The sequence below is a fragment of the Dermacentor silvarum genome, chromosome 1 (genome assembly GCF_013339745.2).
Source record: "Dermacentor silvarum isolate Dsil-2018 chromosome 1, BIME_Dsil_1.4, whole genome shotgun sequence".
In the NCBI taxonomy this organism is placed as follows: domain Eukaryota; kingdom Metazoa; phylum Arthropoda; class Arachnida; order Ixodida; family Ixodidae; genus Dermacentor; species Dermacentor silvarum.
In genome coordinates this window covers 115,557,099-115,701,277 of record NC_051154.1, presented here as the reverse complement: position 1 = coordinate 115,701,277, position 144,179 = coordinate 115,557,099, and the positions used below count along the sequence as shown (strand labels likewise).

Here is a 144,179-nt window from a genome sequence, read left to right as displayed (position 1 = left end):
TTGCCTATGGTAGATATAAGTGCATGAACTTCTTTTACAGGCGATAGCTTGGTGTGAAGGAGTTCGACGCCAAAAGCTGCCACGACGACTAATCCACAAATCGAGACAGGACATTAGCCTCTCTGGAGCACGCAAAACTTAGCGTGGGAATATATTAGATAAACAATGAATACAGTTATGCAATTGCGACACTGGGCAACACGCTTGACGAAGTGGATTATTGGGAAACAACAATAGTGACCCCAGAATAAAAAAAAATCGCTGGTGCATTATGCATAGCAGGGTTTCTCACAAGACAAGCAGTGGATTGTGTGTGTGTGTGTGTAGACATGGTACAAGTGTAAAGACACTTAAAAAATACTTGGTCGAGATGAAACGCAGATAAGTCTACATGGCAGCTGCTACAGGGCACCGCCAAGCAGTACGCGCTTTGGCCTGTTAGGCACGCTCACTTTTAAAGTTCATTTCAAAGGCTCCTCACCATGTTTGAGCATTGTACACGCGCAAGCCCGGTGTGGACACAGAATGGAGGAAGAGCTGAAGAAAGTTGGCAACCAAGTACGGGGTAATTCAAAGTGTAAATAGACAACCAAGAGTCATCAGAAAAGAAAGTGGAAGAAACAGAGACAGTGAATTGGATGGAAGAATGAAAACAGGAAAGATCATGGAGATTTACCAAAAATGAGAAGAAAGAAATTAGAAGGGGAAAATCTGTACGATAACACGAAGGGAAGTGCCTTGCTATTTGTGGCTCGAGCATGTTGCCTAAGGACGAAAACATACCGGAGCAAATATTCTCAACAAGATGAGGCATGTGTATGTTGCTGCGAAAATCCGGAGACCACTCTGCACATCCTAAGGGAATGCCAAGGGATTCACCCAGTGAGACCCGTAGGTAACGTAGAACTCCCAGAAGCGCTTGGATTTAAGGTGGACGGAAGCATAAACCGGTCAACAGTCGATATAAGCAAGAGACGTTTATAGTATTGGCGGAAAAAAGAAGGCAAGCGACTGATACGACCGTACCTGTTACAGGCCTAGGTAGCGGTGCTATGCCTGTATTTTGTAGCGATGCCTTTGTGGTAATAATGCCTTTTCGGGCTTATCGCGCTTTGTCAGTGGTCGGAGCAACGGTCCGCTCGCGTTATTAACGGGATCAGCCGGCCGTGAGCGGTGGATGATAAGACTAGTATAGAATAAGGCATAAGGCATTGCTACAAAATACCGGCCCTAGGTAGGTAGAGGCGTTTCGAGGAAGATAAAAAAAAACATTAAAATATGTATACCAAAGAATGAAAAAGCGTGTATAGCGTACCTGAGTAACTCAAGCTGGCTAGGTGACTATTTGTGGCCACCCCGTTTCAAAGGGGATGCCAATAATTCATCATCATCATCATCATCATCATCATTCTCATAGGTGTTGCCCTCAATAAAACGGTCTATTACGGTCACAGGCGCGCGAGTGACGAAGAGCGGGAAGCATTAAAACTCATCAACAAAAAACATCGGCACCACTTTCGCGCCAGGCACTGCCTCAAACTTACGTAACTACTGTCACTTGCAACACCTTGTTCCCATTTATTGCGAGAACAAATATATTTGTAAGCATTCATCTTCTTCTTACTGTGAGTTCCTATAGCGGAGTGGGGGAGGGGGTAGTTCACAAGCAAAGAAACAATGAAGCGAGCACAATTATGCAACGAAGTAAAAGGGGTTGTGTGTTTTTGCCAACGGCAGCGCCAGTTCTTAAGCGGCGCTTCTCCCAACGCCCCGCAATCTCTCCAATAAGTCTTGGGAGAACGGCATTAGTCAACTCCTAAGCGTGCCGCTTGACAGCGTCCACTGTCCCGAATGCTACATGCACACCGGACGTTGGCATCTTGCTCTTCAGTGTAAGCTTTGCGTGTGAGGCACGGAGAGAAAAGAGGGCTCGTTTTAAGCCGAGTATGGCATTATGCATCACGCCACTGCTTACGCCATTCATGATAATGATGATGATGATTTCTGTTGGCATTCGCTTCGAAATGGTGCGCCCACAAATAGTCACTTAGCTTGCTGGCTTCTGTCTCCGATGTACCCTCAACTTCGGATGTGTGCAGCGCTGGAAAGGTAGTCCTATACCCAGGGAATGTAGACTACGTCATAGCAGCCGTATAGTCTGCCTGGAAGACCGTCGGAGCAGATGTCGGTGACGCCAGAGAGGTTCAGTTGCTTGTCTGTTGGCCCAATTTTCCCTTACTATTTCTTTGCGGATAGCGGAAGCCTTCTTAATTTGAGCACAGTCTCTCAAAGTGCCGTCATGTGAACCCTGGCAGTTCGAGCACTTGAAGATGGCTACACGACAAGTGTCTTTTGTGTGGATCTCCGCACTACGGGCACACACCACTGAGCCTGCACGCACGGCCTTCACGTGTCTAAGCTTCAGGCACTTGTAGCACTGAAGTGTCATCATCATCATCATCAGCCTATATTTATGTCCACTGCAGGACGAAAGCCTCTCCCTGCGATCTCCAATTACCCATGTTTTGCGTTAGCGTATTCCAACTTGCGCCTGCAAATTTCCTAACTTTATCATGCCACCTGATTTTCTGCCGCCCTCGACTGTGCTTCCCTTCTTTTGGTATCCATTCTGTAACCCTAATGGTCCACCGGTTATCCCTCCTACGCATTACATGGCCTGCCCAGCTCCATTTCTTCCGCTTAATGCCAACTAGAATATCGGCTATCCCCGTTTGTTCTCTGATCCACACCACTCTCTTCCTGTCTCTTAAGTTACCTTAAGTTACTCCTAAGATTTTTCGTTCCATCGCTCTTTTTGCGGTCCTTAACTTGTTCTCGAGCTTCTTTGTTAACCTCCAAGTTTCGGCCCCATATGTTAGCACCGGTAGAATGCAATGATTGTACACCTTTCTTTTCAAAGACAGTGGTAAGTTCCCAGTGAGAGTTTGGCAATGCCTGCCGTATGCACTCCAACCCAATTTTATTCTGAAGTGTATTTTGGAATAAATGGGAGAAATGCGTGCCGGTAGTGACCGACCTTGACGTATGCGGGGATGCAGTAGCCCTTAAATGTAACCTTGACACAGCGCGTGTTCCCGACGCACCCAATGTGCACGAATTGAACACGTTCGGTAGCGCTGTGTAAGTGGTATTAGGATGTCCGCGGTTTGTATATCCATGTAATATTGTCACCCAGCTAGTACAGCTAGAATAGTTGACCAGCAACAGATAGGCAAAAAAAAAACACGTCAGGCTTTAATAATGGCTGGACCTCGGAGAGCGCGCGCGCAACCACGAACTTCGTCGTTCTCGCCTCAAGGGGCCAGTGTCACCACGTGCCAACTTATTTCGCGTCAATATATCACAGATATATGACGTTCTCCTACGACACGGCTGTGGTGACCCTGTCCTCAGGTATATGACACAGGACTTTGGTGTTGCCCTGTTGACAGTGTTAATTGTCAAAATTATTACCTCTTCAGTCACATTTCCTAGCAGCTGGGCTCTGTGTACAGATTGCAAATGAACATTTCAGAGCTAGGAAAAATATTTATTCTGCGATCTCCTTTGAGCACATCACACTGAGAAAGGTTAAAGTGTTGTACTTATTTAAAAAAAGCGAGAAATCAAGGAAATAAAATGTTCAAAACTTTTTTCAAGGCACTGAATACAAGTACATTTTGAATTAACTGCTACTAAAGCATTTTTTAAATACCTATTTTTAAATACTATAAATAAGTGACGATACAATTGCTATCGCATTAAAAAAAGCTTAAGTGCATTCCGTCCCTAAACAACAGCGAAAAAAGAAGATAAAGCAGGCATGCATCGATTGATTGATTGAACAACTTTATTGAGAGTCCTGCGAAGTTAATTCAGGGAGGGCCTTAGCACCGGTCTAGGCTTCGGCCACGAGGCCTTACGCTCGGGCGGCTTCGTCGGCTCGCTGGACGGTCAAGAGTTGGTCTTCTAATGCGGATGCTTCATTCAAGTCTTCATTTATTTCCGACATGTTCGACACAAGCAGTCAATAACAGCTCGAAGATCTTTCAGCCCAATTCACAACAGCTTTTGGTTAGAAAGTACTGTTTGATATTGGCCGGCCACATATATTGAAAATCTAGAAGGCACAGTGCCTTAGCAACCGCAGTTGAACACGATTGGCTGAAACACCGCTGGCGACGCTCGAAGCCCTTTGCAACCACTGTGAGAGCACGCCGCTCCACATAACGCCTTGTACGCTAACCTAATCTAGTCTAAGCTAACCTTAGCCTTACCTATCGTGGAGGACTCGCAAAGGCAATAATCCTTACGGCGTGACATCAGAGCGTCGCCGGCAGCGTTTCAGCCAATCGTGTTCAACCGCGGTTGCCAAGGCGCTGTGACTTCTACATTTTCAATATACGCTGACCGGCCGCCTTCACTAACCATATGTCCGACATTATGATTGGCTAGCATCTGCTCTTACAACAATTCTAGCGTAAGTGATTTCTGTGAATATAAACCTGTTATCTTTTTTTTTTCAACAGGGTTGCCTGATCTACTGCATAACTATTTGGGAGCAAATTACCATGCACCATTGAATATTTACTGGGCTGGTGGGAGTGATGGAGGACTTTCTGATAATTTCTGCTAAAAACTCCCAGTTCCTGCTCTATGTAAAAAAAAACACACACACCTCTACTTGCAAAACTTTTTTACGCATTGCATTTCATTGTTTTATTCATACGTGGAGTTAACTGACGATGTTTGCTACTTGACCAAAATGTAGCCACTTCCTATACGCAAGTAATACTCGAGCACATATTTCTTCATTATATATGGAAGAGATGGCAGCATTGGAAGAGTGCATTCATTACATGCATACTTGTAAAAACTTCGTAATTCATTTTCGAGGTACGAGCTTCCACGTGGGGCATGGGACAATCTTTCAAAAGCGAGTCGCAGCGCTTGATGCGTGGCTATTCGTTTTCGAGCAAAATGTGATCACCTATGTCCTAGAGGGAAGTAGCATGTTTCCTCCACTGAAAGCATTAGGTTGCATTGAGAGAGCGATGAGCGTGAGCAGGACGCTTCCACGAAAAAGGCGTGCGGCCTCGGTAACTTTCTTGAAGGTTGCAGGACAAGGCGAGAGAAAAAAAAAAGACAAATCAAAAGGTGCAAAGTTTCTGCTACGCAAAGAGGGAGCTACTTCGTTTGTGAAACCTTCACTTCGAACAGTAAACATACCGATGCATGATGTGACGTGCGGTACATCCAAGGAGAACACAGTTTAAAGAGACAAGGTTTACAGCGGTGGGGCAACTACTTTGCAAAGGAAGGCAGAACAAGAAGAGCCGTAAAATTTCTGGGGCATACGACCGCGTCTGGATGTCTGAACGTCGCACACAAAACAAGCTTGGCGTCAACCGGTCCTTGTCCATCGTCAATGTTTGTGAACATCACTTTGTGTTGGGAAATCTCTGTTATCCCGCATATTTGACTCGTCGGCTCGTCACTGACATCTGCTGCCACTTGCATGCGCCGAACACCGTACCTTTTTGTTTTCCCCATGCCCTTGCTAAGGAGGCTCATTCTTTGCGTCAACTTACGAAATATTGGGGCTGGACAGTTCTCCCCGGCTCACTCCATAAACCAATTTGGCGCCGACCTTGGAAGCACGCGTCCTGGCATTGGATGCTTTATGTCTGTGGTCTGTTTTCTCTATTGCGCTCTGTCTCCGGGAATTCCACAATCGAGGCACTTATCACTACTCCGAGATAAGCATAAAAAAAAAAAAACTTTGATGTAGGCACAGGCCTGACGCAATCCAATGCACAATCGATGACTGCAGCAGTCGTCTACATGCCTGCCTTTCGATAATTGTGCAAGAATGCAATAAAACTTATCTGTCGACAGCCTCTCGAGTACACGGGCTTTCTTGTCCTCCACAGAACGGAGCAAAATGTACATACGCATACCTTATGATATTAAATACTGTTCGAAAATAATTTCATGGAGGGGTTGAGATGCCTCCTCCCTCCTTCACGAGGGTGTATCTTTTCCGAATCTTTCTACACAACGAAGCTTTTCGCGCTCGTCCAAATGTTTTCTGCGACATGGTCATTTGAATGAAGCTGACAGTGTCACATAGACGGCGCGTGCCATGTACCCATCAGCCACATGCCGAAATTTATTTATTTAGTTATTTCTTTAACCATTAAGGCCAAGTAGCATTACAGAGGGGAGTGGTTATAGACAGTATGAAAAACAACATACAAACAAAAACTGTCAGCCCTTCCACTGAGGTGGAGATGGAAGACCAGCGAAGCTGTACTATTGTGGGAATTATGTATTTCCAATTATGACTATTCAGATGGGATGGTGTAATTGCTTATTTAAACTATTAAAGAATCAGAAATATATATGATGCGGTGGTTTTCATTTATTTAGTGACCCCAGGAACCATGGCCTTATGGTCGCTACGATGTACGGCAAAGGTTGGTACGTTTTTCATAAGCACGTCACCAACGCCGCGTGCGTAGGTGACGAACGCGGGCAAAACGCCGCCGCCGTCGACAACAGTTGTGCGCGTTGTTTGTGTGACCGCATACAACCGCTGTCAAAACGCTGGCTACGTGACGGAATGGCTAGACGCCGTTGTCGACCCTGTTAGGGGGAGGCGGGCGAGAGCCCAGAGAGAGTCGGCGGCACAGGCAGCAGAAGCCGGCAGGGCCGCGCCCATGCGCCGCAGTGGGAGAGCGGGCACGCACACGCACAGTCTAGGGTGCCTCGAGGCCCTCCTCGCCCACCGCTCCCCTTCCACAAGGAAGTCGCGCTTGCTCTCCGCCGTGCGTTCGCTCCCCGTGAAAGCTCGCGTCCCTCGCCCTCGCGCGCTTTCACTCGCACTACAGCATACGGCCAATGAGAGTTTTTTTCTATTGCCGGACGCAACCAACGAAGAGTGAGCCCTTAACAGCTTCGCTGTAAAAAGAGAAAGAAAAAAAGTTTACAATAAAACAGCTTTGTTATACAATGTTAGCTAAGCAATTGTTGAAGTTTTCCTTGTCAACTATGTTGGCAATGTGCACAGGAAGGTGACTCCACTCATCGGATCTTGATAAAAATGACTGAAAGAAAGCGTTAGTTTTGCAATAATGGCATTCAAACCTTGTGACGATGGTCTGGCCGAGATCAGACATAATGGGGAGGCAAAATCAGTTGATCGTGCGGAGATTGATGATTAAAGATGTGTTGAAAAAGACATAGACATAGACATAGACATAGACAAAGACATAGACTTTACGGCGGTGTGTTAATAATGGTAGGCCGATGCTAGAATTCTTGCTGTTTATACTGGCACTTCTGTTATAATGAGATAGGATGAAAGAGAGAGAGAGAGAATAAACTTTAATAAAAAGAGCACGCCAGCGTAGGTAGCTCCCCCGCTCTGCAGTGGGTGGTCCCCTCAGTCCAGGAGTCCAGCGGCCTTAGCTGCCCTTCTCGCTCGGTTGACCACGTTGAGCTGGTCCGTCGAGTCGGAGCTGGACAGCGCTGCCTCCCATTGCCGTGTGGTGGGGTGTGTTATGGGTGTTAGCTGTGGTGTGTTTGCGCAAGCCCATACCATTTGAGAAAGTGTTGCACATTGATCACAGTGTGGACATTTATAGGAATACAGCGCAGGGTGTATGGCGTGGTAAAGACTCAAATGTGGATATGTGTTTGTTTGGAGTTTTCGCCATATTACGGCCTCCTCTCGCGTCAGAGAATTATGAGGTGGGGGTAGTGTTCTTCGTGAAAGGCGATAGGGTTGTAGGATGTGAGTGTAGGTTAATGGTATGGGCTCTGGTTGGAACTGCTCGGCACGGTCATCTCGCGGCTCCCGGTGTGCATGCGCTCGGGCGTAGGCGTGTGCCTGCTGATTGCCGCGTAAGGACTCATGCCCCGGAGTCCACACGATTTGTATGTATGGTGGCAGCTGGTGCGCTCCATTCAGAATGCGATGTGCAGCCCTGGAAATTTTGGCCCTGGAGTAATTTCTGCATGCCGTCTTAGAGTCCGTCAGAACTATGACGCAATCCCACTGCGGTCTCGTCGTGATGGCTAACGCAATCACTAGTTCCTCTGCCTCCGCAGCGCTCACTCTGGAAACGGACGATGCATTTATTTCGGTCCCGTGATTGTCGACTACGCTGGTGACGAATGCGGTGCTTCTTGCGGTGCTGGCCGCGTCTACGTACAAGACAATGGGGTGGTTTCCATACTTTCTCGCGAGCGCCTGCGCTCGGGCTTGTCTCCGTCCGATGTGGAAGTTTGGGTGCATGTTCCTGGGAATCGGTGAGACGTACATAGTTTCTTGTATTCGTGTTGGGATTTTGGTCAGTGCGCTGGTCTTCCGTACGGAATATCCAAGACGTTCCAAGATGCAGCGTCCCGATATTGTGCGTAGTAGTCTTTCCTTCTGGCTTACCAGGTGGGCCTCTATGATCTCCCATGCGTTGTTGTACACCCCTGTCTCCTCGAGGCGAAAAGTAGCCGTTCCGGGTGGGAGTCCGAGCGCTTGCTTATACGCCTTGCGTATCAGCCGGTCGAGTACCTCCACTTCCGCGTTCCTTAAATTTAAATATGGTGCCGAGTACGCAATGCGGCTCACAATCAGAGCCTGCACTAATCGAATAAGGTCCTGTTACGTGAGTCCCCTCTTCCTGCTAGTAATTCGTTGAATCATGCGCAAGATCTGCGTGGTCGTGTGTTGTAGCTTCTGTAGGGCGTATCCTCCGCCCCCGTCCTTTTGTAAGTGTAAGCCGAGGATCCGAAGTCTGTCTACCTTGGTAATCTCTCTAGGACCTATTCGCAGGTGGATGGTTGGTGCCGGGGCTGTTGATCGTCCTCGTGAGCGCTTCTCGATTATGAGGAGCTCCGACTTCTCCGGCGCGCATTGCAGTCTGCATGTCTCCGCATAACTTGCTACGACGTCTACTGCCTCCTGTAATGCCTCTTGTTGTTCTCCTATGGACCCTCCAACCGTCCATATCGTGATGTCGTCTGCATACAAGGCATGTCTGATCCCCGGGATTTTCTCGAGTTGTGCTGGGAGTTTCATCATGGCCACATTGAAAAGTGTCGGTGACAGCACTGCTCCTTGTGGCGTTCCTCTGTTAGGTGTGTTTATTCACTGTGACCTCACATTTCCCAGCCCTATTGTGGCTGTGCGATCAGTGAGAAAAGCCCTCACGTAGCTGTACGTTCGTCGGCCGCAATTCGTGTCACTGAGATTGGATAATATGGCTTCGTGCCCCACGTTGTCAAAGGCTCCCTTTAGGTCTAGTGCGAGAATTGCTTTTGGGCAACACGGCATTGCTGCAGTCAGTACTTCCTCTTTGAGCTGCAGAAGCACGTCTTGCGTTGACAAGTTGGGCCGAAAACCAAACATACGGCGGAGCTGTTATGAATTATTTCTAATGAATGTAAGTTTTATGGCTCAGGTCCCAAACTAATGCGGCCTAGTTTTGTTTGGTCGGAAGAGTGCATGTCCGGTCACGTATGACAACTCTATGCGTTTGCGTGCGTGCGTGCGTGCGTGTGTGTGTGTGTGTGTGTGTGTGTGTGTGTGTGTGTGTGTGTGTGTGTGTGTGTGTGTGTGTGTGTGTGTGTGTGTGTGTGTGTGTGTGTGTGTGTGTGTGTGTGTGTGTGTGTGTGTGTGTGTGTGTGTGTGTGTGGTGTGTGTGTGTGTGTGTGTGTGTGTGTGTGTGTGTGTGTGTGTGTGTGTGTGTGCGTGTGTGCGTGCGTGCGTGCGTGCGTGCGTGCGTGCGTGCGTGCGTGCGTGCGTGCGTAAACGCGGCTTTCTTTATATCTTCATAAATTTACAAATGCCTCCTCTTCCAGCAACACGCCGGCTTTACCACGTGGGTAACAAAAATTGCTCTCTCTCGCTGTGTGATTTTCCACTTTATCTTTCTGTCTCCCCTTAACCCCTTCCCCAGTCCTAGGTAGCAGACTCGATATTTATATTTTGCTTAACCACCCCGCCTTTCGCATCTCATTTATCTCTCTCTCTCTTTCTGTAAGTTTAGCTGTTTCGCAGGCCTCTGTTTTCTGCTGACGGTTGCAGGCTTCTGTTGAGAGCAAGTAATTCAGTGCTTGTCGAGCTCTTCTAGTATTTATTGGCATGTTCCTCCCTTTTCTTTTTGATTTTCTTATTCTTTGTGTTATCTGTCTTACTTTCCTGTACCCTGCCTATCCACTTCCCTTTGAAGCGAGTAGGCCCCTTTGGGTGGCCGTTGCCAGCCTGTCTCTGACCGTTCTATTTATGTTTTCCCTTCAAATCTTAGCAATAACTAGGAAATCAATAAACCGTGTGTCTTGCATGTGATCTGGAAAAGCACAAGTGTAACAACAAGCACACTGAAGACTTTTGCCCTGTTTGAATATCACATAGCATTTACTCGCGCTAAGACAAACAAAAAAGATAAGGAGAATAAGAATCGAATAGAGTACAGTTCAGTTCATCAAGTCGGGCAGGCTTTAGCGTATTCACACCGGCAGAGCTACAGAGAATGACTGTTTAATCAACTGTACAATATTAGAGGGAGGTGGGGGAATGCGGAAGCGGCTAACACAATTAGTTTTCTGAACTCCACTTCGCGAAACCTAGGCGCGAGCAAAATGACTTGTCTTCGCGCTAATTACTTTGCTCTGGAAAAAGTAATTTGCCTCGCTCTTGTCTCTCACCGTGGGTCAAAAGAGGCCTCGCTACTATACTGATGAAAGCTAGGCATTCGCGGCTTCGTAAAGACCCGCACGGTGCCAGCCGGAGTGCCTGGCGTCGCCGCCACGGGTTAGACAGATCCCGACGACAGATGAGCCGGCCGAGTTTACGAAGATAACCTTCGCCGCGATCCCGGAGCACTGCATTGAAAATGCATTAGCGCTAACGAGTTTCACCAATTCGTTATTATTAATCGATCTATGGAACAGGCACGCGTCATCCTTCATTGGCGGTCTTGCTAGACGCACGCGGGCGTCGTTCGCCTTATGTCACGAGAAGCCGCAGTCGGCACCGGCATGATGCTTCTGCTACCGACCTTTCCGCCGGCTTATTGATGTTCCTTATAGAGCTCCTGCGCGTCGTAGGGGCGCCGCACCCCGCTTCTCATTAACGAGTTTTAGCTTGGCGTTCACATGTTACGGTATTAACCTTTCACTGAGCCGTATTCGCGACCAGCATTACTGGCGGCAACCCATTGGGACTCTACGTCCTGGCTCAGTGAACTTAGCACTTTTTGCAATGCGCCACTGTGTTTTACAGGTTCATGTGCATGTGCATGGTGTAATGGTATCATAAAAGAAAATACTGAAGCGTCAAGTTCGCAACGCTGTTTAACCTTATTCGCTAACAGCAAGACCTTGTAAGACAAGTTTTCTACCACGTGTAGCTTGAGCACAGCGTCCATTACAAACGATGCGCAAAATATGGTGGATACACGCAAATAACGGTTAAAGCGAAGGTTAAAAAAATTAAATTATGGTGTTTTATCTGCCGAAACCACGATGTGATTATGAGGCATGCCGTAGTGTGGGACTCCGGAATAATTTGGACCACCTAGGGTTCCTTAACGTGCACCTAAACATAAGTACATGGTTGTTTTTCGCATTTCGCCCCCATCGAAATGTGGCTGCCGTGGCCGGGATTTGATCTCGCGACCACGTTGTTAGTAGCCAACTACGAAGTTGGATCCTTGTCGTTGTTTCCTTGTGTTCTTTTTCGCATCGTTTATAATGAACCCGTTCCGACCGACTTGCCCAACTTGCAGTTGTTCTATTGCGGGTTGCAGGTTTCCGGCAACCTGTAGATATTACGTGATATACATGCAAGTTGCGATGATTCTTGCCCGTTCGCCTAAAAAGTCCGTTGGCGACGAACATCGCGCAGAATGACAGTTCTGCGAAGACTAACGTACCAATGTGACATCAGTGGCCATAATCGCAAAGCTTTTCGTACGTAAGAACTTTGAGGGATTGGCTGGCCGCCTTCTCCAATAATATGTTCAAAATCAGGACTGGATGGAATTTGCCATTACCAACGATTCAGGAATGAGAGCGTTTTGTGAATACGGGCCCGGAGATTTAAACAACAACGCGCTTGAGTGCCTTTTGCCGTAGTTGCGAGGTATCCATGCGCTACATTCTTAACTCAACCACCTCCCATATTCATAAGAAAAGTGCTTACGCTCGAAATGTTCGTAAGAGCAGATGCCAGCCTAACATGATGACGGACACATCATTATCGAAGGCTGCCGACCAACGTGGTGCAGCACTTACGAAATAAAAGCTTTGTGAATTCGGCTTCTAAATACAGACGGCAGCTGCTGCAAAGCCTCCAAATTCGTTCCTAACGACTTAGTCAAATGCTATTTGTAGTGGTTATGAGTAGAGACCGGATTTTAGGCAAATGCCTTCTTTGTTCCTTGCGCTCCTATCGCCCCACTTTGATATATGAGCATGAATGGTCACGTGGTAGAGCCGGCGGGGCGGGACCGGCGAGCAAGCGCTCCGATCGTCCCGGTGCTTTTTTTTTTTTTTTCCTTGGCAAGACGCTGGCCTCTTTGCCGCTCACGGAGTAACAAAATCGCGTACACTTTGTTTCTGACACGAAATAACCTATAGAATTAAGTGAACTTAAAATTGTGGACGTTATAATACGTTCCGCGAAGTAGTAAATCGTTGACGTGGTAGCGATTTGGAAGCGGTCAGCGCAGACGCCGCAGCAGTCGTCTATGCGAAGCGGCTCGCCTGACTGGCGTGGTTTCTCATCGCTACCAACGACGTCGGGAAAACTAATTGTATTGCCACTTATGAGCGACATAAATGTTCAGATGTTGATTGTGCTGACGAATATGGGCGCTTTATAACGAGCTGCGGACGGTTCACAAGGGCTGTCGACCTCGGATCCGACGGCCAGCGAGCTAGTCCTATGTACCGTGTCCTGCGATCGCAAGCTCGCTTGGCTTGATCGTTCGCTTCCGTCCGCGCCGATAAAATCAAATGTATTGCAAGTTAAGCACGAGATAACTGTGTACACGTTGTGCTGACCAATGTAGGAGGTTTATTACGAGCTACAAGCGGTCGTGTCGCAAGCGACACCGGTGTCGGATTCGACGGCCCAGCGAGCTAGGCCTGGCAGCTCCTAGCCATCGGCGGCTGTCGACGGAGCCCACACTACGGTGGCTAGATTGCTGCGGACGTGGCCTTGTGGAAACACGTCTATGCTACTCGCACAGACGCGTTTTTATTGTGATCGCTTGTGCGAAACTAGAGAACTGTGCAAAGACGTTTGTTTTCACTTTGCGAAGTTCCGCAGTATTCCGAGCGCCCATGCAGGGCCACCGGTTGTGGGCGGAGCTACGCACCGCGCGTCGTTCGTACCATATCTGCCCCGAATCGTCGTATGCGGCAAGTCGGACTCCGACGCGTCGTACGACGGATCGCACGCAAAATCGCACCGTGCGTCTCGCGCTTTACTGCGGCCGTCCGGTCCCGCCGGAATGGAAGGCTCTGGGGGGAGTGGGCGTTCTGCGCCGCGAACGCCCACCCGCGCCCCTGTGCCTTGAAAGGCATCTGCGGCGGGGGGAGATTCCGCCCTCCCTGTGTTTTTGGCGGCTAAGATCGCGTTGATGCGATCGCCGGCACGAAGCTTAATTCACTCGCTACTACTGCTGCTCTGACTCACGCCAGCGTTTTGACAGCGAGTTTCCGCAGTCATCGTGTGAGATGCGTTCATGTTTGCTTGTGCGCGCGGGACACCATGCTTGTTAATTTAGTTAGCGTGCCTATGTTTACACGTGTATACGGCCGATAATACTACTATCCTGACTTTGTATAGCTGTCCCCTAATTAGCTATCGCCATCGATGCTTCGCCTTTCGGGCGAAACTGCGACTTTCTTTTTATCATTCGCGAACTGTGCGTTTTAGAAGGCCTTATAATCGTCACAGTTTGCGTAGCGATTACCATTGCTCTGGAAGGGCACGTTCGCCGTGGTCATTGCTGCGATAATCGCAAGATATTGCAGATTCTAGGCGGTATATAAGTTCGAGACTTGTATCTGAACCGGTTCAGATACAAGTGCCTCGAACGACCAGTCGCGCGGCAATTCTGCGTGTGTTCGCGGGCTCCTTTCACATTCGGAAAACACATTTATGAGGCACGTATTGAGCCGCAGTAAGCTGTATCGGGAGTTTTTCATGTTGCTCTTCAATTTTCTCATTCACACTTTGATAATTAGGGCAGTACTTCTCGAGTTAGAAAATTATTTACAATTAGCTTATTAAATATCAGCAACGAAAAAATTACTGGCGGCTACTCCACTGTACTGTAAACAATATGCACTAGGTTTGCTTCACGTAACGGCGGTTGCTCTTTTTTTTAAATCGTGCTGCGTGATAGCTGGGCCACCCTGTATATATATATATATATATATATATATATATATTGGTTGCCAGGAGCCCCATAAATACTTCTACTTTTGCCTGACGAAAACGGCAGCACACACTGCTGATGGAACGATTCCACGTCTTCGCATTACGCGTGCGCTGCTCTTACCATTGAGCTACCGCGGAGCCGTTTTCCCATCCCCTTTCTGGGGTATTCATGTTTTATTTTACAACTATAACTAACAATGGGAGTGTTAGCTAGCGCCACCACTCACAAATCTCGGAGACGGATGTGGAACATCCTTTCTGCCGCAGGCGTCACGAGCACGTGATCTTTTTGGGTGATGGCAACTGGTCAATAAACCCACATATGCTACCTGAAGGCATCAATGTTGCCGGATTCGAGCCCTCGTTATGTAATGGACGAGAAGAAAGGGAACCGAGGGGCCTGATTTTCATTAATCATATCATAAGAAGCCAACAAACAATGACACCAAGGACGTGGGATCGTTCCCCACTTGCGGACAGTTGTTTTTTCATCCATTTTCATTTCCATTAATTTATAATTTTTTAATTCAATTAGTAAGTGCAAGTAATTTCCCCTATGTTGGCCTTGGTGTCCTTGTTTATTGGCTTCTTATGATATGATTAATAAAAATCGGGCCCCTCGGTTCCCATTCTTCTCGTTCATTACATAACGAGGGTTCGAATCCGGCAACATTAATGCCTTCGGGTATCATATCTGGGTTTATTGACCAGTTGCCATCACCCAAAAAAGATCACGTGCTCGTGACGCCTGCGGTAGAAAGCATGTTCCACATCCGCCGCCTAGGTTTGTGAGTGATGGCGCTGGCTAACACTCCCATGGTTAGTTCTAGTTGCAAAAAAAAAAAAAAAAGTAAATACCCCAGAAAGTGGATGGGAAAACGGCTCCGCGGTAGCTCAATGGTAAGAGCATCGCACGCGTAATGCGAAGACGTGGGATCGTTCCCCAGCCGCGGACAGATGTTTTTTCATCCATTTTCATGTCCATTAATTTATCCTTTCTTTAATTCAATTAGTAAGTACAAGTAATTTCCCCTATGTTGTCCTTGGTGTCATTGTGTGTTGGCTTCTTATGATATATATATATATATATCCACAATGCAACATACAATATATTCAAGCGGCGGTCAAGAGTTAAAGCGAGCATATTAGTCTAGAAAATGGTTGGCCCATGCAAACAGTCCTTACAAATGAAACCATTGTGGGATCCGGGCCCTGAACCCCTTTTCTTAGTCCCTCTTTATGGCTTCCTGCCTTTGCTATTTTTCTCTTCTGTCTCTCTCTATGTATGGCTTCACCGGAGGTGTTCCATAACGTTACTCGTTCAATAAAACAACTCTCCTGGTGCAATATCCCCTTTCTTATACGCATTCTACTACACCGAGAGCATGACGCATTACTGCAAACTGTTTTTTTTTTTCATTTCACTCCAACCTGACCCCTTTTACGCGGGCAGCAACCGGCCCCGCTTTCGCCGTCTGGGATAGAAGAAGGCAGGCGTAACGGCCGCCCGCGCAGCAGACTGCATCCCATCAAATTCGTTGCCACCAATTCGTCACCGGCGGCTGACGCCGAACCGAGGCGGCCCCCATTCACCGAGAAGCGAGATCTCCGCCAGACAACAGAGGGGATTCATCGTCGCGGGAACACTTAATGTTCCGAAGCGATCGAGCGCGCAGCCGCCGCGACGCGCGAGGACGATTTGCTGCGCCCATGAGGCAACGGTTCCGACGCGCTGAGAACGATTCCACTCCGGGCCTCCTTTCGGCGCCCCAGGGTCCAGCGGTGGCACTCCGGTCGGTCGCCTGCATCTCATGAGGCGCAAACGAAATTGCGACGCCCGCGATGGACTGCAGGGTGCCCGCCGCGTTGCGCGCTCGCAAAGCGCGACGGGCCCGGAGTGGGGTTTGGGAAGGCGGAGAGGCGGTAATGAGGACAGTGTGGACCATTTTCGTCCGCCTCGGAACAGCCTTGATTGGAAGGCGAATTGGGCAGCAAGAAGGCGGCACCGATGGCGAGAGACGCTCGCTAAGAGGCTTTTTTCCCCCTCTTCTGAGAAATTTCTTTTTTCCTTTTTGCTTTCTCCAAAGCTAATTAGTTTTGCGGTTGCGGCTGGTGAGGGAGAATTTCTACGCCCTCACCCATTGGCACGACTCACAAAAGCTCGGAGAAAGTTTGGCCTTAAAGCGCGCGGGGCTTTGGTAACACACACAAGTAAAACGAATAAAAAGTGTCGGGGACTCTGGCAGAGAGAAAAGAAGAAAAAGTCATTATGGCAGAGTGAAAACGGTTTTGCTGTTTTGGACTCGCTTTGTGAAACTTCACCTTCTTCCACGTAGTGGAACATTCGATGGCACAAGCCGTGTAGGGGCATTCACGTGCACTGCATGGTCTAACGCCGGATGAGCTGAAAATACATTCGCCAAAAAGACTTGTGTTATTGTACCATATGTGGTTTTTGTCGGCCTCTAAACAAAGCTTAGCCAAATAAGTAGCTGCGTAGCGGTGACAAAATTGAATGACAGGATGATTTCAAGTGTTCCCGCGCACGAAAGTGGGCGATTGTTGGGAAAAATGCCTGCACTTTGATGCCATTTTAGGGGCGAAGCTCCTTAGGGTGTCGGCCTGTCCCTCCTCTGTACTATGTAGTAGTAGTAGGTAGCCACGTCTACTTTTATGAAAAAAAAAAAAAAAATTGCGAAAGTTGTGTCCGTAGCGCGGAATCGAACCAGGGACCCCTCGCTTCCGAGCGCGCGGCGTTAACCACTACGCCACGAAGCGCACATGGACACACGCACCACGATGACAATAAATACCCAACATTAACGAAAGACCGCGTTTCTAACGCGTTTGTGCTAGCGCGTTACGGCCCGTGTAAGAAGCTGGTGTAAGACGCTGTGGCCTCTCCGCCTTACCCCCGTATTCATAAACGCTCCTCGACTTGAACTTGACTTGCCACCGCCTTGCGCAGCGCGTTCGAAACGCGTTGAAGGCGGTGGCAAGTCAAGTTCAAGTCGAGGAGCGTTTATGAATACGGGGGTTATACTCTCTCAGCAGTCATGTGATGGCGTCGGCAAACACGGTGCACGTTCCGGCATGTGTAAACGGCTGCGTAAGACGCTGTGGCCTCTCCCCCTTACTAGAGAGTACTGCACGTTTCTAACGCGTTTGTGCTAGCGTCCCCTTAAGCGGGAGATGGTGCAATTATAATGAAGGGCGCTGTTATAAAATAGGAATGACGTCACATATGGCGCGTGTCATTGGTGGAAGTCAATCGTTCGATTTAGTGCGGTGAGACTGGGCGAATTACACGGAAGATTCACGGTTTACCGATGATTCCCTCCGGAGCTTCGCCCACTCATCATCATTCACCCCGTGGATATGCGGTGTTTCTTTTGTGTTTTTTTTTTACTTCAAATAGAACTCGCGGCGCACTGAGTTCGCCCTAAACCTCACGCTCGTTTAAATTGCATAGAGAGGGTGCAACTTGCGTGAACGAAGATCACAGCAAGCAGCACTTCACTCCACTTGTGCTCCTCACAGTCTCCGAAAACACATATTAGGCCCGCAGAACTAGAATGGCAGAACTCTGTTGGGCGCCTGAATGATGTATTGATATATTTATTGCTTACTGTGTCTGACAAAATCGAGATTCAAGAACGAGAATTTCACCCATGAACAACTCAGAACTTGCGCTATCACCAATGTGAGCATTTTCTGCACCATGTCCCAAACCACAACACACTCGCCGATAACATTATCTCTTCAGGGGTATATTTTATACATCATAGTAGAAAGCACACACTTGCTTTCAATGGTTCTGCGGTGAAGAGCCTGCTCCTCCCCCATGTGACGAATGCTTTTCGAACTCTGAATCACAATAATGATCAACAGCAAATTATTAACAGTATACAGATGTCCTGCAGAGAAAGCGGTACGTCTCGTTTACAAGCACAGTAACTCAATGTAGTGCCTTTTAGCTCCTGTACGTATAGTGGTCGCCAGGGAAAAAATTTGACCAATCGGGGTCCATATGCACACACACACACACACACAAAAGTTCGTAAGCTAGAACTGTTCTGAAGAGCAGTTGTGAGCCCGCGGGGCTGTTGACAAATATATATATATATATATATATATATATATATATATATATATATATATGAGCGATGACGTCTGGCTAATGGCTAATGGCAAGCGCCTGTTACGAATGAAGAGCATCGATCGTTATTCTGTACTTGGTGAATTCAACCCCTATGCGGAATCCCAAAAGATTTTTGTTAAAAGAAACAGTCTATGATCGGCTGAACTTCGTCGATAATTAGGAAATATCTTCATTCAAAACGTTTGAACTTAAATCTGCGGTAGATGAGCACAGAAACTCGACAAGCCAAAAAAAAAAAAAAAACTGGACTGGCTTCAACTGGCCTTCAACTCACCACTTCACAATGAAGAAGGCAGTGAATCGCAACAGTTTTATTTTTTTTTTTTTACGATGAACGTAAGTTATACCACGCAGTGAAAATAAAAATTAAAAAACGGAAGAAAACACTAGCTTGGTGAACAAGGACATGCACTCTGATCGATGCACTATTGATAGGTCAAAAGAGCTATAACCGTACATAGCAAACACAGGCAAAAAAAAAAAAAAAACTGAACGCGGCATTAGATCTCATGATACTGTGAATGTATCAGTCAAGAGGGTTTAGGAGTGTGATATTTTCCTATCTTATGTTCGTGGCCATTACTTTATTGAGCAGCAGGGAAGCGGGTTGCGGGGACTGTTCAACTGATTAACGACGAATATTGTTGTGGTGTTGGGTAGCTAGTCCGCTGTTTTTTTTAATATACAAGAAAGCTCCTCAGAAAGAGCCTTCCAAGTATATTTAGAATACGCGCACAAGAAAAGATTAACTCGGTGGCTATTGGAAGGCGCACATCACAGATAACGTGTATTTGTATTTTTTGATACCTGCATATTAGATCACTCGCTTTACAAACGATGGAACCGTGAACCGAATTAATACACTGCCTAAATTGGTTCAGAATCATGAAATATAAGCCTGCTATAGTCAAGCAGCTCGTTCACAAGATAAAAAAAAGAAAAAAAGAAACGCCGCCTTGGTTTTATAGACGTCAACTTTCAATATATTTTTCTCCGACCACTTATTAAGCTCCATTAAGGCTAGATTCCCCCGACGGACCTAATTCCGAGCATGAGCATAATGGGTCTCAGTGCTGCCCAATCACGCTGCACATAAGGACGAAACAGATAAGTAGCTGGCTGCGCAATTCGCTGCATGCAGCAACGTCATGCTGGTCCGCAGAATTTGGTTCGTCGTGAGAATCCAGCTTACAGTTTTGTTGGTGGCAATTACAAGGTGGCTTTGATCCGCACCCGAAGAAAGTAATTTGTCAATTGAAAAAATAATAAATTTAGTGTTGGTTGTGCACGACATTATATTAGGTAAATTTTTAAAAATTACCAGTACACCTAAGCACTTCTTATACGAGTTGTGAATGCGAAAGCTTTAATGTCCAAGTGAAGGCCCCTGTGCGGTCCTTCGAGTTTTGCGCCGCGAGTAATGTTTTCGAATTTTGCTGCGGGGCATGTTTTCAAATTTTGCGATTAAATTGTTGGAGGTTATTATTTTTTGTACAGTTTCTACGTGAGCATGTTGGCTGTTGACCGGAATCATTTGAACGATATTGCTGAGAAATCAAGGACGCCGCATGTCACCGACGTCCTGCGCGACGAAAGACCGAGGAAGCAACAGCGGCCACTAAGGCCGGCAGGCGCGCGCAGTAGCTAAGCGCAGTGGGGGGTGAGCGAAAGACATCGAGCCGGGGTTCCGATTCAGCCGGTCCGCTTCGTCGAGGCGCGCTAGTGACGTGGCGTCGCAGCCAATGGGAATTTAGGTGCCATTTCGCTGCTACAGACGCCGGCTTTTTCGCCCAATGGGCCATTTGACGTTTTCAGATCAAAAGAAATGGTCTTGGAATTCTCCGTTGAGGGACTCCTGTTATGATAAATTTAGCTGACGAAGCGCCACTGTTTATTTCGACGTACTGTTGACGTCGGCTTAAGTAAGGTAGCAGTTATTTTTTTTTACATGCTGCAGCTCTGTTAGGCTATGGCAGGAGTGGGGAATTATACAGTTGTAGAGCGTACGCAAATTGCAAATTTAAGCAGCATGAGAGCAAAAAAACATAAACAGCACAAAAGATAGATCAATTACATTCAAGTTTAAGCAAGAAATCGTCCAACGGAAGGGAACGAATGGCACCAGGCAGAGAGTTCCAACATTCAATGAGTAAAGGAAAAAAACTATATTGAGACGCATCAGTTCGTGACCGATATGATACAATATTAAGATGGTGATACCTCCCAGATGAGGAAGGTTACGCAAATTTTATATATGCACTAAGGCAAGAAGTGTTCGATGAGTTAATTAGTGAGCGCAATAGCTTTAGGGATTCTATGTTGCAACGGATGCTGAAAGTTGTTAGATTTAATTCTTTAAAAGTTGCTGTCATATCGACGGTAGATAAACCGGATAGCTTTTTTCTAGACCATTTCCAACTTCATGGTGTCGGATTTCTTATGTGGATTCCATACCACACAGGCGTACACCAGAAGTCGCCGGATAACTGATTTGTAAGTGACTACTTTAGTATTTAAAGGAGTGGTGCGCAAAGTACGCCGTAAGTAGCCCAGATGTTTAAGTGCGTTGTTGCAAATATAATTTAGGATGAGACCATGACATGTTATTAGTAAAATAAAGACCCAGGTATTTATATTCGAACACACTTTCCAGTGCGCAACCGGTATATACATAAGGGTAGGTGGATGAAAACAAACGCCTACAAAATGACGTGTACACGGTTTTCTTGACATTTATAGCAATTTTCCAGGTTTTCCACCATTGGCAGAAATTGTCAAAAGAATCATTGAGAAGGATATGTTCTTTAGGTGAACCTATAGTTTGATAAAGCATGCAGTCGTCCGCGTATAAACGTATGTTTGCAGGTATGTTAGAAGGTAAATCATTATTATACAGCAAAAAGAGTAATGGTCCTAGGACAGAACCGTGCAGCACACCGGAAGCTACGTCCGGTGTGATAGCGTCCAATGTAATGATACGTCCGGTGTAATGATGACGTCTGCCCTCGGAAGCCCGTAATGCTCTAGTTTAAAAAATAAAATTTCATGTGAAAGAGGATTTACGACCTTAAAAAAATCAATGAACAAGCTAAAAACAATGTGTTGGGTATCAGCTAACTGTAAAACATTTTTTTCTTTTTTTCTGTGGAACGTACAGCAATTACTGATCCTTTCTGAAAAGGCGGTGTTTGAATGTAAATGATGCGGAAGTCCGGATAAAAGTATTATTTCTTGTAATGCTTTCTGGTGTTTGTTCACACGCTACAGTGGCGAGACCCAAGGGATGTGCGCAGTACTTGATAGACTCGACGATCGTTCACTATCAGAACACGAAGTTATAAGTAAGTGCACCAAAAGGAACTGCGCGCCAAAGGCTATACCTGCGCTGCCGAAGTTCCTGAGCTCTGCGGGACTGCATAAGATACTTTGAGAATGCTGTCAGCGCCGCTGGATTGGGTTTGTGTTTTACTTCGCTTGTGCTCCTCTTATCTTTTTCTTTTTTAATTTCCTTCGCCCCCGTACACCCACCCTTCGTGCATGGTAACCAACAAGAACTACTTCTGGTTAGCCCCCCTGCATGTGTATGTACGTTCTATCTCTCTTTACAGTGTGGAAAGAAAAGTGCTTGCGACCGCGCTCAAAAAACTGGACGATCGCCCCTTCAGAGGCGAAAATATTCTAGGTCCGGACGCGTTTCGGCACACAAGGCTTTAAGGGCTCTGCTCAAGTTCTTAAGCGCTTGTAAACTGTGCGACCGACTTTGCAAGCCGTAGCGCGTAGCATCGCGTTATTGTGTGAATTTTTCTCGCTTTATATTTTAATTTTATTCTTATATCGCCTTTTATTCCTTTTACACCTTTTCCCAGCACAGGATAGCCAGTCGGTACTTACACAGGCAAACCTCCCTTTCTTTCCTTTCCTTTGGTCTCTCTCTCTGTTCTCTCTCTCCCTCCGCTCCATTCGCTTGGAGCGAAATTGAGGAGGCATGATAATATGTTTCATCTGAGTGCTCGTTTTCTTTTTTTCGTTTCGAGTGTTGACACAGAGATGGTTCAGATCGACAGATGGGACGGAACGGCACTCAATACTTCTCGTGTGCACAATTCGCAGACGTCTTGTCTTTTTTTCTTGCTTGCTCGTGGCTTTTTTGGAGGCGTTAAATTGGTTTAACGGAGACGTAAAATTGGTTAAAAGCACAATACCTCTTCACAAACTATCTGCATCAGCGTGGCCCAGACAGCACACGAATGCCTGGAGGTGTTTTTGAACAAAAGTCGCTGACAGTGATAGATCTGTATTGATCGCTGTATCTTGCGTTTATTTTTTCTTAGTAGAACAGTCTCCTGTTAGCCTTTCTTACTTTTGGTTGCCTATACCGTCGCTAATGGATTTTTATACCGTCTCCTGGCGTCGCCTCGGTTCGCTAGCACAATTACGTGTAGCTAAGTACACTCGTTAGTGCACCCTCATTTTCCATAAATCGGTTGTGTGGGTACTTTTAGTGATACGAACCAATGAAAACAAAACTCTGATTATGTCAATCTTAATCCCCTTCTCTTCAGCTACTTCTCTCTATAGAGAACAGTACTAGGGATGCAACATTTCCAGAAATCTTGAGCGGGATAAAAAAGAATCACTTTTGCCGCAAATTTTGCAAATTTTTAGAAAAATGAACGCTAGTAAATGTAGCCTATAGTTATTATTCTAGCAGTAAAAAATATTGATCCTCAAATACCTGCAATAATTATGCAGTAAACGCGACAACAATGAAATGAACACCTTGTTCTCTTCTACGAAAAATTCTAATCTGATAACTGAGAAAAAGGTCACTCAGTGTCTGAGTCACTCTCACTGGACACACTTGCATTAGGTCTATCACAACTGCTTATACATTTATATTTGATCGTGTGTAAATGAATTTTCGCTCACGTTTACTTGTGAGTCTGTTTTCAAGCCTTGTTAGGAACATTTGCAAACAAAAACCAGTTCGGTTCACAAGTGGCAGGTGGCGAAGGTATCAGCAGCAGCCTAGAAGTCATAGGTATTAGGGTATAAGCTTGGCTGAGTTGGTCGTGGTTCATAACTGCGGTATTGCGTAGCTCGTCAAGAGTAGCGCTATTTACTCTGTTCTGTCTTTCCGTACTTTTCGCACGCAACGCAATACCGCCGTTATGAAGCTATAGGTGTCAGGGGCTGATTAGTGCTAAAGGACTTGCCACTACATTGGCGGTTCCACATGCTTCGCGGAGTCCCAGGCGCCAGTCCTGGACCAAAGTGCAGAGGGCGTCCTGTATTCCGATACGTTTGAAAGCTATGCTGCGTCTTCAAAGTGATACTGAAAGCATGCAGTGAAGACACTTCATAACGGTGCTGCCGTTTTCTTGTCGTCGTCGTCGCTTTCAGAATGGTATGCTGCTGAGAATGGCAAGTATAAGTGTATGTGAAAATTTAAATGTTTGTTTTTCTTTTTTTCACCTCCTCTGCACCGAAAAAAAGAAAACGAGCAAAACCGTTTTTTCCCCTCAATCATTCCGAGTTTTCTGTACAGCACAACCATATGAAGCGAATGGATAATGAAGATAAGGAGCATAGGCCGGGTGGCCTCGGTTAGCACCCGTATACTCTGCATCTGCACGAACATTTCTATCTTTGAGGAACGGGGACAAAAAACAAAGTAAGGACGAATATTATATGTTTATTAGCAGCTTCATATATTTGTATATACTCGGACACTGCGCATCACAGCGACGGCCAGCGCGCGTAGACAATAAATAGATTGGAAACCAAGCTTTTCTTTTGCAACACACACGGGAAAGCAACCAACCAACGCTCGTGAAACCAAGTGCCCTTCAGCCACTACAAAGTAGAACAGCCTGAAGAGCCCCTCACCAGGCCACATTGAAAATTTTGGTTATGCACCATCCCGGGAGCGTTATAATGCAAGACTATATTAAAAAAGTGGCACTTTCGCCCGAAAGCCAAAGCATTGATTGCGGTAGCAAATTAGTAGACAGTGAGTATAGTAGCTTTATCGGCCATGTAAACTTGTAAGCATTCGCTTACTAACTAAATTACCAAGCATGGTGTCACGCGCGCACAAGCAAACATGAACACATCTCACTCGATGCCTGCGCACCCTCGCTGTCAAAACGCTTGAGTGACAAAGGGTGGCAGCATCTGCGAGTGTATTGATCTATGTGCTGCCTCTCGCTTCAACGTAAACTAAGCGGCCAGAACACAGCGCACACGAAGATATCAGCACTCAGCGCACTCTGTACCCAACGCAGATCGCTTTCAAATCGCTACGAAGTAGAACCCCCCTCCTCCCTTCCCTCCTCCCTTCCCTCCCCCCGGAGATGGAGCCCTGGGGCGTAGCCAGGGGGGGGGGGGGGGCTGATGGGGTTACAGCCCCTCCCCAAAATTTTTTCGTGCTGTCGTGCACCGCCGACCAAAACAACCACCGGCACCGGGAATCATTCTCCATTTCCTCTACAATGTCTTTTTCATGCTCGCAAAGATATTTCGGCGCGAACATTCCGAAGTCGGGCTGGATTTTGTGGCAACGTCTATGCACCTGGAGTCACATAACGCAAGGAGCTCCACCTGCGCACGAAGTTTCAAGGGCTTTTCGATGGCGATCGGGCGCGTCGTGGCATCTCATGGCGGCCGCAGAATCTACGGAGCGCATGGATTTCAATTCCGAAACTTTCTGGGTCTCATGTTCTTATAAACATGTGCACAATGGAGCCCTCGTGTCCAAGCCATTTCAGAAATGGAAGCACATGCTCGAAATCTTCCACACACACGAAAATACTAAATATCACCGCGACTGTCAGCTGGCAGCTGATAATTTTCTCCAAACATTTTCAGGAAGCGCGCCCAATGTGACCGATCAGCTGGACCAGGGCAGGCAAAGTAAGAGAAAACAGAAGAAAGTTCACGGCCTATTATTGAAGCAGATCTTTTTCTCGGGCGTCAAGATCTGGCTCTCCGTGGCCATAGGGATAGTGGTCTTATGGACTTAAGCAAAGCCCCCGCTGAAAATACTGTTATTTTCAGAGCGCTTCTTCGCATGCGAGCTGATTGTGGAGATACAGATCTGAAGAACCATTTGAAAAGTTGTCCCAGTAATACCTCGTATTTAAGCCCAGATGGACGAAATCAAATTATAGAAATTTGTGGTGAAATTATCAAAGAATGCCTAGTTGGAAAAGTAAACGCTGCAGGGTGGTTCTCCGTACTTGCTGACGAAGCGACAGATATTGCTGGAATTGAACAGCTTACTGTTTGTGCAAGGTAGCTAAACAAGGATGCCAACGACATCGAAGAAGTTTTTTTAGATTGTGTGCCAATTCAGGACCAAAGTGGCAGGGCCCTCGCCGACTGCCATAATAAAATTTCTGCTAGACCATGGAATTAACATGCATGATCTCGGTGGCCAAAGTTATGATGGTGCCAACTCGATGGCTGGTAAAACGAATGGTTGGCAAGCTGCCGTTCGGGAGAAATATCCAGCCGCATTACAAACACATTACGCCACCCACTCTCTCATCCTACTTCTCTGTGCGGCGTGCTCCATCACAGATATCCGAAACTGTTTTGGAACACTGAAGACAACACCGCACATTTTCCGCAAATCTCCTAACCACTGACACGTTTTACGAGAAATGATAAGTTTGATGTGTCCTGAGTTCGCAAGGCAGCGACTTTTGGGATTATGTGAAACGCGCTGGGTGGAAAAACAAGATGCAGGTCTTTCATTTGTCAATCTGTTCGAACCGGTGATCGCGGCTCTAGAGGAGATAAAATTAAATGGCAGTGGTGAAAGTCCAGTTCAGACGAATAGTCTAGCGTTGGCACTTTTGTCACCGCCATTCCTTGTGAGCCTACATGTGGCGGAGCATGTGTTAGCGGTGACTCCGCCTCTGCCAAAGAACCTACAGACCAGGAACATCGACATGATCGCCGCCATTGACAACATAACTGTGGTACAGCAGGCGATCGAAAATGACCGCAAGAATGCGACTGCTTCATTCTCAAAAATCTTTACACAAGTACATGAACTGGCAAGAAAGCTGGATGTGGAAATCACCAGCTGACGAACCGGTGTCTGACAGCAGGATCGTGGGAGCGTTGCATCAAAAAATGCTCAGGAATATTTCCGTAAAAACTGGGTTCATTCCATTTATGGACCACGTATTAGCACAGTTACACCAACGGTTCGAAAACCAAAGACAATCTCAAAGGACTTTTCTGTAATTGTACGATCCGCTATACCACCAAGCTGTATCTTCGCATTTGTATATTCCATTGCATTTTCGCATTTTTAATGTATATTTTGCAGAACTCCTACCTTTTATATGTACTCACTGTTGCGACTATGATTTCGGTGCAATTACTCACAATACACGACAGGTAACAACTGCTCCTGCGCAATACATCGGAACGAAGGACAGCATCATTCAGGTTTTTCTCTGGCCGTTGCATGTGTACAAAAATGTAAACAAGGTTCTTGAATGACAAAGATTCATCAAAATATTTGTCCTCAACTTGTTCATTTCATGGCCTTTACGTTTGTCATATCAGCCGCATGCACTGCTTTGCTGGTTTCGAACTGATATAGTTCTTAAGTGCGCGTGATATTTTCTTTACTTATTAAGGAAACAAAAAAAAAAACATGGAAGCATTGATATCAGTTATTTCTGCCACAATTTTTGGGACATACGAATATATTCTTGTATGAAAAAATACACATTATACTTGTCTCGATAGTGCGTATCGTGCAAGACTTCCTTTGCAGCATTTAATATACAATGTCGTTGACAATGGCAATGCAGGTATTATTAATGTTTTGAATCCCTCGACAATTCTGTACGGAGGAGGCCGCGCTGCAATGTGATCTCCCCCCCCCCCCCCCCCCCCCGAACAAAATTTCTGGCTACGCCACTGGTAAAAGAACCTGGTTAGGGCAACTGCCAAACAGCTTTTATGAACGAAAAGCTTTATGAAATTCAATTTGCGGGTTCAGTTTGCGCGCTCCGCCACTACGCCGCGCAGGACCACAATCCCACGGCATTTATAGATTACTTGATTAGCTGAAGCAGGCTAGGTGACTATTTATTACTGCCCCGCTCGAAGGTTAGGTTAATAAATATTCATCATCATGCACGACATTCACCATGACATTCAATGCAAGGAATTTACACAGATTTGCGAATACGTGTAGCGACATATCTAGGCTTAATTTTAGCTGAGAAATTGAGAATATATGTTCTTTATTAAGGAGATCAGTAACGATGTGGTATCAGTTTACCAGGAAGTCATCCCAACAGTCAAGCAATATAAATTTCTGGGTGCATACATAAACGAAGGAAAGAAAGACCCATACATCTACCAACATACTCTGAGAATGAAGGGGAGCAGAATGCCGCAATAATGAAACATAGAGCACTTTGGGGGCTGCAATAACTATGAGGTGGTGTGAGTAATTTGGAAAAAGAGTAATGGTGCCAGCGCTAGCGTTCACGAATGCAATTCTGGGGTTAAAATTAGATATCTTGTCGGGGTTAGAAGTTAACCAAACATCAGTGGACCGATTGGCGTTTGGGGCCCACGGTAAAACCATAAATGAGACAGTGCAGGAGAAGATGGTTTTTTTTTTCTTTTTTTTACGTGCCAAAACCAGTTCTGATTATGAGGCACACTGTAGTCGAGGGCTCCGGATTAATTTGGACGACCTGGACTTCTTTATCGTGCACTACAATGCAAGCACACGGGCGTTTTTGCATTGCGCCTCCATAAAAATGCGGCCCCCGCAGCCGGGATTCAATCCCGCGACCTCGGCAGGTGGGAAGATGGGTTCGGCTTCTTTTGAAGTCAGAGAAGCTCAGAGCAAAATTCATTTTGCAGAAACACTCAGGAACATGGATGAAGAGAAATATGACGATAAAATGCACAAATGTCTTTAAATCAATAGCGTGGACATGGAATTGTAAAGAAAGTTAGCGAGAGGTAGAAAGAGGTAAAGAAAGTTAGCAACCATGCAAGCACAGTGTAATTTAAAGTGTACATAGACAACCAGGAACTATCAAAAAGAAAGTGAGAGAAACAGAGGTGCTAAATTAAATGCAAATGATGGAAACAATAATGTCCCCGAAGATTACAAATATATCACGAAAGAAATCAAGAACGAAAACCTGTAGGGTGACACAAAGGGCATTGCCTTACTATTTGAGGCCCAAGCTGGTTGCCTGAGGAAAAACCCGTATCGGAGCAAATATTCGAAACAAAAGGAGGCATCTGTCTGCTGAAGCAAAAGTTCGGAAACGACTCAGGTCATGGTAATGGCATGCCAAGATATTCTCCCAGCAAGACCCGTAGGCAATGTCCCCTTTCCAGAAGCACTGATTTTCAAAGCAGATGGAGCCATTTAGTGGTCAGCAGTCGAGAACAGCAAGAGATGCTTAGAGCAACGGTGAGAAAAAAAAGCAGGGAAGCGATTGATAGAATCGGAACCGTTACAGGCATGGGTATTTGTAATACGTATTGATAGAGGTTTTAATGAAGAAAGAAAAGAAAAAGGAAAGATAGGCAAAATGCTAGACTGTGATATAGAGTAGTGAAACCTAATTATATAGATCAAGCATGCTAGGTGTCTATTTGTCGCCGGCCCATTTCAAGAGAGTATGCCAATAAAAAGCATCATCATCGTGCATCATCATGTTGTACCTCAAAAGCGTGGACACACAATAAAGGAAACGGTCAAGAAAGTTGGCAACGTAAGGGTAATTGGAAGAACACATATGCAACCCGAGGTCATCAAAACGAAGGTGAAAGTAAGAGGTACGGCTAATTGGGTGCATAGGATGGAAACAGAAGAGTCCGTTGAGATTTACAAAGACAGGAAGAATTCAGGAGAGAAAATATGAACAATAACACAAAGCTTTGCTCTTGGGGCCTGAGCTGGCTGCCTGAGGACAAAAGCATACAGGAGCAAATATCCGCAACAGGATGAGGCATGCGTCCATTGCAGCAGAAGTGCGGAAATTATTTAGCACATCGCAATGGAATGCCAAGATATTCCCCAGCAAGACCCGTAGCAGACATCCACTTTCCAAACGCGCTCACATTCAAAGCACATGGTAGCGATAGCTAGTCAGTGGTCGAGATAAGCAGGAGACATTTAGAGTATTGGAGCCGGAGTCGTTACAGGCATAGGTAACTTTACAATCTACAGATATTGGTTTTGACGACGAATAAAAATATCAAGAACACGTAGGTAAAATCCTGGACTGCGATGTAAATGTAGCGGAACTTGATTGTTCGACCAGTCTAGTTGAATATTTGTCGCCGCCACATTTCGAAAGGAATTGCCATTAGAAATTATCATCTTCATAATCATCATCATGCTACTACTCAGATTTAAAATTCGGAATTCCAGTAGTGATACAAGCAGTGACATAAATGGTTTTGTGCCTCCTATAACGGAATTCATTACCAGGAGATAAAAGAACGCACCTGTTTTTGTATCAAAGGAGAAAATTTATGTTTGCATTATCACAAAACTTTCGAGTACAGCATCTACGAGCGCAAAAACACTTGTCACTGTGTTTCTCGGCATTCTATTGCGCGGACACGTTTGCGTATACTTCTGGCGCGATTTTTGTGACTATTTCAGAGATAGAAGTTTTATACATAGATAGCAGTTTTGTACATAGTACCAGTCGCCTTCGCCTTTCGTTCTCGAGCAGATTTTGGAGCTAACCGCACTTTACGTAACGATATAAATAAATGTCTTGTTTTTGGCCAACGTCGCCTGTCACTTCCAACCCCTCTCCACCGACCTACTTAGTCAAGCTCCAAGCCGCTGGGTAAACGCTAACCCTGAGACTGAGGAGCTCCATGAAACACCTGGCTAATGCTGTGCAACCTCAACAACAAAAACAAAGTGCACTTTCTCGACGAAGTAAGTCTGCTGGGGTTAAAATGTGATAGTTCAACGAACTGGACGCGCGCTGTAGTCACCCAATAGAAACATCAGGAAAGATGCCCACAGAGCAAGCCAACCATAGACAGATATTCATAGCGTCAACGACATGCGACTGCTTGAGCGAATGACCCTCACAAGATTGAATTATCAAATTCAAGAACAAGTGCACCACTTTCAGGCAGCTCAGGCGAGGTTTGTACAAGGGCAAGGGATGTATGGACAACATGAAAAGACGGAAACGCAAGAAAACCGATTGTTCCAGTGGTGGAACAATCACCGCTATTGACACTGCGAGGAACCTTACGTCTGTGGTGACAATAGCGGATGGCAGCCCGCCAAGCACGAATGAGATAGAACTTCAAGCCATCCTCTGCGCGGAAAAGTGGCAAAAAAGTAGTGGAAGGAAAACCAGTGGTGGGGCTTACCGAGAACAAGAAGTCAAATGTGCCATCTTAACAATGTACGCTGATGATGTGACAAAGTAGACTAAGCCAAATGATCAGAAAACAACTGGGGAAGGCACCGGAGGCGTTTAGAAAGGTCACAAAGACACTGCTGCTATTTTTGAAAGCTCCCGGATTGAGAAACCGTGTGTGACATAGAGAAGAGAACTCTCACAGCGTCGGCGACATCAAGAGTGGACTTTCTCTACTCTTAATCTGTTCCTCCCCTTTCCCCTTCCCCCAGTGCAGAGTGGCCAACTTGGCTTAGTCCTCGTTAACCTCCCTGCCTTTCATTTATCTTTCTCTGTTTCCTTAACGAGCTGGCGGAATACCTGAAGGTGACAGGGACGCATCCGTCAGTATAAAGAAGACTAAATTCATCCTCAACCGGTGGTAGGAAAGCGAACGCGCCATGGTGTTACTTTATCTCGGTGGCACAAAAATGCAGATACCGATCGAAAGAAGCTTCCGAATTCTCGGTTTACTTATTCAGGAAGACGGAGGGGCGAGCCCATAGCTGCTTGCTTGTGCCCACTTGCAAGTGGTTCATCCAAATAATAAAGTACATATCCCAGGTTAGAATAGGTGGGCTGCGCCTTTGGGCAGCCCCGAACTCCACGACCAAACCCTGGCCGTCCAGTGCCCACGATCGGGCCGTCAAGCTCGGCTTGGCGGTCCCTACGGGGGACTAGCCGGGTGACACGGGATCTACCCTGCGTCTTCTCTGGACCTAAATAAAGTTATTTCACTCACTCACTCGCATATCCCAGCGCTGCTGGAGCGAGCACAAATAGGTTGGTAGAACCTTGGTGACAGCAATACCCGTTTCGCGGGCATGCTGCGGGACGTTTTGTTTTGGCCTAACTATGAGACAGGATGTCAAACTTGAGACCATGCCCAGGAAAAAACCGCGACTGATAACGGGCATCCAGATACACACCAAGCTAGATGAACTGCATCGCTACTCTGGCCTATACGCGCTCGAATCAACCATGACCATACGGAAGAAAAGGAATGAAAAGCTCAGAAAATCTCCAGTATGGCACACGGCTCGTTTTTATCATGGGCCCATACCCATGGGATTAGATCAAAAGTACGCACGCCAAGCCGCAGCCAGAGAGGATGACTAAGAAAATCACCATTCTCAACGCTAGACGAGAGCCTGAGGTGTCGAGAAAATATTGTGACACAAGGATTAAAGTAACAGTGAAATCTATTTACAGCTGATATACAAAAGACAGGCAGCGCAGGCAAGTCCCTAACGTCGTTGTCTTTTGACACCAGCTCGCGCCCTCCTTCCTCCACCTTTTTCCCAGCGTTGTAACATATGGCCCTCCGGCGTGGAAGCACGGTCCCGGTGTGTCTTATGTGGACGAAGACTGGTAGTGTTTAAGGCGGCCAACATGCATGACGTCACGTGGAATTAACCCCCGTCTGGGAGTTAACCGGTGATGCGGCCTCTATCTCTCGGCGAACGATGCGCACAATGTTCTCGGACGCGGTCGGGTGAGGCACGGAATGGTCTTCGCACGATGATGTAGCGGCTGTATTTGGAAGACGGGTATGTATACTGATGGACAATTCGACGGCCTTTAGCTTCTTCCAAACGTTTGCATTCACTTATGATGTGGTCGATGCTCGAGCAGTTCTTGTACGCGAGAAGGTTAAAGGCGTCGTCAGCTGTGCCCTTCAGCACATGATTCACCTTTTCATCTTCCGGCATTCGCTCGTCCACTTTGCGGCAAAGGGCAAGAACGTCTTGAATATACGTCACGTATGACTCCGTTGACGTCGGGGCGTGACTTCCAAGTTCCTTCTTCGCGGCTCGTTGTCGTCCAACTGTCCTTCCAAAAGGTCGACGAGCTTTTTCTTGCATTGCTCCCAACTCGTTAGCTCCTCTTCGTGTGTCTGAAACCAGACCCTTGCCGTGCCTTTCAAGTAGAAGATCACATTGGCTAACATAAGGGTCTGATCCAACCTGTCATTTTCTCTTGACACGCTCGTACAGCCTGAGCCAATCTTCGACGTCCAGGTTGTCGGCACCCGTAAACGTGCCAGGGTCGCGTGTTGTCCCAGCGTTGTAACAATGTCTACGCTGAACAGCGGTGACAACACCATGTACAAAGACGCCGGGGGGGACCAGACGACGCTCAGGGCTGCAGTGGCTGCTGTTGACACTGCGACGAACCTTACGTCTGTGATGACAATAGCGGATGGCAGCCCGCCAAGCATGAAGGAGATTGAACTTCAAGACATCCGCTACGCGCAAGAGTGTCTCTTTAGCATTGGAGGTGCAATGCGAAGCTGTTGGGCACCTAGCTAGTCCTGGCTTTTGGGCTAGGCTAAGCACTACCAAGTGTTCCCCAGCTTTTCCCGGAATTTATCGCGAAGTGCGGCCTCTTCTTCGGGAGTACGAACTTTCTTTGGACGTCCCATGGCTTCTACTGATCGAGCGCCGCCGCGCACACGCTTTAATAGCTGTTGCCTCAAGGTCAGCGCATGCGCAGATGCAATCGTTATCACGGCGCATGCGTAGATCTCGGCGCGGCGGCGGAAACCGGTTGCGCGCAGTGTCTCCGAGCTGCTGCCGAGCTGCTGCCGACGCCACCCGCGTTTCTCCAGCACGAACGCGGAAAACACGTTCACTGTCGGCGCATGCGCAGTATACAGGCGGTAGGTTGGGCCAGGTGTACCCACTCGAGCACGTCCTCTGCCTGCCATGGTTACAGCTGCGCCGTACAAGGATTACGACCAAGCGGTGGGAAAAAATTGGCTCTCGTTTAGCTTAGGTTAAACCTAGTCGAGTAGCGATAGCTACAGACCCCCGGCTGCGCTTAGGCTTAGACACCACCATCCACACTGTTAGACACCATCCACACTGCGGCCTCGACTATGTCTGCGGTGACGCGAGCTCTCCTCTCCTATGCTCCCCGTTGTCACAGCTTCGGAGCGCGCGGTGTGACGTCATACAGAGGGTGCAGCAAGCGCCCATCGGCTAAAATCCCTATATAGGAAAAGTACCGCCATCCTTTGATCAAGGCCACTTCTCTCTCTCTCCTGTATCTTCGATTGGACGATGATAGCGCGTGCTTTCACTTCTTTATATTTTCTTTTTTTTCCGCCTTAGAGCCATGTTGAAAGTCACTCTGCGCAGCCGCAGTCGCTGGCGGCGGCCGCGGCGCGGACCCGGCTTGAAAGCTTCAACGAGGACTTTCTATGGGCGCCACCGTCGACTTGCTTTCGCAAGCAAAAGTAAAGAAAAGAACAAGCGCTTTAGGAGAGGAGACGGTGGAGGAAAGAGTAGATGGCGGTACTTTTACTATATAGGGACTATATAGGGAATCACCTCTGCTTACTCAGGAGCGTCCCCATTAGATTCTGTGGCAGTCGGGCCAGGTAGCATGACGTCATGGATAGGAGTGAACAGGCCTTGTGCTATCTAGGGTGTGATGGACGAGCCGAGTTGCTGGAGAATCGAGGGCCGTGGTGTGACTTCACAGTACAGCCTTGGCTCAAAGTGCGGCGACGGCGAAGAGGCGAAAACCTGGCGTAATGTATCTATCGCTACAAAATTCAAGAAACAGCAAAACAGATTCTACGCTCGATGATATCCGAGAACCGTCATATACTACCCAGGGGATTGCACCGCGGATCGTACAATCGGTACACAAAACACGATTTGGCTTCAGCCTAGCTGGATACATCGAATGCAAGTGGCGAGCATACATCTCCAAAAAGGTAAGGGAGACTCTCACCAAAGAAGATGATGGAAATGCAGCAGAAGCTAACACCATCGCCAACTGCACGACCTGCAATACAGGACGACCACCGACAGTCTGCCATTAGCTCTGGCAGTGCCGGGGCTTCCAAAATACCAGGAAGAAACAATGCGGCCGTGCATCCCCTCACAAAGAGGGGATGATTACACCCCAGGCAGACAAGTCTTCCGATGCCTGAGGGTCTTCGACCTGGAAGCCGGACTAATCGGGTTACTGTAAAGCGTCAAGCCCCTTCCCCTTCACTTAACCCACTAATAGTCCTTACGGCATATAGAACAAAGTGCCATGCCCTTGGAAATGTATTATTATTATTATTATTATTATTATTATTATTATTATTATTATTATTATTATTATTATTATTATTATTATTATTATTATTATTATTATTATTATATTCAAAAAATCACCTGAAACCTGCCAGCAATATTTTGGAAGTATATCAGCAAACGCTCTAGTAAATGTGAGGAGTATTTTAGCCGGCTCGACGGCAGTAGAATTGACGAATAGAAGCAGAATAGAAGTCAAAGCAGTCTTAGAATGTTTTGTTGCCAATTTCTCATCCTTATATAAAGCTTCAGGTTTCAACGCTGGCGTCAGTCAGCAGTACATGCCGGTTCCTACATCTAGTGCGGTTTGTCTGAAAAAAAAAAAAACTCATCAGAGAATGCCTTAAGTGCTTGAAGCCTTCCCTATCCCGCGGTCCTGGTGGCATTTCTCCCGCCATTGTAAAAGTTAACGGCAGTATATTTGTGCCAGTATTGACATCTATACTTAATATTCTTTGAATATTTTCGCTTTCCCTCCCATTTGGAAAACGGCTCGTGTTATTCCTTTTTAAGCCTGGCTGTAAAACGGATGTGTCGAATTATCACCCGACTTCTGTGCTATGTGCCACGTCTAAGGTTTTTGAGCTTGCTCTTCACAACATATTGTTTTTTAATCTGAACAAATCATTGATTCCGAATCAGCATGGATTTCTCACCGGCCGCACCACTATCACAAATCTTGCAAGTTTCATGACGCAGATGTCCGCGCCGGTACTTGAAAGGGGCAAGTTGACATCGTTCACAGTGACCTTAGCAATGTTTTTGACGTAGTCAGCCACTCACTGGTTCTGATCAAGCTTACGCGCTTTGGTGCTTGCTCGTTAATTGGCAGTCTATTGCGCAGTTATCTTCTTAATTGATCATGTTGTGTTAACGTCAATGGTCAAATGTCTTCTTTTTACGTGGCAACTAGCGACGTCTCAAGTATCGGTATTAGAGTCGACCATCCTTTTAAAAAGTTTTATAATGACGTTTTTTCCGCTATTCGGAATTCTTCGTTCCTTCTATAAGCCGATGACATCAAGATTTTAAAGGAAATTCATACTGTTGATGACTGTCGCATCCTGCAGTCTGACCTGTGTTCTTTTTCTTTATGGTGCTCACCTTGAATGCTGACTTTCGCGCGCACGATAGCAACCATTTCTTTTTCTTATTCTGTAGATTCTGTATCATTGTGTGAGGTCCGTGAGATCAATGATGTCTGTGTACTTTTTTATACAACGTTACACTTTTCTGCTCACACTAAACGTGTGGCAATGCGGGATATGCGCTCTCTTGGCTCTGTTTGCAGACTCTAGAGCTATTTCAATTTTTCTACCACGTTCCGCCAAGTTGTACACAGCAATCAATCTTCCTCAACTGAAATGCGCGTCGGTCGTCTGGAATGGCATTTCTAGATCCAACAGTGACATTATAGATCGGGTCCAGAAAAAGTTTCTAAGCATATAACATCCCCGCTTGCTAACATGGACACTGGACCTTGTTCCAGCACTGTTGGATCATTGTCATTGTCCTTACTTCAATGCCGACGTAATCATGCTGACCTACTGTTTCTCTTTAAACTCCTTCACGGTATCCTCACGCGCCCCGAACTCCCCAGTTATATCATGTTTCGTATTCCGCGCAAGATAGACATTTCTATGTTCCTGCCTGTCATCACCAACACTCAACTATCCACAGAATACAGTCTTTATGCCACCCACTTTTATGATCTTGATATTTTTCACAACTCGCTGTCATTGTACTTTTCCGAGCTTTGCGTTTTTGTGCCATATAGCTTCTTCTTCCTTCTTGGGTTTATCTGATAAAATCAGTTCTGATTATGAGGCACGCCGTGGTGGAGGGCCCCGGAATAATTTTGACCTCCTGGGGTTTTTTAACGTGCACTACAACGCCAGCAGAAAGGCGTTTTTGCATTTCACCTCCATCGAAATGCGGCTGCCGCGGCTGTCATAGCTTCACACATTGCTGAACTTCACCTTGCGGCATGTATGTTAGAGCACTGCACGGGCCGATTTTTTCAGCCCGGGCCCGGCCCGGGCCCGTTTTTACGTTGGGCGGCCCGCCCGAGCCCGATCAAAACTTTTATGGCGAGACCCGGGCCCGGCCCGGGTCCGGAAATAATCTACGTTACCCGCCCGGCCCGGCCCGCCACCCCTTTACCTTAGGCCCGAGCCCGGCCCGAGCCCGACTCGAAACCGGCCCGAACCCGGCCCGAGACCGAAAAATAATGTTTTTCAGAGTTGAGACACCCGAGAAAAACTCGCTGCACGTTACATGCACACCACCAGAAAGCCCGAGCCCGGCCCGGGCCCGCGTCAAAAAACCCGAGCCCGGCCCGGGCCCGAGTCAAAAAGCACACGCCGTGCCCGAGCCCGGCCCGAGCCCGTGAAAAAACTGTGCTACCCGGCCCGGCCCGGCCCTCGGGCCGGGCCGGGCTCGGGCTTTCGGGTAAGCCCGAGCCCGTGCAGTGCTCTAATGTATGTATACACTCTACTTTCCGAAGTTGTTTTTTTTTTATTGGTCGTTTTATTTTTACTTATATTCCCCTGCAGCTTTTTTTTTGTTTTGTTTTTTCATAGCGTATGCCTGCGCCAGCACTTAAACCTTAGGTTGTTTCCGGGCACGGTAAATAAATTATTGATTGATTGGTTATTAATATTGTTATAACATCGTTGTCACCGTCGTCATCATTTAGTAATTCAATTTAAGGGAGAAACAGTAGCTATCCCCGTGCGTGACAGAAGTGACGCTCGAAGTCCATGCGCTCTTGAGATTGCTCGAAACGTGGCAACCTCGTAACGACAGTAAGCTGAGCGAGTTGGTAAGCATTCACGCTTTGAAAAGTGAGGCGAAGAAGCGCCCGTGTGAGACAACTCGCCCATATACAGCTTTCGATTCTTCTATAGTCTTTTAAGTTAGTTGAGGGCTGAATTGGAGTAACTCATTAAATTACTTTTTAATGTGGTCGCTCTTGTATATATGGTTGACAGGTCGTTGCCTCAGTCAGAGATTAACTGGTCGTTAGAGATTAACTGGAGCGCCGTCTTACCTTTAGTCGCGTGGTAGCGAATGCGAGCGTACTCCCAATTTTGAAGTTATATTTAGACCACCGTGATTTAGACACGGTGTAATGCGTAGATAACTGGAGGAAAATTAGAGTCACAGAATGGGTTCTAAGAGAAGGGAAGCTCAGTCGAGGACGGCAGAAGCTTATGTGGTGTGATGAAATTAGGAAATTTGCGGTGGCAAGTTGGACTAAGCTAGCCCAAGGTATGGATAATTGGAGATCCCTTGGAGAGGCCTTCATCCAGCAGAGGACGAACAACAGGCTAGTGGTGACGATGATGATGGTGGTGGTGGTGGTGATGATGATGATTTAGACACAGGAATGATGAATTGCTTCTTATGGTCCAGGCGTACCGCATCAACATTTGCGGTAGCATGTATACCGATTATCCTTCATAAATATTGTATGCTTGAACCGATGTCTTATCGACCCATCGCTCATAGACCGCGTACGCGCACCTGTCCATGAACGATGGGTTCCGCTGTTTTCTCCACAGCATGCGCAGTACTTTTTTTCTTTTTCTATCTTTTTTATCGCCACTGTGCTACTTTTCCGTACAGTGTCGCTGTTTCTGTTGTTCTGTTTGTTGCTCACGCGGCCGTGATTTTGCGGCACGTAACTTTTCAAACCATGGAGTATTCTTCCCTTCGTTTCACGCAAATGCCTGCGTCGCGGCTTGTGCATGCAAGAAACTGCCGCCATTAGAAAAACCGAGCAAAGCGCGAGAGAACGTGAGCGAGAATTGAGTTTCCCATCGTGCCTAAGCTGGTGAATGGTGAAAGCTTTTTTCTTCTCTTGTTAAGAAAAAGAGAGAACTTTCGCAGAGCGTAATAAAGCAATTGTTTCGGTGCTTGAAAAAGTTTGTTCTCCAGAAACAAGGAACTATTACAGTGTCCTTGGGTTTAACTGATATTCACGTCATTTTGCGTCCCGGAACAAAATAAAACTTAATCAAAATAAATCACTTATAACACAGCTTAGTTACGAACCTTTCAAAGAGGCCGCTTCGCTTTCACAATGACTAAAGCAGTGAGAATTGCAGTCGTATAGAAAGGATGTCACAGCGAGCTAAGTTTTATACTTACATATTTATTTTTCCAATCAAAATTCGAAACGCGGCAGTACAATAAAGCACCACCGAAGGAACGGCATGTTTGGAAACACAAAGGATTCTAATTTATATCGCCTTTTCAAGGACAATATTGGAAAGGCGGCGATGAAAAACGCTCTCCTGAACTAATAATTAAAAAAGAGTTCCCTCGACGCAATCACGTATTTTTGTTAATGTACAGGGACAAGCACAAAACCTCAACACTTCCGGCACACCAGGCGTCACTGTGTTTTCGTGGGATCGGCGGTAATTGTGGCCGCCTTCTAAAAGAAAAAAAGAAAACGTTCGAAATTTAGCAAAACATTTTTTTTATTATCTTAGCAGCCAGATCATTGTGGTGGCTTAGCTTTTATTTTATATCGCTTGGTGAAAGCGGCTAATATGATTTCAGCAAAAAACGTATACTCTCTCGGATTACGGTGTGTACAAAGTAGCTTTCTCTCAGTTTCTCTCTCTCTCTCTTATTGCTGTTGTTCATTTGAAATTATATAAAACAAAGTACATTCAGTGACATACATAGTTAAACATTATATCGCTTTGCGTCTACAAACACAAAATGTTCACGGCGGACGCGTTCACAGAACCCCTGAAAGGTAAAGCGGCGCTATCGCAGTTTCCGTCAGAGTCCTCATAAATTTTCGTTGCGAGAAAAAGGCGGTGCGCTTGCACGAGCAAGAGCACTCATAAAGTACTCATAAGCAAATATAGTGTTCTGAACGGCTGGAAGACCGTCATGAATACGGTTCATCTATACGGGGAAAGCCTTTTCCGGATATTTCGGCAGCCCCGCATTAAAATGGAAGCGCCGGCGCGCACGCCGGCGCCCAAGCAGGCAAAGATTCTTATTACGTGTTCTTATTATTTTTGTTGTTTTTATGGTTCTAATATGGTAATTTCACAATCCTAGGGGTTCTGACTTATCTCTCTGGCACTAAGCAAGGAAAAAATATTTTTTACTCGTAATTCTTTAGGCATTTCACATTCTACTAGCCTGCGAATGACTCTTCTTGCGTGGCTCTGCATGGCATCGCGAAGCGAATATGATTACTCGTGCCTGCATATACCCGCCGACACACATGCTGGCATAAAGAAAAAAAAAAGAAGAATTAGCGAGAAAAATAAATGGCTCGACGTTCTCGTCCGAGCTACCATTTCTAACGAGACCGCATATCAGACGCCGTTACGTTACAACATACTGCCGGTCGTCGTTTGATGGCGGTATCATCCTCCTGTACAGATTCGCCCGGTAGTTCATTCTACGCAGCACAGAGGTCGACGGCCAAGGAGAACATCACGCATGCGCTCCGTTCGCTCATTCGTCAGTGCTTTCGTCGTAGCTTGAAGGCAGTGCTTCAATCAAAACTTTTTCACCGGTGGATACGAAGAGAGATTAATAAGCGTGACTGCGCTATGTAAGATTTTGTGTGTTTTGTTCGTTTGTGCCCTTTGTCGTCCGAGCGTGCTGCAAACACAAAGAACACGGCGACCGCCACGGAGTGGGATAAGCGCAGACTCATATAAAACATGTACTTTGTCGACATCTCTTTTCGTTTCTCTTTTTTGTGTGTGTGCTTCTATGGTGTTTCTATTTCTCTTTGCCTGCGAATATCAGCTTTCGTGCGCCTTTGCAATCTTTGCTTCCGGAACCCTTCGCACGTTGCTTTGCTTCACTATGTTTATTGATACTGCCTTCGCTAGTTGCTCGGGGTATGATGATGGTGATGATGATTGTTATTATTAAAATTAATATTATTAATATTATCATTATCATTAATTACCACCAATACTGTCAGCTTTATGATGCAGGTTCCACACGCGTTACGCAAACGGTGCAAGTTGACGCTATTTACGGCCACCTCAGGAAAGCCTTTGACGTAGTCTATCAGCCCCTACTGCTCGAGAAGCTTGCACATTGTGGTGTTGAAGCTGCTATTCTATAGATCTGCTACGCAGCTATTTTCTCAATAGGTGCTGTTTCATGAGCGTCAATGATAAATCTTTGTCTATGAGATATCTAGTGGTGTGTCCGAGTGTTCCGTCTTAGGTCCTCTTCTCTTCTTAATTTTCGCCAATGACATTTCTTCAGCAATCCAGAAGTCTTCCTTTCTCCTCTACGCCAATGATATCAAAAGTTTAGATACCCAGTAATGAGCACTGCCATGCTTTGCAATCCGACCCATTCTAATTTTCCGAATGATTCCAATGAAACAGGCTTGCTTTAAACTAATTCAAAACAAGGATTATGTCATATTCGCGTAAAACCCATAATATTGTCTTCCCTTGTGATGATTATACAGTATTGAACAGGTTTGTTGAAATAAGCGATCTCGGTGTGCTTTATTTATAGTAATTTCTTCTCCGGCCACTCTATAAGCGCCTATCATCACGAGGTCTGCGTGCACTCCGTTCCGTCTGCTGGCTTACAAGTTACTTCCATACCCCACTTGCCTTCCTCAAATGGTTCGCATCCACATGTCTTCCATTACTTGAATACGCCTCAGTGGTGTGGAATGGCATGAGCAATTCAAATAGCATATTAATTTAGCGTGTGCAGAAAAAAAAAGTTCATGACTGTATATAAACATAATTTTCTGCCCTCGTGCACCAAGAACCTTTTGAAGTTTGAATAAACATCCTCCGCTACTGTTACGTAGCTGCAGATGTATTCTCTTTTTGTATCAAATTATCATAGAATTATTGCATACAAGAATATACTAGTTTCTGCTTCACTGCGCGTTCCGCAGAAGACTACCAGGGAAACACAAGCCCTTCCACGTTTCTGCCTTTTTCAGTAGACACTCACCTCTCGACAATACGGAAAGTTTATATAATGGCCATGTTCTTCACCTTCACAACATGTTGCCTTCCTTCTATTCCGAGCTTCGCACTTTGTCAGGAGCCTTCTTTTAGCTGACTCCACTCCTATCTTCTCATACTTTCTCCCTCCTTTCGCATGTGTGTTTATTGTATAAAGTATGCGATTTAGTTTTATTGATTGATTGTTCCTTATTATGTGCTTGTTTATCAGGATCTTCTTGTTTTACAGTCTATTGTCATGTATCTTTTAGTCGTAGTTCATTGACCATTTTATGATTGTTGTTTTTGTTTCTTTGGGCGCGAGTATTTAGACCTGTGATTTTTGCTAGGCAAACAAAATAAAGATTGATGATGATGCCTGTAGTTATTATTATTTATTATTAATAATATTATTATTATATATTGTATTACTCATTTTTTGCATTCTTGTAGAAGAGCGCCTCCCACATACCGGCGGAATTTTGGAAGTATATTCGCAAGCGCTCTAGTAAACGTGAAGATTGTTTTCGCCTGCTCGACTCTAGTGGAGTACAAGTCCAAGCAGTTGCTCAAGGTTTGGTGCCAATTACTCATCCTTATATAAAGCTTCAGTTTTCAACTCTGGTATCACTCAGCAGCCTTCACGGTTCCTACATCTAGTGCTGTGCTGTTTGATGAAAAGCTGATCAGCGAAGGCCTTAAGAGCTTGAAGCCTCCCTTATCCTGTGGTCCTGCAGCATTCCCTCCGCAATTGTAAGAGATTACGGCAGTATATTTACCACAGTATTGACATCTACATTTAATAACTCTTTGAATGCTTCCACTTGCTTTCACATGCTGAAAACTGGTCGTGTTTTTGCTGTATTTAAACCAATGTCTCGAATTATTGGCCGATTTCTCTTCTCTGTGCGACGTCTAAGGATTTTGAGCTTGCTCTTCACAACATACTGTCTTCTACTGTGAAGAACTCATTGATTCGGAAATCAGCATAGATTTCTCACCGGTCACTCTACTATCACAAATCTGGCAAGTTTCATGACACACACATGTAGGCCCCTCCCCTTTCTTAAAAAGGGAAATAAGAGTTTATTAATTCATTCATGAAACAGATCTCCGCTCCGGCTGGTACTTCAAAGGGGGCAAGCTGACACCATTTACCGTGACCTCAGCAAAGCTTATGATGTAGTCAGCCACTTACTGATTCTGATCAAGCTTACGCGCTTTTTTTTGTTGTTGTTGTTGACTCGTCAATTGTCATGCAGTCTCTTGAGCAGTTATCTTCTTCATAGATCATGTTATGTTAACATCAATGGGCAAACGTCGTCTTTTTACACGACAATTAGCAGCGTCCCTCAGCGACCAGTATTAGGACCACTCCTTTTCTTAATTTTGATTTATGACGTTCTTTCCGTTATTCGGAATTCTTCTTTCGTTCTATTTACCGATGAGATCAATATTTTTAAGGGAATTCATGCCATTGAAGACTGTCGCATCCTGTAGTCTGACCTGTTTTTTTTTCTGCATGGTGCAAAGATAACTTCACTTTAAATGCTGCTAAGACTAAAGTCGTGACTTTCAAATGCAAAACAGCAATCATTTCTTTTTGTTATTTTGTAGATTCTGAACCCTGGTGTAAGGTCTGTGAGATCAATGATCTCGGTGCCCTTTCTGATAAAACCTTACACTTGCCTGCTCAGTGCGGGATATGCAATACGGGGTGTGCGCTCTCTTGGCTCTGTTTGCAGACTATCGAGGGAATTCAATTCTCTTACACCGTTCCGCAAGTTGTACACAACAATCTGTTTTCCTCAACTCGAATACGCGTCAGTCGTCTGGAATAGCATTTCTAAATCCAACAATGACATTATAGATCAGGTCCAGAAAATTGTTCAAAGCATATAACATCACCGCACTGGGGATTAACCAGGCCTGATATGGGGGCCATGTGTTCACATGTGCAATGAGGTAGCGCTCGGCACGAGATCAGTGTTGAATAAATAAGCAGAGGAGTGGCAGACCTAGTCGACGAGGAGGAACGTGTTAGGTCAAAGGGACGCCCACATTTCTTCTGAGGTATATATCCTGATTGTGCGCATGGAAATGAGCTCGTTGACACAGGGGTAAAGTGAGGGCTCCCCAATTCTGCTTCCATTTCAATCCAATTTTCGGGACCAGATGCTACCGATATGTTACATCACGTCGTGCGCGTCACTACAGCAGGTTACTGGACCCAGCCAGATCAACGTCGTCGCCGATTGCACCTACTTCATCCATAATTTGCATTTCGCACAACACACAACATTTGGAGAAGCCACGCAAGCTTTCTCTATGGAGTTAGACTTTGCGTGGTCTTTATTCAACACCTTCGCCAGCTAATTCTGACACTGATTGTGAGAACTGCACAGTGCTGAATAATATTGATCTCGTGTTTTGTGTTTCGTGAGAGAGACAGTCAACGGCTGCATCTATGGCGCGAATCAACAACTTGGTTTTTTCTCAAAGTCTTCTTTTAGCTCAAAATGTTCTGCTTGTTAAGCCATGAAGGTCATTGTGGTTTTTCTGAGCGGCAGCGAATTTGATATGTGTCCTCAAGAAATGCTTCCAGTTTGTTTTCCTTTGATCAAGCGCATCATGTATCTCACCTCCCCACTCATTTCTTTTTCTTTTTACACGTGTCGCGATGCCTGCCGTTTTTTTTTTTTTTTTGCTTTTTTTTGCTTTTTTTCATTTCTGATTTACAATTTGTCGCTAATACTATATAATGCTGCACGTTTCATTCTGTTCTTTTCTATGTTTATATATTGTCACCCACTCCCCCTGCAATACCTCGATGATTGAGGGTGTCAAAAATGAAAAATAATAAATAAATCTACATTCATTATCATTCACTTCATTTCCTTTCTTTATTTTTGTTGTATTATATATATATATATATATATATATATATATAAAGGAAGTGGTTCTTCAGATCCGGTATTTATTAATTTGAAGAAAAAAAAAGTGCAGGCCCACGTAGAAACGCAAAAGCCAACAGTAATTTTTTAAAAGATGTGGTGATGAGGCACGCCATAGTGGAGGACTCCGAATTAATGTTTACTACCTGGGTTTCTTTAATGTGCGCCCAATGTACGATACCGATAAGTGACGTTTCTCTATTCTATAAAGCATGGGGTATGCCTCATGCTTTATAGAATAGAGAAAACATAACTACTTAGTTGCAAGCTTTATTTAGCGTAGAACATGTTGCCTGCACTTTCGTATGCGCATTACTCATCCCCTAATGCTGACCATTCTAGTCTGCAACCAAAAAAATTACAACAAAACACCGATAAAAATCAAGGTTTCTTTAAAACGCAATCACTCATGTATACATCTTAATTGCAATGTTGAATGGTACGCAGAATAGTAAGGAAAAGCAAGGACGTTATGAAAAGGCCTATATCACTGGGCGTCCTTCATGACCAGACGCTCAAAGAGTTACTGTCTTAAATGGTTTCGCAGCAGCTAAACAAAATTTGTCAAGGGAAATTTCTTGCATCTTCGTATCGCTGCGATGTCGCATGCATCGCATACTTGTTCGCAGGCGCGGATCCAGGGGGGATGTCCGGATGTCCTGACCCCCCCCCCCCCCCTCAAATTTCTGCATCGCCCCCTCGCTGACAGGGGGAATGCCCTGTTGCAAATATATATATATATATATATATATATATATATATATATATGGCCACCAGCATTCTTGAAAAGTATTTTTCGCGAGTACCAGTGATATCAGCCATGTAGAAGTAAAGCTAGCTCGCTCACAAGCTTAGCTGTTTTCTGTACGGTTGTGGTGTCGCCAAGTTGCCGTAGTTATTTTTTCTCATGAACGCCTTGGACCTCCTGGCGCCGGCCGTGCCTTACTCGTCTCGTCGGTGGCGTCGAATGAACGAGGGGACGTCCCTTTTGCCAAGCACGCCGACGTCCGCGCCAGCGCCTTCGCACCTGATCAACTTAGTTCCCCCTTGTGGTGTCATCGGTTGCCTCAATGGCTGTCATTGGTTCCGCGACCAACCTGCTCAATGAAAGAGATCTCTTTCTGAAGTGTTCATATATAAATAATAACAACTAACCGCTAAACTAAGAACTACGCATAGGCAACTTTTTTTAACTGTAGCACTCACAGTTATCACAGCGATCACAGTTACACGTTGACAATATCCAGCACGAGCACAGTACCGTTCGTACGCTACAAGTTTTTCATTGTAACTTCGCAGTTTTATTGCCGTACATTAAGCATAGGAGGCTCAAAGCCGCCGGATCCGTTTGTCTAAGTGTGCGTTCTCGCGGAGCGGGGCGAAGCCTCGAGCAGCGGCTGCGAAGTGGGGTAGCGTGACGTCAGCGGCCAACGGCAGCGCGCTGGCCTAGGATGGCGTCGCGTGGTGCAGATGCGCGCCTTGTGTAAAAGGATGACGTCGCGTGGGAAACAAAACATGAAGACGCTGGCTCGCGCTCTCGGCTACTACGCCACATCGGTCTTCTTGTATATGGCGTTGTGAGTCTTAATACGCGGTGATTCGCATATCGTAAACCACCAGCGTAGTGGTTTCCGCGTTGGAGCTCCAATGCAAACGAAGGTATCTCAGCCGAACACAAAGAATCTCCTTAAGGAAATCGAGGTGTCCCAACAGAACTCCAAAGACGGACCCGTGCTTACGCATTTATAACGAACCTGCAACACATCATACAAAATTTTATTTTCAGAAACAATACAGGCTAGACATACCGGGTGTTCAATATTAAGCTTTATGTTTTTTTTTTAAATTAGGCACTGGGAGGCACGTGAAGGCCACCTGCGCAAATGAGTTATGTGGCCAGGGGGACACAAAGTGAGATGATAATTGTCGCTGTCAGCAGCCGAATTAACTGAAATTGAATAATGAACTTTTTATTGACTGCAGTAAGTGTGTATGTTTGTATTCAAAAGTTAGAGGCAGTCATGTTTCTACACAGTTTCACTCCAAAGAATTCTTCTAGCATGTCTGTGCTCCGAGATATCAAACTCCAAATTTTTATTGTCGTTCGCATGATTACGCATGCAAGAGAGGTACGGCGCAAAGCTCCTGCCTGATGTGACGCGGCTGTTGCGTGCGGCGTTTAGTCTGACAACGGGGCGGAGGCAAAGATAATAACTGTCCCCCTTCCCCTCACGGCTGGCGAAAAAAAAATCGAAGAATCCGTAACCGCTGTCGTAACACGCGACCACGCAGCCTGTAAAGATGGCGGCAGCTGCCATGCCGAGATAATGGCGCGAGCGGAGAAGCCGGAGGACAGTGCGCGTGCGTAATGGTGACTAGACGACCGGGCATGGTCCTTGCCTGGGTTACGCAAATAAAGTGACTGCTTATTTCCAAGTATTGTAAGTTTTATTGAAATCAAGAGCGACAACTGCACCATTAACAACAGAAACCTCTTTAGCTATGCTAACGAATATTTCATACTGCCGCTTTAAGTTTGGTGTTGTCATGCACAAATCTCATGAAAACACTTCACCCATCAAGATGTCAATGCCCTGAAGATGTTAAAAATGCCTCCTTTCAACAGCAACGCAATGCATAAACCGCTCTTGCGTCGAATTTGGAATCGGATATCTCGGAGAACGAACACGCTAGAATAATTCTTGCGACTGATACTGTGTAGAAACACGACTGCCTCTAAGTTTTCAATATAAACATATCCACTCACTGCAGTCGGCCAAAAGTAATTGTTCAATTTTAGTTAATTGAGCTGCTGACAGCGATAATTATCATCTCACTTTGTGCCCCCTTGGCCACATAACTTATTTGCACAGGTGGTCTTCGCGTGCCTCCCAGTGCCTAATTTTAAGAAAAGCATAAAGCTTAATTTTGAACACCCTGCATTATCAGGCACAGCCGCCAAGCACATGGCTATATTGGGTAACGTCCTTTTCCTATATGCTCGGAGAAAACGATACCTGGGCCGCTATTTTTTAGCGATGCCTTTAAAGTGATAATGCCTTTTCGCGCTTATCGCGCTTTGTCAGTGGTCAGAGCGACGGTCCCCTTACAATATCAATGTTGATAACGCGAGCGGACCGTCGCTTTGACCACTGACCAAGCGCGATAAGCGCGAAAAGGCATTATGACATTAAAGGCATCGCTACAAAATACCGGCCCTGGCTTCGCTACAGGTCTTCTTCCTCTTTCTGGGGTTTTACGTGCCGAAACCAGTTCTTATTATGATGCACGCCGTAGTGGAAGGCTTCGGATTAATTTGGACCACCTGGGGTTCTTTAACGTGCACTACAACGCAAGCACACGGGCGTTTTTGCATTTCGCCTCCATCGAAATGCGGCCGCCGCGGCCGGGATTCGATCCCGCAATCTCGTGCTCAGCAGCCCAACGCCTGAGCTGATCACTGAGCCACCACGGTGGGCTACAGGTGTTGCTCTTGCCGTATAAAACGTGGGTTTATCATGAGCAGAAACGGTGAATTTCGGTAAATGAGAAAGGCAACTATCATCATCATCATCATAATTGAAAGAAGCTGACCCCCCCCTCAGAAAAAACCTGGATCCGCCCCTGCTTGTTCGTCAGTTTGTCTGCTCTGGCAAAAAGCGCGAACTCGGCCGACGTAGTTGGCAAATACAGAGAAAACTCAACACCCATCAAAGTGGCGCCTGGTGGTCTTGTTTTTCCACTTAAGTGAGCAAACGTTTCACCAGGAATGATGCGCCGTTGCTAGTTCAAAAGCCAGTGTCAGAGGGAAAGGCCCAGCAGTGCTTGTAACTAATTTAACAAAAAGAAAAGTAAATAAAAACCAACAAATATGCATTGTGCGCACTTCTCCTGAAGATGTAGAAATCTTCTAAGAGCAAGAGAGTATCGGTGATGGAAACAGCTTGCACGGCGAATGCAAAACGCGCCTCTATTCGCGTCCTTGTTTCTGCCAATGTGTGTGACCGAAGTTTCATGATTTTCCTGTTCCGTGTTGCAGTGAAGCCGGCACAAGTGCGCATCAAAGGATCGCGCAGCCCGGTGTCGGCTGACGTGGAGGCCGTGATCGAGTGCGAGACGACGGGCTCCCAGCCTCCAGCCAACATCAGCTGGCGGCTGGAGAAGACACCCCTGAGAGAGGCCCAGGTGCTGGCGAGGGGCGCCAACGGCACGGCCAGTTTGCTCCGCTGGACGCCGCGGCCACAGGACAACGGCCGCCGGCTCATCTGCGTAGCCCTGAATGACCGTTTCCCGGAGGACGGCATCGACGACGTCTGGCCGCTTGACGTGCACTGTGAGCCTCTGGACAACAAGATGCCTGTCGCGTGCACTGTAAAACAGTGCGCACGAGGGTGTCTTGGTGTCGGCGCATGATTTTAACTTTGTCTTTCGTGATTCATTACGCGTGAATCAGTATGCAGACAGACTGCCGCAGGCTCACCGAGCCCGTGCGCACTTCCAGCCGACTCCGTGTTACTGGTAATTCTCAAATGCAGCTCCATATAGCACACTCAGCGCGGGGCACTACACTCAGAAGTGTGCATGCGCAGTCTTTAGTGAGCCGATGTTTTCCGAGGCAACTTCTTTTGACAGCGCGTTGCTTGATGGGCTGCCGGCTACTGCACGTGCTTGTTCTTCCACTATTTAGTTTAACGGCCCAGACACCACTTTTTTTCCGTGCTCACGTTGGTTTCGACGGGAATTCAGGGCGCAGGCTCCTTTCCCAAGCGTATCACCCCTGAAGGAAGCCGAACGCCAGGCCGGGGTACGCTTGTACCCTTTTGAACCAGTGGGTGCCCGGTGGCGGTGGGAATCGAACCCACAGCCTCCCGCAGCCGTGGCCTAGTGGTAGAACACCCGCCTCGGCTGCGGGAGGCTGTGGGTTCGATTCCCACCGCCGCCGGGCACCCACTGGCTCAAAAGGGTACAAGCGTACCCCGGCCTGGCGTTCGGCTTCCTTCAGGGGTGATACGCTTGGGAAAGGAGCCTGCGCCCTGAATTCCCGTCGAAACCAACGTGAGCACGGAAACAAAGTGGTGTCTGGGCCGCTCCCATGGCGGTCATTTCCCATGTGGCCACAGAGAGAGAGAGTGGCCGTGGTGGCTTAGCGGCTTTGGTGTTGCGCTGCTAAGCACGAGGTAGCGGGATGAAATCCCGGCCACGGTGGCCGCATTTCGGTGGGGGCGAAATGCAAAAACGCTTGTGTCCCGTGCATTGGGGTCACGTTAAAAATCTCCAGGTGGTCAAACTTAATCCGCAGTACCCCACTACGGCGTACCTCATAATCATATCGTGGTTTTGGCACGTGAAACACCCAGAATGTTTTTTTTATTACTTCAACGAATGCTTCAAATGGTCAGATCGCACGTACGAAAACATGGCCACAGAGAGTACAGACGTGAGCAGCCTTGTCTAGAACGCGGGAACGGCGGCTTCCGGGGCTCTCCGGAGCCAGCCAGTGACGTCTAACGGTAGTTGCTGGGCCCAAACGTGCCCAGCACCGACCGTTAGACGTCAGACCCAGCAGCTAGCGTTAGACGTCGCTGGCTGGCTCCAGAGAGCCCCGGAAGCCACCGTTCCCGCGTTCTAGACAAGGCTGCTCAAGTCTGTACATGAGTCAACACATAGCGCTTAGTATTGTCCCTTCTGTTTGTGTGTCTTTGTGTGCACGCTACAGCCATTTGAAAATGACCTACCAACAACTCCACATAGCCACTCTCTCCGATTTGACGACCACCTTTAATTAATGATTCTGTCAATCGCCAGGCGAGCTTTAAGTTCTTCTAAAGTGCAAAGCAAATACGTCCCTTATCGCATCATTTGGGCTCTTATAGACTGCATCAATCGTCTTCGCTCTGCAGAGGAAAGTGCAGCTAGTGGCGGCGCTGCCTATAAGGCACCACAGCCCGATGCTCCAACCATTAGGGCGCAATCGCGCGCATACTACTCTCGCGCCAACGCCTACTACCTATTTGAGACAATTGGCGTGTACGTGAGCCCCAGTTGCTATTAGGCTAAAGATGCAGGAATGAAACGAGCATACAGTAAAGCTTACGGCTGCCTTTCGCGTCGTACTTCTCCCTGCATGCACTGCTCCCCACCATTTTTCCCCCCGCAAACATAAAATCAAACATCGCCTTCGCCCCTGTGACATAATTACGTCGACGTTGCGCAGAGGGCTTGCGCCAGGACACAATGTTTGCATTTCGGCATAGCTCGGGAACACTGTAGCGCATAAACATAAACATTGCTTGACATTAGAGTTGTGACCTGTGCGGTGTATAAACATAAGAATTGAAGTAAAGCACACGTTGCAGACGATGACGATAAAGACATCTGTACGCATCGCATTATTTTTATAGCATTTCATTTACCACTTCACGAATGCTTCACTTCACACAAGTTCCATAGTGTGCGTTGAATCTGTATAAAACTGAGATTCGCTTTTCATTGCCTTAGCAGCTTGGAAAAGCGTAATCGGTATACATACATTCTAAAAAAATGAAACGTTAGCTGATTTCATGACAGCTACATTGCTTGCCGCAGCCCACGAGAGTGCTTCAGAATAAATGTGCCACATTTGGCGGAAACATGCTCCGTGAGGTGATCATACATATTTGCAAATAAATTTTAAGGCGAAAGCCTTTAATGGCTCATACTCGCGGCGTCCGACCGTCCGTCCCCTAGAACGGTGCCAGCTGTGGCCTCTCCCCCTTACATTCTCTCAGCAATCACGTGATGGCACAGCGGCGCCTAGCAACAGTTGCGCCACCACAGCTGTGTCCCCTCCCCCTTACACTCTCTCAGCAATCACGTGATGGCACAGCGGCGGCGTCACATGCAATGGCCTCCGGCTTTCACCGAACACACTTTGGAATTTACAAAGTGTCGTTCAATTCGTTTGTCATATGCAGAGTAGTTAAATTCTACTAATTAGTTTTGTCAAGTAGACATGCCGTGCACTTACCCAGTGAGGCATAAAAAAAGTGTGCTTATTTTATTCTCGCATATGCCTAAAGCATGTTTCTTTAAAGTTTCGTGCCATCAATATAGCACTTATGGCACAGATTCTTAAGAAACTTTAGCGTTATAACTATGCTTTCAATTTTGGAGTGCCTATATTTAGGCCAACGTCTTTCAGGCCAACGTTTTTTTTAAAAATCGATGCCTTTCCGTGTGTTACGCCACAAAATGTAAGCAAGCGATGGTTCTGAACGAAAAAAGAAAGCCTACCGCATACGGGGAACGAAGCAAATGCTAATTTATTGTGAATAAGTAACAATTATTTAATGAAATTGTTTAGACGAACGTGCCATATGGTTATGAAAAAATACACCCGCATTTTGACAGATTCTCCATTGCTGTGCAAGTGCGTTTCTTCCGTTCATAATGTAAAGTTATTCTCAGGAATTAAGGACAATATAGAGAGCGCAGCTTGGCTGCAAACTGCATGGGTTGCACAGTTAGCTTTAGTATTTGAAATGTCTGTGATGACGCAGGCAGTGACATTGGGCACCATGTGGGACCAAGAAGCGAAGTGAGCTGAGCTAGAAGAAAAACCAGAACACCCTGGGCGCCAGTATCGAACCATCGAGCACACATTCACCTCATCAGCGAGTTCGATCGCTGTGCGGTGAAACTGCTTGGCCATGGCCGGAGCAAATGCGTCGGCTTGCCGGCAGCCTTAACATGTGTATATGTAATTTGCTGTTTGATTCTTGGGGTGCTATGCAGGATGTGCCGAGTTTCTCGTTCGCACGAGTTTTACCCGAGTTTGCTCGATGGCAGTCAGTGAACGGAGATAGCAAGGAATGCGCAAGAACAACAGGCCAAAAGAAATGTCGAGATAAAGCCGCGTATGACAACATGCACGCACCCTGCGGTGCGTTTCAAGCACAGAAGACTGCGCAACCAAACGCGCCAGCGCCGCGTGTTGTTATCAACGTATTATCGCAATTTAGCAATACCATGACTGTCCCGCTGTCTATCTGCACACTTGCCGTGAGCCGCTTGCCACGCCTTTCTCGGGCGCGTCAAGGGCGTGCCTCCTCTTTCGGGCATTATCTTTCTATCCTCCGTCGAATGCGAACAGGGCACATGCTGTGCATTCTTGCATCTACGCTTTCCTTCAATCGCATACTTTAAAATACAACAAATAAAATAACGAACAATTTATTTCTTAAAGTATCGGTTTTTCGTTTTGAATGCTGTAAATTTCTGATGACAAACGGAGATCGAGCGAATTACTAGATTTTACACTTTTTTGCCGTGAGTGGCGACAGTGAGGTGACAGCTTGCAAGCGGATACATTCTAGAGGGTCGCACGCACGAGGGAGTTCATACAGTGACAAGTCGCCAGGGGCGCTGCAGTGCTATTCTCGATACCACTGCAGCGAAGTCAGTCATGACAATATTCTCGAAGTCAGTCATGACAAGTATCTGACCATTCCCTGTCTATTAGAGGAAGGGCAACGCATCGCCGTGGCATGGTTGTTCACCGCAGGCGCTTCACTAAGGCTATTAAGGCCGCCGCTTTACCAACGAAAAACGAGACTCTCCATAGAGAGGGGAGCAACGGCTATCGCTGCAAAATGGCTGTACGCTACCATGTATACTTCTGTGCGCGAAGCCTCCGTGATGCATTGTGAAGAAGAGCGAGCTACGCAGCGTCACAATTAATTTCTTTTCATCGCTCGCCCAGTGAAGGTGCCTCTATGTGTATGTACGCAGTATTTTGAGTGTGTTGTGCACTCCAAAGTGCTTGCGGATTGTTTGTTCTGGTGCTAACAGCGATCGCGGATGGATATTGTAATGACACCACAAAAATCGCATTTTGGCAGGTGAGGGCTCTAGTGTGCAGTTATGAAATGAGACTTGGAACGCAGGAAGGTGTTGCAACTGTTTAGTGTGCAGTGCTTCCGATGAAGAAATGTCATCGTAAGGGGTCTAGAAAAGCGGGCGATACCCGACGCTGATCGTGTTAGCGACGCTACCGCTCCGATACATAGCCGATGACAGATCAGTCATCTCAAATGACAGCTGCGATACGTTGTCGTTGGAAAACACTACGCACTCCTCAGCATCGTTGTCCACCATGGCGCATCGACACCTTGCAAGTAGCTACAGTGACGTGCCGATAATTATTTGCTGTGTGCTACATCGCCACAGTCCAGGCAATGAAACCATGTTGTGGGGCCATCACAGCCCGAGAAGATATACGTGTATGTATAAGCCAGTGATAGTCGGCGCTCAGTACATCACCGATGACACTGCGTTGTGCGTGTTTTATCTCGGCGGTCAAGATTGTTGGTGCCTCTCTGCTCAGCACCGTGTCGCTGTTGCCGAACAATAAGTTGGGCGTGGCTCAACTGTGGTGGGTGCGCGCACAATTACATGCCTCGCGTAGGGCGTGACCTATGGTTTTCATTGGCAAGCGAACTCGTGCCAAACTCGTACATCGCGAAACGCTCCCCGAGTTGAACTCGGGAACATGGCAGCGGCAGCAGCAGCCTGTGTCATCGCATCCAGCGACAGCAAGCGTCAGTAGACCGTCTGGACCCGTTCACCTACATGACTGACATAGAGTTTCAACGTCATTTTCGCCTTTCCAATACGTCAGTGCGCTGGCTGTGTGGCGAGTTAGGCGAAAGCTCTCGTCTACGGAGACAGCGTGACGGGCAAATTATGCTTTCGGAGCACAGATTGGTGTGACTAGGCTGCAGAGGAAGAGTTCGTTCGATCGATTCGGCTCTCTTCGGCTTCAAGCGCCGTGTGTTCACCATGTCCCAGCGCCAGGCCAGGTTCGGCGGTGTCATCGGAGTACTGGGGCACCTGCGAGCACCTGGGGTTCAACCCGGACAAACTAACCTGTGAAGGCCGATTGGTGCACGGGAAGACTCTGAATGGACGCCAGGCTGCCTTCCGGTGCAACAGGTGCCGAAAGCAGTCTTTGCAGTTACACGGTACCGCTGCATTGTACGGGCAGAGAGGCGAAGGAAGTTATTTCGCCAACACGGACCACCTCAGCCGTCCAAACGTCCACCGCTTTAGGCGGCAAGTGATTTGGCTCACGTACTGCGTGAGCAATAGCGTAGATGTGTGGCTGTTGAAGGAGATGACCAGCGACTTGTTTGCTTTATCCAAGCACGCCATCGCCGACTGGAAGAACTACACCCGTGAGGTCCTGATGGACGAGCTGCTGGCGCGACCTCCACTCGGGGGCCCCGGGAAGATAGTGCAATTTGACGAGTGCCTTCTTCGCGGCAAGCGAAAGTACAATCGAGGCCGCCTGATGAAGGGCGACAACGTTTCACCGAGCCGCCAAAATTACGGAGATGTTAAAAGATCGTGCACCGTGGGTCTTCGGCATGGTCTGCGCTACCACGGGAGCGCTGTGACTTTTCAAGGTCGACCGACGATACGAAGCCATTATTGCAGCTAATGCTCAACCAGGGGGCTTTATTCGCAGTAACGCATGGGTCGCATAGAACTGTATTCGAAATTTAGTGAATGCTAACGAGGCGAGCCTCAATCTGCTCTGGGAGACAGTCAACCACAGCGTGAAGTTTGCGGGCCCCATGACGAGCGTTCAAACACAAGAAAATAGAAATTTATTGTCAAAAAGTGAATCGCCACCTCGTCAGCGGTAGTGACAGAGTAACTGCACCGCTGTTGGAGTCATTCCTGGCATAGATGTCGTGGCAATCAATTAATCGCCACGTACGCTGCGAAGACCATTTCTTGCGGTTGTTAGAAGCTATCGTTTGGCGCTAGCCCGTCTGAAGGTGCATCACAAAGTATAAAAAAAATAAAGTGTAGTTTTCTTGTATGAGCGCTTTCTGGCATTCTTGAGTGCTTAGACGGTAAGCGCGTGGCAAACCATTACTGCGCTTGGCAGACGCTCACTCGTCTCGCAGCCTTCCTTTAGCGCGAGCAACGAGAGATCTGTTGAAAGCACAATGTGAAAACGAGGCGCACACCAATCTGTGCTCGGAAAAGGGAGCGCAAGCAGGTAGCGAGCCACACCAATTCAATCCAGAGGAAAGAGAAGGAGCAACGAGCGATCTCTTGAAAGCGTAGTGCGAAAACCAGCGCACACCGATCTGTACTCTGAAATGCTCGCGCAAGCACGTAGCGAGCCACGCCAATCCAATCCAGAGGAAGAAAGAGGAGGGCGAGCGGTATAACGCGAAACATATTAAACGGCAAATTAGTCTAATACGCATTCAGTGCACATCTTGTAAACATTAAAATGCTTATAACCCACAATAATGTGACTAATATTATGGTACTAAATACATTTATTTGATAACATGCTTGTGCCTATAATTCACTCGGTGGAACGACAGACAAGTGAAAGAAGGTACGACCATGCACCGACCGTATTATCACGTGAGCCCCAGTTTGTCAACCGCCCATATGGCAACGCCCAAGAGATGATAGCCACCCAGAGTGAATCTAGATAAACCAATGAAACTGGAGGCGTGCCGACGGACAAACTTTGTCTTGTTCTTTCATCTTGGGGCGTCGCCAGAGCTCGTGAAGATCCCGAGTTTAGCCAAACTCGGCGCATCCTGCATAGCACCCTTGTGCCTGCGTTATGAAAATCGCAATTTTTGATCATTGTTTGGTCGTTTCTAGGCACGCTGTTGCAACAAGCTGAAAGCGGAGTGTTGGAAGCTTTTGCCGACTCTCAGCTGGTACATTCCAACCAATACCGTAGTTCTTTCGCAAAGTGTCGTTCTCTGCGGAAAAATACCTCCAAAGCTGGGCCGGTATTTTGTAGCGATGCCCTATGCTTTATTCTATACTAGTCATCATCCACCACTCACGGCCGGCTGATCGCGTTGATAACGTGAGCGGACCGTCGCTCTGACCCCTGACAAAGCGCGAAAAGCGCGAAAATGAATTCGCATCGGAAAGGCATCGCTACAAAATAGCGGCCCTGGACACTTCCCATGGACTCCCACGGATATGCTAACATTCGCCACGCCACTTGAAACGACATTCCGGCAGTGATAGATACCATCCGTATAGGCGTGTCTGATGTATTTTTTCCGGACATTTGCGGGAATGATGTGATTGGTTAATAACTAAAAAAACACCGCTTTGTTCTTTTTTTTTAAATAGAAACCGAGCCGGTTTCTAGCTCGCGGCTGCTATATGGGCGCCATTTGTTGATATCCCTACTTCGTGAAATCGTTGCTTTTAGAACTCTCGTAAGACGTTGGCACTAGTAACGCCCAGTGACAATCAGAAGCCACTAGCGAGTTTTCTGCACGTATACTACCGAAATGCGAATTGGCCAACCATACTGGAAATCGTTAGAGTACTGGCCGCATAGCAAAACGCTAAATGCAGTTTTTTTTTACGGTGCTCTCATGAACTCCCTACCCTAGTCCTTTGGTGTCCGCCGCTGGCGACAGTACGTATCACAGGAACCCGAGAAGCTTATGAGAAGTTTATGCGAGAAGTTTATGAAGAAATAAAAGGCGCTCAGTGCCATGAGTGGATTCGAATTCTGGTCCCACAGTGGTCACTTGGACGTTCTACCTCATAGCCACTCCACCAATGCTAGATCAGAGAATATTGCGCCTATTGAGAGTGCAGTTGCGCCGCTAGCTGCTACAATTGGCTGAAGCTACGCCGTTCCGTTTACCTGTGAACTATCACCGAGGAAAAAAAATCTTAACGAAGCCAGCGGCAAAGCGCGAGAGGTAGGTTACGAAAAAGAAGAAAAAAGTAGCCGTGTCTCTCCACTTCATACCGTGAAGCGCCACCTCCCAATGAGTAAAGATTAAAAGTCTTCTCAGCCGACTTCAGACATATTTGGGCTATCCTGGACCTGGCTATCTTGTAACCACTTTTAGAATGGAACGGTTGGTTTGGTTGCAGGAATCACGCACTCGCTACGAGACATCTGGTGAATTAGATTGGATCCAGAAACGGCGGCTACGGCTACGGAATGGCACGTTGGAATCCAATCCATAGTAACATTCGTGAAAATTGCGCTTGCGATGGGAGCTTCGGTTGTTTCGTTGGCGTTGCTCGAGGAGGAAGCAGAGTGGTTGGAGGCGCGAAATGTATTTGAAGAGATGGCAGAAAGCAAATTCCTGCTTTGCTTTCGGAACGAGCAGTGCGTTGAACAGGTCCCGCGGACGCGCCGAGAATCGGGGGCCCAGTCGGACAATGCGGTGGGATGGCATCTTGTTGCCTCTTGAAGCGCATGCCACTGTTCCCATAGTTTTTTTTATCGGTGTGCGCGACACCAGTTAGAGACCACGCAGAGAAACTAATAGTAATAAAATGTAGTGGTCATACGTATTACTATTTAAGATCGTGTTTTAGCTTGAGAAGCAAAATACATCTGTATACAAAAATTTTATTCATTAGCAGGCGAGAAACATTTTGTTTTGCAGTATATTGGCTACAAACAGACGCGTCTGTTAGCACAGCGTGGTACCTCAGTGCGTATCAACGTAGCGCGGGCGCGCGGCGCAATTCCGCTACGTCGGCGATAAGTGGGCGCTCGTACAGTCATACAGTAAGCGTGCCCGATCACGTTCGGCACGCGCTTTGGCGCGGCCTATGTCCTACTCACACCGAAGCCGCTACACCGGAGTGCATCGCTTGCTATAGCTTGGCTGGCCGGCAGCATGCTGGCCTACAGTTCGGGTGTGGTGAAGATAGCGTGCTGAGTTTGCAATGCAGTGCTCCGTTGCAGACATGCCTTCGTAACAATAGAGACTTTTAGTACTGCGGCCTGACGATACGTACGCAGCGCGCAATCGCTTTGCAGAACATGCAGCGCGTGTCACAACAGGGCATTTAGTACGTTGCTGTTCCAACGTACGCCAACACACGCACACCTGCTGCGTCATCTGGAACATCAAAATAAAAGCCCTCGTTCTATACAGTGAAGCCAAGCGAATCCAAACGGGCTGGCCAGATTACGGCACAGTGGCACCCATTTTGCGAAAGCGAAGAGTCTCGCGGCGCTGTTCCGTTTGTCTCCCGCTGCCGGCACATGCTGTCGCGCGAATGTTTTGAGAGGTCTGGAGGTCAAGATGCTGGGGTGCAATGCTCGGGAAGAACAATCTTTCTCTTCTCCTGCTGCCCCCTCCCCTGGTAACCGCTGCAGGAGAGTGCTTCGACATGGATACAGATCTACTGGATAACGACTCTGTTCTCTACGGAATCACACAATGAAACAACGAACGCTACCTAAATGTTCTTCCGGCAACAAATGTACATATTCAAGCATGTGATTCCTTTAGTGAAGCGAACAGTTTTGCGTTCGGCTATTTCCTTACATTATCAATCATTAGCGATGGTTTCTGCACAATTTTTAATGCCAAGAAAAATCAAAGCGGCTGATTGGCTCACTGTGTCTTCAGGAACGTTGCGTGATACCGTTTGGCGTCATTTTCTGTTTAACAACTTCATATGCTGCTGCCTTTAGGGATCATGTCTGACCCCATCTGGGTGAATCGAAGGGCAGTGCTCTGCAGCAAAGAGACATCGATATTTTATTTCCTCTTCCATTTCATAGCCGCCACCTAATTGTGTTCTCTGTCGCCTTAATGTTGATTGGAGTGAAACTAAAAACTGGTCTTTTTTGTTTATTGTGGTAAAATAAAATTTTTAAGAAATTTGCAGTTTCGCCCATATTTCTAAGTATGCAGTGACGTGATATCTGGCACAATATTATGCGCAGGAAGTCTCGCAACAGTTTCGTATAGCATCTGCTGCAGTAAACATTCGCAGAGGCACGTGAAGCAATCATCTATCGAGAAGAAACCAATATAATTCTCAATTAGGCAGCGCGAAATAACATCGAAGGAGGGAAAGAAAGCACAGACACAGCGCGTTCTCTCCTTGTTTCCCTCCGCCTATTTTATTTCGCGCTGCCTAACTTCTAAATAAGCATTACCAACTCGCCCAGCACACCACCCTTCTCGATATAATTCATTGAGACAAACTAACCGATTCTTGGCCCATCCACCATCGTGGGTACGTGCCATGTTTTCAAGGCACAAAAACCACAAGAAATGGCGTCCCTCGGTAGTGGAGTATTGTGAGCCATATGCGGGAACACTATAGTGAAGTAGAGGGACACGGCTATCTTTTCCTGCTGTTTTCTATCCTGCCTTTCACCTTTTCCCGCTGGCTTCATTTAAAATGTTTCACTTGTCTGCTGGTCCATAGGTAAGCTGCAGAGTGTGGCGTCAGCCGATCACAGCATTCGGTGGCGTGACCAGCGCTCCAGGCGCGGTATTTTTCTCTGCTGTAGTATCGACTGAGTGGCTGAGAGGCAAACGTCCTCCCACCACTCTGTGACACATGAGTTCGATTTCATTCGGGGCACTTCACAGTTCTTTATTTCATCACTAACCTCTCGCAAATGACGGACACCGGCGGACGTCAGAACTGCTAGTGGAGTGATCCCATAACAGTTATCACTGTAAGAACAAGGGAGACCAGTTAATTGCGCATCTTTTTTTCCCTTTTTTTCTTCTAATTGCAATGCCAGAGAAAATAGAATTTCTCCACACCCGTTGTAAAGAAGCATTTCGAGCTCAAAAGATTGAAATTCGGGATATTTCAGCTTTCGTACGCATGGCAAATATCTTACCAGTGGACGCTTTGTCGGAGACCTAGTTGCAGCATTGGTTATCCGAAGAGCTTTCCATAGCTGCTGGAGAACAGCAAGGCACACTGTGCTACCATGTAGTACACATTCTTGTTTTACTTTTGCGACAGACCCGAGCCCAATTCCTTTATTTACGTCTAATTTTCAGCTATTACGCTGCTTTCGAAGCAATGCGCTTGCTGTTATATTGATGCACTTGTGGTACGATGTGAAAATACGAACAAATAAATAAATATAAACAGAGACCTTGGTGTATGACATGCTGCAATAAGGAAGCGCAACGTATACCGTGCCCTAAAATTAACCTGTAGAAGCAGCCGCCCATAATACGTCATAAAGTAATAATGAAGAAGCGCGCAAGAACAAATAAAGACAGGGCAGAGTCACACTTAAAGGGACTGCCTACCACCCGGAACGTATCCTGAGACTGTGGTGGCGACGAAAAAATCATTCTCAAGATGATAGAAAGAGATATAGTTTTATCCCTTAAATAAGAAATTATGTTTACTCGACGCAGTAAGTTGCGAAAGGATTACACGAGTCGTATAAACAGCAAAACATTGCAACCAAATAAGTTGCGCAACATGATACCAAAAACCGCTGCCAAATATACCGTAAGATTTTTTTTTCTTTCTACACTACCACTGATAATTTTACGCTTCCAATTTATTTTTTTGCGCCTAACTACGGGGAGTTTTGGCTGAAAAGTGGTGCTGCCTTTGTACCCTGTATCGTCCCATGCCATCTTGGCCCTATTATTGTATACTTGGAAGTTCAACTATTTGGGCTGCCAGGACCGACAGCGACACAAGACGACATATACGATGCAACAAAGATCTCGAAGCATATATTAATGGTCAAATATATAAAGGTATAAAGCTTCTGATAAGCCAGGATTGATTTGGCTAGAGCAGCCAGCCTGCCAACAATTCACACGCAGGCAACAAAGTGTCATTTTACGACGAAGCCAGCGAAGGAGCGCTAACACGCCCGCTCTGTAATTTATGCTACGAGACCGGAGACACCGAAGGTTTTCTGTGGTTCTTCCGGGATGAAAAGGATGCAGAACGCTAACGTATCACGTATTGTAACGCTAAAGCTCTTTACTCTTTAATGCAGGCCTTGGGCCGCTATTAGCGAAACTTCTCGTATGCGTAAGTACCGTTCTCAATTGGCCATCACCATGGCGGCCATCTCCTTGCCATGTCGATCGTTATCAATAATGGCGTTGCCTGAAAGCGGGCCAATGGGAAAGCGCTTTTACGTAAGATAACTTTTTGAATCATGAATACACAGCACACCCTGTTAGACACCCTGTTAGCTTTCAGCAAATGATATGTGACGTGTCATGTGAAGAAGTGAACAAGAAAGTCGAATCTGAAAATTAAAATAACATAATGACTACAGTACCGACCCAGTGTGCCTGACCCTTTGAATAGAAAAGCAATACCAACGGAAAACAACCAGGAAGAAACACCGTGCCTATAAGAAATAAATAACTATATATGACGCCCCTTCCATTCATGAATGGTGTGAAAGCTTTCACAGCAGTTATTTGTGCTTGGTATTCCTTCTATTCGTCACAGCAATTTTGCTTGTAATAAAACGATTGTCAGCCAAGAGATTCAGCGTAAACCCCAAGAGAATCGCTGCTCGTGACTCATATACTTTAGGTAGGGCATAAGGGCGTGTTCAAGCGCCTCGCGTGCCGGGCCATCGGCGGTGCTGTACAATTCTGCTCCACTTCGCAGACAAGCCGATCGTGGAGCTGCGGCTAGGCCAAGGCCTGGACTCCTCCGGCGTGCAAGAGGGCCACGACGCCTACTTCGAGTGCTCGGTTCGTGCCAACCCACCGGTGAATGAAGTCGCCTGGAGCCTGGATGGCCGGCGGCTCAGTGGCGCCCGCCTCATCGTGAGCAACCTGTCGTTGGCACTGCGACAGGTGACACGCCACCAGGCCGGCCTCTACCGCTGCACGGCGCAAAACTCGGCAGGACAGACAGTCAGCAACGCCGTCCGGCTGCGCGTTAAACGTAAGTGCGCCTTTCTGAACAACGTGTATAACAACAGAGACGGACAGACAGCGGGACAAGGTCAGCGCCCCTTGATAGGAAGGATACATAATGGGCGTGACTTAAGCTCGAGAGGGAAACCCTTGAGACAAGCACTAGAAAGAGATCTAGTGGACGTCCCTGCCCATAGCCTCCAGATAACAAGCGCATCGCATAAGTTCCTATTATAAAGAAATTTGCAATGAATCATGATAATTGAAACTTCGTCCCCAACGTGTTATATTACCGTCCCCTAAAGCACTGTCTCAGATAAGGGCCAAACTAGCAGCAAAATAATTAAATAAATAAAAAATTTATTAATAGGCCCTTCGGTTTCCACAAACGAACTTTTGTTTGCTCAACGTGCGTTGAGCAGAGGACTGCTACAGCGTCTGCTACCCCCGTGACTATATCGCTGCGGCTGGCACAATCCAAATCGATCGAAGAGCTACTTTCCAGGCTTTGTCGACTTAGAGGCCGCTGATTTTAAGTCAAACTTATAATATTTCACACAATGCTCGAAAAAAACCCCCTCCCACAATATCAAACTCGAAAGTCAACTGTGATTAAACGCTTGCTGAGAATTCAGCGTCTAAGCATTAGACGAACCAGCTCGCATAACCCGGAATATTTAGCAAAGACAAAGCATATGAAGCCTTGTCGTTTCCGGATGCGCCCAAATTTGGCTTGCAAAGTACAATACTAGGGTAAAAGTCAGTCTCACCTCGCTTCGTGTATGCGTACGCACCTGCATGATCGTGCGCACGTTTGCGGACTTGCGGATAAACGAAACAGTGAAGGGAACTTAGCGCCCGTTTATTGCCACTTAATGCGGCTGCTTCCAGAGAGAGCTAGTGGATATTTCTGCACGATTAAACTTGCACGTCACCGAGGCAAAGCTAAGCAGCCAAACGAGCACATAATAACACTCTATGGATCGATGTACGGCTTATCGTCGGAGGCACCAGGCTGAGCTTCGTTGAACTCGAAAGGCCAGCAAACTACCTTTCTCGCTAGGCTTCACTGTTAAAATAATTAAATGTGCGAAGGCACGAATCTTTCTCAACGCTCCACCGAACTTTTTGATTTATTGACTCAATTTCGAGAAGTCAAGTACAGTCGCGCAAAAGATCAAACTTTATTGAAAAATCAAGACGCCCGACCATTGCCTCTCGGCGAGCCTTTGAATCTCGTTTTTCAAAATAAATAAAGCACTAAGCGGCATTTGCGAACAGGCTAAGGCTCATGGTCGTTCTCTCGGTAATGTGCCTTCCTTGATAGACTCCGTTTAAGTACCTGTGACCTCCCTTTCTTTCTCTCTCTCTCCCGCTTGCAGAACCAGGTCTTCTTTTTGGTTTTTTTTTTTTCCTTCTGAAATGGGTGGCGGGATAGAATTCGTTGGTGTTGTGAAAGTTAAACTGCCACCGTAGAAAAAAAAGAGAAGAAGACGAGAAAAAAAGCTTTGCACAGATTGATAAAAGCAATACGACCCAAAGATCATATACTAAGAATAGCTTAGCAGCAAAATATAAAGCGTGGGAAAGGGGTCGGTGCCTTCTGCCTGGTCGTTTTCTAGATATATACATACTTCACTTATTTGCAAAAAAAAGTTAAACATTTTCCCCTCACTTTCCATCTACCCCCTCGCGTCTACGGCTTTTATTGAAGCGAAGGTAAGAGAGATTTAGTCAACTGCCTCAACAGCATCCGGACGCCATTTTACTATGCTACTGTTGCATGCTGTTACTTATACTGCGGTGCCACTAGACCACTAAAAGAAGCAAAAGCACTAGCAAAGAAGATTAAAACACAAGGCAGACAGCAAATTCCGTTTGCACGAAATCCACGCAAAGTTTTGTGTCTGCGCACCTACAGTCGAACGCCTCTACTGCATTTCGCCTGTACCGCGAAATGACCTGTATAACGAAGCATATATTATGTCCCGACCAAATTCCCATCTCGCCAAAAAAACTGAATTGATTCGCACAATTCAGACGCACAAACTGAAACTGACGAGTGCACTGGAAAGTGCGCAATGCCAAGTTTGGACTGAAGTCAGTCGTCAATTTCAAGTTACATTCATAGGTGTAGCAGAAAATCGGCTTTGTCACCGAATCCCTTGTCGGTAGGCTCAGAGGAGTACATGTGTACCACTATACCTATAGTACATACTATCAGAATAGCTGTCATCACTGATTAAAATGTATGCAGCGGAGCACGTGCCATGTTTTCAGTGCGCTCCGCGAATATCAGCAAAAATAATCCCCACGAGGATTCGCGGTCTGCTCTGATATGTCTTGGTCGTCGCTTTGTGAATCGAGGCTTTTACCGCTTCTATATAGGGACCATAAAAAATGCGGTGTTGCTGTGTTTTATTCCGGCATCGGGAAACGTGATAACCGTCTCTATTTGGTTGGAGACCGCAATTCGGACGTTTGCGACAAACTCGGGTCACACGACTTACATTTCAACGTTCGAAAAACTTGATTTGGTCAACTTTATTTTCATTCTGCCACTGTTATTTATTCAAAGTGTCCGGAATTGAAGTATGGTAAACTTCCACTAAGATGAACCTGGTTATGCCGAATTTTTGGATAAGAAGAGCAGTGTATGAACATTTGGCTGGTCGCCCATGCACCTAATGCGAAAAAAAAATGCGCTTAACGCGAACCGCTAATTCGGTTAAGCCGTACTTGCGCGGCCGCCACTCACACCATCTAGTCGGCTTAACGAGAGACCATGATGGATCGGCAGACCTGGTGGAGGCGGCTGTGCTAGCTATCTAAAAAGCAAATGGGGCTTCTGCGCACACAAACAGCTTACACAAGCGTCGACAACCATGTGGAACTCTTTCAGAGCTGGCAACAAAAACCGTGATTGAGGAGTTTCTTGAGGTGTTCCGGCAGGCTGATAATTATGGTGAGGATGCCGCCCCGTGGTGATCGCACACGACGCAGCTGATAATAGCTTGAATTTTTTCGGTGCATTTTTTCAACATCATGTTGACACTGAATAAATGTTTTTACAAGCTAGATGAAATGCCATCTTTTGTGAAATGCCATCTTTTTCGCCGTGTCGGCAAGCAGTAATTATTCAACAGGTTAAGTAAGAGTGCATCAAGCCCTCCGAGGTGTCTTAGCGGCTATGATGTTGCGCTAAGCACGAGATTGCGGGATCAAATCCCGGCTCCGGCGGCCGCATTTCGATGGTTACCAAATACAAAACCACCTGTGTCCCGTGCATTGGGGGCGCGTTAAAAATCCCCATGTGGTCAAAATTAATCCGGAGTCCCCCACTATGACGTGTCTCTAATCAAATCGTGGTTTTGGCACGTAACAGCCCAGAATTGAATTCGAGTGCACTACAAAACACTTTGCATCATGCAAATCCGATAAGTGTCCTTTTTTGCATCTCCCTTTTGTTTTTATGCTTTTTTCGTTTAAGCTTTGTATCGTGGAAATTTGCATGCACAGAGAATAATGCATTGCGAGTTTTTGGGAAGAATGTTTTTAGGACGAACTACTAATATGACGAACTTCAAGTTGTTGTTAACGAGAGTCTTCATTAATAAAAAGAAAAGAAAAGAATGGCGAGCCACTGTGTGCGCCTGTTCTAGAAACTGGAATGCACTTCGCCCGCATTCCGCGTTGCCGCATCTCATTTGTTTACAAATGGCCTGCACGCTGTGTCATGAGCTGCTGTGCGCGTGGAAAACGGGTGACCGCTGCTTCTTGCTTTCTCCGATGCAGACGCTCCCGTGTGCGAGCGGGAGGAGAGTGCACTGTTCCTATCGGCCGTGGAACAGGAGGTGGAGCTGGCGTGCGCCATGGTGGCGGAGCCCCCGCAGCTCCTCTTCTCCTGGTCCCTCAACGGCTCCCTGGGAAAGAGGGAGCTCACTGGATTCCAGAGCCATGGCGCACGCTCCAGCCTCAAGTGAGTGCACGCTGGCCCTTCATCTCTCTCTCTCTCTCTCTCTCTCTCTATATATATATATATATATATATATAGTGCTCCAATGAACATTTGCCTTGTTGTATGCATTTCCTAGCGATCATGTATGCATATATTATATGGCATGCTTGTAAAGTGATATGTATATTTATGCATCATTAATTACACATTCTTCTCGCCCTTCTGTTATGTTGATGTTGATTATTTCACCTTGTCTTAGAATTTTTCATTTATCTTTCATTTTATATTTGATACACACATAAATTTTGTATAAAAAACAGCTTGCCTAAAAAAAACTGCATACAAGGAATCCCACTTCTGCAACGAATGCAATAGAACGCAGTTCGTGAAATTCAGATGTCAGTGGAGGTCAAATTACAGGTCTCCAATAACCAGGTGGGGGTGCATTGACGGTCTGCGTGGTCATACAAAAGTTACAGCAACCTCAAACAAAAAACAAAAATACTCTCCTGGCAGCTGCCGCCCCTTACATACCCTTTGTTACCCTGTGAACCCTCTCCCCTACATTCCATTGGCTACGTCGTTCCTCCCTCGTGCACACTACAGAATGTGCACCTATTCATGTGTGGGTTACTCTCAAATTACCTATCTAGCTTCCTTTTTTTCTCACGCCACTGTATGCACGCGCAAGTTTGTAGTCACGTTGATTTCTCTCGCTCTCTCCTATATCCGTTGAGTTTGACGTGAGTCAATAATACGTGTTGATATCCATGATGTCACTGAATGTGCACGTGCTTGTGGTCAGAGACCAGTTGCCGTGTTATTTTTTTATTTTGTTACAGAAAAACTGTATAAATGGAGCTTTGTGTGCCTGCAATCGCATTCTTGATGAAGGCCGGACCCCAGCCGAAACGGTCGAAATTAATTCTTTTTGTTTTTCTACGTGCGCCTGCACTTCTTTTAACTATATATATATATATATATATATATATATTCCGCCTAATTACATGTTTAGTCTTAATACATAATCATTCCTCCAATATTATAATCACATGAAAAGTGTCAATGAAAAAATTGTAGAGCAACATGAAAAACTCAGGTTTGAACAACGCGAATAAAACAAGGACCCGAAGAAACAAATACCACAGACAAGCGCTGACTGCCAACTGGAAGTTTGTTTAAAATTATTCAGCCATTTATACTTTTTAGAACCGAAAAAGCAAAAGAATACCTCCCTAAAGCTACTCAAAGACTTGCACCTGGTTTCGTTACGGCAGCTTGTGAGCAAAGCTGATACGGAGTTTCTTGAAGTTTTCTTCACTTTCAACACCCACAAGCCTGATTACGCTTTTAAACTTATCGTGTCCGAGAAGAAGACGTGACAGTGCCATGTAGGAAACGTTCTACAAGGCCATCTGAAGATGTTGCACATAAAGGACCCTTTTCTGGTAAGAAGCCCCGAAGAAGTTATCTTCGCAATTAATGAAGACCAAGGGACTGCACTAACCGCATTTTAAATAGACGTACAGGACTTATAGTTTTTCAGTGCCGCGTAATGGTTTGATGTGTGATGTGCGTGAAAGGAAAGATGATTTAGGAGAACTAAATTTTAAATATTCTGTCGGTGTTAACCGCGACAATTTCTTAACGCTTTTAGATTTCTATCTTCATTCAACTACCATAAACTGTGAGGGCCAGTACTACATCCAACGTACAGGCATTTGTATAGGCTCAGCCATAACACCCATATTGTGTGACATACTTTTATCTTCGGTTGACAATGAAATTTCTGCTAAGTTGGTGGACACGCCTGTTACGCGAGTGTTTAGGTACGTGGACGACTACTTAATTGTTTTGAAGAAAGATGTCAGTATGCATGCTCATGACGCAGTCAAAGAAATTTCAGACATGTTCAAAAACTCATCGGGAGGTCTTAAGTTCGTGCACAAACTGCCAATTAGCAACCGCATTCAGTTTCACGAAATTAATTTGTTTTTCTTCAGATGGACATCTATACTGGGCATATCACCCCAGTTCTAAGAAAACCTTGTTACTCTATGACAGTGCACACTAAAAACTTATTAGGAGAGGCATAGCAGCCAAATGCATTAAGGCAGCACAAACCAAGTCGTGTGAGCATGATTACGAGCGAAGTTTTTTTTTTAATCAGACAGCACGATTACAGAACGCAGGTTATCCCCGTTCTGTCATCACTTCAGTATGCGAAGACATTTTGCACAAAGAAAAAAGAAAAAGTTTCGAACCCGCACACAAAGAAATTAAAAAAGACATGAGTACAGTGCATGTGGTGCGGTACTTGCACAAGTTGTCGCACAATCTAAAGAAAGATTCCAACAGACATAATGTTAATTTACTTTTGAGTGCCCCGTGCAAGTTTTCCTCGATATGCAATCGTATGAAAACGCACAATAAGCGCCTGTGCACCATCGATCATAAATCCAGTTTCACTTACTGCACGCGCACCGTTTTCTATCCGATACCGCTGAGCTGTGGCAGAACTTACATTGGACAAACAGGACAGTGTTTCAATGATAGAGCTCGTCAGCACAACAATAGCGTGAATATTGGCTATGGAAGTAATTTAGCGGGACATCGCAAAAAGTGTCCATGCAGTCCTATTTTTGAAAAGACAAAATTCATACGAAAAGGAAATAGTAAGAAGAAAAGAGAAATAATAGAGGCATATCACATTCGAAAGGAAGGAGTGACAAATGTGTAAGTTTTCGCTCTCTCGCTTTGTCGGAGAAAGAAACAGCTTTTTTGCAAGAAACATTATGATGTTGCTGATTTTGCTTATGTTTATGTGACTGGTGTATGCATGCCTAGGCTAGAAAAAATATAAATGGCTGAATAATGTTAAATAAACTTACTGTTGGCAGTCAGCGCTTGTCTGTGGATTTCTTTTGGTGTCATTGATTTATTCGCGCTGTTGGAACCTCAGTTCTAAATATGAACCGACTAGCCCTCATCGAGACCTTACTGATGAGAAACTCCCGATTGATGCGGGCTACACAAAAGTGTTTTTCCGAGCGTGAACGAATCCCGGGAATACACGCAAAGTGCCTCGAGCGGCCAGTCGCGGGGCAATCTTGCATGTATTCGCGGGCTTCTTTCACGCTCAGAAAAACACTTTTATGTAGCACGTATTGAGTAACAGAAAGCTGTATCGGGGGTTTTTCATGTTGCTCTACAATTTTCTCTTTGACACTTTTCATCTAATTATAATATTTGAGGAGTTAATTAATTAAGGCTTAATATGTAATTAGGTGGAATGCAAAAAATAATCTGGGCATCTCCAAGCGACGGCAAACAACATTACCTTGGTTCTGTCCAGATACGTGGCATTTGCATATTTTTAAATGTTGGTGCGTGATAGTTCGGACACCCTGTATATGCCGGGTGATTTAGTTTAAATTCAAGTAGATCTTTTAAATATGACTTAACTGACGCGATGATGCTTTCTTAAATATTATTTCAGCGCGACGGACACTAAATGGTCGAGTAGCCGTCGCAGTCCCTTCGATAATTACCTAAGATTGGTTACTCAACTTTTTAATCACATGCTTTAAAGCCAAGTTTGCAATGACAGTATTGGAGGAGGACGCCGCGGAAGAGGGTAAAAATCTTAAATAATTGTAAAAACGCCATGCATTGTCAAGATATTCATAGACAAAAATTCATCTTTTCCCACTGCGATACCGAAACTGGAGCATGAAAAGCGGTGAAAGAAATGCCTGGGGAAAACGTATATATTACGAGTTACTAAATATCGAGAAATCGATTTTCGGGAAACACCCAAATACTTCCAATTATATATATATATATATATATATATATATATTTATATATATATATATACAGGCTATTCCGCGTGAACGCGACACGGAAAATAAAAAAAGACTCCTTTCGAGATTCGGCAGAGCAAGTTCGTGCGAAGGTTTTGGCGAACAGTCTAGTACCGCCTATACATCCCAAACAGTAACATGCACTCATGTGGCTGCACGATAAATAAGCGCTGCAACACAAATGCTGCGCACTCGTGTAGGAAATCTTGCAACAGTAACAGTAGGGCAACATCGAAACGTTGTGTTTCAGCGCGGCGCAGAAATGATTGAGTAGCTCATTATTGGTTGCCTGCTGTCGTCCAAAGAAAATCAGTTTCCGCATAGCACGGAAGAAAGTGAGAGCAACAAATTTCCTTTCTGAAAAGCAGCGTTTCTCACACGTGCTTCTTCCTTACTCAAGGGAAGGTGAAGCAGGCCATAAATGATTTCAGCTAGAGCGATGTAAGTTGGAACGATCGTGTCAGGTACGAATTTATTTACCCACACGAAGGGCCGAAGATTTCCATTTACTTTCCTATAGTCACTTATTAGATCTCACTCTTCTTTGAAATTCAGCGTGTGGGTCGTGCGGTATACCTTGGGCATGGAAGTTCTTTTATACTTAGTCTTAATTCTTGTGAACTGCATATAGTGGAGAAGAACAAAGCCTTCTGTAATACTGACTGCATGTCTTACGTTTCATCCCGGATATTAATTGCAGGACAAAATCTGTTGGAAAATAACACAGTGCATATTTTATTCATAGAGACTGGAAGCCTTTCATGCAGCAATAATCTAAATTCTGAAATACTCTGTGGAGGGTAGCAGTATGTTGTCTTTTCCTACAAATTTCTCTTGACCCGTCTTCTCTGATTTTTCAGATCCACGCCTGAAACTTTTCCAGACAAGACATATGAGCCTCAAAAGAACTCTAAAATATTCGTTTCAAATGAAGTCACCTCCACATAGATAACTTGGCTGGGCTCAGCCGCACAACTCCATAATATGTGTTTGGAGTTTTTGGGTGGGCTACGCAGCGCAAGCACTGCAAACGCTTCTCAGTGACAAGGTGTACATCGCACGAAGCCTCACCGATCGATCATGAAGGCCGGTTCCGGTCCAGATTGCCTTTTTGGGCGCTTTCTGGGGTTTTTGTCAATGCATGGTAAAATGAAATGAGACAGTGGCAATGTCCCGTCCCTAAATCTGATGCTCCACTTGGCGTACATGTGAATGTTAAGGCACCGAAATAAGCAAAGAAACGAAAAACAAAATATTCTTTCTACCGTCAGTCTTTCCTTGCCTTCCTTCGACTTTTCAACCTGAGGCGTACTGCCACCAAAGTTGAAGAATAATAGCACCAACATTACACTTCTCGAACTACACATCAGTAGTCATCATCACAACATCCGTATGTTCATCGTACGTATTCAATCCGTCTCCACCTGGTACAACTATGTGACTGAAGTAGTTCCATATATACTGTCCTTTGTGTATGTTGCATTTGTTACTGTAAGATTCCACGCAATGTGTAGCACCGCAACAGATGCCAGCGCCACTTTGCACTCATGCCTGGTGTTCGATGGAGCCGCTGACAGCGCGAAGTTGGTGCCATTCTCTCTGTTCAGCAGTCACAAGTCATGCGTGTTTGTACAGCTTGACTACAGCAGTCACTGGCCCTGGGAAAAAGCATGCTTGGCAAGTTCTGTTTTCGAGAAATGTAGGGAGTCCAGCTGATGCCTGGCATGGGTCTACGAAAGGGATGACGAGACATTTTGTGCGTGGACCGGACGGGGTATGATGTGATAGCTTCTATCGCAAGGACAATAACAAAGACAGAAAGAAAGCATCAGACTCTTCCATTTAAGTTGGTACTTATAAAATCCTCACGATTCCATTGTCTATATGCACTTACCACCCGAACGCGCACAATTGCGTGCAGAAACTGGCACACTGCGTCAGCAGTGACACGGCAAGTGAGGGGACACATGAAAATCCTACCTCAATGTGGGATTTCGAGTGCGGTCAGTATATCAATGTACATATTTGCGCTTGTTGGTGTAACATGTTTGCAGATTTTCTTCTTGAAGCGCAAAAAACACACGGACGTAGAAGAAGAACGAAGACACACACATAGCGCCGGTGTGTGTCTTCATTCTTCTTCTACGTCTATGTGTTTTTTGCGCTTCGAGAAGAAAATCTGCAAACAGTATATCAAGCGCGTGGCTGATTAACCTACGTTAGTGATTTGTTCCATTGCTATATACAACCGAAAAACGAGAGCATGGTGAGTGCGAGTACGCGTGAGCGTACTCACTGTAAAGGGGCTTTATTTTAGTCGTAGAGCGGCAGCGAGAAACGCAGCACCAGCAGGTAGGGCGTAGCCAGAGAGCGAACTGGGTACTAGCCCCACGATGGCAACTGGGCTGTTCAGCGTGTAGATCTTCTTCTTCACAATCACCCCCCCGGTATGGAAGAGTAGCCATCCTGGCGACCTAGGGAGAGTGCAGTGGATCGTAGTACGGCTTGAGCCGGTCAATGTGTACAGTCTCTCGCCCACGACGACGGAGATCGGAAGATAGCGACACGGGTTCAACCACGTAATTAACTGGGGATGTTTGCGCAACCACGCGGTAGGGCCCGTGGTACTTGGGAAGGAGCTTCCACGAAAGACCAGGAGCAGCAATAGGCGGGACCCAAAGCCACACGAGGGAGTCGATGGAGAAAGGTTGAGGAGGCGGTTTGAAGTCATGACGTTGTTTTTGGCGACACTGTTGAGCAGACTTCAACGAACGGGCAAGTTGTCGGCATTTCTCGGCGTGCTGAGCGACCTTAGCAACACGTGAGCAGTCGGCAGGGTCCGGCCGGTACGGGAGAACCGTATCAATGGTGCTGGAGGGCTGGCGGCCGTAAAGCAGAAAGAATGGTGAGAACCCGGTAGTGGCTTGGGAGGCAGTGTTATATGCGCATGTGACGAAGGGAAGTACAAGATTCCAGTTGGAGTGGTCTGACGCCACATACATTGATAGCATATCACCAAGAGTTCTGTTGAATCGTTCTGTTAAGCCATTCGTCTGTAGGTGATAAGCGGTAGTTGTGCGGGGAATAATTTGGCATTCCGATAGGAGTGACTGCAGCACGTCCGAGAGGAATACGCGACCCCGATCGTTCAGCAGTTCACGAGGTGCGCAATGGCGGAGAACAAAGTTGCGTAGAATGAACGAGGCGACGTCTTTTGCTGATGCGGCAGGTAAGGCGGCGGTTTCAGCATATCGTGTCAAATGATCTACGGCGACGACAATCCATCGGTTTCCAGCGCCAGTAGATGGAACAGGGCCGTATAAATCAATGTCAAATGGGTGAGCTGGGCAGGGAAGTGGCTGGAGAGGTGCGGTGCAGAGACGCGAGACACATTTGTGTCGCTGGCAGGCAATACAGGAGCGTATGTATTTGCGGATGAAGGTGTACATGCCGTGCCAATAGTAGCGTAGGCGAAGCCGTGTGTAGGTCTTCGACACTCCACCGTGACCACACTGGGGGGTCGGAGTGAAAAGCGGAGCATAAATCGTTTCGAAGGGGGCGGGGCACGACTAACAGCCATGTGCGGCCGTCATTGTGGTAGTTGCGGCGGTATAAAAGTCAGTCGCGGATGGCGAAATGCTGGGCCTATCGGCGTAACGCTCGAGTTGCCGAAGTGGTGGAGGGTTGGACAAAATATCGAATATCGTGACGATCCATGGGTCTTTTCGTTGCTCCGAGGCCATGTCCATCATGTCAAGTGGCGAGATATCATGACTGTCGGTAGCAGGGGCGGATCCAGGTTTTTTCTGAGAGGGGGGGGGGGGGGTCAGCTTCTGTCAATGATGATGATGATGATGATAGTAGTCATTTTAATTTACCGAAATTCACCGTTTCTGCTCACGATAAACCCGCGTTTTATACGGCTAGAGCAATATCTGTAGCCCGCAATGGTGGCTCAGCCAGCTCAGGTGTTGAGCTGCTGAGCACGAGATCGCGGGATCGAATCCTGGCCGCGGCGGCCGCATTTCGATGGAGGCGAAATGCAAAAACGCCTGTGTGCTTGCGTTGTAGTGCACGTTAAAGAACACCAGGTTGTCAAAATTATTCTGGAGCCTTCCACTACGGCGTGCCTCATAATCAGAACTGGTTTTGGCACGTAAAACCCCAGAAAGAGGAAGAAGCCCTATAGCGAAGCCAAGTATCGATTTCTCCGAGCTTATAGGAAAAGGACGTTATCCAATACAGCCATGTGCTTGGTGGCTGTGCCTGATAATACAGGGTGTTCAAAACTAAGATTTATGCTTTTCTTAAAATTAGGCACGCGAAGACCACCTGTGCAAATAAGTTATGTGGCCAGGTGGGCACAAACTGAGATGACAATTATCGCTGTGAGCAGTCGAATTAACTAAAGTTGAACAATTATTCTTTTTGTCGACTGCAGTAAGTGGGTATGTTTGTAGTGAAAACTTAGAGACAGTCGTGTTTCTACACAGTATCGATCGGAAGAATTATTCTGGCATGTTCGTGCTCAGTGGACAAACAGGAAAGGTTTCTTCTGTTGATGGTGTAGTTGTTGCTTTTGATTTCAATAAAACTTACAATACTTGGAAATCAGCAGTCACTTTATTTGCGTAGCCCAGGAAATGACCATTCCCGGTCGTCTAGTCACCATACGCACGCGCATTGCCCTCCGGCTTCTCCGCTCGCGCCATTATCTCGGCATGGCAGCTGCCGCCAGCTTTACAGGCTGCGCGGTCGCGTGTTACGACAGGGGTTACGGGTTCTTCGATTTTTTTTTCACCAGCCGTGAGGGGAAGGGGGACAGCTATTGTCTTTGCCAATGCCTCCGCCGCGTTGTCAGACTAAAGTCCGCACCCAACAGCCGTGTCACATCATGGAGGAGCCAATCCTCACTCTCTTGCATGCGTAATCATGCGAACGACAATTAAAATTTGGAGTTGGATATCTCGGATCATAGACATGCTAGAAGAATTCTTCCAAGTGAAACTGTGTAGAAACACGACTGCCTCTAACTTTTGAATACAAACATACACACTTACTGCAGTCAATAAATAGTTAATTATTCAATTTTAGGTAATTCGGCTGCTGACAGCGATAATTATCATCTCACTTTGTGTCCCCCAGGCCACATAACTTATTTGCGCAGGTGGTCTTTACGTGCCTCCCAGTGCCTAATTTTAAGAAAACCATAAAGCTTTATTTTGAACACCCGGTATATCTAGCCTGTATTGTTTCTTAAATAAAATTTGGGATGATTTGTCGCAGGTTTCTTATAAATGCGTAAGCACGGGCCCATCCTTGGAGTTCTGTTGGGACACCTTGATTTCCTTAAGATTCTTTGTGTTCGGCTGACACACCTTCGTTTGATTTGGAGCTCCAACGCGGCAACCACTACGCTGGTTGTTTACGATATGCAAATCACCGCGTATGAAGAATACTCACGACGCCACCTACAAGAACGATGTGGCCTAGTAGCCGAGAGCGCGAGCCAGCGTCTTCATGTTTTGTTTCCCACGCGACGACATCCTTTTACACAAGGCGCGCATCTGCTCCCGTTTCTGTAACCACGCTTGGTTAGCGGCCAACGCCCGCGCGCTGGCGTTGGCCGCTGACGTCACGCTCCCCCACTTCGCAGCCGCTGCTCGAGGCTTCGCCCCGCTCCACGAGAACGGCCACTCCGATAAACGAATCCTGCGGCTTTGAGCCTCCTATGCTTAATGTACGACAATAAAACTGCGAAGTTACAATGAAAAACTTGTAGCGTACGAACGGTACCGTGCTCGTACTGGATATTGTCAACGTGTAACTGTGATCACACTGAGTGCTACAGTTTAAAAAAAAAGTTGCCTATGCGTAGTTCTTAGTTTAGCTGTTAGTTGTTACTATTTATATATGAACACTTCAGCGAGAGATCTCTTTCATTAAGCAGGTTGGTCGCGGAACCGATGACAGCCAATGAAGCAACCGGTGACACCCCAATGGGGAACTGAGTTGATCAGGCGCGAAGGCGCTCGCGCGGACATCGGCGTGCTTGGCAAAAGGGACGTCCCCTCGTTCATTCGACGCCACCGATGGGACGAGTAAGGCACGGCCGGCGCCAGGAGGTCCAAGGTGTTCTTGAGAAAAAATAACTACGGCAACTTCGCGATACCACACCCCTACGGAATACAACTAAGCTTGTGAGCGAGCTAGCTTTACTTCTACATGGCTGATACCACTGGTACTCGCGAAAATACTTTTGAAGAACGCTGGTGGCCTTTTTTTGCGACAGGGCCATCCCCCTGTCGGCGAGGGGGCGATGCAGAAATCTGAGGGGTGGGGGGGGGGGGGGGTCAGGACATCCGGACATACCCCCTGGATCCGCGCCTGTACCGAGAAGTATTGGCGTCTGAAGTAACTGGGAAGAGCGAGAGGGCATCGGCGTCAGAGTGTCTGCGTCCAGAGCGATAGACGACACGGATATCGTATTCCTGGAGGCGGAGGGCCCACCGAGCGAGGCGACCTGATGGGTCTTTGAGGTTATATAACCAGCAAAGAGCGTGATGATACGTCACCACGCCAAAGGGTTGACCGTAGAGATATGGGCGAAATTTTTGAAGTGCCTGTAGAAAAAGACGAATAAACGCGGGAAGGCGGGCACTGCGAAGAAGAAGTTGGAACGATGATTAGCTCTCTGTCTGGTATCTTCGTCGTCTATCGTTAGTTTTCTACATTTTGGTGCCGAAACCTCCATGCGCACTCATTACCTTCATCGCACGTCTCCTAGGACCTTCTACTCTACCGCTTCGCGCCGCGGGCGGCGAGGTCTGACTGGATAACGCATCGTTCATGATCGGCGTGGAGACCAGATCTCTATCAAGAGCTAATCGGATGGATCGCCTTAAGACCAAGCGATCGGCTCGACGAGCAAAGAATACGAAGATTCTGCAGGAAGCTCGGTTGCTGCTTACAGATCCAATCGTGGACAAGCCCAGGCTTTCAGGTATTTTTGACCATCTGCTAGCAAGAACGAGCTCTCGAAACTTAACGACGCACTCGAAGAGCACATTGCCGACAATGAGCTCGAAGCAGAATATGTAACTGCTGCAGAATATAACGATCAAGCTATCAGCATGCTTGCCGAGATTCGTTGCAAGATCGCCGCTTTGGAACGCGCGGACAGTACAGCGGAGACTGCTTCTCAGAATCCAAGCCAGACAGTTCCTTACGCTATGCCCAGAATTGGCCCACGGCTACCGAATCTTGATATTCCAACATTTAAAGGCTGCATTCACAAATGGGCAGCTTTCTGGGAGCAATTCGAGCAGACTGTTCATCTCAACAACGCTATATCGACAACGACCAAGTTTTTCTATTTACGGCATTATCTTGCCGGGGAAGCGGCAGCGGCGATTGCCGGTTTACCGACTTCTGAAGCTTGCTAAGCAGATGCCGTAGAACTTCTCAAAGAACGTTTTGGCGATCGTAAAAGGATAGTGCAGCACCACCTGACAGCGATTCGCCATCTACCTCATGTAAAGTCCGGAAGCGACGTACGTGGCCTCAGGCAGCTGTATGATGCCGCGCAACTAAATATCCGCTGTCTGACTGCACTAAACGTACCCACTGTCAGTTTCTCTGCAATGCTGATTGATATTTTACAGAAGGCATTGCCATAGGAGATCATTCTTGCATATACGCGAGGAAAGCGGAGTCAGACTTTACGAGAACATGGGTCTGATACGAACGTCTCGGAGCCAGCACTAGCAGCTGCAGCATCGGAAGCGGAGTTAAAAGAGCTGCTCATGTTCACACGTGTTGAGGTAGAAAACCGAGAGCAGTGCAACACATCGAGAGAACTCGAGGCAGCAGCACCGCTTCCATACTGCACAGTGCATCATACAGCTGGAACGAGTGTTTCTTCTGTCGATCTAAGAAGCACGGTACACGCGCCTGCGACGCCAACCTATCTCTTGTTTCCAAAACAGAGAAGCTAGCTAAGGATAACCGCTGTTATAAGTGCACATCATGAGGTCACCAGGCACGGTCTTGCCATGTCAAACTCACGTGCTCAGCATGTCACGGAAGACGCACCTCGAGTATGTGTGACCCTAACTACACAAAGAAAGACACTCCAGCGGAAACTTCGCAAACAGCGGTGGCTTCGGGTAGCACAGTAGGGATAGTCTCGTCGCAATCAGTAATGCTTTGCGACAGAGATTCCACAAATGCTTGCGCAAACACGGACAAAGAAGTGTACCTGCAGACTTTTCGCACTTTTGTCGTTAAAAATAACAGGTCTAGATACACCAGAGGGACTCTGGATGGAGGCAGTCAGAGATCATTTATCACAGAAGATCTCGCTGTAAAACTGCAATTGCAGGTACTGGGAGAAACCCGAATAGCATTCAACACGTTTGGCAACGCATCCCCAAGTTCTGCTGAAATACGCAAGGTTGTTGAAGTACCACTGCGTAGTCAACACTGCTCCGACATCCATATTTTTCAAGCAATTACAGTTCCCCTTATCTGTCACGACATTGCTGCACCGACAGCTGATAACTTCATTCAGAAGCTGCGACGTGAGGGCAAATTTCTTGCTGACAACAAGAATTTTCTTGAAGCGGAGACTGAGAACGGCCTCAACTTGTTGATTGGAGCTGACCATCTTTGGAAAATCATGACGGGAGAAGTTGTCAGGAGCTAAGAAGTTCAAGGATTGGTCGCAATCAACACGGCACTCGGTCAGACACTGCAAGGGCCGAGTCGTTAAAAAGCCTTTCTTCACTGCGACGCTAACGTTATGGTCTGCGTTCTGCGAGTGGAAACGATTAGAGACAACGAAACAGCGCTACCTTGGAAAGAAGACCGGAAACAGCCACTTGGAAGCAACCATGACACCGCGCTCACACGTAAACAAAAACTGGCAAAGAGGCTATCGATCAAGAAAGGATTATTGGAGCAATACGACACAGCCACTCGGCAATACCTGAAGCTAGGGCACGCTGAAGTGGTATTTAAGGATGTTCCCATTGATTGAGTCACCTATTATATGCCAGATCTGGAAGTTAAACGAGAGGAATCGCTGACCACCAAGCTCCGGGTTGTGTTTGACGCATCGTCACACGCTCAAGGTTTCCCATCACTCAATGACTGCCTGGATAAAGAGGTGAACCTCAATTCAGAGTTACTACAACTACTACTTCGCTTTCGGTGGTTTCCGGTCGCCATCAACTCGGATATCGAGAAGGAATTCTTACAAATTGAGATACAGGAGACCGACCGAGATGCATTACGGTTTCTCTGATTTGATGCTATTCCCGTCAGCCAAAACAGTACCATTGTCGAATTGCGCATGACCCGGGTACCATTTGTATCAACATCAAGCCCTTTCTTGCTCATGGCCACTATTCATCACCACTTGGACAATGCTTGTGAGGACAAAGCGCTTGCTTCTATTTTGAAGAAGTCCTTTTAAGTGGACGATTTACTGGTGGGTGCGGAGACATTCGAAGATGGTTTGAGCATAAAGATGGTTTGAGCATCTATGAGCGATCCAAGGCAATTATGCGAGATGGAGGCATGAATCTCAGAAAATGGAAGACCAATAACCAGCAACTACAGAACATTTTCGACCACCAGGAGGAGCAAGTGGAAGGTCCATCAAGGGAATCAACTGCAGTTTTGGGAATGCAGTGGGATACCGAAACTGATTACTTCAAGTTTTCTTCCAAATCTATAGCCCACTATTTAGGCTCAGCTCAGCCGAACAAAAAACGTACGCTTTTCAAGGCTGCTTCCATAATTTTCGACCCTCTTGGTATTCTATCGCCTTTCATCATCACTGCAAATAATTCGTTTCAACGCCTGTAGGTTTTAGGACAGTCTTGGGATGACCAGTTACCAGAGGAGATCAAGACGCCATGGACATCATGGTGCGCAGACGTAATCCAGCTTGGCTTCATCAAGATTTCGCGCTGCGTGAGAGATGGGCTATATGGAGCGGTCGAGAAGGCAGAGCTGCATATATTCGTCGACGCCATCCTGAAGGCTTATGGAGCATGTGCCTGTTTGAGAACAGTTGATGACGGCGGAAATACAGCTACATCATTAATAGTAGCGAAATCTCGAGTAGCACCTACCAATATTTGAACACTGCCGAAGCTCGAGCTTATGGTCGCCGTAGTAGGAGCAAGACTATTAAAATACATCCGCTCATTGTGGGATTCAACGCATTTTCCCTGCGTCATTTGGACAGACTCAACGATCACACTGAGCTGGATCCGGGGTGACCGTAACAAGTTGGGTCAGTTTGTAAAGCACAGAGTGAATGAAATCGCACCAATTGCTGACCCACTGCTATGGCGTTACTGCCCAGGAGAAGACAACCCGTCATATTTATTGACTAGGGGCGTATCTTTAAAGGCACTGCATGTCGCAGCTGGTGGAGGGGTCCTGAATGGCTATCCCAGCCAAGATTAACCTGGCCTACAGACTCTGATATGAGCACACCGATCTACGAAGAGTCAGAATGTGACACACAACATGTACTTATTCAAGCACCGGGAAAAGTGGACACCCTGATGGACGTAAGGAAGTTTAGCAAGCTGCAGAAGCTCCTGCCCGTCACCGCCTGGGTATTTTGGTTTGCGGATCGAAGCCGTCGTACTCAAACGTCACTCGGAGGAACTATTTCGACAGAGGAGCTAAACTTGGCTGAAATGTTCTGGATCTGTCGTGTCCAGCTCGAAGTATTCGCGAATGATATTGAACACCTTCGGCTTAGAGACACTGTCCCGAAACACTCCGTACTGCGCGATCTCCACCCTTACCTGAATCAAAGCGGGCAGCTTCGACTTAGTGACCGACTTGAGAATACGGACGCCAAAAAGCCCTTTCCAATATTTCCTGCGCATTTTCTTGTCGGACATTCAATTTCTGCCTCCGCAGAGCCAGCCAACAGCGACTAAGAAGATCTAAGTGCCCAGGCTACGCGATGTGACCTCATCGAGGAGCCTATATTCTCTAGAAGTATTTGGCCACTGGAACGAGTAGTGGATGTCTTCGCTGGCCAAGATGGAATAACCTGAGCCTGCCGTGTGAAGATCGGAAGTTTATACGGAGGCCAGTGCAGAATTCGTACAAGCGCGAATAGGACAACGCTTCTGGGGGGCGGGAGTATGTAGAAAAAGACGAATAAACGCGGGCAGGCGTGCACTGTGAAGAAGTTGGAACGGTGAGTAGCTCTCTGTCTGGTTTCTTCGTGTATCGTTAGTTTTCTACAGTGCCCATACGAAGGCCACGCACTCTTTTTGGGTTACTGAGTAATTGACCTCAGGTTTTGTAAGGGCATGACTGGTATAAGCGACCACGTATTCGGCATTAGTGTTCTGACGTTGTGCGAGCACGGCACCAAGGCCTACCCCACTGGCGTCAGTGTGAAGTTCTGTAGGTACGCTTGGGTCAAAATGGCGCAAGATTGGCGGAGACGTAAGTAGGCGGCGAAGAGTCGTAAACGCATCCTCAGAGACCTCCGACCAATTAGAAAGAGCATTGTCGCCTTGGAGAAGTTGGTTGAGGGGTGCGATCACAGTAGCGAAATCGCGAACGAATCGTCGAAAATAGGAGCGCAGTCCAATGAAGCTGCGTAGTGCTTTCAAGTTAGTGGGCTTCGGGAATTCGGATACAGCACGAAGTTTAGCAGGGTCGGGAAGAATGCCTTCTTTGGAGACAACGTGGCCTAGTACAGTCAGTTTTCTAGCTGCAAATAGGCACTTTTTCAAGCTAAGCTAGAGACCACCATTCCGGAGACAGGTCAAAACATGATGTAAACGGCGAAGATGGGTCGGAAAAGCTGGAGAAAACACGACAACGTCATCGAGGTAGCAAAGACAAGTATGCCACTTCAGGCCGCGCAGGATGCCGTCCATCATGTGTTCAAAGGTGACGGGTGCGTTGCAGAGACCGAACGGCATTACAGTAATTCGTACAAGCCGTCTGGTGTTACAAACGCGGTTTTTGAACAGTCAGCGTCAGCCATGGGCACCTGCCAGTAGCCAGAGCGGAGATCTAAGGAGGAAAAAAAGTCCGCTCCTTGTAAACAGTCAAGTGCGTCGTCTATACGTGGCAACGGGTATACATCCTTTCGAGTAATCTTGTTAAGCCTTCGATAATCAACGCAAAATCGTATGGTGCCATCTTTTTTCTTAACTAGGACGACTGGTGATGCCCAGGTACTACTAGAAGGCTGGATGACATCGCGCTTGAGCATATCATTCACCTGGTCATCGATAACGCGTCTTTCGCTCGCCGATACTCGGTACGGACGCTGGCGAATAGGTGCATAGCTTCCGGCGTCGATAGTGTACGAAACAGTCGTTGTGCGGCCGAGGGACGTTGCTTGACAGTCAAAAGAGGAAGAGAAGCCTTGGAGCAAGTGAAGAAGTTCGGCTCGCTGCGTCGTCGTAAGGTCACTGGCAAGAGACAGCTGTTTGCGCGTGTTAAAGAACGCGGCAGCGACTGAGGCGCCAATTGGAAGATTGGCGGGCATTCTTCGAGTGCGGCAAGATAAGCGGAGTCGTCTATTGTGCCAAAGATTGAAGGTGAAGCCAGTGGCTCTGCTCTCCGAAGGCTTTCACGGTGGCGTAAAGTAATTGGGTCGGCCGACGGGTTTGACACACACATCAGAGAGACGCCAGTGATGAACTCGAGAACAGCGAACGGCAGTGGTAGTGAGCGGCGGCGAACTAAAAGTTCAGAGGGCGTGAAGAGTACTGTGCCGGCATCTACAGAGGCAAAATATACACTGACAAGAGCAGAAGACCAGGCAGGTATAATGGTATCTTCTGAAACGATGATTTTGCGACAAGAGTCCTCGTTGGCATGGATAATATCTGTCGAAAGGTGAAACAGTTCAATTTCGGCGCGGCCGCAGTGGATAATCGCACGTTGGTAGGAGAGAAAGTCCCAGACTAGTATGATGTCCTGAGAACATGATGGTAACACGATGAATTCGATGACATAAAGAACCTCCTGAATGACGACACGAGTGGTGCGCGCACCGGATGGCTCGACGTGCTGCGCGTTGGCCGTCCGAAGGGCGGTGTCGTCACTTTTCCAATTTTGCGGCAAATACGGGCATCTATCGCTGAAAGTGTAGCGCCGGTGTCGACAAGGGCTAGCGTCAATATTCCTTCTATTGCGATTTCAATAACGTTTTTCGGGAAACTATGAGGCCTTATACATTTTGCTGACACCGCAGTTCTTGCCTCCTGAACTGCGATATTTAGTTTGCCTGGCGCAGAGGGCTCCGCCGACGGTACATGGACGAAACGGAGCGCCGGCGAGGAGATGGTGAACGGCGAGCGGAGAAGGCGTTCTCAGCGGCAGGAGGAGAATCATAGCTGTCCGAATAATTGCGCCGTTGTGGGAAAGGTGGCGCATACGGAGGCACATTGTTGGAGATGTTCGGTGCAAGTAGACGACAGTGACGTGCCACGTGTCCAGTACGGCCCCAATAAAAACAAATCGGACGGTTGTCTTCCGTGCGCCAATGGTCTTGAGGTCGTGCATGCTGTACCACTGATCAAGCGGGAGGGGATACAAGCGGGCGCAAAGGCGGGCGAAGTGGACGATAGGTCTGCAGTCCAGGTCTCGCAGCGACTTCGGCGTACATCAGGGGAGCGGCAGTGGGAGCCTGATGGAACGAAGGCGGGACGTGGTCGGCTACCTGCTCCTTGATGACATATTGCAGAGCGGGCGCCAATGGAGAACTCGACTGGCGGTGTGTATAAGCGGCATCAGCGAAAGCTGACGGGCACGTTCTTCACGGACGACTTCCTTGATCTGTGCTAACAGCGAAGTGTTATCCGGGACAACAGCCAAGCTCGACATTGAAGTGGCCTGTGGAAGAGATTGGCGGGTGTCTACGCGCTGTTTGCGTAGTTCATCGAAGCTTTGGCAGAGACTGACGAGTTCTGACACTGTTGCCAGGTTTTTCGCCAGCAGCATCTGGAAGGCGTCGTCTCCAGTGCCTTTTAAGATATGCCTGATCTTCTCGGCATCAGCCATTGCGGCGTCAACGCGGTTACAGAGGTCGACAACATCTTCTATGTAACTGGTAAATGTCTCCCCACTCTGTTGTGCACGACCACGCAAATGTTGCTCGGCACGAAGCTTGCGAACGGCGGAGCGCCCGAATATCTCCGTTATGGTAGCTTTGAAGGCCGCCCACGTCGTGAGATCACGTTCATGGTTTCGGTGCCACACGCTGGCGACACCGCTCAAGTAAAACGACACGTAATTCCGCTTTTGGGTGTCGTCCCAGTGGTTGTGCGTGCTCACCCGGTCGTATTCAGCGAGCCAGTCTTCTACGTCATGATCTTCTGTACCACTGAAGATGGGTGGGTCGCGTTGACGTAACGGGCCAGGGCAGACCAAGGTAGTCACCGAGGCAGTGGGTTGTGGATGTGGTGGTCCTTCTTCCGGTATAATGAAGACAGGCTGTAGTGTCCGGTTGCGAAGTTCTAGATTTCCGGTTGTACCCAGCACTTTCACCATTTGTAAAGGGGCATTATTTGGGTCGTAGAGCGGCAGCGAGAAACGCAGCACCAGCAGGTAGGGCGTCGCCAGAGAGCGAACTGGGTACGAGCCCCACGATAGCAACGGGGCTGTTCAGCGTGCCGATCTTCTTCCTAACATCACCTAATTTCTCGTAAACAGCAGCCGATACATTACATTTACGGGCGGCCAGGTGACCGCTTTATAATAGCATTTGCAATATATATATATATATATATATATATAGTTGGTTCCAACTATCATGCATCAAGAATTCTAAAAAATATGCAAATAACACGTAGCTGGACAGAACAAGATTATGACGTTTGCTGTTGCTTGGAGATCCTGAGCGTATTTTTTGCATTCAGCCTAATTAGTTAATTAGTCCTAATGAATTACTCAACTTCTTGAATATTATAATTAGATGAAAAGTGTCAATGAGAAAATTGTAGAGCAACATGAAAAACTGCCGATGTAGCTTTTTGTTGCTCAATGCATTGTACATAAAAGTGTTTTTCTGAACATGAAAGAAGCCCGCGGATACACGCAAAATTGCTGCGCGACTGGCCGCTCGAGGCACATTGCTTGTATTCGCGGGCTTGTTTCACACTCGGAAAAACGCCTTTATGTAGCAACAGAAAGCTGTATCGGGAGTTTTTCATGTTGTTCTACAACTTTCTCCTTAACACGTACTTTTCTTCTGATTATAATATTTGACGAGTTAATTTATTACGACTAATTATGTAATTAGGTCAATACGAAAAATAATCTGAGTATCTCCAAACGACGGCATGCTACATTACCTTGGTTTCGTCCACCTACTGGGCATTTGCGAATTTTTAAATCTTGGTGCCTGATAGTTGGGACATCCTGTATTTATATAACAATGAGAAGAAAGGGAACCGAGGGGTCCGATATTTATTATCATATCATAGGAAGCCAAAAAACATAATACAAACGACAACATAGGGGAAATTACTTGTACTTACTAAATGAATTAAAAGGTGATAAATCATTGAAAATGATAGTGGATGAAAAAAGTCACAGGCCTGCGCGGCACACGCAGCACAGTCACAGCGTAAGCTGGTTGAGCGGCGCAAGAGTAGCTCCAATTTCGGCACCACGCACAACAAGGTCTTCGTGGCAAAGTGTCTTCGGTTCGATTTTGACGAGAACGATCTGAACTGTCTGCCCGGCATCGGCGTCGACGGCGAGCTGCGGCTTCTAATGCTCTCTGCACAGCAGTCTGCTGAGCCCGATGATGCCAGGTTGTAGCCGCGCACGTAGCTCTACGATTCGCTTCTTCAGCAGCGGTTCATACCTTGTGAGGAGACGCCAAAACGTGTACCGAAGAGGTACCCAGAATATGTGGCGCACATCTAACATCGGGATAGCGTTGATTGCGTGCCTCGTCTGAATCGCATCGCGTCTGAATCGCATCTCGTCGCACGCGGCGGTTGCAGGCAAGTTAACTAGATGGCGCCACCATACTGTCGGAGGCTCGGGTCGTCTGCGCCTGCGCGCCTGCCTATGCGCGCAGGCGCAGAGGCGCAGGGTGCGTATAAAGGGAATTTTTCTTCTGCATGATGGAAAGCGCTTGCGTGGCTCAGTGGTAAAGTATCAGACTCCCACGCAGCGGGCCTGGGTTCGATCCCGGCGGAAAGCAGGTGCTTTTTTTCGCATTTCCGGTGATAGGGGCTATGGGGCGGCGGCGGCATCATCGCGACCAGACATGGGTATTGGAATGAGCCCATAAGAGCTTACGCTGTAAAACAACTTGCCGCAGGTCTGGAACGATCCCACGTCTTCGCATTAGGCGTGTGATGCTCTTACCATTGAGCTACCGCGGACCCGTTTTCCCATCCAGTTTCTGGGGGGGTATTTATGTTTTTCTTTACAACTAGAACTAACCATGGGCGTGTTAGCCAGTGCCACCACTCACAAATCTTAGTGCCGGATGTGGAAAATCCTTTCTGCCGCAGGCGTCACGAGTATGTGATCTTTTTAGGCTGAAGGCAACTGGTCAATAAACTCACACATCCTACCTGAAGGCAGCAACGTTGCCGGATTCGAGACCCTCATTACGTAATGAATGAGAAGAAAGGGAACCGAGGGGCCCCATTTCATTAATCATATCATAGGAAGCCAACATATAGATACCAAGGACAACATAGGGGAAATTATTCTACTTACTAATTCAATTAAAGAAATGATAAATTATTGGAAATGATAGTGGATGTCATTGTCAATGTCAAGAGATAGTTGATGTCACGATCATTTCCAATAATTTATCATTCTGTTGATTCAATTAGTAAGTACAAGTAATTTCCCCTGTGGTGTCCTTGGTATCTATGTTTGTTGGCTTCTCATATATATATATCATAGGGATGCTGTTCATGCTCCCCTGGCGATGCTTCCGGCTGCAGTGAATACCACGGCCGCCACCAGCCCTGGCTCAACGGAAGCCGTCCATGCTCCCTTGGCCACTGGTCCGGCTGGCCCGAGTACTGCGGCCGCTGTCGCCGCCTCAGTGTGCGCGGTTTTCGCCCCTGGTTCCTCGCCTGGTTTGGCACCGGGAACCATGGCTGATATAACTCGAGCCATCTCAACACTGTCACGACGGTTTGAAGACGCCGCCAAGATTCTCACATCCGCTACCGCGTATGGTATGCGGCTTCCTGTGTGCGACTTATCACTTCCTGAGTTTCGTGGGTTCCAAGACGATCCTGCGCAATGGCTGAAGATTGCAGACTCCTTGGGCAACAGACACGGCTGTTCCGACGGTGCCAAACGTTCGTATGTCGAGGGAAGGCTTCGTGGAGCCGCCGAAGCATGGAACAGGTGCAACGGTCATACGTACCGGTCATGGCATGAGTGGTCAGAAGCACTGCTAACAGTTTTCGGGAGCCTCGCTTCGTCATAGGACGACCGATTTATGCGGATGCGCGCTCGACGCCAAGACCCATCTGAAGATGTCGTCGTTTACATTTAAAACAAGTTGAAGCTCCTCAGCGCATGCAGTCTGACCTGGCCTTCTCCGATGGCTTGGCAATACGTACTGGATGGACTCCTAATTCCTATACATGGGGCCATTTTGGCGGCCCAACGCCTCGAAACAAAAACACAAGTTTTTTCTCGTAAAGCAGCCAAAGCTTCAAGAAAGCGGACGGCACCGTGAGGCTCTCGCTACACTGAATACAGGCTCCTCGCAGGACCTGCATCCTCCATCTATTCAAGGTTCTACAACATTCTGCGGCAGGTGCCAATGCAACAACCCCACAGACTCCCCACAAGAGAACCACAACCGGGCTTACTACGAGATGCGCGAGCTACCACTGCTTCAAGTGCACGTCGACAAAATCGGCGGCTTATGTCCTGCTGTGGACACATGCTGAACGGTCGGCCATGAATACTCTGTCGTCGGCGACCAACTACCACAACACAGAACTCTTCAACCAGGCTGGCACCGCCAGCACACAGAGCGAGAATAAGAATCACGCTTATCGAGACAGATTATCGTACATCTCTGTCCACAAGCAGAGTGTTTCCGAAGCGCAAAGCGATGACAGAGACGTTAAATCAATCACTGCATCTCTTGAAAGGCCGTGCAGAGACTCGAAATTTGTAATTCGATAAAGCATTTTGGATGGCCAGCCCTGGGAGAAGAATCAGAGAGAGGAGCGATATCACGTCGTGCTCCCAAGCTCTATGCAATCGAAAGTAGGGCGCACCATCCATGCCTACAAGGAGGAAGATCACATTGGGCAGCGAGCCACGCTGCACAAAGTGCAAGAACGTTTTTCAAAGCCGAGAATGCCAAGCAATATTCGCTCCTAAATGACCACTTGCCAAGCCAGCCGAAAGCGACAGCCGGTCTGCGAGTACCATATAACACTAAGGCGTGAAAAACCAACTACCGGGTGCTACCACAACTTAGTTCGGGCCAGAGACACGCGCACCAAAGCGCCGCCTTCCAAGAAACGAAGAACCAGTCGCTACTTCAGGAGAGAGGTGACGTGCCCGCGGCTTCGTGAAATTTCTCAGGACCAAAAAACACTCGCCAAAATTGAGGGGTGGTTCAAGATTACGTAGCGTTCGGGCAAGAAACTGAGCAAGGCTCGCAGCGTGGCCGAGTGTAACGATTAAGTGCGCGGTAAAGCCAAGGGAGAAGCGGAGGAAGAAGAGGGCAGAGGTATAAACCAGGCGCTCTGGTGGAAGGCAGATTGTCTGTCTGCTTCTCCACATTACAATATATATATATATATATATATATATATATATATATATATATATATATATATATATATACCGTATTTTTACGGGGGCTAAATGCGAGAAGAGCCGTGTTCTTAGACTTAGGTGCACGGTAAAGAACCCCAGGGGGCCCAAATTAATCCGGAGTCCCCCACTACGGCGTGCCTCATATGAGATCGTGGTTTTAGCACGTAGAGCCCATAATTTATTCATTTTAAGCATTGCACGTGGAATGCGAAGACGTGGGTTCGTATCCCACCTGCGGCCAGTTGTTTGTTCATCGACTTTCATTTGCATTTATTTACCATTTGTTTAATTCAAAGAACTGCAGATAATATCTTCTTTCTTGTCCTAGGTGTCATTGTTTGTTGGTTTCTTATAATAGGACTAATAAAAATCGGACCCCTCGGTCCCTTTCTTCTCGTTCATATATATATATATATATATATATATATATATATATATATATATATATATATATATATACAGGGTGCCCCCAGCTATCACGCAGCACGATTTTAAAAATAGAGGAACGGCGTTACGCGAAGCAAACCTAGTGCCTATTGTTTCCGGCACAGTGGGGTAGACGCCAGTAATTTTTTCGTTACTGATATTTAATTACGTAATTGTAATTAATTATCTAACTCGAGAAGTACTGCCCTAATTATCAAAGTCTCAATGAGAAAATTGTAGAGCGACATGAAAAACTCCCGATACAGCTTTCTGTTGCTCTACAACTTTCTCATTGACCCTTTGATAATTAGCACGGTACTTCTCGAGTTAGACAATTATACATATAAATAATTAAATCTCAGTAACGAAAAAATTACTGGCGGCTACTCCCCTGTACTGGAAACAATACGCACTAGGTTTGCTTCGCGTAACGCCGTTCCTCTTTTTTTAAATCTTGCTGCATGATAACTGGGACACCCTGCATATATATGCTTAAAATTGAGAAATCCGTCATAAAGCGGTGTTTTCGGATACTTACGACTTTTCACTACGAATCAGTTTTATTCGTGTGCTGCAAACGAGGCGTGTACCAGCATGAAACACTGAAATTTCGGCTAAGTTGGTGGGCACGCCTGTTACGCGAGTGTTTAGGTACGTGGACGACTACTTAATTGTTTTGACGAAAGATGTGAGTATGCATGTTTATAACTCATCGGGAAGTCTTAAGTTCACGCACGAACTGCCAATTAGCAACCGTATTCAGTTTCTCGAAATTAATTTGTTTTTCTTCGGATGAACATGCATGCTGGGCATATCATCCCAGATCTAAAGAAACTTTGTTACTCTATGACAGTGCACACTCAAAACTTATTAAGAGAGGCATAGCAGCCACATGCATTGAGATCTGAGATCAGGGGCACGATCTTGTACGCGTTCCAAAATGGAACGGAGGCGGTCCGTTCCATCGAGCCGCACACGATTGGTCAATTTGATCGTCACGGTTCAAATTGACAAATCGCGTGCGGCTGGTAATTTGATCGTCACGGTTCAAATTGACAAATCGCGTGCGGCTGGTAATTTGATCGTCACGGTTCAAATTGACAAATCGCGTGCGGCTTACGGTTCAAATTGACCAATCGTGTGCGGCTCGATGGAACGGACCGCCTCCGTTCCATTTCGGAACGCGTACAAGATCGCGCCCCAGGGCCCTTATTCGCAAGCAAACTATTAGGCTAGAATTGTTTGTAAGAATTATTTCAAGCCAACCATGATGCTAGACATATCATTAGTGAAAGCAGTCCACCTAAAGAAAAAGAACAAAAAGCTTAGGAACAAAAAGCCTTATGGATTGGACTCCAGACTTCTATTTTTTAAGAATGTTATTTTTATCTGGCAAGACGTTCGTCATAGCTTGCTACAACTTATATAGAAGCTATGAATCTATAGTGCGTAATGATGTGCATTTCTAGGGGTAAGTGGAGGAAGGGCTGCATTATTTCTCGTATTGCGACGTGTAACAATTGCCAGCGTCGTCACCATTATAACATTCGCAGCACAAATACAATACATATCAAATCTTTGTTTACTTATTCGTTTGTTGCGCTGACATATTTTTGTTGCAAATACGGTAGCTTTGAAGCTGTGTTATTTTAAGAGTCTTAACATTTTTAGAATAGTTTTGTTTTCCCTATTCTCTTTAAGACTTGTTACATGCCTTAAACTACGTGTGCGGCCAAAATGTATTTTAGTACTGCAGCTAAAATGTATGCAAATCTTTGTTCACCATCCACCACATTTAGATTCGTTTCTGGCGCGAGCACACGATGTGCTAGGGAGTTTTTGATGGATTCTCGCAACGGCGTTACTGACTGGGCTTAGTTCTAAATTCTAAAACGACTTGCGCATTCCCGTCGTTAATCTTTTCTGCTGCATACGTGTGGGCAGCAGCACGCATGAAGCCGTTAATGCTAGCGCAAGTTAACGTCAAGTCTTACCATACAGCAATATGCTATGAGTCGGCGCGATTTTGCTTTCAGTCCGCTAGACGCCGAAAACATCCTGTTTTCGTCTTGAGCCACACGACTCACAGACCGCGTCTGCACATTGAGCTTGCTGGCTTAAAGGCAGCCAGATTAAAGGCCACGTCTTTCCGCATGTCAGTTCACACTCATTTCATCTTCAGGGAATTTTCGACAAAGACACGACGAGTGCTAGAGAACCTAAATTTCTGCTTTTTTTTTAGCTCGACACTTTTTTTTTTCTTCGATGATGGAAACGCTAGATATAAGTATAATACAGACGCAATTTCTGTCTTACAAATCTCTTTAGGAATTACATTTTTGGTTGCAGCCGTTATAAGTGAGCAAGTGGTTCTTTATCACCAGAAATATTAGCTCATGATTGTGTATTTTACTAAAGTCGTCAAAACTCAATATGCACTCGACACCTCTTGGCCCATTGCAGTATACATGTGAAAGTGAGATGCAATACTAGTGATGCGAACTGAGCTCTTTTCTCGCCATATTTTAGTTTCTTTTTTCATTGTTTAGTGGGGATATTTTTACTTTTGCAAGTTCTGGCTTTTTTTGTGATTTAGAGGTTATGTTTGGTTAAGGTAAGCATAACATTGTAAACATATACACCTGTGCGCAAGATGACGCTGACATATGCCGTTACCCATGCCATCTTTATGGTAACAAAAGAAATTATAATGGTAATCGTCAAACGATCCGGTGCTTAAAATTACTACCGCTGAATGTCCATCCTTGAAACAAGTGTTCGCGCACTTTGTGCAGTTTATAGCAATGTATGATTTTTTTCTTACTCCATTAGTTTATAGTGCTTAGATTAGGAGCATTTTTTCGTGCCGCTATATTCAGCGGTATGACCTAAGGCACGCTCCAACCCGTGGAATGACCATGGCAGTACGCGCTTGAAGGCTGCTTTCGGGAAGCTGCAAGTGGCACAATGTGAGATAGGGCTTAATTGTAAAGCGAAGCATTTCGCATAGCACGTGGTTATACCGGGTGTTCAAAATTAAGCTTTACGAAATTTAAAAAAAATCGCCAGTGGCAAATAGCATAATTCTTATCGTTGAGTTGGGTTATTCGAAGAGGCGGACATTAGCAGCACGAGAAATCGAAACACATATTCAACTGATTGACAAAAAAAGACTAATTAACTTAATTACTTTACGAAGCACATTGCAATTTACGAATTGTAGCCGGTGAGCTTGTCAGGCGTATACCCACTGTAATGGATTTACAGAATGACACCTCTTTGGAGATATGCGCCATAAAACTCGCCGTAAACTGCACTGTTCTTCCGCTTACTTTTTTACCGAAATGCTGGTTTACACATTGAAGCACAAAAGTGACTGGAATGCCCATATATTTCGTCCCACACTTTTGGAAATAATACCTCGAAACTGGTGTCATCCTGGAAATTCATTTCAAGTGGATGCGTTTTGCAAACGTACAGGCTACAATTCGTAAATTGCAATATATGTCGTAAAGTAATGAACTAATAACCTAATTAGTAAATTTTTGTTAACTAGTTGAATATGTGTTTCGATTTCTCATGCTAATAATGTCCGCCTCTTCGAATAACCCAGCCCAACAATAAGAATTATGGTACCTGCCATAGGCGATTTTTAAAATTTTCGTAAAGCTTAATTTTGAACACCCGGTATATTTCTGCCATTAGTAAGCGCACTAAAGAGGACCACTTATTTATGGTTTGCGCATACCGTTGTTGTTGTTGTTGTTGTTGTTGTTGTTGTTGTTGTTGTTGTTGTTTTCTTGCTTTTTTGCGTTCAGTAAGCAGATCAACCTAGCTTTCTTTTCAGTGGTTTATTCTTTTCACATAACTATGCAGGTGGCAGAAAATCTCCATGGTGACTATATTTCTGACTGCATTGAGACGGTCCTGTAGCACTGCTAGAAGATTAAAAGTGCGAGTATTGCGGTTTCTGAAGGCCCGGCATGTAGGTTTTCCTGATATATTTATGTTGGCAACGTTGTGCAGAATGCATAAATAAGTACGCGCAGAAAACCTTCGCCCGATATAGTTAGGCTGAGAACATAATAATCCTTTCCTTTGCTTCACACGGAGGCCACAAAGGCGGCGCTTGATCAAAGTCTCCAGTCGGGGTAATCCTCACCTTTTTCACATGCGTGTATCTCGCACACGAGCCCGCTTCATTTAAATTCCCTTGTACATGCCGACACTCTTAATTGCTTCGTTCAAAGATAAAGGGCCGCCGTCGTCGCGTTCTTCTCGAAGAAAAAGAGTACCGCTTTATTTCAGAATCATGTCTCAGCTTATGAGGACACCATGTGAGGCCGCTGCTCATGCGTACTTTGTTCTGCCTGTCGACCGGTTTTTCATCGCAATAATTTCCGTATACTGCTGGTCCCATTGCATAGATCCTGTACTCCGCGGCGCTAGCGTTAGTAAATCATACGCTACAACTGCAATCAGCCCATTCCGTGTCCCAAGTCTGCGTCTACTTGCTTTTTCGAACACAAAGACAAGGTGAGAAGAAAGGGGGAGGGGTGAAAAGAAAAAGGTGCGTTCTTGTTTGAAGGGCCTTGCAGCTTCGTGAAATATGCAAGAACGCATAAATCAGTGCTTTCATTCGTAGCTACGACGAAAAACTGCGGCTGGTACAACATGCTTCGCTTCCTCTCAAGAGCGCGAAGCCCGCAAGCGCGGTCGTTTTTGAAGGTGGGGTAAATGCTTTCGTTGTTATTTTGAGGAAGTAGTACAACCGTGTCGGTAAAGGAGGAAAGACAGGCACGAGGTTACGAAATGGGAGTCTAAAATGTATGAGGAATACGCAGCGGCAGCTCTAGCAGGTACGCTTATATTTTTCACTGAAAGTAGGGCGACAGGATGTGCTTTATCGTTTCCTTCCTGTTTTTATTTTTTTCCTTTTCCTTGTTTGTGTGAACATTTTCTTTAAAAAATAAAGACAGAAAAGTACACGAAACTTTTTTTTATGCACTTATGGAGAAATATCTCGAAAAAATGAAAGTTTTCAATGCGTATTCGCTCATCTGCACTTACGTGAGCCCATTCAAATGATACTCCGGCATTTTTTTCACGATGTAAAAAAAAAAAAACGACTCGTCCCTGGTAACTCAGGCAAAAGCTTGAGTCGATAGCGGAGACCACCTACATGTTGTTATTCATGAAGTATACATAATGTTACATTCCTTGCTGGGCTCTCGTGGCAACCGTATCTATAGCATATCCTGACCAAATAATGCCATCATGTCGATAAGATTCTTCATGCTGTTAGAGATCCGTCTGGCAGCGTCTGCTACGTTGTCAGACGCGCGAGGAACTAACCAATTAGCAATCGGTATGCGCGCAGAAACACACACACGCGCACACGCACACACACACACACACACACACACACACACACACACACACACACACGCACACGCACACCCACACCCACACGCACACACACACACACACACACACACACACACACACACACACACACACACACACACACACACGCGCGCGCGCGCGCGCGCGCGCGCGTGCGCCCACATAAACATACAGGTGCGAGCAAAAGTCTGAGGACCTCAGATGCCACGAAAACATCTTTTTTTGTCGCAGACTAAGTATATGTAGGCTGATATCATGCCCAGGAATTTTTGACCTTGCACCCTTTGGCTATCTGTTGAACTTCCCCGCAGTGCACCAGCTTAACTCAATGGGCAGCATTTTCAAGAAATGATATCTCAGAAGGGCACTCGAGTTTTAACAACCTTCAGTTAGCAACGTCGAGAGGGTACGACCTTCTAATAACATGCGTATTAGCGACACTTAGTCGTAACGCCTTTGCTACGTTATAGCAGAATGTTAGTCAGTATTAAAACACTGCTATAACAAAGCGGGAAAGTTACGAATAAGGGCTGTAAATACTCATGTTATTACAAGGACGTACTATGTAGACATTAGTAACTGAAAGTTGTTGAAATTCGGCCGGCTTTTTGAAAGATAATTTTTTGAAAATGCTGTTCATTGATTTACGCTACTGAATTGCGGTGAACTTCGACAGATGGCCGCCGGGTCAATGTCCAACATTCCTGAGCGTGCAAGTACTACAGCCTATCTGCGCCCGTTCCACCAATGCTATCCACTGTGACAAATGCAAATAGCAGCAATGTGCTAGAATAAATCAAAATTTTTTCCCGATGCCGTGGTGAATGAATGAATTCAGGGGTTTTTACCTGCCAAAACCACGATTTGATTATTAGGCACGCCGTAGTGAGTGACTCCGGATTACTTTTGACCACTAGGGGATCTTTAACGTGCCCCCAATGGATGGAACGCGGGTGTTCTTGCATTTCGCCCCCATCAAAATAGGGCCACCGTGGCCGGGATTTGATCCCAGGCGTGACCTCGTGTTTAGCAGCGCAACACCATATCCGCTAAGCCACCGCTGTGGGAGATGCCGTGGTCTCTGCACATTTACTCGTGACTGTACGTACATACACATCTGGACTCGAAATAAGGTAGCATTATATGGATAGTCAGTCAAAAAATTCCACGTGAAACCAGTAAACGTCTTTCCTAATAAAGGGCGACAATGCGCAGTTTAAGCTCATTGTTTGCGCGGTTGATAGGTGTCATCCAGAGTACAGTGACAAACGACCCATTGTCCGCGATAACAATGGGCACGCCGGGGCGACACATTCTACAAGCCCGTCCGCTTTCGCCGTTCCCCATACGTCATACGTAGAAAGGAGGTGTTAAACCCAAGTACGAAATGTCTAAGCCTTTACTACAGTAGGTATACCAAGTAGTATGCGATGCCCTGGTAAACACCCGACCAGTGATAATGAAAAGTGACTAAAGGGAACTTAAAACGAGAGGATGCACCACTCGTGCATTAATTACTCATGCACGCTCAGCCGTCCCCCCTCCGCGGCCTATGACGCAATTACCGCGTTGGTTATGCCGTGCCGGGCATCGCGCAAACAAATTAGCGGAACCTCCTTGAGCGGGAATTATCGAAGATATGCATAGCATTATATGGCGGTCGGCGGAGTGCGTAATGTATATGTTAAGATTAAATTGTGGTGTTTTACGTGCCAAAACCGCGATCTGATTATGAGGCACGCCGTAGTGGGGGACTCCGGAAATTTGGACCACCTGGGGTTAAGCATTGTAAATATGTGCATCTCTCTGCTTCTACTCCTCATGCACGTGTAAATAAATAACGCATATGGCATCAGCATAAACCCCTCCCGCCCTCCTCACACACGCACACACATCATTATACCACGCGTAACACATTCCGCACTATGCCGACAACCATATAATGCTACACATATCTTGGACAGTTCCCGTTCAGGGAGGTTGCGCTTTTTTGTTAGAACTAATGTTTGCCACCGGCTACACCTTACAGTGCTCTCGCCAGGTTTGGGCATTGCAAACGTACAATGGCAGTGTATAGATCACGATGTGATACGCCACATACGCAGCTAGAACAGATGAACATTCAAAGACGCGCCCGCACGCTCTTCTCCTCGAAGGAGCAACCGAGTCATTGGGGCTGCGAGCGTGTAACGTCAAGCACACTGGCACTCTTGCGCCATATGCATCTCTTATGCAGCGTATGAATTGAGACAACTCGGGGATTCCCGCGAAGACGCCACGACGCTTGTGGAAAAGCGTCGCGTATAGCGAGGTAGAGAAAAGAAACGCAGCGGTTATCTTGGAGGCAGGTGTCATGAAAAAAAAAAGATAGGTCTTCGGCTTCAGTATTGGAGAATGCAGGAGAGTAATGTTACTCGTGAGCACTGGTAGAACTCAACTTGAGGGCCTTCGCGCGGAAGGGCAGCCCGCCTCCTCACGCCATTGCTTAATGTCATTTCCATGCTTCCATCTCGGCTGCGTGTAAACCTTTTACAGCGAAGCTGTTAAGGGCTCACCTTTCGATCATCGCGTCCGGCAATAGAAAGAAACTCTGATTGGCCGTATGCTGTATGTGCGAGTGAAAGCGCGCGAGGGCGAGGGTGCCCAGACTGAGCGTGTGCGTGCCCGCTCTCCTACTGCGGCGCATGCACGCAGCCCTGCCTACAGAGCCTACATGCAACGTTGTTTTAAAATAGCGTTGCATGTAGGCTCTCTAGCCTTGCCAGCCTCTGCCGCCGACTCTCTCTGGGCTCTCGCCCGCCTCTCTCCAAAGAGTGTCGACAACGGCGTTCGTTCGTTACGTAGCCAGCGTTTTGACAGCTGTTGTGTGCGGTCGCACAAACAACGCGCATAACTGCTGTCGACGGCGGCGGTGTTTTGCCCGCGTTCGCACCGAACGCGCGCGGCCTTGGTGACGTGTTTATGAAGAACGTGCCAAACTTTGCCGTACACCCTATGGCGGTGTAGCGTAGCGACCATAAGGCCATGGCCCCTGTGGTCACTAAATAAATTAAAACCACCGGATCATATATATTTCTCATTCTTTAATTGTTCAAATAACCAATTACAACATCACATCTTAATAGCCATAAATTGGAAATACATAATTCCCACCATAGTACAGCTTCGCTGGTCTTCCATCTCCACCCCAGTGGAAGGGCTGACAGTTTTTTGAAATATTCTTGAGGTATAGAACGCTCTCTGAATGGAAGTTTACAACTCCTTATAGTGTAAAACGAAAATGTGCGACACCGTAGCAAACTGGATGTGAGTTTTCCGGTTAAACACCGCGCCTTCCACATCTCATTTCTCTCTCTCTCCGATGGAGCCTGGCGAAGGGCCCTTTTACGCGCAGGCAAAACGAAAATGTAGCACTGTAAGCGGTCAAGCAGCAAACATGAACGCATAATTTATTGGAAATCTGAAAAAAATTAAAAAGTAGAGAAGCGAGAGGGAAATCAAAATCCAGGCATGGTATTCTTGATTGGTTTCCGGGCCTGTACTGGGGGATGAGGACGAGGACTGAAAAAAAAGAGACAAAAGTGAGAAATGATGCATGCGTGAGTACACACAACGGTCCCGGTGCATTCGGAGGCTGTTGCACAGTCCAATCACCTTTAATGGCCGAACTACATGTACGCTTGCCGGTGCGCGAAAGCTCGCGTTCCCGCCTCGCCAGAAATGACAGTTCGATCGTACAAGACGCGCGCCAGCGCGCGCCCAGTTGACTCACTTTGTTCGCCAGGGTAGACATAGTTTGGCATTGTTGTGAGGCAGCCAGAGCACCGATATTTGTCTGAAAAAAATATCTGTGCTCGCGCCGCGCTTCGACGTGTACGATTTGTCCTGTACCATCTGCGCATGCGTGAGGGGAGTAGGCGCGAGCTATCGCGCGCCGGCACGCGTATACGTGTCGATTGGCCTTAAAGAAACACCGAACAGAAGCATTCTGGGAAGCTGTATTACTAAACTGCGCATATGCAAGGTCAAATCCGCCAATATTACCGTGAGGGGAGACTTGGTAATGAGGGGAGGCTTGGCACCTTCTGCAGGTACCAAAGATTCAAGTTACAAGCTTATGAACTTTTGCTGCGCCGAAACGGGCGAAATTCGAGAGAGTACTTTGAAATATATGACGTCACACAACCAGCGCTTACATTTCAGCACGGAATCTTGGATATGGATGTTTATTCTTAATTTTCGCCAATAAAGTTCGATATTTTCCCGCAATATGAACAAAGATATGGCTTTGACAGGATACGGCTTTGAACTGATTCGAAGTTGCACTTTCGTGTGTGTTTAAGAAGCTCAGCTGATATACTTTTCTGTGAGAATGACGCTGGTTCCAATATGTTCTGTTGTCTTAGCAGTTCTTCATCCAATTGGCTTCAAATAGCACAAGGGGATCTTTTCTTTTTCTTTTTTTTTCGGCAAACAAGGGTGGAGGGGGCGTAGTAGTAGTTATATTCGGTACCCATGTCACTGCTGCAAACGTTTCACGACACACTGTCCACGATGCCAGTGGGACAACCGTAGCCGTTTGTAAACGCCATGTCCAACCGTAATCGACGCAACAAGCTTTCCTTGTAACGAGACATGCCAGGGGGCAGTCGAAGGCGCAACAAAAGGTTGAAGGCGTGGTTATGACACTTGAGAAGTTTGCTGGACTCCGCTGTCCATGCAATGAGACTACCGAATATTAATTTATTATTACATTAGCAATCATATAGACACACCAGGTGAATTTTCACCCTCACCGTAATGTTCCAGATATATATACATATATATATATATATTCTATAAATAACGAAATGAAATTGTCCAATGGCTGGATTAGGGTACAGGAGTTCGGTACTTTACCCATCAGGCCACGGATGCTTTATTTTTCTTCATCTTGCCTGAGCAGGTGGAATAGAACGCACTTAAGAAATTGCCACTTGCCAGAGACGTATCTTAGCTGCCATGGACGCGCTGTTCCTTCTACCCACAGGAGTAACCTTCTGCGTCTAGCCAATATGTCGCACCGGCATACAGTTTGAACACCGTTCGAGGAGTCGTTGTTGTGGCCCCTCCAACTCCTGGCTCAATATTACATGTTATAACCACAAACAAAATTTCAGAACTGCTTTAGGGTAAATTCTGTTGAAAGGTCAAATTACATGTTAAAATGAAAGCAATAATAGTAAAAAGAATGAATAATCATTATTTGTAAAACACGAACAAAGGAGAATATAAAAATTACCAGGGCATTCCGTTGGACTTCACACGAAATTCCTGGACTGCGGAGAAAACATCCAAGCGCAACTCTAAACCTTGTTATCGTTGTCAATGTTTAGCCATTCGGGTGAAGCTGCCACTTTTTGTTCATTATTTATTTAATTAACAAGTCATTATTTAGTTAGTAATTGATTAGTAAGTTATGAATTCATGCATTCATTAATAAATTCATTCATTCATGGCAGATACTTCCAAGACCCGTAAACATTACCGGAAGCTAGGAATGGGGAAAAACATAATGCAGTGCGATAAAATTAAACACAAGAAAATATCAAAATGAACAGTACAGGTATTGTGCACCGTAGTCTTGAAATGCTGAACGGTAGGTTAGGTACTGCCAAAAGTGGTCAAGCACGGGAAAAGTTTGAGAAACACTAAGTATCGAAAGCGACAATGCTGACATATGAGCTTACAGCTTACACCAATTTCTCACAATGTTTACAAGGGTTTTGCTAAAGTCCCACTCAGAAATTTGTGGTATATTTCAGAGTGCTGTATAAATTAAGCATGAACTTTGGCTCCACTTTAGCTGCATTATTTGACTCAGTTTACAAAATTGTGATATCGCTTTTCTAAAATAACTACTTCTTGAGCAAGTTGGCGCTTAGGCTTGCCTTACATTCTTATTTAGAGCGTGAAAAAAGGACAGAGGAGAGATGGTGAAGCGACATCACTGTCTCTTCTCTGCCTTTTTTTCACGTTCTAAACCAGGCCCCAAAACGAGAATGTACAGCAAGAAATCGCTTTTGACTGCTGAATTACGGAGTTGTTAACTTGACAGTCTCATTTTATGAAACTTCTTTAACTTTCAACGACTTTTATCAAAACATCTACGACATAAATAAAAAATCTGCTTTCTACAGTCTCTACATTTTAACTTTTTCCTTTAAATGTACCAAAATTCATCAAATTTGGTGAAGTGGTTGCCGATGGAAACGATTTTTTTGTTCCCATGGATTTATATAGAAGCCAACGAGCTAAAGGTTCCTTCTAGGCAACGCTGTGGAAAATACTTTTTCTACCCACGCGGAACAGCACAGAGAGATGTGTTCTGGTGCCCCGATGGAAAGGTTTTTATGTTAGCATTTACGTCACGTGTTGTGGCCTGAACATGAGCCGCTCGCAAATTCCGCTGGCGTCATGGCGTGCCTAAGCTATTTTGCGGCTGTAGCATCCAACGCCAACGCACGCTAGAGCGGCCTCGCGCACAAGAAAATGGTAGCACCCTTCGAAGCGAGAGCCACTGACTTCAGAGCACCAAAATATTTGTTCCTGCGTTGCTCGGTTGCTTCATCTGCAGCTAATCCTAGCCTTTGCACTGGATCCGTGTAACGATGCTTCCACAACTAAATAATCACAACTTGGTACTCTTTTCGAAAAAGGGTCTCCGTGCTCATTCCCAAAGCTTTAACGAGAGATGTGTCCCACCTGTTATACGTATGAACGCTGGCGTGGGATGCCACGGGAAGCGTTGAAATTACATTTCCTTTGCTTACACCAGAGTTCTTCAATACTTTTCTTCTGGGGGGGAAACTCGATCTAAAGTATTATACAAGGACAGAAGGTGCCGCCAGAGGCACTGGCGTACGTAGAAGGGCATCCGTCTGCCACGCTGGGATGGCCGCGACCGCGCGATTACGCAAATTTTTCACCAAGAAATTTTCAAATTTATTTCAGCATATTTGGAGACTGAGCGGGCAACGGCAACATTACGTAAATTAATTTAGCGCACGATGCATTCGTGGTTAAATTATACACTACAGCGTCATGTGATGTACCTAGCCCGTCAAGTCGAATTGCTCAGACAAAAAGCTACGGTGAGTGCTTCCGCGCGATAGCAATTTCCCATGCCCTTCCTCATAACTGTTAGCTTATTTTAGCGTGTAAACGGAGGGGGGGGGGGGAGAGTGGAGGGGGGGGGGGGCTACCCATAGAGGCAGAAGTATACATCTCACATATCTACCTTTGCACAAGTCGGAGCGGCACGAGGAGTGCACGTGCTCGTTCTAAGCTGTATGCACGGTTTACGTACAGAAATGCTCGCTTTCAATCGGCAGAATTCATTTTGTATATGATTTAATTGATGGAGTTTAAAGTCCTAAGATAGGGCTATGAGAGACCTCCCTAGCGGAGGGTTTCATAACCCGCGACCTCGTGCTTATCAGCAGAACAGCTTAGCCACTGAGCCACCGTGGAGGATAAAAAGCTTTGTATCAGTAAACGAGATGAACCTGGCGGCTAGAAGAAGGAAGTAAACTTTAGTTGACTCATTCTCGAGATAACGACTCAGGTGCGGTAAGTAAATAATAAGTATTTTAAAAGATTTCGGTTGGGATTCTGATCTGGGCTAGCTACGTACGCGTCCGCTTGCAGGACAGTCTGTTTGCTTATACGAAAGGGCAGAACGGCTAACATCATAAAGCATTTATTAGACGGTAACTGCAAACAGCTATCGTGTCAGTGGTTGATATCGTGTCACTGCTTAGGCTATTTCCGGCTTAGACAAGTAAGTAAGCTGGCAGACCTCTGACCCTTTAAGTGCCGGGTTTTTTTTTTTTTTCGAAAGGGACGCGCCCCCAATGTTGCTCTTTTTTTTCTTCACATATTTTATAAAAAGAACACAACGGTCTATTTTCGGTTATTCAGAAGGCAACAATCACACGGATAATGGTATATGCACTCTTAGTATGGTCCTAACTAGAGAGTTCAGAACGTACGGGTGTGCAGTGACACAGTGGAACAGAAACACAAAAACGTACCGGTACGTTAGGGACACTGAAAGGGTTTAAAATCCTTGAAATGGCTTCTGCCTTGAGCTTAGATTACTCGCATTGTAATGACACATTTCCGACCAATGTGAACACGTCTGCACAAAACACGTATTCACAATCAAAATGTTTCTCACAGGATCGAACGTGTTTCGAGCTAAATGCAGAGCCACGAGTCTTCCGTCGCGGAGTCAGTGTCTTCCACTTGTCTCGTAGGTCCGCGTCAGTAGGGAAACAGAGAAAGGTTACTTTTTTGTAGGTGCCCTTGCAACCGGACTGACACGCGGGCACACAACAAATATTAGGCATTGTCACTGTCACGAAGCGTCGCTGTCACCCCATGTGGAGCAACGTATAGAAACGTTGTGGCAAATTGGACGTTGTGCCAAAAAGAAAGAGAGAGGAAGAAGTAATAAGGGTAAGGCAGGGAGGTTAATCAGACTGAGACTGGTGGGCGACCCTGCACTGGGGAAGGGTGAAAGGGGACTGAAACAGGAGAAGGAAGGGATAAGTTTACAGTATGGAGGGACACACATGTAATGAAGCGCTCATCGCTCAGTTCATCACACGCGATCATACAGGCTGGTACATCTCAAGAAGCTTTTGAGGCTTTGCGCAATGCAGACGCACAAGGCCATTGTTCCAACATCTTCTCTTGTGTAAAATGCTTGTCATCTAAATGGCCTAAAGCTGTCCGAAGGACAAACCTCTTATCTTCGTATGTTGGGCAGTCACACAGGAAATGATTTATGGTTTCTTCTACGGCCACTTGTGTAGAAATTGACACTGTCCGCCATTCCGATTTCTAATGAGTAGGTGTGCATAAAAGAAACTCGTAGGCCCAGGCGACATAGCAACTTTCATACGCCGTTAATGTTAGTCGACCCTCGCGCAGGCCGTACGCACAGAACGCATATAACATCCTTGCGGCATCCGCTCCGATGCCTTTCTATCTGCGTTACCACCGCGATGCATCCACTGCGGTGGCTGTATGAAGCACTTCCACAGCGCGACGCGGGAGTTTCGTTACCAGAAAACAAATATTGAAGGACTCGGCGTAGACTTCTTGTTTTGACGTCTGAAGGGCTCTACAACACTACATTTTAATGTCTTTGCATTTGAGAAATCTTAAGGTATTCTCATATCTAAAGTTTCCTCAAATATGACTGATACAATTCAAGCAAAGTTTACGCTACCCCCTACCCGATCGAATTGAATATTTGGAGATACTAGTGCTACGTATACTGTAACCATTTGTTACATTCTAGAATACACAGTTGCCGGGCCGTAAGATACTTACGCGGCAGTAAGTAATTTTGATAAAGTGAGAGAGATGTGGTATTAGTTTACAATGAACAGAGAAATCGCGAAGTATCAACATGACGCACGCGCACACACACACGCGCGCGCGCACACATACACACACACGCACGCACACACACGCACGCACACACACGCACGCACACGCACACACACACACGCACACACACACATGCACAAACAAACACGTCGCAATGGTGCACGTCGAACGTCGTGCACGTCGGACGTCGCAAATGGTGCACGCAAATGATGCCTACTGTATTGACTAAATTGCTAGCTCCTCGATAACTACCCTTTGTAATTACCCCAAACCACGTATATCTGCCGCCACATTGCGATTTCGACACTTGCAACGTTTGATAAAATAAAGTCTGACAGTAACTCCGAGCAAAAATGAGCATGAAAAATGGTTCACATCTTAACCAAACGCATAGCACATCCTCAATGTACGTTCCCATTATGGCGGGCAGAGGTAATCGGGAGAAGGAATGATGGGGGGTGGGGACGTCGTGAAGCTCACAAGCTACGATAAGCGGGTAACTAGCAAGGTAAGAAGACCATTGAAATAGCAACACAGAAAAAGAGTAGTGGTGGCCGCGGTGCAAGTTCGGAGGCGAGTGCTGGTGATAGCACCACCGCCTACGACTGTCGCACAGCGCAAAGCAGTAGACGACGATCTTTATGCTTTCCGCTTCACGACGTCCGCGCTCAGCGCTCCCATTCATCACCGCACGTCTGCCCTTAGAGACTTATGGCCTATCTGGTGAAGCGCTCTCTTGCAGTTGAATCTTTAGATTGCTTTTTCTTTTTCGTTCAAGAGCTTGAGGAAAGACATCAACTCTCCAATCCAAGCTCGCTCACACCCCCTTCCCCATTTTTTTTTTCATGACCTCTCTGTTCTTTTTTGGAACATGTCTTCTGCAGGTTCCGACCCAAGTCTGAAGTAGACTACGGCACCCTCGAATGCACGGCCCGGAACAGCGTCGGATCTGCAATACGGCCGTGCATCTTTCATCTCCTGCGACCTCCAGGTGAGTAATCAAGGCCGTAGTAAAACAAAAAAAAAACCTTGACTGAGTACTGGGGTGCGCACTACTCACTCATTTGTGGCAAAAATAGAATGTGTTTTTTTTTTTTTTTCAGTGACGTGATTCACGCGAGTCACGGCGAGGTAATAAATCGGTTGCTTACTACAAATTTGTAGATGCTGTGCTCTTGTACTCTTTGCGTCGAGTTTCTCTAAGGTGGGTTCTGATGCAAAAAAGAAAGAAAAAGGAAACACAAAAAAAAAGGTTTTCGCCGTCGAATTCAGTCGTGTGTTTTTTCTGTGCATTTGGGTTCACCTGCACTACTCTGGCTGCCTTGGTGTCACCTACACTTCATACATCCGGTAGCTCAGTGTATCTTATGCATTGCTATCATATTTCGTACATGTACCTCGGTGCATCGCTTTCCAAAACAAGCCTTTGAGTGATGCAGTTTAGATGAACAGTTAATTCAGAAAATCTGGCGGCTCATACAAGATTGGTGACACCGCAGTGGGCAATAGAGTGGTTCGTGACAGACACGACTGTGTGAATGATATTATATATAATATACTTCACTTCAGTTCATTTAACCTTCTTAATGTGAGGCCGAAGAAATTGATATTTTCCTAAATACTTCATAGCTCTTGAGACTTGGAGGCTATTCTCTTAATAAAAACCGTTTTACAAAAGCTAATGCTTTTACTTGAGTACTGGCGAAAATACGCCCCTCGTTTTTTCACATATATTGCTATGGTTTTCTATCGTACATCGCTTTGCGAACAATGGTTAACTAGATTAACTGCGTTGTTGTAAAATGGTTCTCAAAGCTTGCTTTGCGAAAAAAAGCACTCATGCATGTTTTTGCTCTCTTCAATGAAGTCCAGTTCTGACCGCCATGGTGATCTGGTGACTTTGCTGCTCGGCTGCTAAGCATAAGGTGCCGGGTTCGATTCCTGACCGCAGCCGATGCATTCTGGTCGGGGCGCAATGCAGAAACATTCTTGTACCATGCCTTGTGTGGACGTTAAAATACGCTAGATAATTGACATTTATCAGGAGCCCCTAACTGGTCCACCATGCGGTGTCAGGACGTTAAAGTCCGCAATTCAATTATGTCAAGTTCGATGAAAGAAACATTTAAGGATTATGCTGTGCTGTAGTGTTAATTCTATAACATAGTGTGATGACAGTTTCCAATAGCTTTTTTTATTCACTAAATAAAAGGAAAAAAAGAGTTAATGGTTGGAGCTGGCTGGCCTTTCGAATGGTAGCCAGTTACGGGCAATAAAGTCGCCAAACAACAAAACTTGCTATCAGTGACGCGTGCGATTTGTGTGAAATGAATTATAAGCCTATTAAAATTATGTTTGTGCACTACTCACGCCAACGGGGATACTCGCAAGGGCATTAGCTACGTTTGGAGACAGCCTCCAAAGCCTCTTGTTGAGCTGCGAGCAAAATGACACGCCTAACAGAAGGCAAAGTGCAGAAAAATTTCACCTTGACTAAATTGGTTATAAATGAGTAGTTTACACAATCAGGAAAATTACACCCTCGAGGGTGGATTTGATGTCGAAACACCCATTTTGCACCACTTTTTAACTAAAGTTTTGGAAATGGGTGCTATCGATAGAACACCGTTATGTACCCTTCAATAATTTTAGGATGCTAAAAGGGTGTTTTTAGCAAAACATACACCTTTGAGAATATAGGGTGCTTGGGCAATTCAACATTTCAAGGAAGTGAAAAGCCATAGGTTTCGATTTCGCAGTATTCTGCGCCAAGGGCATTGTTCGAGCACGTCATATGGTCACAGCAGTCTATGTGTCAACCTGCTACTTCTAAAACCCCTTGATCTTGAAAGTAGAGACACTCTCCTCCACGCGCGTGCTTTCCTCCTCAATTCTCCTCGGATTTCTCCCCTCCTCGGGCCGCGCGGTGCGCACGGCACGCTGAACCATCCTTTGGCTCGGTGCAGCCGCATTGGCACCAATTCGCGGGCTTGTTTATTTGGCACTTTGAAGCGTTACATGGGAATTCATCCCTTGAAAAACTATCATGACGATAGTACGCTTCCGATAGAACGTCGTGACAATTTTTTTTTTTCGAAGACGCGTCGATAAAAAAAAGCCGCAAGCACTCCGAAAAAATGAGTACCAAGCAGTGGCTCAGCGGTTTGCCTCTCCATCACTACTTGGGCTGTCCGTAACGCGGTGGTGTATTCAACGCATATAATGTAAGCAGCGTAGAATATACACGAGAATTTGTTTCATAATTGTGGCTCTTAATAAGCTCAAAGAAGGTCCCCAAGAAGAAATGTGATTTATTTATTTATTTATTTATTTATTTATTTATTTATTTATTTATTTATTTATTTATTTATTTATTTATTTATACTGTCAGCCGCAAGGCCGTTACAGGGTGAATGCTGATAATACAACTTAACAAGTGTACACAGCCACAAGTACAAACTTTTATACAAACAGTGTTCAATCAACTAGAAACCAACAACCACCATAACACAATCATCTAGCGGCTATGTCGATACAGGCCTCAAATACAACAGATTTACCGGCCAACACTCACAACAGTAGGCTGGGTTTCAGAACAAAAAAAAAGATATATATGTATGCACTCGGAGCCTCCGCGATAGACATAACAAGAAAGGTAAGAATATGACAAGAATTTCTATTCGGATAACTAACGGGACAAACAGTGTTCAAAATTGAAAAGATTATCTGCTTGGAAAAGGGAAACATAGCTACACATAGTTTTTTTAAAGTGAATTCGCCGAGATGAGTGGGCCAAGAGCCTTTGTACCAATGCCACAGAGCAAAATACATGCTTTGTTTGCGAAAGAGCCAATATAGAACTTAACGCATACGCATGTATTTTCATCACGATGAAACGACGAGAAATTCTATTCCATAACCTCTGGGACTACCCTAAATCTAAAAAAAATGCGAATTGCTCACACGGAAACTTCTAAGAATATGGAACTTGATTACGGAATTCAAGATGCAGAGCTTATTAGAATTCAGGGAGTTTATAAAAAGAACGGGGCTTGTACTTTATGCGCATCCGCGAACAATAGATACCAGATACGTAACTTCGCTTCCGTGCGTATGCTCTATTTACTTCACGGCGGCTGCCAAGATATCATTGAGCGGTTGTTAATTGACTTATTTTTACTTTCGCCGGGGTTTTAGTTCCTTTGGCGGCGGCCGATGCGAGAACAAAGTAGGAACTGCGTTGGGCTCCATTTTTTTTCCATAGGCTTCAATTACTTTTGGCTCAAACTGATCGTTCGTAAAATGGAGCTGAAACATGACAGTGATCTCTGAGTATACGCATGGTAAGAAGCAAATTTCTTCCATTTGAATTTGTCTGCACTCTTGGAAAGGGAAGACGGCACAAGAATGCACATTTGTATTATACATGTAACTATATAAAAGGAAACACCACTTATCTACGTATATATTGCGGTTCATGCCTTCGCAACATAAAGTGTGCGTGAACAAAAAAAAAATGCTCGCCGTATTGAAACTTTGCAAAGATACAATAAGCATGCAATAAGAGTAAAAAAGTTCCTTAGCTTTACAAGTATCAGGCGCAAGGATCACACACACGCGCGCGCGCACACACATACATGCACACGCATACACGCACGCACACACACTAACATGCACACACATACAGACACACACACCCACATAACTACAAATAAGGAGTTACAGGCATTAACTCATAAATTACATGCATTTGCAAAGTAACGCACGCGCAAAAACACAGAAAGCTTTGTCACGGCTCGAAGATTCAGCGAAAATTTCAGTGACTCACTTAAAAAAAAACTATATGCACAGTTATCGGTGCTCTGTATTAAACTGAACGAAGAGTCCGGCTATGCAAAGAGCATCAAAATCTCAATGCAACTTCACCCACAAATATGAGGAAAGCTGTAACACTCACCTAGCAAAGAATGGCGTGCTTAGAAGGGGCGAAATCCCTTCTCTCGATGTTATGGAGTCACTGCTCCGGCGCACGACATTCCGTTCACCTCGGGCGATAGAAAATAAGGCTAGCCCTTTCTCTGACCTGCTGCTGAATTGAAACGCACAGCAGCAAGGCATCTTCACGCAGAACGAAGCTCAGATTCCTACGGAAGGATGGAAAAAATGTCACAGTTTCGCCCTAATGAATGCGATAGCAACACAGCAATGTCATACGAAGTAAGGTGAGCGGCTTTGGTAGCAATATGAATTGTAGTAAACATGAGCTGATTAAGTAAGCAGGTGTGCTGCGGCGTAAGTAGACCGACATGAAGAGAGACTCGATGACCACGAGAAGGCGCGTGTGAAACGGTGGTGTTGATGAGAAGCGCTTCCCGTGGGCAGCGCGTGCGAAGGGACACACCTGTAGCGCTGCACTGCCGATCCGGGCAGCATTGCATGTGTAGCGTGCGTTGGAAAATGTGACCCGACTATTACTAACTGAATGAACAAGCGTGGTGTGAGCGCGCACAAACAAACATGAATAGATCACACTGAAGGACTGCAGACAACGACTGTCAAAACGCTGGCAGCAAGCGCATATACGCCGCAGCGGGCGAAGGTACGTGCGGTCTATCGCTCCAACGGAAACTGAGCGGCGAATGCACGGCGCATAAGGTCAGAGCCGTGTGGAGATAAGCGAAGGTGCGAGCGAGCGACGACCGCGGTTGTTGACAGAGTAGAAGTGCGCCCCCCCCCCCCCCCCCCCGTTCCCTCCGGCGCTGGCTTCCCGCTTCCTTGCTTGCGCGTGGGAGATTGAGTGCGTTCGCTCTCCGTGATAGCGCGCGTCCCCGCACGCTTCCGCTCGGGCATACGGCGCGCGGCGAAGATGTTATCTATAGGGAACCTCACGGCGACGGCGACGGCGACGGCGACGGCAGAAATCCGGTTGAAGTGTCCATATAATTGCTATCGCAATAAAACTTGGGAAACACACTTTCGGAGCGGCAGGGCGACCACCACTTGGACAGCGCATGGCGGGCGGGAGAAACTGAAGGCGCGCGAAAGCAAGTTTCGCGCCGTTTTCGTGACGTCAGGTTCACCTGACGTCAGTATCGCGCGCCGCTGCCATTCAGCGTGGCGGATGCGCTGCCTCCGCGAAAGAGGGGGAGAAAAAAAAGGAGGTTCACTGCGCCGGCGAGGGTGTTGCGGCGTAGATCAAAGTGTGTCGCTACTTTCTCACATCAAGGGGTTTTAACTACTTCATGTACGTGGCGTCCTCGGTGCTGAAGTGGAAAAACATAATTTTTTTTTTATTTTCTACTCTGCCTTTCACTTTTTACCACTGGCTTCGTTTAAGTTGTTTCAGCTTGGTGTTGTTTAATAGATCAGCTGCTAATCGTCAGCGAATACTAGCGCATCAGCCAGTCATAGTTCTTCAGGCACATGTTCTTTCAGGTGTACCATCGGGGCCGGCGCAATATTATGCGCAGCCGTTCTTGCACTGTTTTATGCAGTATAGGTTGGAGTAAACATTCGCAGGTGCATGCGGAGCAATTCACTAGCGATAAGGACAAAGCATTAACTGTGCAGGTGGCGTGCCTGGTTCTAAACTTTAAGGACAACTACATTGTCCTCTTCCTTCCTTTCTGCATTTCACATCTTACTGCTAGCTTCGCTTAAATAGTTCCACTTTGGTGCTCGTTTATACGTAAATGGAAGAGCATGGCATCAGTCTGTCATAGCAGCTAGAGTCGCAACTGCATTCTTGAGGTGCTGTATTATTCTCCCGTTGTTGTGTCGGCTGGAGTGGTCGAGTGTTAACACTTCTGAATGTAAATCAGTAAGTTCGAATCCGGGTTAATTGAGCTGATTTTGAATTTTATTTTACAAAGGTCTCGGAAACACTTTGGGTTTACTTCCGAGGCTGTCCGGAAGACAAGGATAGGGATAGAATAGATATCACTGTAAAAATGAAACGTAGTTCGAATTTCTGCTTAACACACATCGCACTCCTAATATTAGGGCTTATCTTGTCCCACAACAATAATCGTCATCTGCCTTGCGTGCGTTTCTTTTCTTGAGAACTCTGCGCCTGCGAGCTGGGTAGCTTGCTATCCGACTTATTCAGCACTGGATATTCTGTTCAGAAGCCTGGGTAAGAGGTCACACAGAAGAGTTCTGGCTTCAATTACCAAATATGAGTGCTGCGCAGCATCTTGTAGGCGTGACAACCCAGTGCAGGGTAAGTGGAAGTACAAGTAGACAACCCAGAGTCATTGAAAAGAAAGGGATAGAAGCAGAGATGGCAAATTGGACGCAAAGAATGGAACAAACGTCGCCATGGAGTTCTAGAACGACGGCAAGCAAGAAATCAGGAAACAAAACTTAACAAATGATAAAAGAGCAAATATTCGCAACAGGTGGTGGCATGTGTCTGCAGTAGGGAAAAAAATCCGGAACTGACGTTCATTGTAATGCAATGGCGAGATATTCACCCAGCCATATAGGGAACGCCCACCTTCGAAAAGCGCTGGGATTCAAAGCTTATGACTGCTCAGCAGGCGAGATAAACAAGATACGTTTAGACTATTGGTGGAAAAATCCAGGGAAGAGATGAGGCCATAGTTGTTAGAAGCATAGGTGAATTACAAGTTAAAGTAGAGATAGGCAAAATGCTACGCTGCAATATACCTAGTAAAACCTGATTGACTCACGCAGAATAGGTGACTTTTGTCGACAGCGCCCCTTTCCAATAGGATGTAATAGTCAACAACATCAATGTACTTCAGTGGGTGGCCAGCCACACTGTTCTTCTTGGCAATAATCAGGCAGGGGAAATAGCGAAACGGGGCCCACAACCCGGACAAATTTATTTTGCTCATGGGACACATGGCACATGTTGAATAAACTGTTTTCACAAAGAAAGTCTGTTTGACAACATGGTCGAATGATGCGGAAAAAGTATTCTGTACGCTATGTATGCTGAACTAAAATTAAGATCTTTTTCATAACCTTACCACGATTTGTGGGAACTCTAGCTTCCTGGAATCTGGCTACTGGTTTTGCGTTTAGCGACCACTTCCGCTATTTGACCTGCTACCTTCCCGCAATAATTATTACGCGTCATAAAGAAAGCCCGCTCGATATACTTAAAAAAAAAGAAACATTAGACTGCTTAACTATGCACATACGCGCCCCAATCGCAGTGCCCTCAAACGTGCCTAGCATGAAGAAACGACGCTATCATAATAGCGCGCAGCCGTTGAGCAAGTCAGAGGACCGCGATGATTTCGGGTTCTTCAGTCTGCTTATTGCAATCACGAACTAGCGCGCCTGTTGCCTTCAGTAGCGCAAGTAATATCGATCGCTGGTGTGCATTTCGCACCCGCCGTCTGCGTCGCTCCTTTATCACTTTCTCAGCAGCAGCGCACTTGTTTAACGGCACTGCTTGTTCATGCGCGGCACGTGTGAGAGCACTGAAATCGCGGCGCTTTTGCGCGTACTCACGAGATTTTTTTTTTGTGTGTGTTCTTGTTCTTATTTTGAGACTTTTTAGATAAACCACAGCCGCCATGCAAACCTCGGTGGCGCAAAGGAATGTGAGCGCCGCACTACGTGTGGCGCCAACGTCGCAGGGACAGAGCATGAAGGAAGAAAAAAAAAAGAAGGAAAAACTACTAAAAAGAACTTTGGCGCTAGTGTCTACGGAAGCTGCAAGCATGGCGGTTCAGCCAGCATGGGAATTATGGTTAGAGTACATGGATTTGCCTAAACTTCGTCCTTCTGGCTTGAAACGGCTTTGTGACTTTGCAAGTTGATAATTTTCGAAAAAAAAAAAAACATTTTGCGTTCAAAATACAACTATTCGCAATTACGATGCATGTACTGCGCAGAAGCTTATTATCTTCATGCGTTTCGAAAAAAAAATAACGTTGCTTGGAAATTTAAAAAAAAAACAAAGCGTAATAAAAAACTGTCAGCCCTTTCACTGGGGTGGAGATGGAAGACCAGCGAAGCTGTACTATGGTGGGAATTATGTATTTCCAATTTATGGCTATTAAGATGTGATGTTGTAATTAGTTATTTGAACAATTAAAGAATGAGAAATATATATGATCCGGTGGTTTTAATTTATTTAGTGACCACAGGGACCATGGCCTTATGGTCGCTACGGTACACCGCCATAGAGTGTACGGCAAAGGTTGGCACGTTCTTCATAAACACGTCACCAAGGCCGGGCGCGTTCGGTGCGAACGCGGGCAAAACACCACCGCCGTCGACAGCAGTTATGCGCGTTGTTTGTGCGACCGCACACAACAGCTGTCAAAACGCTGGCTACGTAACGAACGAACGCCGTTGTCGACACTCTTTGGAGAGAGGCGGGCGAGAGCCCAGAGAGAGTCGGCGGCAGAGGCTGGCAGGGCTAGAGAGCCTACATGCAACGCTGTTTTAAAACAACGTTGCATGTAGGCTCTGTAGGCAGGGCTGCGTGCATGCGCCGCAGTAGGAGAGCGGGGACGCAGACGCTCAGTCTGGGCACCCTCGCCCTCGCGCGCTTTCACTCGCACATACAGCATACGGCCAATCACAGTTTCTTTCTATTGCCGGACGCGATGATCGAAAGGTGAGCCCTTAACAGCTTCGCTGTAATAACTCCGCAAGAGCGTCTAAAGCCACATGACGAAGATCAGACAAATACATGTGCTACCCATTATTGGCGTCGTAGCTGGACGTTCGCAGCACCACGGTTCCCTGTAGTAATATTCTAGGCAACACTGTAGTCGCAGGCACGGTGTCTCGAGCAACGCTATGTGCAGCTAGGCGCTGAAGTACAATACGTGAAGTGAGCCCAGAGGGAAAACCGCTGGCTATTCACGGTGCTCACGGCAATTATTGTGACATGCAAATGTTCCAGGCTTTTTTTATTATTATTTATTGCCATGCTTTGACATATTACAGCGACGGCCAAAAAGAAATTGGTAAAATTTTGGGGTTTTACGTGTAAGAACCACAATTTGATTATGAGGCACACCGTAGTGGAGGGCTCCGGGTTAATTTTGACCACCTGGGGTTCTTTAACGTGCACTACAACGCAAGCACACGGGCGTTTTTGCATTTTGCCCCCATCGAAATGCGGCCGCCATGGCCGGGAGTTGATCCCGCACCCTCGGGCTTAGTAGCGCAACGCCATAGCCGCTACTCTACCACGGCGGGTAAGTAGAGATTCGTGATAGAAGATAAACCGGAAGGTTTACAAAAAATTTATCAGCCTGGCTGGAGTGACGGGCAGACTAGAAAGCAGGCCGTGAGCATGCTACAGTACAGGAACGCAAGGCCGACCAAGGCGACAATGACGAGAAGACCCTGAAGTTCCAGCCTATTCTGCTCGCGGTCATCAAGTTCTTCCTGTCCATCTGTGTCTGCACACGGCGCACCAAGCGTGTTCACTTAGTCAGCGTCTTCTTTCTGGAGTTTTACGTGCCAAAACCAGTTTTGATTATGAGGCACGCCGTAGTGGAGGGCTCCGGATTAATTTTTACCACCTGGGGTTCTTCAACGTGCACTACAACGCAAGCACACGGGCGCTTTCGCATTTCGCCTCCATCGAAATGCGGCCGCCGCGGCCGGGTTTCAATCCCGCGACCTCGTGCTTAGCAGCCCAACACCATAGCCACTAAGCAACCACGGCGGGTACTTAGTCAGCTTCTATTTACTGTAATTCCTACTGCCACTAAAGCTTCGAGCAGTACTTCATGCAATATTCTAACATGTTGCTATCGCATTCATTTTTTCGCCCTTATGGCGAAATTGTGACTTTTTAAATAAATAAAGAAATAAATAAATTGTCCAACTGCCGAATTTGAATCTAGGACCTCCAGCACAGAAGCCAGATACTGTATCCATAACGCCATGGACGCTTTCCCCCCATAACAGCCTGCCTCATAATCGGATCGTAGTTTTGATATTTTGAATCCATAAAATTATATCAAATTACATAACACGCCATCATACGTCAAAATGTGAGCTGATGCCAAAGATAGTGCAATAACAACATTTGAGTCCGAAGCTCCTCCTACTCCCCTCACGTGAGGAGTGACGCGATAAAAGTGCGGTGTGCAGTGACTCCGCCCTATACTCACCCCAAGTCAGTCAGGAAGACTGTCTTTCATCGACTTCAACTAGAGGTTACATCGCCTGCCAACTTTTAACGCGATAGCGTTAAGGGCCCCGTGTCGCTGAAAATCAGGCGTCGGCATTGGTCTCGGCGTCGGTCTCGGCGTCGGCGTCCGCGGCCAAGAAAGCTATCCCGAACCACCCCGAGCACACAGGCCCTCTGCGTGGCGTAGAGGTTCTGGTGAACTAACTGAATTTCTCAAAGTAAAATGAGGCAGGAAAATCGTAAAGTACGACTTAACCACAACCTACAGGTATGACAGCGTCGGATTGTAATTTGAATATACGAGAAAACATAATTCACTTACGCGGAAACTCAAAAACAAACTTCTCACAACATTCTTTACAAAAACATTCTTTACAAAACCATATCCCCCCCCCCCCCCTTCCCCAGTGTAGAGTAGCAGGCCAGAGCAAACTAACGCTCAAGCCGACCTCTCTGTCTTTCTTCAAATAAACCCCTCGCTCTCTCTTACAAAACCAATTTTAATGGGTTTAAACACTGAGGGTTCTACTTGTATCACTAGATGCATTCGATTGTTGGACATTCGCAAACATAGCAGTAAATTTATTTGCCAACATAAATTGGAATAAATTTCATATTAAGATTTAGAACACCTCCCCACTCGAAGGACAGTGATACACCCCTGGCCACACGAGGAGCGCCATGAACAGTGGAGACTAGTGAAGATAATAAGGTCGAAAGCCAGTCTACCTTCGTTATCTATGGCCGATAATCTAGAATCATGTAAATCTAACGCAATATCTTTCTCGGTGCTTCTCTGAAGCACATTCAAGGTATAGCCGCCTTCCAACAATCTAGAAACACATGATCTATTGTTTCTACTTTGCTACAGCTAAAACAATGTGACCCCCATGGTAAGAAAGAAAGCCACGACCTTCTAGAAAAGTGCTAACAGGCAATGTATCAATGGGAAGCTTCAAGGACTTCGCGCTCGGCGTTGCCTGCATTATGTTCCCCCGTTTAAGCTTTATTCACACGACGAGATGTATCGCTGGTTCAGTCTGCAGACGAGCCGTGCCTGAGCACCAACGCGCCTGAGCTGGAACGATTCGTGTTATACTAACAGTTTGTCTGCGGTGTCGTTGTGATTCGGCGACACCGAGCTACGCCGTGCTGTTCTGTGGATTTCAGTCTATCGCGTGAATCCAGCTTTAAATGCTTGTTAGCCGAGGCCTGCGCTCTATAATAGCCATTAATATCAGTATATCGTATACACCTTTCTAGTTTTCTTTTTAGTTTCATTGATAAACAAAGAGATGAGAGGATAACAGTACCGAACACCTCAAGTAACCTTTTAAGAAAACCGCAAATGGATACGGACAGGTTATCGGTGCCAGCAACATAGTAAGTAACGCAGCCTCATTCTTCACACCTTGCGGAAAAAATAATATCGCTATAATTTGTTGAAAAAGAATCACTGTTCATGACTTGTCATACAAACCGAGATGCCATTTCCAAACCTCCGTCCTTAACTCGCCTGTACAGATTCATGCGGCTGCATAATTCCCATTTCGGCGCCCACAAAAAGCGAAAACACAGTGCAGCTTCTGTACATTGAACCCCGAACGATGTAAGATTTGGATGACATACCAGAGTTATGGGAGGAAAAATAAATTGCCGATTGTAGCTCTAGCAGATGACAGATGTTGACAGATTGCCAACTTTCCACTTGTTCGCTTTCTCTGTTGTTTCCCTTGCTTGCTCTTTCCAATACTCATTCTTATTTTAGCAATATCCTTGAGCGCAACACATGTATTTAAAGGGAGTCGTCTGCCGCTTAACGTTGTCGAAAGTGTCCAAGGTTAATGGGCGCTCTCCGTACTAGAACACCAGGCACTTTGACCAGTTCACACAACCCTCAGTGACGATGCCGAACATTTCTACTACTCCAATAGTTGCTGCAACACTTTTTTTATCTATGCATGCTACATCATCATTCGCCAAAATTTTAACCTCTAATGCGTGAAACTTGAAAACGTGCACACGACTGTCCTCAATGGCTACAGGACACATGGATTCTATACAGGGTGTCGCAGTTAACTTTAGCCAAGGTTTAAAAGTTTGCCGAAGCACTGTAATACAACAGATCAGGAAACAGACGAGGCTCAATGCACTGTTCATTCAAACGTAGCACGTTTTAGAGCACGGCAATCGCGGCGCGCAAACAGGCATGTATCGTGTTTTTTTTTTTTTTTTTTCACAATTCATGGGCTTCCTTTAGGACGTGTAAAAATATTACGTAAGAAGTAAGAAGCCAGACGCAGCTGAAATAATTGTTTCCTACAATGCTCCCCAACTTTCACATTAAAAATATTGCCGTAAACTTTTTACTTGCGAAGTTAGATATTTAAAGATTACTAATTACGCAATTAAGCAGAATTCAATCAATAGTGGGACTTGCTCCATACAATAGCCAATAAGATGCATTTATTTACGTCCTTCTAGCCACGGCTTCGGCGTATTTTTTAAACTTTGTCTTAAAGTTAGCTGGGATACCCTGTATATGCAGAAAAAAAAAGCTGGAGAACTAAAGGGTCAAACCTGGAAGAGCGAACGCTGCAGGTTAAGAGGGGAGGAGGAGGTAGGTGGAAACACAAGATCGTTTGGTTCGATTTCAGGTCAGGTCGGATATCTCTTTTACGTCACGTCGTAAGCTTGACGGAAAGTCAGCCCTGGTGTGCGAACGAACCAGGTCAGCACACTTCCTAGCTCAAACTGCAGTTCATACGAAACGGTAACGGCGAAAAAACGCTGTAACGTACAGTCGGCGTCAAATGTTTATGGGGTGCGGATTAGGCTGCATAGTTGAAACCGATTTGCACTCGTAGTCTGTAAAACAGTACGACGCTGCTTTGACCACTGGTGCAGGCTGCAAGCCTGTAATGCAAGCTTTTTGCATGCTGCATGCGGAAATATTCTTCGCGGATCCCGCGGCCGGTGAACTTTTGACCTCGCTAGTACCTTTTATACTGGTGCGTAAGGATCCGGTTTCGAAGTAAATTACAGGAGGACAATGTGACTGTGGACAGCGCTTTATATATATATATATATATATATATATATATATATATATATATACGTTACTATTGTAACGCTATGCTAAGAGAAATATTTGTTGCTTTGCATTGTGCACCATGGTATGCATTACGGATCAGTTTGACAGCCTGTTTTGCTAATAAATTTTTGGTTATCTCCTTTGCTGATGATTCTTCAATGAATTCCAAATTGATTATGAAAAAAAAGAAAGAAGGCGCTCAGAGCAACGTATTTTACAGACGCTGCAGCGAGATCTGAAGCCTGTTCCAGCTAATATGTTTCGGTAATTTGGGAAACTATGGCACGAAAAGTAATCGTATGATGAACTGAACAGTACGAAAAAATGGTGCATTGATATCAGAAATTAAATATGGAGCGGTGTCAAATGCCATACTGTAGGCAGCAGCAAAATGGATGTTGATGACTATTATAGGATGGCGGTACTATAACGTGTTTTATGGGTATTTTATAGGGTTTTGTGGCCATTTATTGCGGCGGGAAGTGCATACTTGTACGTAGCCTAGCTGCATTTATAAACCTTTTTCTGCTTGCGCTTACTGTTGTTAAAGAGGCAGAAACATGTTTTTTTTATTTTCTGTGATATTGACTTTACTTGCAGGCAACACGTGGCTGTCCCGTAAATGGTACAACTGCAGCGTATGGAATGCTACGTCATCCGCGGTGCAGGTAGTCTGCCAGAGGGGCCCCGTTCCTTCTGGTGTTGACCCTGGGGCACTGGGTAAGTCACGGAGTAGCACAGTGCGCTTCCTTATTTTCTTGAAATGCCTACTTTTGCTTAACTTTTAAAGTACTCGCGCAATCCCGTTCGACCCCCTTCGACCCTATTCTGGACGCTTCTTACCAGTCAGAGCCATGGCACAAGAATGGTGTGTCCAGCTTGCAGTTTTTGAAGAACTTCTCACACGATCTTGTTGAGTCTTTCTTTTTCTTTAATAGAGACGTGTGGGCCGAGTAATCACGGTATGAAGCCTCCATTTCTCTAGCGCGTTAAGCCTACATACATATATCAAACTGCATGCATCAAAACATATATCAAATGCATCAGCCCAAAACACGCGCACGGCTTCGTAGACGAGGTCACGAGGCGATAATCAGGGGCTGTGATCGAGAGAGATAGACAAATAGATGAACACAACGGAAAGCCTATGCGCTCCGAGCAGTGACGTCATGACTAAAGGCAAGACATCATGTATTTTAATGGGAGATCATCAGCTAGGACCATGTCGTTCGATGAGTGGAGGCAATCATCTACTTTGCACAATATAAATCTGTTGTTACACTTCTCACTAAACCTCGCGCTCGCATCATTCATGCGGGATACTGGCTTCAATGAGGCCCAGTAAATACCTTTTGTGTAAGTGTATGTGTTAATGTGAAGCATGTGTTTTTTTTTTTTTGTCTTACTCCCTTTTCATCCCTCATAGTCCCATCTTGAGTAACATGCCAGGTCTGACGCTTGGCTAACCTCTCCCGATATCATTTAACTTTCTCTCTCTCTCTCTTTCTACGTTGTTCCCAAACCATATTTTTGAAAGTGTTCACTGCCTTTGCACGAGACGTCATAACTCGAAGCGCGCAAGCCTTCATGTTATCTAGGAGACGTCAGCTTTAGTTTACCTTGAGTTCAGCGGGCACGTCGTGGGCACAGAACTGAACTTCTTGTACACTGAAGATGGATGATGCAGATTGTTGAACCACACCTCTTCGGTTCATTTGCGTTTACCATTAGGCCTCGAGGCAGCTGGGCTGTGGTCCCAGGGCTTCGTCTCCTCCGTCATCACTAGAGACCGGATTTTAGGCAAATGCCTTTTAAATGCAGAGCATTTCTTTAACTCACATGTAGCGTGCGCCGTCCGTCCGCAACAGCTCGAGCACAGGTGCGCCCTCTCCCCCACTCCTCCTCTCCCGCATCACGCTGGCAGCACATGTGCAGCGCGCGAAGCGTCGTAGTTGAGTCGCGCTCCGGCGCTGCAAGCACCGTAGCAACAGCAGGTGCTGGCGTGATAGCGCGCCCTCTATCTCCACCCCCTCTCCCTCTAGCGCGCGCGCTAGGAATATAAAGCGGGTTGGCGCGGGCTCCACTCGTCAACTCCTGCGCTCTCTTGCGTTCGTCGGCGGTCGCAGTGGATAAGCGATGGAAGCAAGACCTTTAACTAGTACCTCAACGCAATCCAACATCAGCGCCGAAGCACCAGTTCAAGACATCGTACCATCGTCTTCGTCGACGGCGGCAGAAGACAAGGCGGCGAGGCGGCGCGCTGCCGACGCCGAATGCAAGCGTCGTAAGCGTGCTGCTGACGCCGAACTTCGTGAACGAGAAACCGCGGCCAGGCGTCAACGTCGACAAGCGGATCCCGAGCAGCGTGGACGAGAAGCCGCGGGCAGGCGTCAGCGTCGGGCCGCGGACCCTTCCAGTCGAGAACGACACGCGGCTGCGACACGTCAGCGTCGGGCCGCGAACCCCGGCGTACGGGAACGAGAGGCGGCGGCGAGCAAGCGTCGTCGTCTGGAGGCCGCCGCCGCCGCCGCGGAGCCCGTCGCCCCGGAGGGCGCTGGCGCGGAAGCCGTCGGGCAACGTCAACGGGACTTAGGGGGTGCCGACGCGCGCTTCAAACGCGAGTTCCTGGACCGGAGCTTCGGGTACAGCTGCGACGTGTGCGACCGGCTGTGGTTCGACAACAACTTAACCACGGTCGGGAACATGCGTAACGCTGCGCATCGCACGAACGCCTTGCGGGTTCTTTGGAGCGCGTTCGTCGTCGACGCCGCCAACAACAAGCCCGACAACACCGGCGATAACGTCAGCGACGGCGTCAACGATAACGACGGGTTCAGCGGCTTCGTCGTCAACGGCGGCGGCGACAACGGCACCGGCAACAACAACGGCAACAACGGCGGCGGATGCCTGGACGGCACCGTCGCGTTGGCGCGCGTCATCCCCGTCGTCAGCAACATCGACGACGCGGACGCCGCTTCGCTGGAACGGTTCCGGGCGTTCGCGGTGTGCGCCTCGTGCAAGGACTCGCTGGTCCGCGGCGTCGTCCCTTCGATGTGACCTTCGTTACGGTCTCGACTGCGTGTATGACCACAGCCCCGTCATCAGCAGGCAGCCGACCACCATCCCCGGGTCCTGCATAGACCTCGTCTTTGCGTCCTCCTCCTCATCCTTGTGCGTCCAGCCCCTACTCACGGACCCTCTCACCGTCCACTTTAGCGACCACAAGGCAGTCGTGCTCGTCGTGCGCTAAATCGCCACTCGCCACTCACTCACCACTCACCATCTCAACGACCATGCTCCCCAGAGGCCCCACAGAGAGGGACGGACGTAACCGGAGGCATCCCCCTCGTCGACACCATCTCAACGACCACGCTCCCCAGACGCCCCGCAGAGAGGGACGGACGTAACCGGAGGCATCCCCCTCGTCGACGCAACCTCTGAAGAGAAGAAGAAAGAAAAGAAAAGAACAACAGAGAAGCAATAATAATATAATATAATATAATATAATAATAAGAATCGCAGTGATGCCAATAAAATAATAGCAACTTTACGTTACCTACTTACGATTCTCTCTTCTCTCTCAACCCAGACCACCACCACACCATCACCACCACCACACCAACAACACCAACACCACGGAACCCCACTATGCTCTGCATTTACACGTGTCCCTCGCGCGGGGGCATGCGACGGAGCTTTTTTGTTCCTTGCGCTCCTATTGCCCCACTTTGATATATGAGCATGAATTAGAGGCTAAGAAGGGCTTTTATGGTGTTTTTATAGTGCCTATAAATGCCTATTTTGGCGTTTGTGCATAAATGCCTATAAATGCCTATAAATGCCTATTTTCATTATCGGCGCCTAGATGAACACTATTTAGCCTCAAGTTTCGCTTTCGAGTGCAGTTAGAGACCGTTATTCACGTTACCCGGCAACATTGACTGTTCGGAACTCTATGGGGGTCAACCTAGTCCTTTAGTTCAAACAAATCCCGGAAAACAACTGCTAGCAGCATTGAAATGAGACGCGCCGGCCAGCATACGCCGACGCGCTGACATTGCGCGAGCGGTTGGCGAATGCGAAACCGTGGAGAGCCGTCAGGGGAAAGGAGTGTGAAGAGCAACAGAAGAAAGAAAAATGTGATGGGCACGCGGCTTTTGTTTTGCTTGTAATTTACTTTTTAAGGTGTTCACCGCCGTCGGGCGTTCCTTCTCAGCGTACGAGATCATTCACAGTGACAAGAGGCACAATTTTGAATCCGAAAATCTGGAGATGGTGGTGGTTTGCTATTGTTTCCATAATCTTCACAGTGATTCTTCGACTACGTTCCGTGTGCTCTCCAAATATATTTCTTCAAACACGTGCACTTTAAATGGGCGGAAGTGTATTTGGCAGTGTTGGGACGTCTAGCCTGTACAATTCGGATAATGTCATTGTATATGAGAAAATTGCGAACAGTTGTTCCTAACAATCCTCATGTAAGAACATGCTAATTTCTTAATAAATCGTAATCTCTCTTGAATTTGTTATTTGTCCGTTTTTGTTGTGTCTTAATTTAATTGCGTCAGGCAGACATAAAGTATCGTTTTTTTTTTTTCATCAGTATTCCCAGTTTTCAAATATTCTTTTTCATGCCTGTTTCACTATATATGCGACGCTCGAGTACAGTGGCCATTGAACATGAATATGAGCAGTGTGCTTATTGAATGAAGCCAATTGACCATCATTAGTGCAGCAGTTTTATGGGACAATTGCACGGCTATGTTCAACTGTTGGCGCCTTTGTGCCATCATAGACAATAACATTTCTTGTTTTCCTATCGTAGATATAGGCCGCGCACGTCTTCGTTTGAAATTATTTGCATTTATGTAAAAATTTATTGTACCTATATTTACGACGTTGGAGGCCTAAAACGTTGTTTTGCCTACCTATTTTTGGCGCCTAAAACGCGCTTTTTTAATGCCTATAGATCCGGCCTCTAATCATCACCACCTGTCTTGAGACCACTCTAATACGGTGGCAGCGCTCACATTGTTTCAATGTGGTCTGTAGAAGCTCATTATTGTAAGGGTTGGCGAATATTCGCAGTTTCGAATACGAATGAAATATTAGATACTATTGGTATTCTTATTCGAAAATGAACTATTCGTTATTTTCGAGCAGTTGAAACTAACCAAATACTTCGTCACAAATGACTATTAAAGTGTGATAAAACGAGTCCAGCCCGAAAGAGTGGGACAGAAAAAAGAACGACACATGCGACATTTATCTTTCTGTCTCCCTGTCTGCCACGCTGTGCTTGTTATACCCTGAATTCCCAACTCGCCCAAGCCTCCACCCGTGTTCGTTCAAGCCTCGCTAACGACAAATGTTTTCGAAGCAATGCAAAAACAAAATGGGTAAAGGAAGCTCAGTTTTCGGTTTCATGGTTGAAGCCTACATGACAATCTGCGCTTTGTAGTCTCCTTACGTAGCAGTTTTATGCTAGAACCAGTGATGTTCTGTTTGCAACTGGCACACATGTGTATATGGTACACAATATATCATGCATATTTTAGGCAAATGGCTTTCTTTGCTTCCTTCACCCGTTTTCATAGATATGGTGGCCGGTGGTCGGACTTCCTCGACGGTACTAAGGCACCGATGCAGAGGGCACGTACGCTGCCGCGCAACCGAGTGGCGGAACGCGTTCGTCACCGCACGCCACCTAGCTCTTTGAGACGCACGTGAGCTTTGTGGCGTATGATGTTGACATGCTGTAGCCCAGTGCTCGAGAAGGGCAGTCCTCCTCTCTTCCCACCGCCCCACTTCGGGATTGGGCTCATATATCCCGACTGTAACAAATATACGCCACCAAGCTTATCAATACTTTATTAAAGCGAATAGCTTCCTAAGAGCGTTCGGCTATTCGTTCACATTGACGATCGTCGGAGATGGTTTCTGCACATTTTTCTTTTCCCAAATATTGGTCTTGTTTCGGCAACCATTTAACTGGCTTTTTGTGGAAAGGTAGTCATATAGCAGTTATTCATTTTTGAAAATCTAGTTTGCAACCAAGTTCTACGGAGGGGAGGAGGAGGAGAGAAAGAGAAGGCAGGGATGTTAACCAGAAATGCGTCTGGTTGGCTACCCTACTCTGGGGGACGGGAAAGAGGGAATAGAAAGATGAGATAGAGAGAGGAGGGGGGGAGGACACTGTCAGCTCGCGCACGCACGCGGAGGGCCTGAGCAATTCAAATGCGTTCACATAGGCCAGTCGTCCTCAAGAAAGACAACAGTGCCTTCACAGCTTTGTGGGCCGACGAGCGATGGGTATGGTCTTCAAGGAGCACCTGCACGGACAACGGTCGATCGTGAAGTCGTCGCAATGCGTTCGATAAAGTTTGTCTTTCCGACTGAAATCGATCGCAGTGACACAATAAATGTTCTATGTTCTCTTCGCTGCCGCAGACGTCGCACGTAGCACTTTCGGTCATTCCAATCAAAGCACAGTACGCCTTCGTGAAAGCCACTGCCAACCACAGCCGGTATAGAAGCGATGTCTCACGTCGGAGCGAAGGGTTCAGTTCGTGTAGCCTGGTGCGCCTTATATTTGGGTTGTTCCACTCTGTTAAAGAGAGCTTGCGTGCCAGGTGACGAAGCTGCCTTCCAGCGTCTGTCCTGGAAAGAGGAATGGGAACGCTGTGTTGTTCTTGATGTGACTCTCGGGCAGCTTTGTCAGCGAGATCGTTTCCACTGATTCCGCAATGGCCAGGTAGCCATTGGAAAATAATTTCGTGGCCTTTCTGTTTGACGTCGTGGTGAAGTTTGACAATTTCGTACATTAGTTGTTCGTGAGCTCCACGTCGGAGAACTGCCTGCATACTTTGTCAAGCCGGTCTCGAGTCGGAAAACATGGCTCATGTACCAGGACTCTCTGCGTCTATAAATTGAAGTGCACTGCGCAGAGCCGTGAGCTCTGCAACCGTGGACGTCGTGACATGTGAGGTCTTGAATCGCATTGTTACTCCTCTCGTCGGTATAAATACAGTACCGCCAGAACTGGTCGATGTAATCGATCCGTCCGTATAGACGTGCACGTGACTGCTGTATCTCTCGTACAACAGGAGTAAGCTCAATTGTTTTAGTGCAGACGGGGATAAATCTGACTTTTTCTGAAGTCCTGGAATTCTAAGTTGGACTTCAGGACGGCACAAACACCATGGAGGAGACACCAGCCTGGCCGGAGGTGCGTACCCCGCTGTAATCGAGGCACAATATGCACTGACAGTTGTGCTATATGACGTGCGGGGTCTTTCCACGGTGAGTGCGGCGAGGCTGGTGGCAAGGAGTCCGGGCAATGTTTCTGACATGTGCACGCATTGCCTCGATGGCGATGTGCGTTGTGATTGAATAATCTTGAGCAATGGCAATAGTTTCAGCCGTTGACGCACTGCGTGGTTCTCCAAGGCATATCCTAAGAGCTTGCGCCTGAATGCTCTTAATTGTACGCAAATTAGTTTTGCAGGTGTTGGATATAACAGGTAGGCTGTACCGGAGGAACCCAACAAACAACACCCTGTATAGCCGTAACATGGATTGTGTGGATACCCCCCAGTTCTCATGCAAGAAACTTGAACAGATGACAAATAGCCATCAGGCGCTTTTTCACGTAGTTGACGTGAGGAGTCCAGAAAAGATCTCTGTCAATCACAACTCCCAAGAACCTGTCACTCTTTCTGAATGATAACTCTTGTCGGTTGATTGATATGCCGTATGCAGACATTGGCTTCTGCGTAAATGCCACCACTGCGCACTTTTCCCACGTCACCTCCAGTCCTTGTTTACGAAGGTAGCATGATGTCGGTGAGACCGCCTTCTGAAGCCGAGCGCGAAGCTGAAGCCGTGTCACCCCCGACGTCCAGATGTCGTCGGCGTAGATAGAGAGTCGAACCGTGCTTGGCATGTTCTCGATTAGTCCAATAAGGGTCAGATTAAAGAGCATCGGGCTTAGTACTCCGCCTTGAGGGACTCCGCGGCTACTGTAATACTGGGGTGTCGGGCCATCCCCGGTGAGCACGTAGAATGATGGCATCTGTAGGTAGCTGCGAACCCAGAGGTATGTCTTGCCACCAAGTAGTATTACTTCTAGCGCTTTAAGGATGGCTTCATGGGTGACGTTGTCGTAAGCTCATTTAACGTCTAGAAACAAGGCAGCAGACAAGCGTTTACAGGCCTTCTGGAATTCGACATACGTTACCAAATCGACAACGTTGTCTATAGACGAACGGCCGCGCCTGAATCCTGTTAACGTGTCTGGGTAAATTTCATAGTGCTCTAGGTACCCCTCCAGTCGCGTTAGAACCATCCGTTCCATTACTTTTCTTACACAACTTGCAAGCGCGATCGGACGGTATGACGAAATGTCCAAAGGCGACTTGCCAGCTTTGAGGAGCGGAATCAGGCGACTTGATTTCCATTCCTGGGGAACGGTGCCTGTCTGTCACGAGTCGTTGTACTGGAGCAAGAGCGCCATTCGAGCTCGTTCACCAAGGTTACTCAAAGCGCGGTATGTAATGCCATCTGGTCCTGGGGCTGAGGAACGCCTGCATAAAGCGAGCGCAGCTTCAAGTTCGTCCAGAGAAAAAGGGCACTCCATACGGGGATCACGTGAGGATGGTGAGTGGTCAGGAGTCTGCGTTCCAGTCGAACTTGCTACGCCGACGATCCTCCTACAGAAGGATTGTGCGACTTCAATCTCGCTGCATTGTAGGTAAAGGGTGAGGGAATTAAATGGGTGGTGCTGTCCAGGGGTTGCACGGAGGCCCCGAACAGTTCTCCATACAAGAGACAAAGGCTTTCGGGGATCCAGAGACTCGCAGAAAGACGCCCATCGTTGTGAAGCCAGCTTATTCATTCGACGCTGTATTTTCTCCTTGTGTGCGTCTGGCCAATCTCAAATCATGAATGAACTTTGTGCGCCCATATCTTCGTTCCGCACGGCGTCGAAGTGCGCGAAGTTTCTCTAGCTGTATGTCGAATTCGGTGCTTTTGGAGCTTTTCAAAGTCGAATGTGTGGCAACCTGTAAGGCACCTTTTATTGCGTTCCCTAGGCTGGATGGCATCTCGTCTTGACAGCGGTCTTCCAGGATTGATTTAAATTTCGGCCAGTCGATGGATTGGACGGCACCGGAGCACTTGAAGCTAGTCAGCCCCTCAATCGTGAGATACGTTGGGATGTGGTCACTTCCCCGCGTTTCCAAGTCCGAGAACCATTTAGCTCTTCTGTTAAAGGAGCGCGAAACAAAGCTGAGGTCAAGACAGCTACTATACACCGTTCCTCGCAGATAGGTGGGGCTTCCGTCATTTAACAAGCAAATTTCTCGTTCAGAAGCAATCGACACCAATCTTCTGCCCTTGGAGTTAATCTTGGAGCTCCCCCAGAGGTAATGGTGGGCATTGAAATCCCCAGTGATAACCCATGGCTGTGGAGTCGTCAAAATTTCCCGTAAGAGCTCGCAGTTTAGACGACTTTATGGTGATAGGTAGGCTCCCAGAATTGTGAAGGTGACCTTGCTCTTCTTCACAGTCAAACACACGCACTGGTTTTCATTGTCAGGTGGCACTGGATGATGAACATATGTCAAGTCACAGCGTATGAAAACAATAACCTTGCTGCATTGCCCCTGGGTGGAAGACGTAATGCACTCATACCCGGACAGTGTGATGGGATATGACAGGTTTGGCTCACAAATGTCAATAATGGGAAACTGATTTACGAATACAAACTATCGAAAGTCGGACATAGGCGACTTAAGTCCTCCGGCGTTCCATTCAAAGACAGCGGCATTCTGGACATCCTCTCTGAATGATGACTTCTGGCGGGCCATTGCTTTACCCTAGGGCCGCAAGCACTGGACCCAGGGCGTCCAGCACCTGCAGCGCGCTCTGCGCCGACGGGGTTTTCACGTTGCTGAGTAGAACTCGCATAGCATCCATCAGTGACCACAACATTATTATAACTTGGCGATCATCAGTCTTCGTTGGAGCAGTGGTTGGTGAGGGTGTCGATGGAGGTGGCATTCGAGGTGTCTCCGTGGCAGGTTGTGCACTTGGAAGTGCGGGCCACTCTTCGGGATGATCGACACTTGACATTTTCTTCGCTTGCGCGGCATCTTTCATGCTGGCGCTCCGCGTTGATAGAGCAGCCGTTGTTGCGGAAGACGTGTTGCTTTGTGCGGTTTTACGTTGCGCTTTTCGGTGGCGATGCCGTTGCCGTCTAAGTGTAGCGGCAGCCTCGCGGTGTGTGGAATGAGTGCGCTACGATGGAAAACGTCTACAGCCATGACATTCTTCCGTGAGTTGATTCTCACATCCTTAATCTCATTCGGTGCAATACCCTCGAGTAACGTTGAAAGAACCTGCTTGTTCAGGAGCCCCAGATTGGTCGTGGTGTGCACGGGCAAGAAGAGCACGCAGTGTGCGGCCAGTGCGGTGGTGTATCCTTCACGGTGGAGACACTTGCCGGAGATGACGCTCGCAGCAGTCTTCTTTTTGCCTTTCGGCTCATGACAACCTTGAAGTCGCCGTCCGAGGAATCGTAGCTGTCCGAGTACAACTCGGTGGCCTCGCTGTCTTTGTCACTTGAGTGGCTCCCCGCGTTTCCTGGACGTAAGCCGGCCTGACGGCTGCGCGCCAGGAAGGTCCTCGGAAGTATCTTCGTCCATTGCCGCAACGAGGGAGCGGCAGCTCCCAGAGATTGCAACAAAACAAAGTGAAAACGCAGACAACAGTGCAAGCGTTAAGCTATATAATCAAGTTCTACAGAGACATAGAGACGCCGTTCAGGCTCTTTTTGGTAATGACAATTAATGAACTTGCGTTCAAAACGTATTCTTTGTTTCTGATACCTGTCTTTATTACGCTAGTCAGTATACAAGCGTTGTATCTAATTTTACGGAAATAGATGCCCCTGCTTTAAATATATGCCTTAGCCTATGAATATTGATATTCAATTCTATATTCGACACTTACTAATCGTACTCGATTCGTATTCAAGTATACGTTGATATTCTCCCATTGCTGTTTTCATAAAACCTGCAGCAAGACTGGCCCAAACTTCGTGGTTTTAAAAAAAATTTAAAGGGAAGCGAGATGTTGAACATTATCTTAGGCTACATGACATAGGCGTCAGAATTAAATAGAGAACTGTGAAATTTAAAAAAAAACTATTTTACAAAGCTTGGACCACCGATAAAAGACATATCCCGGGAAACATTTCTGCGGAAAATAATGAGGAAAACATTCCTGCGATAAAGCCAAATAGAAACTACTAAGGATAGAAGAACATAGAAGAGCAGTAAATCGAGACCAAGTCTGCGAAGAAGAAGTTCTAATATTTTTTTTCATACAGAGCTACTTCCATCGTAGCCCTTGCAACCGTCCGTTTTCTTTTTGTTGATGATGTCCTCGAGATTATTGGCGCATATCGCTCTGGATGACCGACCAAACATACAAAACGATTATAAGAGGCCAGCCCGCTTGCTCGTTTCTGCATCCTGTTCTTTCATAAGCGTATCATCATTTTCGTCATAAATCTACTGTGTTAGCGGTGAGAAAATTAATGAGGGCACATGAACGATGCGCTAAGGAATGCGAGAAACTTACCAACCATCCTCTTATGCTGGCAAAATAAATTGTCATACGTTTGCCTTTTATTTACATCTTATCGTGTTATTTGTAAAAATTTAAATATCAAGAAAGTAACTGCACATTGCCGGATTATTTCTACATTAAAGAAAGTACGAGCCATCTAACCCAGTTCAGTCATTACATGCGAAATAACCCAGACATTCCTGTGATAATTTCCTATTTTCATAAAAATATTTGCGCTATTTCGACGTGGATATTGTAGTTTACTAAACTATCTGTGCGAACAAGATTTTGTTATTCGTATCAATGCTTTCCAAACATTGCGGGTGCGCTCATGAGGGCGTGTAGTGAAAATATATTATTTCCAGCACACGGTTTCCTGTATACCACTTCGAAACTTGATCTATGAACACTATAAAGTTACTTTACTCTATCCTATTATAGCTTTGCTACATCGTATACAGCTGCAGACACTGTCGAAAGTAGGCGAAGTTAATAATTTTCGCAATAACCGTGTACAAATTTCTCGACATATGTTAACTTTGACTGGCTGACTATACTATGGGGCCAAGGACATTCATAACATTTGTGAAACGATACATCAAATACGTGAAGGTGCATTTTGGCTATTATTCAGGTGTATTATATGCTATTATGCGATATAAGTAAAAATTATGTTGATATCACGAAAATCTCACTGTAGCCTTAATATGCATTTAATCTTATCTCATGCGCCCGCTATGCATGAATTTTAACAGAACACAACCTAACATAATTTCAATAAAAGGTAATAAAATAACCGCGAGTAGGTTCTGTGAGTTGCTTTAGCTTCTTGGTGTGACATTTCTTTTTTGGTATGAGATATCGATGCGTTTTCACCTTCTGAATTGTAATCTTCGCTTATCCACGCACCCAGTGCGTGTGCATGTCGTATGTAACAGTGGCTATATAGCTGCGACTTGATACTTATGGGGGATATATTTAACGCTTTTTCTCATCAAGTTTTTACTTGTGCCAATTAATTTATTGCTCATTTATAATAAAAAAAAAACATGAAGTTGAGACCGCTCAACTGTGACTCGGCGCTACCTTGTACTGTTTTTTTACGTCGTTTTGAAACGAATACCATTGTTTCTGCAGAAAAAACCTTAGCGGCTCAAAAGTGCATCTTGGTTCTCGTCCAAAGTGTTGTTTCCGTTACTATTCCCCCCCTCATTTTTTAGGCGTTACAGATAGCTTCTTATCGCCACGGATCGCATGTGCATTGCACAGAGGTCGTTTTGGCTGCTGATCGTCTGGGTTATCTACCACGCGACATAAAGTTACACGTCGTCAAACGTCTCGTCTTGGTCGCTCGGGAAATCCAGTTGCCGGTTTCAACAGAAAGTTACATGTCGTCAAACGTCTCGTCCTGGTCGTTCGGGAAATCCAGTTGCCGGTTTCAATAATGTCGACAGAATCTGCTGGGGGCAAGCATTCGGCATTTATTTACAAGTTAATTTTGGTGCAATATTCTAGCGGTCCTCGATATGTCTAATAAGCACCAGGAATAAACTTTGGATACAGCTTTCCTTTTCAGTGTTTCGTCACTATAGATCATTTATATATAGTCAGTAGACTACGCTGAGCAAAAGTTAAATGATTTCCACCCGCCGACTGTTATGAAAACAACGTTCTATAGCAAGAATACTTAGAATACTTGCTATAACAGCCGGTAGTATAATAGCATTGTAATAAACGGCACTGCATATTTCCGAAATCCCGTAAACTTAAGCTATACATATAAGGATGCACAACCAATTTCATCGCTCGAGTGACGTTCACGTAAAAAAAAGTGAAAGAAGCACTGCAGACCGATCAATCAAGTAGTAGTCTAACCGAAGGTCGTATAGGAGTTGAACCTAGGCTAAGACAAGAAATTAGGGAAATTGACAAGCAGTGCCCCTAGCGGTCGTACCTCTTTCAGTGTTGCCAGGTCCGATGAGGCGACGTAGCCAAAAGCTAGAGAAGTTGTAGCCCAAATGTAGCCAAACACAAAAAAGTGCTAAAAATTTCGTTGCCAAATATAGCCATTATTTTCAAGTTTTATTTGTGTATACATTTTCACATTCGACTACAGCAATCCTTTTTTTGCACAACCCGTCGTAACAAAATGACCGTGCCGCCATGGCGGTCGGCCCTTAACGTCAACAACAGCGACATCATGCTTGCACAGAACACATTTTGGTTGGACCCCGAAGCTCTTAAGTTCCAGCGAATCGCTGCAGAGGGCGAAATCAGTGCTTTTATTTTATGACTGATAGTACTAAGTTATTATTTTTAGTTATTTACAGTAATATTACCTACGAACTCTGCTTTTTAGCTGTCATCAACGCAACATAATGTTTAGCATCATCGATCTCTCACGTCATATCTGCCTACGGCGTAGAAGTTCAGCTGTCCAGCGATCTGCGACGTACACACGGCTTCTTTTTTTATGAGCTAAAACAAAGTGCAAAGGTAAACAACAAATTGATAACAGTGGTTATGCTGTGAAAACCGGTCACTGTCGAAAAGCAAACCAGATGTTGATGTGCTAATAAAGTTTTAGAATAGGGGCCCCGAAAGTTTGTGGCCCCAAAGAGCTTTGCGGTTGTTAGCGTTGGGACACGCAGGAGCGAAGAGTTTTAGAATAGGCGTTTTGTCTTTGCGGATGGCGTGTTGCGCTTGCAGCGTCACTACGGCGTCAAAGAAAAAAGTTTTATAAATAATAAATTAAAGTATACCATTTTATGATAAGAGTCATTTAGCTTATTGTGTTTTCGCGTTTAATTACAATTTAGAACTTATTCTATTAGCAGCAAGCAACTTGTTGCGCTTACTTTTGAGTAACCAACTTTACGTACCTTCACCCAGCCAAGTCAATCCGTGTTATGCCTACGGGCCATGAAATCGACAATTGAATCCAGAATCAGTGGCGTCTAATGAATCAATCTTCCTTAGACACGTTAGTGGAGAGAAAGCGATAACCGCAGTGACTTCTCCTAGCCTACGAACTTCACGCGTTACCCCTAATCGAGCCTAGTTTGGTGCTCGGTTAGAGCCGTCGCTTCGGTGGGTGCCGCCATGTTTGTTGACGCAAAGCTTTCCGGGGCTCCCACTAAATCGGTGAAATAGCGTGCCCGACGCAATACCTAAAGGCATTTGCGTCTCGCGCATGCGCAGTGGTTTCGACGCTATTTCTTTGGGGCCTCAAAACGTTTGGGCCTTTATTCTAAAACTCTCTAATTGCTGGGGTTTTACGTGCCAAAACCACGATATGATTGCGAGGCATGAAGCAGTGGGGGACTCGGGATTAATTTTGGCCACCTCGGGTTCTTTAACGTACACCTAAATCTAAGTACGCGGGTGTTCCTGCATTTCGCCTTGATCGGAATGCAGCTGCCGTGGCCGGGAATCAAACCCGCGTCCTCGAGCCAGCAGCGCGACCCCTCACAAGCTAAGTTAACATGGTGAGTGAAGTTCATGTGACCTGGTGCACTGATGTCATCGTGGTAAACATGTTTCGATATTAGCAGAATGAGTATCAGCATCCGTGACGTTACGGGCAAACCATCTAGAAGTAAAAGCACCAGAACCCACCTTTGGCTCGGGGTCTTGCTCCCATTCTTTTTTATACGTTCTCGCATACTTGGCCCACTTCCCCATGTTTGGATTCTCCTCTCTGAGGAGGATCCGATCTTATGTACAACCAATCGGAATGAATCTCGAATGTAAGCACGAACAAAAAATTCATCTAGCAGGAGAAGGAAAATGGCCGTAATGCTTCGCGCGAGAAACGTGGAGTAGGTCGAAAGCTGTGCCCGGCGCGATACTTCACCCAGAAGACATGGGCGTGAACACACTGGAGCGTGTCATCCAGCCGTGCTTCCCTTCTTACATGTCGGCGCCACGATCGCCCGAATGCCCCGACCCTATGGTATTGCTCTCCCTTCCTGAGCATAGCTATGTTAGTAAAATGTACGGTGAAAAACCCATTACCCCAAGGTTCATCCCAATGCCCGGGGATCGGGTGCATAACGGTCAAGCGGGGTGTAAGTTTAAGTGCATCAAAGATCAAAGCCACCGGCTCAGACAACGGCGCAGAGAAGGAAAGGAAGGTAAGGGGGGTCCATTTCGCGCACGCACACGCGCAAAACCACGCGGCCGGCTCAGCCAGCTGAAACATAGCCTTCGAGATTTGCTTCTACCCGATCAGAGCCACATCTGGAGCGTGGATGAGGGCGCCACTTACAGCCCAAACAAAGCTAAGTCGCAGGTTTTCAGTGGCCCAAATATAGCTACATAGCCAAGTCGTCCTAGTCGACGCCAAATTTTTTTTTTCCTGTAGCCCAATTTGGCTATACATAACGAAACCTGGCAACACTGCATCTTTCCAAGCACAGCTTATAGGAAAGAGCGTCTTTCTTCGCAAATAACTACCACACAGGCAGTGAACCTCAAATAACGCTAGGAAATAGATTCTAGGCGCCGAGCTGCACATAACACATGAGCGGTATCGAGATTTGTTTTCGATCGAAATCCTGTTCTAAATTACCTGAGAAGTATAAATAATAAAAGTCCCTGGAAAATTTTCAAACAGAGTTATCTTTGCTTAGAGAAAAACGACCCGCGAAGAATTTACGCTGTTGATTGGAATGTTTCGGGAGTTTTACAAAGTTCAGAAATTCCGCTTTCAGCTCGTTTTAACAGTGCGCCTCGAAGCGAAATTGTTCTAAAATCGACGTATTTGTAGCATGTACATTACAACATCAAGCGCAAAAGTAGTTGTATAAACCCGTTTGGGAGCCGATGCCTTTGTTCGGGCGCTGGCCGAGCGGTTTGGACAGCCGGAGACCAGAAACTCTTTTCAGGTAAAAGTTATGGAGATGGCTTTTTTTTTTTCGTTGCGACTTTGTCCAGTTCACAGATTTGTCGCACACGCCAATGCATGCTTGCGTTATCACAAAAACTTCGAACCGCGTGCTCAAGGCGCACCATGTGGTAATGGTAGTAGCATACTCCTTTAAAATATTTATATCCTGAGTGATTTGAGCTATTTTTTTCACATAAAAGGCACGTCTAGCACTTCAGTCGTTGTTTTCACATTGCAGCTTATTTTGTTGTTATTTGAGGTTAAGGCATGTTGCCTGCTAGCCTCATAGCATTAAGTGTTTGGTGTTTGGGATTAATTTATTTCATTGCGTAAGTTCTAGTAGAGCAGTAAATTGCAAAAGTTTCGCATATTGCTAAATTTGGATCATGTTGAGTAGCACTCGTATGCATTAGAACTTTTTAAGATATCCTGAGGAATCATTTTTGGCCGTGTTGTCCTAAAGAGAAATCGAGTTACGATGTTAGAGGGCAAATGAAATTAATTATTGCCATAATGTGAATTCGTATTGAACAATTAGCTTGAAGGAGGTTGATCTAGGAATACACAAGGTCATTCGAAGCGGCGGGGACGAATTTTAGGCAAATCATTGCATTGTTGGCCATTCCCACACTGGATGAACAGCCATACTCACGGTGGCACGTGCAGACACTACAGTGCCAGATTTTCCACTCGTATTTTCAGTACAACACTTTAGGGGTGTCTGAACGTTCGAAAATTTTGAATAACGAGTCGAATATACTTCTATTGGATTTGGTGCTGGAATCGATGCGTTATTATTCAAAACACCGAATATTTATCATGTAGTTTTCAAATAATCAGGAAAAATTGGAGGACTCTTAAGCTTCGCCTTTAACAGTGGAACGCGATAGCATTCAAAGATCCCTGGCCTCTTATCAGGCTTTTTTCTCGTATATTCAAATTACAATCTGACGCTATCACATCTGTAGGTTGTGGTTAAGTCATACTTTACGATTTTTCTGACGGATTTTACTTTGAGAAATTCAGTTTTGTTTACTAACGCGCTGCGCCACGCGAAGGGGCTGCCCGGTCGGGATGGTTCGGGATGATGTGGTTCGGGATGGTTATTTCCGCCAACGACGCCGGTGAGCTCGGGCCCACGCCGACGCCGACGCCGCATTTTCTGCGACGCGGGGTCCAATAACGCTGTCGCGTTAAAACTTAAACAGTATATATAAGGGGTTCATTTTTCTCGTTTCCAACCTTGGTGTACCGGGTCTAAGGCATAGCCCGAGCTTAAGTGCCACTGCCGGCACAGTGTTGATTTCGGGGCAATATTCTTGCTCATTGCACATGTGAAATCGATGCTCATGTGCCACCAATCTGATATTATCATAAGGTTAGGAGCTTGGTTTATCTATCGCATTCTATCGCGGAGCTTTCGGTTGACCATGCTCTCTGCGTTATAGTACTCTCGTTTCACTCGTAAAGCTGTGATTTTGTTAAACATTCTAATTTTCATGCCATTTAAGAGATGGTGACAAAACAGCACGTTGAATACTGTAGTCACTTCTACATAGGACCTCATTTCAGTGCATAATGTTCTGACATTTTCTGTTGTTTATTGAAATTTGACAATGTTTCAAGTCGCCCGCCGCAGTGGCTCAGTCAGCTAAGGCGTCGCGCTGCGGAGCACGAGATCACGGCATCGAATCCCGGCCACGGCGGTCACATTGTAGTGTAGCCGTGTGCTTGCGTTGTAGTACACGTTAAATAACCCCAGGTGGTCAAAATTATTCCGGAGCCCTCCACTTCGGCGTGCCACATAATCAAAACTGGTTTTGGCCAAAACCCCCGCCCTTTCTTATATTCTTTGCGCTTTTATCTAAACATCAGAGCTTTATCCCTGTTCCAATAGTGTTTGTTTTGCCTATACCGTCTGTGGTTTCTTGGTCGTATAATTTCGTCAAAGAAAAATTTAAAAGGAAGGCGGTTTTGTTTTGGCAGTTGTATGTTTCGATGCAAAAAAAAGTGTCACGGTGGCTAACCGGAAATTGAACACAAGGCTGATGAAGGGTTCTTGACTGTCGAATCGGTATATCATCGCTTGAAAGGAAGCATTTCGTACACATTCAAACTTGAGCATCGAGGTACTCTGTCGCAGCGTACTTATCAAGTAGTACAAATGTGACATCTTTCATTTGCAAAGTGCATGCGTCCCTACTTGCTCGGAATGCATAGGTAATATGTCACATGGGCCTTTATTTCATGTCAGCCTGTTTCTGTGAAATGTGCACTCACAATTCTGCGCCGGGAAACATTATTCGACGTGGTACAGACCAAGCGACATTGGCGGGCCAAGTTCGCAATCGACGGCGTTCGAGACAGAGTTCACGTCACATTCAATACTAAGTCTACGCTGTGATCGCAACTGCAACTTCGCTAATGCCGGTTTCCGATATGAACTGGTGCGCCTAGAAGTGCTTGAAATGTGCTCTTGCAAGGCTGGTGCCATCGTCTGCCGGCACCAAAGACGCTGCCGTGATAATGACGAAGAGCTTGTTTGGAGCAGTTCCGTGTGGCATGCTCATTGATTCAGTTGCTCAGAATTACGAGTGAGTTAGGAGTAATACAGGCCACTTGCAATATGGTGGTGGGTCATGGCATTAAAATCAAATTGGCTGGGACTGGTCACCGTGCCTCTTGATGAAAGCGGGCTGTGCGTCCGGTCTCTGTCTCCTTCTCTTGTACACACGTACAGCCACTATATGGTATACGCCACCATAGTGGGTTCGTTGCTTAAACCATGGTTTATTATATGGAGAGCCTCGTATGGTCTGCTGCCTCAAGAAAATTGTTGGAAACGCTGACACATCCTTTATGTTAATAGCTTTCGAATATCCGGTGAGCTCCTAATTCTATTCTTATAAGTAATTAGAAATTCATACGGAAACCAATACATCAGTGTTGCAACATTGGCTGCACAACAGGCATTCACTTGAGAATACACACAAGGTTTGCTTGGCGAAACTGTACGAATGTTATTCCAGCGCCTTACGACTGTCATGAAGTGTCGTTGCGCAAATAGACTTTACTAAATTGTGTTTATTTGTAAAAAAGTTGTCGCAGTTTCACCTGAAAGGCGAAGCATCAATTGCGATAGCAAACTTGTAGAGAGCTATACGGAGTAATGACATTAGCTTTATCAGCTGTATAAACTTGGACATGCAGCAGCATCGGCAACACGCAGAACTGTTGTCGCCGCCATCGGCGTTTTGCCCGCGTTCGCTCAAAATGCGTGCGGCGTTGGTGACTGTTGCCGGAGCCTCTGATATAAATAGGCAGTGCGTGCCGCAGCTAAACGTCGCCTCCCTTCCCTCCCCCTCCCCCACGGCCTCTCGCGCGTCGGAAGAAGGCGCGTTTGCTCTACATACATGGTGATTGTAAAGGAGAACAGAGACGCCTACTTCTGCAGCCCTTAAGCGAGCACGGCGCAGAACGCGCGTTTGTTCTCCGCCGTGCGTTCACTCCCCGTGAAAGACGCGCCCCTCGCGCCCTTTCACTCGCACATACAGCGTTCGGCGCGCGGCGACGATTTCTTCTCTAAATGACGTCATACGGAACCTCACGGCGACGGCGATGGCGACGGCAGAAATCTGCTTTTGAGTGTCCATATAATTGCTATAGCAATAAAACTATGGCTATTAAACTGGCATGGTTTCGATAGGCAACTAATGTATGGGCTTTTAAATTATTTTAGTTTGGTGACAGCGACGATTTAACCGTTAGAACAGACGTTGGACCTCCGGCCGCTGCATACAAGAAATTTTCCCTCCATAAAAGCAGCTGTGGCAATGTTTACGCTACGGTTTGTTTGATTTGTGCTCAAAATGAATATCAAAAGACTTCCGGAGTTCAAATGATCAAACTTGAACCTCCGCCGGCCGCCAGTTATCTAACCAGTGAAATCTTCGGTCGCAATTTAGCTTAGACCTAGCAAAACAGCTAAGTTTGTGAATGATGCACTAGGGCTCAAGCATAAATAATTCCTACGAAGAGAAATTATCATAGAGCTCAGTTATATCCAAGGTAGTTTCAAGTAGTGTCTTCTTCGTACGGTCTCTGTTCAGTGATCAAGAAGCGTCGAGCGCCGACAGCACGTTTCTCTGCTGTAAAGTGGTAGTAATTATTGTAGTTTCTAGTTGTGCAGTATGAAAATTCACCTACCTCTTGTGAATGAGCAAGATGCAAACATTTGCGTAGACAGTGGATGTTACTTTTCACAAGGTAAAATCTCCCGCAACTAACGTGTTGCGTCCTGTTGTGCTAAGGTACTGCATTTGTGATTCGTTGGTCAGACGATCGTGTCTTAGTACTGGTAGGTCTCCGAAAATTTCTTTCTTAGCTTCAAAGTGCTTTCTTGCAGATCTTTTATTTCAATTTTATTTCCAGAATTTTGGTAAATTCCCTTTCAAAACGTATAATCTGCATAAGAAAAAAATTCAACCCAACTAAATAGAACTTCTTATGTTTACAAATTACAAACACGTTCGAAACACAAAAGAAATTTGCACATTACGTACTCAAAAAAAATGCACCAAAGATTCCAAAAATGTCTGATAACTAATGCCAAAGAGCCCTTGCATGTCATCAAAGGCACGTAAAAAATTTTATAAGGGATGGAAGCACAAAAGCGTGGTCACTATCGATGCGATGGTGAGCATGCATCCATGCAAGAGAGGAAGTGGCAATCGTACAGCGATGCTGAAATGTGCTAGGTTTAACGGGGAACTAATTACATAAAAGCATTTTATTTTATTTTCTCGATATGGCCACTGAGAAGTTCCATGCGGAAAGCAAGGCATTCATGTAAATTTGTAACACCTGAAAAATTGTAATGGCTAATTACTGAGGTACCGCTCGGTTCCAGATATTCCTTCGGAATGTATTTTTATAGGTGTCATTGCAATTGTCAATTCCATTGATCATTTAATTTCACTGTCGCAATATTTTATCTAATTTGTCGGTTTATTTGTCATTTATATCAGTTTTGTTACGCTACTATTTTTAAAGCTGCCGTCGTACATAATGTTCATTACTATCCATAGGTTTATACAATGACGTCTTTAAAGTATTACAGATTACGGAAACTCCGCCCCAATACTTTTGGAAATTCCTATTTTCGAATTTATCAACTATTTAGAAACATGAGGCCCTCAAATGGAGCAAGATGTATCCGTGCGGCGGATGGTCAGCGCAGTGGATTTCTTTTTAAGAAATGTGTTGTCTTAGCAGCTTTGGCAGCAGTTGCGTTGTGCTGTAATGAGAAAACACAGTCCTTGTGCTTTCGCAAATTTTTCCCCTCAAGCACCGGCACTAATTCACGGAAAGATACTGCAGTAATATGTCTACACTACGTCACATTCAATAATGATGATAATTATATGTACGCCTTCCTCAAAAAAAAAAAAAAAGAAAGACGAGAGGGGTGGAGCTCCTTGTCATTTTTGAGGTTGCAGTCGTTTATCTTCTTCATCCAGGCGCACAGATGGCATGCGTACTCGGTGTCATATTCGCCTGAATAATGCTTACGAGCAAGGTAACTCCGCACGAGCCTCTGCTATTGGTATGAATGCGGTTCTCGTGTACCTTTCGCGGAATTCAGCCCAAAAGTTTCGCAAGACCCCCACATACTTGTTATAAATTAAGGTTACAAACCGTGTAAAGCAACTGAAGGTGGGAAGCCAACAGAGTAAAGAAACTGAGAGGTTTAGAAGAATTTAGAAGATTTCTTTCAAGCCTGGTTCATGCGTTTGATTTAAATATATATATATATATATATATATATATATATATATTTATATTTATATATATCCGACGTACGTTGTGTGCGAAAGTATGTTTCCGTTTATACGTTCATTTCAGTCTATGATTTTTTCAGTCTACTTTGCCAGAGTATCGAGCTAGGTGCCAAGTAGCGCTTGTGTAGTCATATATACCATGTGTTTCGTTTCTTGGTTTCTTCCTTTAAAAACAATACTCCATTTTACGTTTCATGTTCACTTGACCTGAATGCCAATTTCCACGGACCAGCCTCCATGCGTATGCCGAAGTTTAAGGCAGCAGAATTCTGCCTGTAAGTGTACAGCATAGAGGGAGGAAGGATCAGTGAAAGATTATCTACGAGAATAATTGGAGACTGCGCGAAAAAGCAAGACAATATTATCCAATACGAACTTAGATTAACAACACTAATCTGCAAATAAATTGCATGCACACACACACACAAATATATATATATATATATATATATATGTGTGTGTGTGTGTGTGTGTGTGTGTGTGTGTGTGTGTGTGTGTGTGTGTGTGTGTGTGTGTGTGTGTGTGTGTGTGTGTGTGTGTGTGTGTGTGTGTGTGTGTGTGTGTGTGTGTGTGTGTGTGTGTGTGTGTGTGTGTGTGTGTGTGTGTGTGTGTGTGAGAGAGGAAGAGAGAGATGGACCAGGTGACGATGCGCAAACAGTCAAACTCGGTAAAGTGGCTCACCAAAAAGCAACGTAACAAAACAGGTCTGACCAGATGACAAAACTGCGCGCTTTTACTCTCATTTTTCTTTTTACGTTGCTTTTCGGCGTCATACATTACTAAATTTCACTATTTGTGCATCTTCACCTAGTATTTTAGAATTTATTATCATTAGAGTAACGGTACAGGTCATGTTAAAATCATTTTACAGGCTAGGGTCCCATAGTGCAAAGCCTGTAGGGGCACCCATGATGAAAAATACAGTGATTAAAAATACATGGTCAAGGGACAAGAAAACAAACATAACAATTATGAAACAGTGGCTAGAACAAAATACAACAAAACTTAGCTAGAAAAAACACAGGGATGAATACATAAAATAAAGCAAAAATCCACATAATACAAGGTAATGCGGGCTGGCATCATAAAAATGGTTAAGATGACAGAAGGAAACATTTCAGAGCTTTTTAATGTATAAATGTTAGACAACAACTTTAGGTGGGGTGGCAAAGAGTTCCAGAAGGAGATGGCTGTAAATGACAAGGTTTTTATTTCGTAATTAGTACGAACTCGGGGTAATAATAAACTTTCTTCCGCCGCGAAACTCCTACAGTTAGTGTTTTTAACAAGTCGTTGTTACTAAGTTGGAAAGGTAGTTGAGGATTTAATATTTTAAAAGCAAGTAGGTACAATGAAACTGAAATAACTTCCTAAGAGATAAAATGTCGTATTGCTAAAGTAATGCAAGAGCATTAGAAAGGCGACGGCTGAAGATGATGATACAGATTGCCTGGTCCTGGATGTGTTGTGCCGATGACATGTAGGAATGGTATGTGTTACCCCAGGTAGCTATACCGTAGTTTAAATGACTGTGAATGTAGGAAAAATACAGAGTTAGCCATGCGCTCGTCAAAAAATATGGCCGAGCTTTAATTAATGCACGAATACTGAACGCAGTTTTTTTTCTTGACGTCGATCATATGCAAACCAAAATTAAGAGTTACGTCAAAACGGACTCCAAGAAACGAAACCGAATCACAAGCAGATATAATATTAGGGCATTGCGCCACAACTACCGGAGTAAATATCAGCTTTTGAAAGGATCCGAAAATAATGAATTTAGTTTTATAAGGACTTCTAGTTAGATAATTATTTTTGCACCAATTAACATTTAGTACAGAGTTTAGTTTTGATGTTAGGAAAGGAACCATTTTGTCTCTACAAGATACCGTAGCGTTGTCAGCATATAGCACGCAATGTCCAGAACTTAAAACGTCATGGAGGTAATTTATATAAATGAAGTGTAGGGGACCAAGAATGGAGCCTTCAAGGACACATTGGTTAATAATCTGAGTGTTTGAGTAAGAGCTACCCGTGAGATCACGTATTGTCGGTTAAGCAGGTAACTCTTCAACAAATTTAAGGCGGGACTGGTGATACCATAAGAATCAAGCTTGCTGAATAGAATAGAGTGATTGAGCGTGTCAAAGGCTTTAGTTAAATCCAGAAATATGGGACCTGAGAAATTTTTGTTTCTTCTGTTCTTCTGTCTTTCTGGAGTTTTACGTGCCAAAACCAGTTCCAAATATGAGGCACGAGTGGAGGGCTCCGGATTAATTTTGACCACCTGGGGTTCTTTAACGTGCACTACGACGCAAGCACACGGGCGTTTTTGCATTTCGCCTCCATCGAAATGCGGCCGCTGCGGCCGGGATTCGATCCCGCGATCTCGTGCTCAGCAGCGCAACGCCTTAGCTGACTGAGCCACGGCGGCGGCTGTAAAAAAATAAACTAGTTTATGTTGTAGTATAAATAATATTATTGCATGGTGCAGGTGCGGGGAGATGACACTAAACACAGATAAAAGCGTACTACTGCGAATGACACATAACAAATCACCCCTCCTTTATGCATACAGGGTGTTTCAGTGAACACTTTCAAAATTTATTTAAGGTTGCCTGTGGCAGATAACCCAATTCTAGTTAATGAGCTGGTCTACTTGAAGAGGCGGACATTACTTGCACAAAAAATTGAAATGCATAATCCAGTAATCAACAAAATATCACTAATTAACTTTTTAACTAATTACCTGATGGCTCATATTGCTATTTGCCAATTGTAGCCGTGGAGTTCGCAAGGCGGATCTACTTGGAATTTATTCTCAGGATGACACCAGTTTCAAGATTTTAATTT

The 144,179-nt window shown here is 46.2% G+C and overlaps 1 protein-coding gene across 1 annotated transcript; it reads left to right on the top strand.

Moving 5' to 3' along the window:
• Nucleotides 1-33,138: 33,138 nt before the first annotated feature.
• Nucleotides 33,139-122,101, top strand: LOC119454698 (hemicentin-1-like). The gene is made up of 7 exons (XM_049666843.1): nt 33,139-33,343; nt 49,131-49,424; nt 62,534-62,815; nt 66,583-66,766; nt 105,612-105,718; nt 119,562-119,681; nt 122,055-122,101. Exons 1-7 carry the CDS (start codon nt 33,139-33,141, stop codon nt 122,099-122,101), a joined length of 1,239 nt encoding a protein of 412 aa, XP_049522800.1.
• Nucleotides 122,102-144,179: the final 22,078 nt, after the last annotated feature.

What these genes read in the sequence shown, in the direction of transcription:
- LOC119454698 (XM_049666843.1), top strand. Translation starts at nt 33,139, where the DNA reads ATGTCTACGCTGAACAGCGGTGACAACACCATGTACAAAGACGCCGGG. An exon ending in GTGTCTCTTTAGCATTGGAG is followed by an intron (nt 33,344 to 49,130) that starts GTGCAATGCGAA and finishes TCCGTGTTGCAG; the next exon opens with TGAAGCCGGCACAAGTGCGC. An exon ending in GGCGCACGCTCCAGCCTCAA is followed by an intron (nt 66,767 to 105,611) that starts GTGAGTGCACGC and finishes TGTCTTCTGCAG; the next exon opens with GTTCCGACCCAAGTCTGAAG.